The sequence below is a fragment of the Pangasianodon hypophthalmus genome, chromosome 15, assembly GCF_027358585.1.
Source record: "Pangasianodon hypophthalmus isolate fPanHyp1 chromosome 15, fPanHyp1.pri, whole genome shotgun sequence".
Taxonomy (NCBI): domain Eukaryota; kingdom Metazoa; phylum Chordata; class Actinopteri; order Siluriformes; family Pangasiidae; genus Pangasianodon; species Pangasianodon hypophthalmus.
The window spans coordinates 17102954-17216136 of record NC_069724.1 but is presented as its reverse complement, the minus strand read 5'-3'; the positions used below and the strand labels follow the sequence as shown (position 1 = coordinate 17216136).

The window sequence follows — 113183 nt, the reverse complement described above, 5'->3', positions numbered from 1 at the left end:
TTGGCATTTGGCAGCTGTTCGACTGGAGTTACCAGTATGAAGTCCAAGGAGATCTCAATGCAAGTGAAGGCAGCCATCATTAGGCTGAAAAAAACAACATAAATCTATAAGAGAGATAGCAAAAACCTTAGGTGTGGCCAAATCAACACTTGGGTACATTCTTAAAAAGAAAGAAAGCACTGGTGAGCTCAACAACATCAAAAGGCCTGGAAGACCACAGAAGACAACTAAAGTGGATGAACGCAGAATCCTTTCCTTGATGAAGAAAAACCCCTTCACAACATCAACAGAAGTCAAGAAGACTCTGGAGAAGGTAGGCTTATCATTGTCAAAATCTACAATCAAGAGACGCCTTCATGAGTGTAAATACAGAGGGTTTACAACAAGGTGCAAACCAGTGGTAACATTCAAGAACAGGAAAGCCAGATTAGACTTTGCCAGAAAATATCTAAAAAGCCTCCCATGTTCTGGAATAAGATTCTTTGGACTGATTAACTTGTACCAAAATGATGGGAAGAGAAAAATATGGCGAAAGAAAGGAACAGCTCATGATCCAACGTATACCACATCATGTGTCAAACATGGCGGAGGCAGTGTTATGGCATGGGAATGTATGGCTGCCAATGGAATGGGCTCACTGGTGTTTATTGATAATGTGACTGCTGACAGAAGTTGCAAGATGAATTCTGAGGTGTATAGGGCTATACTCTCTGCTCACATTCAGCCAAATGCTACAAAACTGATAGGACACCGCTTCACAGTGCAGGTGGATAATGACCCTAAACATACTGCGAAAGCAACTCAAGACTTTTTGAAGGCAAAGAAATGGAATATTCTTCAATGGCCAAGTCAGTCGCCTGATCTCAACCCAATAGAGCATGCTTTTCACTTACTGAAGACAAGACTGAAGGCAGAAAGACCCACAAACAAGCAGCAACTGAAGGTGGCTGCAGTGAAGGCCTAGCAAAGCATCTCCAGGGAGGAAACTCAGAATTTGAGTTTTGAGAACATGGGCTCCCGACTGCAAAGGATTTTCGTCCAAGTATTAAAATTATGGTTATATTTACAATTGTGTCACTTTGTCCAAATACCGTTGAGCCCCTGAAAATGGAGGTACTTGTTGAAAATGGCTGTAATTCCTAAATGGTAAATGCCATATTTTTGTGGAACCTCTTAAAATAAAGCTGAAAGTCTACACTTTGATCGCATCTTGATTGTTTTATTTCAAATCCATTGTGGTGGTGTATAAAGGCAATATCACAAAAACTCTGTCATTGTCCAAATACTTCCAGACCTGACTGTATATCCCTCTGATATGAGGACCTAATGGGGCCCCATACAGGGTATAGGAGAATGCTCCTGATGTTCTACGCTTCCTGTGAAAGCTAATGAGGGTGGCATGGGAGAGGCAAGTCATACCCAATGCATGATGCAGAGCAGGAGGAGGACTGATTCCAAAAGAGAAAGAGTCTTCAGAGATCAGCCAGTTCCGGCCAATCAGTCTCCTCAACGTTGAAGGCAAGATCTTCTTGTTATAGCGCAAAGGCTGACAAGCTAACTGTAGAGAAACAAACTGGACACAACAGTCCAAAAAAGCTGGAATGCCAGGGTTTTCTGTGTGTCTAGAGCACACTAGCATGAGCTGGCATCAAATTCATTCTGCCAAAAGAACCCTCCATATGATTTTCCTTGACCTTGCCAAATCAATTAAGCTCTGCACAGTCTCCTCTGGGCCGCATTTGACTTCTTCAGAGTGCCAGAACCTTTTACAAGCCTTTTACAACCTAACCATACCTTGATGTCCATGCAGTCACTGCAGGAGATTTTTGAAGTCAGCATTGTGGTAGGACTATCTTATCACCAAACAACAGCAGGCCTTTAGATGTGGTGAGTTTGTTTCCCAGTGGAAGTATCTCTGAATCTCTGCTGGGACTTTGCTGAAGTACTTTGGCCAGCTGGCACTGGTAACAGAACTCGCAATCTGTAACTCTGGGTCTCATTTCGCCTGCTGCTTGAACAAGTGTAGGCTACATGCCTGGAATCTTTGTACGCTTGAATTCCACTTACTAATTCTGACACTTCAAAGTTTCTGACAGCTAGGGGGTGTCTGTTTAGGACAGCTTACCTGCAACCATCAGTGGTTTTCTACACATGTAAGTGGATCTTAGTTGTACCTCATTATCCTTGTTGTTTTAGAACAGAATACTCACAAAAGCATCAGGGTTTTAAATCTGTAGTGGGCAGCTACAGGAAGCAATGGGGTGGTGTGGGGAAACTTAGGAAGGTTGGAACCAAGTCATGCAGCAGCATTCTGGATCAGATGCAGAGGTCAAATGAAACACAGAGGCAGACATGCCAAGAGCAAGTTGCAGTAGTCCAGTCTCAAAATGATAAGGGACTGAACAAGAATCAGAGTCGCACCTCTGTGGATAGAAATGGACGAAACCTTCTGATGTTATAAAGGAGAAACCAGAAGAGTGTGTCAATGTGAGGTGAGAAGGACAGTTGAATGTCCATGGTTACCCCAAGGTTGTGTGCAGTGACAGATGGCTAGATCTGAGAGTTGCCTAGGGAGATCACAAGATCCTGACGTGGGGATGCATCACCTGGGATGAACAGCATTTTAGTTGGGATTAAGCTGGGATTAAGTTTCACCTGATGAGCTGCCATACTTGAAGAGGTATCTGTTAAACATGATGAGATCCATGCAGAAACATTAGCATCTGAAGGAGGATAGGAGAGGATAGGTTGAGTGTCATCTGCAAAGCAGTGCATAGCATTGTGATTTGGGAACGTTACATTACAAAATGACCTCACACAAAATGAATAGCCAACATGAAGTTATCTGAATTAGGGACCAATTTAGATATACTCTGAAATGTATGCTTTCACTTTTTAAAAAAATAAATCATATTCATACCATATGTTTATACTATTTTTCATTACTGCTTACACCACAAAATATTACAAATGAGCAGCAGGGCAAATGTTTGTTCTTTCAGAAACTTTTCATGAATATTCCTAGTGTTACGTCCCTGGACGTAAGTTATTCTTTTTTTTTAAATCTTATTTGCATGTGTCTTATGTTGTACTGCGTGCTACAGATTGTGCGCACTCTCTCTCTCTCTCTCTCTCTCTCTCTCTCTCTCTCTCTCTCTCTCTCTCTCTCTCTCCTCTCTCTCTCTCTCTCAAGCAGAATCACCACCACCTGTAGCTCGTTGTGAGAGCGTGCCTGAGACTGAGGGTGGAGTATATTGTGGCAGTCCAGTGTGTGCTGCAGAGAGAGACACACTTCTCCCCTGCTCCAGACTGAATTTAATGATTTCAGGATTATAGTTGCTAACCTGAGGTTGAGTTGTGAATTAGCAGTGGCTAATAGTGCTACAGTTGTGAACTGTGTCTGGAGGTAGTGCTTGTGCTTGTTCTGCTTAGTTAAGATAAGTACAAGATCATGTTCTTTTGAATTCTGTTGTTTGTATTTGCTGAGAGTGAAAAGGGACGCTGTAGGGGGAGAGTGCCTTTTTCTTTAAATACTACTTTCATCCCTGTTTTTTGGTTCAGTTAGGGAGTTGAGGGAAGTTGTATGTTGTTTATTTCTCTTTTTCTTTTGGGTGTTTGAGGTAAGTTAGTGCTGCTCCCTAACCTAGTTAGAGAACTACTTGTTTGTTATTTTAGGCCTTGCTCTCTCCTGAGCCATTGCTCCCTATCTCCTTATGTTGAACTTACTGTCTTTTTCTTTTGTAAATAAATCTCCACTTTTGTATACGTCTGAATTGGTGTCATCTTCACTCTGGGGCAGAGGACTGAAGTGTGTTCTTGCCGTTTCCTTTTAATTTTATGCTTTTTCATTTGCTACTTCTCCTCACAATCCCCTAGACAGGAGGGGAACGTAACACCTAGCAATATTGCTTGCTTTCCATGTAAAAATTGTTTACTTTGACAACTAACAATTACGTAACACAGTGAAGCATGTAACAACATCTTTATTGGGTATGTAAAATAGTTAGTTCTTAGTTCCAGATATTTAACCAAGCATGTAAACTGCAATGAATAAGCATGACAAATAGTTCTAAAAATGATAAATACAGAGGATGAAAAGACAATGTTTTGGCGAGGTGGGAGAAGACAAAATTTTTAGTCATATTTACATGCAAATGGTCAACATTATTACAGATGGGACCCAAGAATGACAAGTCAGGAAGAGTGAGGTAACTGGATTTCACAGAAGTTGCCTGTAAAAATTCACACACTGCCACAAAGTCTTTGAAAAGATAATATAATTCAACTTCTAAAACAGTATGGGTTCTCAGCTGCACTCAAGGGGAGCTGCTGCATGGCACAGTGTGAAGTGTTCACTGCTCCCAACATGGATGTCTACACTAGGGAAAACTTCTGACTATGTAGCACAGTGGGTTCCCAGGACTGGAGATGAGAATTACTGCAATAGATTATGATTATGAGTTGACTACCAGGCAAAACTATAACAAAATGACAAAAAAAAAGATAACAGTAAAGCATTGTTATGTATTGTTTTAACAACAGTAATATATTTATATCCTTCCTCGGAGTCCTAAATTTACAGATTAAAAAAATAATTTGTCAATCAGTTACGGATCCTATTGTGATACGTCACCTGGACATGTTTTCTGCTCAGAAAAACAGAAGCTTCTTTGTTTTCCAAGCATTAGAATAATATTTAAATTAGGTTAAATTAGCTAAAAAGGAATGCACCGTATACATGAAAGCTTAAGTAATTATACACATTATGTAAAGCGAGAGGAAGCAGATAGCTTTCTAATAGAGCATTTTTTGCTGTGCAGATACAATTTCACAGGCTTGGAGCAAACATAGTTTAGCCAGAAAAAAACCCTTAACCACTCACAGCATGTTCCTTCTTTACTGACCTGAAGCTGATTTGGAGAGTGCTTCTGATATTTGGATGCACAACAGCCTTAGGGATCTTGGATTCAAGGATATGAAGCCCTGTCACAAATATGCAGGGACATTTTTTTCCTCCAGTGCTAAATTTTAGAATCTAGTGTTCTGATGTCTAAAACTTTCAGTTTTATATGCTCTCTGACTGTAGCACTGTTTATCAATTTGTACTAATTTAGTGCTAATGTAGTCCCACACATAGTCCCTGCCATTCATCAGAACTTGTGCTGCACATCAGGGTTTTTTTTTCTGCATGAAAATGCCCTTCTTAGCTTGTATAATCCTGTCTGTTTTTCAGATCCCAATTTTGTTGGATTTTGTTAGATTACATATTTAGTAAGATAGCTTGACTATTTTTTTCACAGCCAGCAGGGCAGATTACCATTCTAGGTTCTGAAACTGTTTTAGTTTATCATTTGCTTGTCCTAAAAAGACAGGATCTAATGGGCACAAATGTCAACAACGTGATTATAGAACACTATACTGAATTTTCAAATTATTGGCATGGCCTAGCTGTTATTGCATCCGTAATGGCCATGTGAGTGACAGGTTTCATGACTTATTCGAAACCTGGATATCAGAAATCTGTGGCCATACTGGACTACCAGGAAGACCCAGGCAAATCATTCTCATCCTGTATTTAAAGTTTTGCATACTTTCACATTGCCATTGCCATCGGGATTAAAGTACCAGACAGTTGTTGCTCCGAAATACAGATAGAAGTGTCAGTTAAATAACTGTCATCTTACAATAATAACAAAAACATTGTTGTACCACTAACATGGAGAAACTGTATTTCATACAGTTGAATCAAATAATTCAAGCACACTTTATAACAAAATGTCATTAAAATTGGCATGTTGTTTCTTAACACTGTGCTCAATGATGAGTCTACGTGGATTCAGCAGGCGAAGTAGCGTATGCAGGATGCACCACAGTAAGCATTATTAAGATTTTCTGGTACTGTTGCTACAAAACAGATTTCAGAATGAATGGCAGCTTTTGCAGCTTGAATCTGCAGCATATCAACATGCTTAGCGTTTTGTTCTATGAATCGCTATGTATATTTTCTTTTTAAGCACCAAAATTCACTTTTTAAAATTCAGCACCGTTCTTGAACACTTTAAATAATATCCAGCTGCTATGGTGTGAGGTAGACACGCCCCACCGGATGAGCACGCCCCACTACCAATAAGACACACTCCTTTGCAGGCCTCCTCACATTTTGCCTGAGAAATGCCACTAAACCATCGTGACCCTTTTGTGAGGAGGTGTGTCTGATGTATGTAACTTGTAATGTCAAGAGAACTATCCATTACACACACATCTACACACACGCCTCCACACACAAAGACACACACACACACACACACACACACACACACTCAATCTATGCTAAAGAATAATCTCCCTGACCAGTCACATTAAAATGCACACACACACACACACACACACACTCACACACACTCACACAAGCAAGCACAAACACTTATACCTCCCTGTCTGATACTACGTTAAATTACACACTTTTGATTGTTGACAGTACCCCTGAAATACCTTCCATAAAGTTAACCCACTTGATATTTAATCAACATATAATAAACAGTTTCCTTCTGTATTGCACTTTCTGCATTACTGATATAGTTATTGTATAAAAGCTCATACATACATATAAATTTTTCCAATTCTTAATTCTTCTCTACAATAGAGCATCCTTCCTTAGGACAAGCATTATAATAACTTATAATATTCAATAAAGATAGAATAAAAAGAGAGAGAGAGAGAGAGAGAGCGTGGCAGTATTTCCCTGGCCTAGATGTCCTGTACCTATGTAAACTGGGTCATATTCTTAGAGTCTTCTCTCATATGACATCTGAGGCCGGAAGGGTGGATTTCTCCTCCACAGTCTTTTAGTGCTAAATCCCCCAGAAGCCCCGCTCACACCACCTTCTTCCTGTTTCTGCAGTCCAATCAGTGGCTGAATACTAAAGCGGCTGTGACGTGGGTTGCTTCAGCCGGTTATAGTGTGCAAGGAAGTGGACACACATATGCATACCAATTCAAGTGTACACACACTACAGGAAACACACAGGTCCGACCTCCAGGTGATAGCGTGACATGGATGCCGTTTTTGGCAGATTAGCAATGCTTTTGATGGGAAGCAGCGAGGCGTCTGTCACTCTGAACAGAAAGACTGCATTCCTCCAATGGCCATCGCGTTGCTGTACATAAAAACAGATGGAGTAAAAATATTAACCCTTAACTTCTTAAATCAAGATCATAACATTTTTTTCCCAACATGATACTTGGCTCAATTACTCATTGCTCAACAGGTATAAAGGTATATATAAAGGTATATAAAGGTATATATAAAGGTATATAAACCTTTCTCAGTTTCAGGTTTATTGAAATATCTGAACCCTGTTTTCCCATGGATATTTATGTGATTTGACTACCGTGGCAACGGCACAAGGCTGTGATGCTTTTGGTAAACGTGGCCCAGGGTGGTGTGTAAGGACAAGGGAATTTAAAGAAGAAGAAAGGAGCAAGAACATTCAGTGCTCTCTATGTGATTACGTATACAGGCAGTTTTAGGAAGTCTGTATAATAAAGTCAGAAGTAATGTGTGCAAATGTCTTTGAAGGATGAAGTAGTCATTCTACACAGTTTTGACATACTGCAGTTTATTTTAGGATTCTGGCAGCTTTTTGCTAACAGGTTGTCTTCTGGATAAAGTGGCTGATCTGGTTCATAGGTATATTCATGGTAAAATGGGATGTTGGTGCTAGAGGATTTACACACATCAGGATGACTGTAACTTGATAATATATTCTATTGATAATAGTTGAGGTGGTTTCAATCAATATTAGATATTCTTAAAATAACTTTAAAATAAATGTAAAATAATGTTGTTATAAAATTATGATATGGCCTGGGTCAGTGAGACCTCCATCAGAACAGGTGACTTTCAGCAAAACTAACTAATCAGAAAGTGAAAGCTATCTGATTAGCTAGAAACAGCTAATCAGAATCACTTTGTGTGTTGTGGCATTCTCACCCAGCATGTGTCCTCCAACACTTCTGGTTCCAGCATCATTCCATTCCACGCCATAAACCTCACGGCATTCTTAGAAGGAGTCTGAGCGGGGGTGGAGCTCCAGATGGTGATGTTAAGACAGTGGATGGTGATACGTTGCTCTGCCCCTGAACCCAGCAGATGCAGGAAGTTCATTTGGACATGCCTGACTCTGAACTCCAGCTAAAAAAAAATCATAGCACTCACAAATTAGCTTTTGAAAATAGAAAACTGCCATTCAAATGAATCTATGATACCAGATTAAAAGGTTAATCATTGCAATGTACTAAATTAACTGATGACTTTGCCTGTTGATGATAGCAGTGACACGATGACACAATGTGATCTGTCATTGCACTGCAGCTACCACCTATGACCCAACATTTGCATTAACTTAACACTGTTGAGATGGTATCTGTAGTGTTACACTTGCCAAAGTTGGAGCTAGCTAAATCTAGCAGCATGTCCAGAATGTGAGCACATACAACCTTGTATATGTTTCATCAGAGCAATTTGTCAATGTCTATTAATTTTTCTTTGTTAATTACCAACACTTTTTGTAATAGAGCTGGTGCATTAATATATGACTGTTAATTTGCCATTATACTGTATATAGACATATGTAATTAAATTAGTTGAACAATTGTATCAGGTTAACATGCAGGTTTACATTATTTGAATATATTATGTTAATTCTGATTATGTTCCAATTAATATCTGATTAGTTAAATTCAGTACCTTGGACACAGTAATTGGTCTAAGGCAGGTGAGCCCGCCTCTTGTGAAGTTGCATGTCACTTCTATAGAGTCAGTAGGACAACCCAGGTTTGGGTCAATCCAGTAAGTGCCTATAAAAAGGAGAGGATATTTAAATGCAATATTCATTGAACCATGTTTCAAATTTTGCAGCATTCACAAGCTGTATATGGAAGAACATTTTGTCACTATAGCAAATAGGCCTATGTTTATACACGAGATAATTAATTGAAATGAACACACACACATACACACCATCGTTGAATTTGTGTTGGCAGGTTATAAGGTCCCGGCAGAGGCGAGCCGGATGATCCCGTGTTCCTAGTGGATTCTTCAGACTGAGAACTAGCAAATTCAGATAGTGCAGTGTCTGTAAGATCTCTGGAGCTCGGTCCATGGGAAAATCCATTAGATCTGCCACCTGAAAGAGACAGAGAGAGATAGAGAGAGAGAGAGAGAGAGAGAGAGAGAGAGAGAGAGAGAGAGAGTTTAATTTTAAACTACCAATGCAGATGCAGAAAAAACAGAGTGGGAGACACTAAGACAAGTTAGTAGTGCTGGGCATGGTTAATTATGAGAGACATATTTTTAAAACAGAGTGTAATTCACACTTTTTTTTTTTTTTTAACAGAATTCTTTGTCTTTTTGGTGTAAGGTCATGTACACCAAGATGATAAGTCATGAAACACCCCCACTTTTCTTCACAACATATAGGCAACAGAAAAAAATCCTCAAAATCCCAAACCCAAAAATCACATCATAGAAAGATAAATCTGGACATAATACATCTTAATGCATCTGTACTTTTAAATGAGTAGTGTAATCTTCACATGAAAAGGCACTTGCGAGCTAATCTTCATCTCTGCAATCATGTCTTTTTTTTAAAAAAATCCTAAATGTCTGTACCGGTTGAATAATAACATTGTTGCCCCTCTCACTGTATATAGCAGGTGGGGGTGTGGTTTAGTGGGAGTCTGCAGTGGGAGGGTAATATTTGGGGACAAGCTAATGACTAACATGTAATCTCTGTCCCCTGAGCACTGAGTGTGTGTATGTATGGTGATATGAGCGGAATAAAGCTGAAAATGCTAAGAGAGGTGGAAAGTTGTCAGGTATACATATGATTGTGTGTATTAGTATATATACATTTTTATACACACCTTAGTTTTAAAAGCAGCATGTGAACCAACCAACTCAGACAGAGTTCCACCACTATCGTCCTGTTGCTTTAGAACACACACACACAGATACACACAAAATCAATCCATTTTTGATTTTCATTTGGTCAGATGGGTTGATCTGACCAGTGGGGGAAAAAAACCCTACTTAAATACTTACAAAGGCTTTTGGGATGCTGGGAGGTCCCTAAAAAAAGGAAAAAGCAACCAGTTAGGGCTTAAGTTTGTGTGCATGTTGCTATGTGCACATAGGACAAAAGGAAGTCTGTGTATAGATTGAAAGCTGTCTTACTGGTGGTCCAGGAGGTCCTCGACGTCCAGGAGCACCCTAAAAACAGTCAGCAGAGTCTAAATGACTGTGAAAGGTATGTGTGTGTGTGTGTGTGTGTGTGTGTGTGTGAGTCTGTGCATATGTGTGTCTATGAGTTTTGAAAGCCTCACCCTCGGCCCCTGAGCACCCTACATGACAAAATAAAGAAAAAAACACAATATTTAGAGTTTTCTATTTTTCTATTCCTGAAACATTGCACATTGAAAAAAATCCACATAAATTCTCTGCATATATATTCAATTTTACCATTTCTCCTCTGCTACCAGAATCCCCTCTAGGACCCTAGACAAAGCCAGAGATCAAGAAAGTCATGTGTCAAAAATTCAGTGGGGCAGTATTCATCATATCCTGTCCCAAATGGCTTTAAATGGCTTGTTAATGTTCATCTTTTAGAAACTAACACAAACATTGTCAAATTGTATTGTTCAAATATAATTTTCATATTGTTCATAATTTTTCAACAGTAAGTCAGTAAGTCAAGTAACATAATGGATAGTGGACTATATTAAGATATCAAGTGTATATTAAGATAACAAGCAACACCAATTGCAACAGTGTGTTTAAATGAGTGAGATGGTGACAAAACAATTATATAAAATGAAGCAGTGAAGAAGTGTGTAAACAGGATATTTACATATTTCAGCTATGCTTCTAAAACAGCTGAAAAATGAATTTGTCTCTGTTTTAAATAGTGGATTCTTTAATAGTGAATATTTACTTTATATTAATTTTTTAATATTTTATATTAGTTTTTCATAACTAAAGAAATAAAAACAGTTCTTGGTAATGGACTCAGACATTTTGGCCTCTACTGTATGTTTTCTATATATTTAAATTTGGTATTATTTGTAGCATGTTATACCACAGCGTTAATTAATTTTTAATAACAACAGCTCTGACAGAAGCAATGGCTGTAATTCAAATCACAGATTTATATTAATGCACTTGATCTAATACATTATGTTTTCTATAGTAACAACTCATTCACAGGGACTTGTATGATACTTAACATAATTTAAAGCTAACAATAGTGTTTTAAAAACATTTTTATTATTTGACACAGAAAAACATATAATCATTGATATGGTGAAGCTTTTTTTATACAGAGACATTTATTTAACATTTATGAAAGGAGGCTCAGGTGTCAGCACTACGTAACTTTTCTGCCATGGGGGAGTTTTCAGAATAGAGGACTTGGTACATTCGGGTTTCTTGATAACATCGCAAGCTGCATTTTTTGTTTCATTAAATGGGGAGATATAAACTCTTTACATGTGCTATAATGTTAGTGACAACAGGAACTAATTTGTTTCCCTGACATTCTACAACATTAAAGTATGAATGAAATGTATGATGTATACAGAAATAAAACACTTGTGTACTTATTAAACTTATATATGTTTGATCACTCACAGGACTGCCACCTGGGCCAATTATACCAACAGGACCAGTCACTCCCACTTTACCCTGAGGAAGATGGGAAAGAAAAACTTAAACATTTCTGTCTTGCACTACTGATAAACATAAATAAGTCTAGATTGGAATAAATTATGATTAAGATTGCAAAAACCATAACAGGTGTATGTGTTGATGGATAACAGTCTATAATTTGCACCCATAACTCTATGCTTGCATGTGTGGTGTGTATGCATCCAGAAGCCAAACTGTAGAAAAAACAGACATTCAAAGAAAATATGAAAATGTCATTGTTTTTCAAAAATTGCATGTTTTATTTAGAAAGCTAAAGGAGACCTAATGTTAAAATGTTACCTAAAAGGTTACCTGAGGTAGTGACCCACCCCATGTTTCAACATGTAGTCATTTTTCCCAAAAAGCAAACTGGAGCACTCAGGTGTGTGGCTACATCATGCCAAGAAGAAAGTACATCAGTCATGACCTTAGAGAAACAACTGTTGCTGCTCATCAATCTGGGAGGGGTTATAAGGCCATCTCCAAACAATTTGAAATTCACCATTCTACAGTGAGAACTGTTTACAAATGGAGAGCCTTGAAGACAGTTGCCAATCTTCCCAGGAGTGGGCATCCCAGCAAATTCAGTCCAAGGTCAGAGATATAAAGAAAAACCCTAGAGCTACATCATGTGACCTACGGCCTCTGTAAGAACATTAAATGTTTATGTTCATGACAGCACAATTGGAAAAAGACTGAACAAGAATGGTTTTCATGGAAGGGTGGCTAGGAGAAGCCCCTTCTCTCCAAAAAGAATACGGCAGCACTAATTAGGTTTGCAAAATTGCACCTGAACAAACCACAAAAGTTCTGGAACAATATCCTTTGTACTGATGATACCAAGGTGGAGATGTTTGGTCATCATGGGCTTGTTCTGCAGCCACAAGACCTGGGAAACTTGCAGTTATTCAGACAACAAAGAACTTCACTTTATACCAGAATATTCTCGAGACACCTGTGAGGCCATCTGTCCTGTTGCTTAAGCTGGGCTGATATTGGACAATGATCCCAAGCACACAGGCATATCAACATCATAATGGCTAAAGGAAAAAAAAAATCAAGGTGTTGGAATGGCCAAGTCAAAGTCCAGACCTCAACCCCAATGAGATACTGTCGTGGAATCTTAAGAGAGCTTTGCATAAATGAATGCCCTCAAATATCAATGAACTGAAGCAATTTTGTAAAGAAGAGTGAGCCAAAATATCTCCAAAATGATATGAGAGACTGATAAACTCCTACAGACAACGTTCACTTCAAGTTATTGTTGCTAAATGTGGTTCTACATGTTACTGAATTATAGGGTATAGCAACACAATTGTTATTTAGGCCCTGATAAATAAAAACATTGAATTGAAGGAGGGTGTATGAATGAATGTTTAGTCTCACCATTTGGCCTGGGGGCCCTTTAGGTCCACGAAAGCCTTTTGGCCCAAAGTCTCCTGGAGGCCCCTGCCCAACAAAAAAAGACACTATTAATTAAACACATATGCACACCTACATACAAACAAAATCACTACTCACTTACTAAACTATGTGTTCATGGTATTTCCTAGTTTTGCAAAGTTAGTATAACATGCAGTAACCAGAGACCAAGAAAACATGGCACAATATAACACACCGTGTGTGTGTGCTTGTGTGTGGAGGGTTGGTATGTTTGTTGTCAGATGATGGTGTCTGTGCTTTTCCATAATTTGTACTCAAAGCTGTACATGTGTGTGTGGTGGATGTGGAAATTTGAATGTATGGGGCCATTTAAAACTGGGGATGAATGAACTTTGTGATTTAATCATGCACACACACACACACACACACACACACACACACACACACACATAAACAAATCTTCAACCAAGAATTAGCATTTACCAGTTCAGACCACACATTCATCAGGATCAGGAGTGGACAAACAGAGTTCATGTCTGGATTTTAGTTTTATATTTATAGTTTCCTGGCAGAGAAGTTGTTTCAACAACCACCCTCCAAGGACACAAAATTTCTTACTTAAAAAATTGGTATGTTGATATGTTTAAACTTAATGCACTTCACAGTGGTGTGATGCACCTCAGTACTCTCACTATAGCGCATGCCTCTGAATCCCACCACCTGCTGCACTACGCACATTGGCTGAGGTGAGATCTGACTGATGGTAGAACAGTTTTTACAAGGCTACAAGGTTAATTAGCATGCACAGATGACAGATGATCTTTCCAGAATTAGGAACACACAGGTATGGAAACACAGAAGAAACTGAATATAAATAAAGACTAGCACAAATTGGAGTTTTTGCCTGGTAGGCAATATAATAAATGTATGAATTGTCCACTCTTGAAATGGTATTTGTGACAATGCCCACTGTCAAAAGCACTATACAGATAAAATTCAATTGAATTGAATATAGAGAGTAACTACGGAACTGTAATAGAGGGAAGAACTCTGAGAACTTGACTCTGGATGACTTCTGTTTTGCATGAGACAGCCAGGCTTACCACTGAAGAGTCTTGAGTAGACTTTGAGTATTAGAGATGAGTGGGAGGGATGTGGTGGGGTGGAAACTAGAAATAGGAATCTTTGGATGTTAACTAGGAGGAAGGCCAGGCTTCAGGTGTGGTCTTTTTCCCAAACTTTAGCTATTTCATAACTCCAGTTGCACGTCATTGCATTTCCCACTCGATTTTGCTTTAAAAAATGTAAACCAAGGTCAACAAAAAAGCAGAAAGCTTTACACTCTCTCTTTCCCTCTCCGTCTTACCTTCGGACCAAATATTCCTAGTATCCCTGGAAATCCAGGCTCTCCAACATCTCCCTAAAAAAAACATGACATTAAACCATAAAGAAATATACTACTAAGGGTACAAACCTAACATCTATAAAATATGCTTGTGCTGATGCATTTACTGTCTGTTAACAGTGCTAAGTGAGCTGAGCAATTTCAGAGCAAATCTCTACTGTTTCTCTTTAAAACTGTACATATCAATTAAGAATCTGTCCTCAAGATGTCTGTTTTTTGGCCCCAAATGTCAGTATCTTAACTGAACTCATTATAACAGGGTGGGAATTTTCACCAAAAATTTTAACCATCTTAATCATTCAAATCTTAATAAAAGTTTACTTTAAATAATTCAAATTCTGAAATCTCAAATTCTAAAATCTTTAGCTACTATAAATTTTAAGTGCAAGCAGATGTGTATGAATTATTCAAAATCCAAATCTTTAAATTACTAGAATATATCTTCAAGCAACTGGAAGCACTGGAAAAACAAAACAAAACAAAAAAACCCTAGTACTAATCAATATTTATTAATTATCAGAACTGAAAGTAATAAATATTGAGTAGTATTATAAAATCTAAACAGATTTAAGCACCTAAACAGATATATCAATAATGAATGTAATTTGGTGGTATTAAATGTATCCAGAAAAAACATCTATATTTAGTTTGTCTCAGTCTATTCAGATATAATTGTATGCATCTCAGTTTTGTTGTAAAATCTATGGTATGTAATAGTAAACAGTAAACAGTACCATTAAATAAGGTGCAAACAAAATACTTTAATTCCCAAGGGATTTGACCTTTGATTTAAAAAAATGTCATAAAGCAATATAGAAAAATAACAGCCATGTTTTAGTAGTTTGTGGCCCTAATACAGTGTTTACAGTACTCACTGGCTGTCCTTTGGGCCCTGGATCTCCCTGAGCTCCTGGCAGCCCCATTCCTCCTTTAAAACCTCTTTTCCCTGAAGGACCAGGATGACCTGGGAGACCTCGTTCACCCTGCCAATTAATAAGTAGGTTATTGACATTGATTTTTTGAACATTATTATAATAATATGGCCAAACCTAAATAAAATTTGATCCCATTTCCTGAAACCAGCATGGACCAAGACACACAACCCATAGGGTACTGCACTGATGCGATTAGCAATGTGGTTTAAGAGTACCTGTGCTAGCATATAAATATACTGCATTTCAGATGCATGAAAGGATTTATCAAATAGCTAAAATGATCCTACTCTTGAATAATTCGTATTAACTGATTAACTGAAGAGTATCTGTTCCTAAATTGCCAGTACAATGACAATTAAAGGCAGTAAGATGCATTCAAAAACATAAAATCAAAGAGTGTAGACATGAGTGTTCATTTGTTAATGAGGCAAATGTGAATGAAAACCTTCTCAAAGGCTCTGTTTAAATGCTGATGGCATCAGATGTGCAAACATGCAGCAAATCTCTAATATCAAATCAAGGTTAACCATGGCAATAAGTCATCATTATGAAAAACATTCTGATTCTGTGTTCTTTATCTTTATTCAGACGTCTAATTCATTCAGAATGTTCTGCAAAATTAATACAATGCAAAATTATTCACAAAAATTACATAAACACTTGTCTGCATTTTGCATGCAAAGAAATGGCCCACACTACAGATTTATTAAGGCAAACACACAAAATACATATTGCATGCTGTTTTGTTTACCCTTTTAATAAATTTTGTGGAGTTATCACATTTGTATGCCAGTAAATCAGGGCTTTGGTCTTTTGGTTCCCGCTGTATGTTCAGCTTGAGAGTTCTCTCACCTTTGGACCAAATGAACCCTGATCTCCTGGTAAACCTGGAACGCCAATTTTCCCCCTTGCTCCAGATTTCCCTGGAAGCCCGACCTCTCCATCATCTCCTTGATCACCCTGAAGATAGAGAGATAAAGAGGAGAAAGAAAGAGGGAGCGGGAAGATGTTAAATGTTGCAGAAGTCATTTTCAGTCATGCTTCACTCCGAATACTGAATACTGGTACACTGTATATAAACATATATTGGTGGGTTTTTTTTAAATTCCAAACTGTTTTATTAAAGTGTGACAAAATATATGCTGACAAAATATATGTATATATACTGAAAAGGAAAGAGAAGAAGAAAATTAGGCCCACTTTTATTCCATTAATTCCATCCTTCCCTGGAATGCCATCCACTCCAGGAGTGCCCTCCCGGCCTTCTCGACCAATCACACCCCTCGGGCCAGGCAAGCCAACCACACCCTTCAAAAGAAGAGAGAGAAATTTTGTACTATATGGAAAACCATGTTTGGTTGAATACATATATATATATATATATATATATATATATATATATATATATATATATATATATATATATATATATATATATATATATATATATACCAAATGTGGTAATTTGATAGCAAAAGACAATGTCGTGCTCAAGCAAACTCATTCTAAACACTTGTAAACAAACATGGAAGAAAAGTTAAATATTTTATTGACAAAATGTAATGTTTGACAATTGTCCTGCAATTTTTGTTGACTAAAATAGTCTACCTACAGCAAAAAGGTCAAAGATAATTTATAAGTAAGGCAGTCGTGGCCTAATGGATAGAGAGTCGGCCTTGCAACCCAAAGGTGAACCTGAAGGTTGTGGGTTCGAGTCTCGGGTCCGGCAGGGATTGTAGGTGGGGGGAGTGAATGACCAGCGCTCTCTCCCACCCTCAATATCACGACTGAGGTGAGACCCTTGAGCAAGGCACCGAACCCCCAACTGCTCCCCGGGCGCCGCAGCAAAAAAGGCTGCCTACTGCTCCGTGCGTGCGCGCGCGTGTGCATGCACTTGGATGGGTTAAATGCAGAGCACAAATTCCTAGTATGGGTCACCATACTTGGCCACACTTCACTTTTAAACTGTTTTCTTTACTGTACAAGTTACTTCAGTTTTCAGGCAATTTCACAGTTTTTGTGTGTGAAAAACAATGATAAATAAGAGGAAGAAAAAGATATGCTGTTCTTACTGGTGATCCTCTACTTCCACGTTCTCCTTGCTGACCCTGTTTACCCTTTTGACCCTTTGTGAGAGAAAAAAGAAAGAGATTGTAAAGACCTCCTACTGTCACACCCCTCACACACTGTGATTGAGTGAGGCAAATTATTTTTCCACATGATTAGATCTCAAATACACAAAAAGCACAACTCCATACCTGCTCCCCTTTTGATCCTTTGGGGCCTTGTTGTCCACGAGGACCAGGGTGACCCTAAAATATATCAAAATGTCAGCACACCTGAGTGAGAGGGAGAGAGAGAGAGAATGTGTGTGTGTGTGCGCGTGTTCGCTCACAGGTAATCCAGGTGCACCAGCTTTGCCTCGAAGTCCATCCACCCCCGGCTGACCCTGGGCATCAAACAATCACCAGTGAACACACAAGAAAATATGAAAATCTTTACATTTTTTGTATATTCAACCTGTGATTAGTTTGTAAAAACACACATAGTTTTGCATTTGCTTGGAATTGATTTCAGATTTGCAGGATATTTATAACTAGGCTACACTCAAATGCTAGAATTCTAAGCATTTTAATAATTTTAAGAATTTAAACAGATGTTGACAAATGTTATTACTGAGTGGCTATACAGTATAGTGTCAGTGGCCATTTGAATTCCCATAATGCATTGCAAGCTTATGTCAGTTTTAAAAAAAATGGCTGTAGGCAGCCAGGTTTTTTACAAATGAAACATAAAAATGAAATAAATTCCCTGTGCCTTCTGTAAACATTTAGCTGAGCATGCTAATTTATTTTTATACCACAGTGCTGTTGAATTCTCAAACCTGATTTTCTCAGAAGGTGTTGAATAATTTTCACATAAACAGATTAAAAAAAGAATGTGTGCTATGCATGACGCTTATGAACCAAAAAGCCAAAGGTCAAATCCAACCCCAGTATTAACTCACTGGGTATCCTGGATCTCCTGACTCCCCTCGGTCGCCACGGTCACCGACGCGACCCTAGCAAACACACACACACACACACACACACACACACACACACACACACACACAGTATACTGTTTATTAATGTTTACTGCTATATTGCAGACACAATATATAGGAGAAAAAAAGTGTGTGAGAGGCAAAACGATTAACTCACTCGAAGTCCAGGAGAACCAGGAGGGCCTGTCATTTTCCCATCATCTCCCTGTTCGCCCTATACAACAACAAAAACTTACATTAGATGAGATGAAAGTATGATGCATAAGATGCGTCCTTGCCATGTTTTTGGGTGTGTGTAGTTTAAAATTGGAAGTGTAACTTTAGAAACACTTTAGAAGTGTAAGTGTAGCATTGTAATGCTTCATGGAAAATAGTTGAATATGCAGAAATGAACTAAATGCATACATTTTGCTGTAGTAAATCTGAAGGTTCTTGTTAGTGAGCAAAATTCCACAGGTACCTACAGGAAGTGCGATTTTACCTTTACACCTTTTGGCCCTGGAGGCCCTATAGGACCCTGTGGCCCCCGGTGACCCTATAAAGAGAAAGACAAGAGAGAACATGGAGGGGGAGAGAGGAGAGAGATTAAACAGACTTTTTTCTTGTCTTAAACTCCACAATACTGCTCCTCTATATTCTCCATTAAAAGTGTAAAAGAGTGAGTTAATAAACATCAGGTGTATCTAAGAATCTTTCATCATCCTCACCTCATAACCTGCTAAACCTGGATCGCCCTGTTGTCCCATCCGGCCTGGAGCACCCTGAAGAAGAATTGAATGTTTTCAAATGTTGTATGTTGAATATTCTGAAGAAAATCAATTGTTTCCATACCAATTTCTCACATCACATTCTCACCCTCATGCCTTAACTGAGGGTAGAAAGGTGGGTGAACACAAGTGCAGAAATGAGACTAGGGAGTAAAACATAATGAGATTTTACTATAACCCTAATGGCTCCTATATACTGTATATTATCAGGCTCCTTAAGGGAGAACAAAGTCAACAGCAAGCTGATTCAGCCTGAAGCAACATAACATTGATTTCATACTGAAACCATAATAGTGCTCTTACCAGCACTGTATCAGCTAGACTCATTAGCCTAGATTGTGGTCCAGATTAGATTTATTTATCAGATTTAGATTTATTTATCTTTAATAAATCTATATATACTTAGTTAGTACATATTTGAAATTGGTTTAACGCTGGAGATGAGGAGGTCGCTTGCATTCGCTGTAGCTGTAGAGGTAGAAAATCAAGAATAGGGGAGCTGCTTGTGTGACTTGGCAGTATGCAGCCACAGTTAAAGTGGGACGTCACATCATATACAAGTGCCCCAAAAATAGCCAAACTGTAATTTTTAGTTACTTTCAGTGCTGGAATACAGGCAGTGACATATTTTCAGTAAAGGTCCTTCTATTCACTCACTAACAAGATCATTTTTTACCAGCACTCTGTCCTCTGTGTTAATTTTTCTTACTCCCCAGTTTATCAGGAGATAAAATAGTGATTACCTTCAAGCTGCACTTTTCTAAAAAGCTGAACTTTGGAAGTACTACACTGTGACCAAAAATGTAAAAACAAACAAACAAATAAATAAAATGCACCTACTTCCCATTGAATTAAATGTGGATTACACAGAGGTTGAGAAAAAATGCCAAAATGTGAAATCACCTTTACTCATCACTAACATTAAAAATTCAGGGACAGGACTTTTTTCAACCTAGTGACAATATCGTCCTCTGAAAAGCTTTTTCATGTTCTCTTCTTGCTGGAAACATATACCTCAACCTACACGATTGTGCAGCTTTTTCTTGACCTTGCATGCTCTTTACAATGCACTGGTCCTTGAATGCCCTCTTGAGGGTGAGGGTTCTCGATATCTATATATGTCTGAAAGTTTTTGTGTTTCAATTTCAGCTTGTAAAAATAAGTGAATGGAAACCCCACCACACACCTCAGACCAAAAAAGCTAAAATCCACTTCATTATACACACATAGAAGTGCCTTCTAACCAAAATAAATGATTTACTACTTTCTTTTTTGCTTACCACGGGTCCAATAGTTCCTCTTGATCCTTTTGGTCCAATGGTTCCAACTGGTCCAGGTTTCCCTGCTGTTCCTGTCTCACCCAGGTGTCCCATGTTGCCCTTTGCCCCCTATAAGGAACAGATACAGTCAAATACAGATACAGTATACAGTCCAGTACCAAGTAGAGATAATACTTCTTAAAGGACCTACAAATTGTAAGAAGCTCATGCAAAGTACACAATATGGCCACAGCCCTCATATGTGGACCTCCCCCAAACCTTTGCCACAAAGTCACATGATTGTATAGGATGTCTTTGTATCCATTAAAATTAGAACTAACAGGCCCAAACCTGCTCCAGCATGACAGTGCTCCTGTGCACAAAGCGAGCTCCATAAAGACATGGTTTGCCAAGGCTGGTGTGGAAGCACTCAAGTGGCCTGCACAGCGCTCTGACCTCAAGCCCAGTGAACACCTTTAGAATAAATTGGAATGTCGAATGCACACCAGGCCTTATCGCTCAATGTTAGGCCAGTGCCCAGCCTCACTAATGCTCAAATCCCCACAGCAACAACAAAATCTAGTGGAAAGCCTTCACAGAACAGTGGAGGCTGTTATAGCAGCAAAAGCGGGGGCCAACTCTATAATAATGCCATATAGCACATATAGATGTCATGGTCAGGTGTCCACATACTTTTGGATATATAGTGTATATGTAAGATGAAAGACAGAAACAAATATGTTGACAACTTGTTCAGAATGTTCAGAATGCCAAAAAATAAATAGAAATTAAACATACTCTTCCCACATTGAGCTGGTCCTACTTCTAAATATCAGTGTAACCCCTGCCTTTCTGCCAGATGAAACCCTAGTACTGTTTTGTAATTGTTTTGTAGCAGAAGCAATGGTTGTTGGCAGTGGATCCTAATCTAACTAACTGCAAATAAGATCGTATTAAATGTACTAATTTTTGAGATCATTAACACCCAGTAAGACAGTACACAGTAAAGAGCAAAAGCCTGAGGCTACAAATAAGCTTGAAAAAAGGCCAAAAAAATGGTGCAACAAATTCCACTGGGCCTGTTGGTCAGTGAAAACTGCACAGTATTCCTGTAAATACAAATAACCATACTGTCCTACAAAGGCAAAACACCTTAACTATGCAAATATTGAAACTGAGGAAAATGGTGCCAATGTTAGTATGTACTGGCAAACGTGATTTGCCAGTGCATACAAATAATATAATATGTAAAAAAAATTATATTTAATATTTTTTCCATCATTGATAAATCAAGTCATTTTGAGTCATTATTCAAATTCAACCAAAACAGCAGTTAACATGCTTTGCCATTGTAGAGCAGTAAATTTTAGTTATTGTCTTTTATTTAGTGTTCATTTTAGAGTCCACACTGCAGGAGCACTTCAGGAAAGGAACTAGGCAATGAATTAGTTTTATTTTATTTATTTATTTTTTGTCAAAAACAATTAAATTGCGTGACTTTTTGGCTCACTAACCTTGAGGCCAGGCTTCCCTCTCTCGCCCATTTTCCCTGGCTTCCCTTCAGGACCCTGAGCACAAAATAAACACACACACAAACATATAGATCATTCAAAATATCTCATTGATAGAACATAAAAAAATGGTAATTGGTTTTCTGTTTCTGTGCTTTCTAAAAAAAAAAAAAATGTAGGTAGCCTCTAGCTTAGGGATGCACTGATCTGATTCTGAGAATTGGTATTAGAATAATTTTTTTTCCCTGATCCAATCCACGGATATATTTTAAGTAGAGAATGTACAGCAACAGAAGTTTACAGAGAGTCATTTGATTACTTAAAAATTAGAATTTATTTGTACTCTTTACTTTTTAATGATCAAATTGTTTTATTTTACTCTGTTGAATTAACTCAAATCCTTTGCAAGCCTTTGTAAAATAGCATCTTATGTATGAAAGCTAGTATATTAATAATATCTTCATTGTTAATATGAATGTTTGTCCTTAAAAGCATTTGCTTTATCACATTTTTTTGTTAAATTTGTGTGTACATGCATAGTAGTATGTGTGTGTGTGTGTGTGTGTGTGAGTGTATACTCACTCTGACTCCAGTGAGTCCAGGATCACCTGGTGGACCCTCTTTGCCTTTGATCCCTGGGTCACCCCTTTCACCAGGTTCACCCTCTAGACCCATGTCACCTTTTTCACCCTGTTTAACAAAGAAATGTTGCTAATGATATTCTAATGAACGTGACAGAATCCATACTAAGACAGTACAAATATTCTTCTAAAAATGATAAACCAACATGAAGACCAGAGAGCTATCTGTGTGAGAAAAGCAAGCCATTTTTAAGCTGAGAAAAGAGTGTAGCAATTTGGAACAATTTGGAATGTCCTGAAAAACCTAAAAACAATGGTCAGTGACATCACCAACAACATCCATAGGGCAGGGATGAAGGTATCACAATCCACTGTTCGAAGAAGACTTCAAGAGCAGAAATATGGAGGCCATATCACAAGATGCAAACCACTCATCAGCAGTAAGAATCAGAAGGCCAGATTGGAATTTGCAAAGAAATACAGAGATGATCCAGAAAAGTTCTGAAACCAAGAGTAACCTCTACCAAAGTGATGGAAAGGCCAAAGTGTGGAGAAAGAAAGGATCTGCTCATGATCCAAAACATACAAGCTCATGGGTCAAGCAGAGTGGAGGTAGTGTCATGGCTTGGGCTTGCATGGCTGTTTCTGGAATGGGCTCACTAATCTTTATTGATGATGTAACACCTGATGGTAGCAGAATAAATTCAGAAGTCTACAGAAACATTCTCAGTCAATTTACAAAGAAATGCATTCAACCTAATTGGGAGGAACTTCATCATGCAGGAAGACAATGACCCAAAATACACTGCCAACACAACAAAGGACTTCATCAGGGGAAAAAGTGGAAGATTTTAGTCTGGTCAAGTCAATCACCACACCTTAATCCAATTGAGCAGCATTTCACCTCCTGAAGAGGAGACTGAAGGGAGAAACCCCCAAAACAAACAACAACTAAAAGAAGCTGCGGTACAAGCCTGGAAAAGCATCACAAAAGAAGAATGCAACAGTTTGGTGATGTCAGGTGATAGATTGAGTGCACTGGTCTAATCAAAGTAAAAAATCACTCAAAAGGACAGATGAAAGAACCAAGTTTAATTTTTTTTTTTTAATGAAAGTGTCACACCTTTTTTGTTTACCATGTCTGCTATTCAGAGGAAATGCATCATGACCCCAGTAACGTATTATGAACTTGAAATACTAAAATAATATAAATCACAAATCTAGCTCCCTATCTGCCTTTTAGTGTGTGTTTGTGTGTGTGTGTGTGTGTGTGTGTGTGTGCGTGTGTGTGTGTGTGTGTGGGTATTACTTGGCCCCAATATTTTTTGTTACAGCATTTAACAAACACCCTTATCCAGAGAGACTTACAGATTATTATTATTATTATTATTATTATTATTATTATTATTATTATTATTATCAATGAGACTTCAGGATATTATGTATTAGTCAACCCTAATAGTTTAATTGTCAAGCACTGATAGATTGTAGCTCTCCCATCTAATATCACCACCAGCTTCCACTGCTTATGAAAATATCATTTTGTCAGTTTAGATACAATAATGTACAGTATCTTAAATTTTCAGACGATGCTGCAAGCATGGGCCTCCTTTACACTTTGCAACATCGGGATCATATGCCAGAATCCTGTTTGTTGATTTCACTTAGGCATGTAACACAATGTTCCCATCACTGTTAAACTATCCACACTATCTGTGCTGGACTCCATGTGCCGGTGGATCGCATGTGAGACTGGGGAAGCTCACATCGGATTCTCTGACCCTTAACACTGGATTGCCTCAAGGTTGTGTCTTATCACCATACTCTACCCTGTGTATGCAAGTGATCCTGTAAAACTTCTAAAGTATGCTTATGACATGGCAGTCTTTGGCCACATATGGAATTGAGACACCATAATGAAACCCAACAGAAGACATATTTCATTTGACTTTAATGGGACACTCGTACCTTGGCACCATCAGGACCAGCAGGACCATGTTCACCCTCCAAACCTGGCTCTCCCTATGCACATACACATACATACACACCATTATTTAACTTTTTTAAAAAAATGTTCTCACATGTATAACATCCATGTATAGTGGGGTCCAAAAGACTGAGACCACTAGTGAAAATGCTTCTACAAAGGTTTACACCTGATGATCCATGTTAGATCAAATCCATTGGCGTGTCATCTGAACACATGCTTCAACGGAAGGGATAAGACTCACAGAAAATCTGACCTTTTGTACAAAGGAGTTAAAAAGGTTAATATCACAGTGTGTTCCATCCATTCTCTGTACCGCTTACCAGTAACCTGGAGCCTATCCCAGAGGACTCGAGGCACAAGGTGGGGGACACCCTTGATGGGGTGCCCACAATTGTGCACACACACACTGGACAATTTGGAAAAGCCAATCAGCCTAGAGTACCGGAGTACCCAGAGAAAACTCCCGAAGGACGTGGAGAACATGCAAACCCTGCACACACAGGGCAGAGGCGGGATTCGAACCCCCAACCCTGGGGTGTGAGTCAACAGTGCTAACCACTAAGCCCCATCACAGTGTGTTGCTTAAATTTAAATAATGACCTAGAAATTGTGCAACATCTTGAATACTGAATAGTCAAGATGTTGCACATTTCCTTCCTTTGTTTTGGAATTTTCAAAATTTTGTTTATTTCATTTTAAATTAAAAAAATCCCAGATTTTGAATGCGGTATCAGACTTTTGGACCCCACTGTATGTATGAACAAAAGTCAGACGGACCCTGGGTCCGATGAGGCCTGGAGCTCCGGCACTCCCTTCAGCTCCCACTGCGCCCTATTGTATAACAAAATACAAAATAGTGAGTTTCTGAAATTTCTTTTTAGCAAATTCCATAATTCTAATATGATCACAGAATGTTCAATATAATCAACAAACAATAACTAGAATCTCAATAGTGATGGAGCCTGGCTATCACAGGCTAACATTAGCCACCTGCCAACTTCCAAAATTTATAAGAAAAACATCTTCATTCATTGTCATTAACCACTTTATCCTGGTCTGTTTTTCTCAGAAGATAGATAATGATCATTCTACCTTCTCTCCTGGTTCACCAGGGACTCCTGTTTCTCCCACTTTTCCTGGTGGACCCTGAAGAAGAGACAGTGAGAGACAATGATAGAAAGACAGACAGAGGCCCTTTCTTGAACTAAATTGTACTGAGGAAGCAGTGTGTGTGTGTGTGTGTGTGTGTGTGTGTGCGTGTGCGTGTGTGCGTGTGTATATGTTATGGAGATTTACCTTTGGTCCAATGTTTCCAAGAGGCCCTATTGTTCCTGGTATTCCAGGGGGTCCCTTAGTAAAAATGAAATATTTGATCAGGAAATAGTTTCACGCACAAATGCAGACACATACATACCAACACATACCAAGCTGTGATGGGTAGAATTGTGTATAAGAGCACGTAAAACACTATAGTGTGGCAAATTTTTGTCTTATAAGTGAATAAGTGAGGCAGAAGGATGGAGGAAGCATCTTTAATGTTTTAGCTTTGATTTCACTCACTGGCTCTCCTGCAATCCCCTTTTCTCCTGGAGCTCCAGAAGGCCCTTGGATTCCCTGTGGAGACATATAAAGTATTAATATCCAATAACTAGGCATGTGGCATTAATCAGTTCTGCAATATATTACAATATTCCAGGCACCCAAAATCGTTATCATGGACGTCATCTGCCTGTGTTTTGGTTTCTGTTTTGGTCGTGTTTCCGCTCCCACATAGCCATTGGTTTGCTCTCCATGGTTGTGTTCACCTGTTCCTTATTTCACCCTAAGTAGTTTCTTTAAACCATGCTGTTTCTTTGTCTACTTACAAAGTCTTATTATGCATTCATGACGATAGTCCGAGCTTGTTTTTATGTTTTCTAATTCCTAGTATTCCTCTGTGTTCTGGTTTTGATCTTAGCCTGTGTTGCACTATGGCTTTGCATATTCCCTGGTTAACACTTTCTGCCTGTGTGCTGACTTCTGCCATAGATAATTACAATGATTTCTGGATTTGCCCCAATAAAGCCAACTCTGAGTTTCCGCACTTGCGTCCTGTTTCATCAAGCTGCACATTGCACTTCCATCCCATTCAGGTGCATCTGAATCTTATTTTCCTGTTTTTATTTGAAGGCACATGGAAAGAAATCTCATAATGGAAGGGCATTTTCTTCATTAGACAAAAGTTCCTATAAGGTTGAAAACTGGGCAGGCAAAGTTTACAGAGAGGAATAATCTTTTAGTGATGTGGTACTTTTTAAAATAAATTGTGTTTATATTAAACCAATTATTGTAATATGGAAATTTATTATTGGCACATGCCTACCATCAACATGACAAAGCTCCTGAACTGCTAATAATATTTACACATTCTATATTTATCAAAAAATATGGTTAAACTGTTTGATGAGTCCTCAGTCACACCCATATGTGTTTGTTGAACATCCCTTTCCAGATTTAGTCCCTCTTTCTGTTATAATAACCTCTTCTGGGATTACTTTCCACTAGAGGTTGGAGTGTGGCTGTGGGGATTTGCCCATTCAGCCACAAAAGCATTAGTGAGGGCAGACAGAAATCTTATTGCTATAGTATACAAAAACATTCTAGACAATTGTATGCCCACATATGTTTGGCCATATAGTGTATTTCATTCAAATGGTAACATATATACACTCTAAGCAGTGTTAATTATTGTCTTTTACCAACCAACGTCTGATATTAACTCATTTACAACAGTCCTCTATACTTATCATCCCAGTTTTTGTCTTTTTACACTTTTGCACTATTTTGAACTTTTATGGATTTCCCGTAGTAAACAGTAACAGAATCTTGTTCAAACACTATAACTGATACAGTTATTTTAGCTGTTAATATCTGCTGAAATAACTCAGGCTTTGTAGTCTACTGTCATTTAATAAATGGGATGGAACACACCGGAAATCCTTTTGGCCCTGTCTCTCCCGGCTCGCCAATCTTCCCCTGCAGACATTAAAAAAAATTTGCACAGTAATCCAGGTGCAGCATGTTGAAATATGCTGAAAGATTTTAAAACATGGTAGCTTACATTTTAAAGAAGTGAAAATAAAAGTTTTTTAAATGACTATCAATGAAGTGATGGAAGTAGAAGTTTAAAATATAATATAATGTATATAAAAATATCATACTGCTATGCAGCTTTTACCTGCTCTCCAGGAAACCCGACTTTTCCAGGGGGACCAACAGGACCCTAGGACAGGACAAGACAGAAAAGGACAAGCAGAAAAAGAAAAAGTTAATGTTTCACTGTATGTTCAGTTCTACTATAAAATTAAAGTAATCTAAAGATCCAATAACCTACAGCCAATATTAATAAAATCATAAGGGTTTAAAAAAAATTAAGGAAAACATACGGTCATTTTTGCTCACAAATTAGAACCACCTTACCTATATAAAGCTCTTGTGCACAAATATATATCATGCTTTGTTAAAACACCGTCATGTGTGTTTACATCATTTATCCCATCTTTTTTAAACAAGCAAGCTTGCTTGTAATGTGAGTAGCAATAATTTGTACAGATATGTAGTGACCCATAAGCATCCAATTAGGTTGATAAAAACACCAAGTGAGAATTTAGCATATAACAGGATTTGGACAAAAAAAAAAAAACATCTGGTATTGGTATGACAGTCAAAATCCTAATATTGTGATGTCACTCGTATGACCTTTGAACTCTTTAAGATCTCTTACCTTTTTGCCCTCAGTGCCAGCCTCGCCAATCTGACCATCTGGCCCCCGTGGGCCCTAAACACACACACACACACACACAGACACACATGCACATACACAGTCAGAACACTTAACATAAGAACATCAAATACATAAGGACATAAAGAGAAAAAGAATTGGAAAGGAAAACCTAAAATGCTTAAGATAAACATAAAATCCATTAAGATATCAGGGGAACTATTACATACCATTTTAATGGTGTTAGTGGTCACAGAGGAATAAGAAATATGTGGGGGTAAGAAAGAAATCAGTAACATAAGCATAATTAAAGACAGACAGAGAAGATGAAAGAGAAAATGAGTGAGCACCTATGACAGATGAGTGTAGCACAGTAGTGATATATAACAGTAAATGAGCTGTTGTGTGTAGGTGTATGCACGTATGCATGTTCATGTTCAATTCAATTCAATTCAATTCAATAATTTCCCTTCTATAACTGTATACTATATAGTCAAATAGTGCAATTCTGAATTCATTATAGTTTTAACTTAAAGTCTATCGTGTTGAAATTATGAATGATGAAGTCTTGAGTGAAAACTGTTCTTAGCAATTGCAGTCTGGAGGCTATCCAAGGAAGAACATCCATAGCCATCTTTATGGTTTCTATGTGGTACCATCCACAGTAATCTCATGCTGATCTTAAGGCTGTACATGTGGGGCCATCCTCAGCAGCAGCAAGTGATTTTCATGTGGCTTTCAAGGAATTCTAAAGGGCCTATATATGGTTCTCTTTTACAGCACAAAAATCTCACACACTATCATAAATTATTATATACAATATCTCCATCTTGTTCTCTCTCGTTTACCTTCATTTGAAGAAACAAGCATGCAGACTATTTACAAATCATTTCCAGATTATCTTCTAGTGTAACAATGTTGCATGTGCACTGATAACTGCTGCAACTCTCTCTGTCTCTCTCTCTCTCTCTCTCTCTCTGTCTCTCTCTGTCTCTCTCTCTCTGTCTCTCTCTCTCTGTCTGTGTAATTCAAGTTAATCCTACAGTTTTATGGGGATGAAAATAAACATTTGGTATTGGTAACTGTTTCTGTTTGTGTGTGTGGGTGGGTGTGTGATAGCTTGGAAAGCAATATGTTCTTCACACACACACACACACACACACACACACAGATCCATGGATCTATCTTACCCGTCTTCCCTTAGGCCCTCGAGTGCCAGCAGGGCCTTGTGATCCTGGAGTGCCCTAAATGACAAAGAGATAAGGGTTTATCCAATACACACTCTCTCTCACACACACACACATTTACTTGTATATAGTCGGGTGTTGTAGAATATTAAATTGAAAAAAAAAGATCATTCAGAAATGTTTCAGTAAAAGCACATCTGTTTTTCATGTTACACTTGCCTGTTTGGTTAATTGGCTCTTATGTTATGCCACTTTTGTTTAAGGCAATACTTCAGAATCAGTCTAAGCTGGGGAGTTGTTGAATTTCGTCAATAAGTATTTACAAAAAAAAAACCAAAAACATATTTTTGTAACATTCTTTAATGTATTCTTCAGTCAGGAGTATTCATAAATTATTCAGTATATACATTCACTGTCCACTTTATTAGGAACACCTGTACACCTGCACATTCATGCAGTTATCTAATCAGCCAATCATGTGGCAGCGCAATGCAAAAAGTCATGCAGATACAGGTCAAGAGCTTCAGTTCATGTTCACATCAAACATCAGAATGAAGAAAAAGTGTGATCCCTGTGACTCTGATCGTGGCATGGATGTACCAGAAGGGCTGGTCTGAGTATTACAGAAACTGCTGATCTTCTGGGATTTTCACACACAACAGTCTCTCGAGTTTACACAGAACCGTGCAAAAAACATTGAGTTAGCGGAAGTGGCAGGAGTGGAACCTAATGTGGTCTTCTGCTGTTGTAGCCCATCCACCTCAAGGTTCGATGTGCTCTGCATTGTGAGATGCTTTTCTGCTCACCAGGGTTGTAAAGAGTGCATCCTGTTAGCTTAGACCAGTCTGGTCATTCTCCACTGATCTCTCTCATCAACAAGGTGTTTCAGCCTGCAGACCCTCTGCTCACAGGATGTTTTTTTGTTTTTCTCACCATTCTGTGTAAACACTAGAGACTGCTGTGTGTGAAATTCCCAGAAGATCAGCAGTTTCTATAATACTCAGACCAGCCCTTCTGGTACTTCCATGCCACGATCAGAGTCACAGGGATCACACGTTTTCTTCAATCTGAACTTTGAAGAAGTTCAGAGAATCTGAACTTCCAAGAAACTTGAATTTTGGACAAGTGTAAATAGTAGGAATTTTTTTTACTGTGTTGTTGCAGTGTTGAGTTAGATAATACTTAACAACAGCTGTAGTAAGACACTTTCACACATCTGTCACATCCTGACTTGACCTGACTTGATAGTTAGAATCTAATGGCTGTTGCTTTCATGTTTTATCATTGGATATTTAATTAATAAAAATAATTAACAACTATTTTTATTAACTATTATATGTGAGTATAGGGTAAACATCTTTTTGGTTCTTTTCTCAATACCGGGAAATGGGAGAGAATTTTGTAAATAGGAACCATTAGTGTATGCTACTGTGGCTAGCATTTAGTTTAAAAAGTCTGGAGATTCTAATATTAAAATAAATCATACACACTCCTAATTTAATGTATTATATCATGAATAGGATTCAGGTTTATGGACATACAAGTTTTTAAAATGTTCTGCTAGAACTTACTGGTGAACCTGGTGGTCCAGGAGGTCCGGCCTCTCCAGGAGTCCCTGGATGTCCCTGAGACAGACAGTATGCACACACTTAATTTCATTCTATAATAATCCTGAGGTGCACACACAATAATATTAGCAAAGCAAATATAACTAATGATTTCAATGATAATGCAATAACATTAACCCATAACACAACATTAATAAAAAGGACATTTCTGAAAATGTTGGATTTGAGAACATAACAGAACACTAGGGGCAATGAAGGAACTTACGTTAGGTATGTAGCTTGCTGCTAAGCAAACAATAGTTGCTAGCTTGTTACATACATAGTTTAGCTAAATAAGGCTATAATATATAAATGAACTAACTATACTAGTTATCTAGTTATCAATGAGGAAGCCATGTTGACTGCTGTGCAAATTTTGAAAATTGAAATTATAATTATATAGGGAAATGTGACTTATTTAAGTCAAGTAATTAAAAAAATAGATTACAAGTGTGTCCAGGGCTGTTTTTTTAATCTCACTTCCACCTACTCCTAGACACTCTTGACCAATCCCATCTGTTCCCACAGAAAGTTTGATCCATCCTGCCTGCTCCCACAGTTATTATTTTTGTTTGTACCTGCCCACAATATTTTCTAATTAACTTAGTTGGTTTAATTTCCCAAAATTTGAAGCACAGCAATCCCAAAAAAATTTACTGTTTTCATTCATTCATCTTTAGCAAATGCTGTGTGAGCACTGGGCCACATCCAAAATGCTCCTATGTTAATTGACATGGCCTTTCTTTGTCCTGCAAGCTTCATATCTCACTGCCTGATCTGGCATGAAAAATCTGCCTGCTGCCTGACTTATTTGTTGGGTCCCATGCAAAAATACATTTCTAATTTAGACTATTATGGAGAAAAAAACTTGTGGAAATGGTAGTCATTACTATATCCTGAATCTACTGCTGTAGTAAATCTTGTGCCAACAATGTAGAACAGGTATTGATGTCTATAAAACAGCTATAAAAGCAAAGTGGATTTTCTCCAAAAGTTGACAGAAAAATTTAGTATGGTAACATTCTGCCAGCTCCTCAACTATACTGTGTTGATGGCATATTGGAATATTTTATAACCAGAGCCAGCCAAAATCAACTAAACACTGATGACAAAATAATTACAGCTATAAATTATAGAAGATTATATAATAGAGCCTATAACTACAGGTATATAATGTAATTCTGAAATAGTGTAATTCATTATAATATTTGAATATTTGAAACAGTGGACCAATAATTATGCTTATAAGTAAGTGTGTGAACATTACCAAACCTTTTCTACCACACAATTGTTAATTTGTCAGAATAACACTCAACCGTAGACAGTATCAGATACCAGCTTTATTACATTGTAAAATCTACTTTATAAATGTAATAAGTATTTAATAGATAATGCATCCAATATGCATTAATGCAATCTAAAACTATAAATAATGCACATATTACAGTTATATTACTAGTCAAATTTAATCAATTTACTTAATCAAAATACTTAATCAATTAAGTTCCTTTATTTCATACAAAACTGCATTTTGTTTCAGTGTGACCCTTTTGTCTTTCCATGGTCACAGCACCACCTCGTATACACTTCAACATCTGATAGCAAGACCATGAAACTCAGAATGAGTGATGGTAATAATGTAGTGATTGTCAAAAACATTGAACAATTAACATGGTTAGAAGTGAATTTGGGTGGCAGAGAGAATATCTCTGTTTTGATGTGTGTGTTTGGGCGTTCAATTAAGAAAAACATAGTGCTGTTATGAGAAGTGTACCTGTGGCTGGTCTGAACTACACTGCAATCATCTGTTAGTCCCTCCAATTGACTAACTTATTATACACATTTTTGTGTCAGTGTTCTGGCAGATTTATTTTTTCTGCATGGGAGCATCATCAGACACGGGTGACCAGGCATACGCGCAGCTTAGTGGGAACAGTGGTTGTGAGTCTTAAATTGCCAGAATATTGATTGTTTAATTGTTTCATCTAGATCACCAAGTCCTCTGAACTTTAGCTGTGCCCAATCAAGTGAAAATGGTACTGTATTTCACATAACTTGGAAGAAAATAACTCCATCGTAGAATTGTAGCCATCTGTCTATGTAAAGTAGTTATATCACGTAAGTACACGATTGATACAGATTTCAATTTTCATTTTAATTTGTTGCTATGTCTCTAATTTAGTAATTTCTCTTTTATGCATTCTCTGTTTTTCATTCATTGTTCTACTTCTGTGATTGATTCTTTCCGTTTGGGCCTGATGTCGAGAGACAGTGGACCATGCCACATGTAAAATCAACTCTATCAACTCATAGTATGACTGCTTAAATTTATATGCATACATACTAAAGACTTCCCAGTGCCACTGAAATTCACAACTCTTACATACAGTATGTGTCTGCATGTGTAGTTTGTGTATTTGTTAGCATTTATGTGGTGTCTTAATGCAAACTTACGGTAGATCCTTTTTCGCCTGGTGGTCCTGGCAAACCTGTCTCTCCTCGATCGCCCTGGAAAAATACACACACACACACTCACATGTATACATATCAATATTTTGTTATAATGTCATGCTCAAAATGCTCGGTGCTTTGTCGATTTAGGGAATTCAACTGTGAAGCGTCTTACCTTTTCTCCTGCCAGTCCAGGTTCACCTACTGGCCCCACAAAGCCAACCAAACCCTACACACACACACACACACACACACACACACAATCAAAAGACAAATGTCATAGCAGTGAAAGAGTATAAAATGGAAGCAGATAATAAGCATATTATTCAATATTTCTGGCATATAATGCAGTCTGCGTATAATTTCCTATTTTCAAAGACATTAAATGCAGGAATTAAATAATTTCCACAGACAGCATTTTTTTAAGTCTTCCAAAGTATGCCCAATAATGCAAAATTTAGAATGGAAAATAACTGCAAATAAGCCCATTAAAACACTGCGAATGCATAAATTAGCAGCATGAATGGATTCAGATAAATACACACAGTATTTTACCCTCAACTTAAAATTTACATCATACACAACATATAGCCAAAAGTATTTAGACGTCTGACGATCACACCCATATGTGTGCCCTCCCCAAACTGCCACAAAGTCTCTGTATTCGGTAGCAGAGACTCTGTATGTCTATGTGTTTGGTAGCATTAAGATTTTCCTTTTACTTTAATTAAGAGGCCTAGCGCAAACTTATTCAAGCCCATGAAGACATGGTTTGCCAAGGTTGGAGTGGAAGAAATTGGCCTTAGTTGACAGTTATGACTTTTCATCTCTTTGATGGCTGTTGGTTTTCTAATATGCCAGGAACAAAAACACCACACTTGTTACAAGTTACAACTCGCACACCACTATATACTGAATATTATGCTGTAAGTTCAAAGCACTTGACTGAGATTAGCACTTAAAGGAGAACTTTGTTTTTAGAGCCCTCTGCTGCCTGGACAGTGAACTGCAATTCCAATGCAAACAGCGAGAGGCCTTCCCCGTATGCTGCGTTCGACTTAACTTGTAAGTGGGAACTCGGAATGACATAATTTTTGAGCTTGGCATGTTCAAATTGGTGATCATGAGTTTATGAAGTACTTACTTTCAAAACAGCAAACTGTGTGGTCAGTGTTTTAGATTTAATCAAGTAATGTGTCTGTGTTGATTGATACAAAGTACATCCTACTATACACTCCTTTTTTAAAGTAGTGAAGTGAGATTTTATTAACTGTAGATGGTCATTTTGACATCGCTTCATGTGCTTGGGGTTGAGAACACCTTCCTGAGTTTTCAAGTAGGAATTCCAAGTTGAGGGGGCATTTTCTTTGGTTTTTCCTAGTCGGAGGTTAGAAATTCCGAGTTACGAGCCGAAGTCGAACACAGCATTAGTCTCTGACTGCAGACTTCCACTGAAAAAATGTGTGTAAAGCTGAGAATGCCACCTGAGATACCTTTTAAGGAAAATGGGTTTAGCTGTGTAAATAGGAGCCTGAAATGAAGACTAATGACTGCGATTAACCATTTTTCACCATTTTTGAGGTATCTTTGAAAAGATGGCAGCAGATTTGATGGTATTGATTCAATGATAAATACCCTCACAGTTGCCAAGGCAGACTGACTACATTCGCTTGCCATTTATTTGGCTACATGCAGTAATAATTGTAAAATTGAATGCCGTCACAATGTCCTTAAGTCCCAGGTACTGCTTTACTAAGCACTGCCATCTTGTAACGTGTCCACATTGCTCCATGGAAACAGCCATTCATTCATTTAGGTAGCGAGTTGTTTAGTACTGCTACTGAAAATTTGTAGCATCATACAATTTTTTTAGTAATTTTGTCCCTCTATAGTTTTTCAGTGTGAAAAACTAATAGTAAACCATTTCAATTATTCTTATAATGGTATACCATTACATCTTTAATGTGCAGGTGTCTGTGTAGCATATAACACTCACTCTCTCTCCCATTGGACCAGCCTTCCCTGTGTCTCCTTGTTCCCCCTGAAACAGTAAACAAGTTCAGTTGTGCATTTGTGCCCTCAGTTCATGTGTGTGTATGTGTGTGTGTGTGTGTGTGTATTTGAACTCTAACCTTAACTCCTTCAGGACCGATCTTGCCAGGAAAACCTTTTTTGCCCATAATACCCTAAGAAGAAAAAACAGGAAAAGAGAAAATAATTGAGCGAGCAAAAGAAAATAGCTGAAAATGTTCAGCATATAACAACAGTGTTGAAAAATATTTCTGAAAACAAACCCAAACCCACCATTTTCACTTTTCAAGAGTTTTTAATCAATTATTTGCGGCATATTTTTTGCTTTAGATTCTTTTTTTAAATTCACACTGGTAGTGTGGTATAAATATTGATTTAGACTAGCTTCTGCTATAAAATATTCAAAAAACACATGAAGAAATTATACACAGCAGTGTTGCCCACTTGCTAATTAGCTAATTAAATCAAGTGTGTGTGTGTATTTTCCATTTCCATACAAAAACATTTATGAACATCATTATAGCTCAATTGCTGCACAAAGATGTTTTTGTGAAATAACATTTTTCCAGTAATTGCTCTATAGTGATGTTCATAAAAGGTCAACAAACTCAATACGACTGCGTTTTTAACCATCAAATAGACTAGTCTCTTATTTTCTTTAATAACATATTATTGGCTAACAGGTGCTATGGGGAGAACCAGGATTAACCAATTAGGATCACACATTTTCTGCTTCCATTTGAAAGCCAACAAGCTACACTATGAGCTCAGGAATCTCAAGTTGACAGTCTATGAAGTACTGAAGTTCTACTGCAGGAGGAGTAAAAGAATTGTAGATCTATTTTTTATGTCATTTTCTCTATTACTTAGAGAACTTATTCTCTTATTACTAACTTATCTTTTTTTAATCATTATTCAACTGTCATTATTCAAAGGTCTATAATGGCAAGGTTATTAATATGGTAAGTCTGGCTGATGGTAGATTATGCCTTAAATCATTAAATACCAAATTCATGCCATCTACTGCTGTCTGACATCCACTGAAAATGCATGAGCATGTCACACCTCTAGTATATGCTTATACTGTATATCAATATAATTGTTCAAATCATACAATAATTTTTTATTGAGTATATTTCCCCAAATGGCCCCCTGAAGTTTTATTATATATATTTACCTATTCCATGATAACCTCTCTAGCTCTATGAGACAAAAGTAATGCATGTAAAAGATGACAGTGGGTCTGACAAGCTGATTCTAATAACAGGCCAATTATAGAGCAAGCTTCCTTTAAAAGAAGCAATATGGCTTTTAAACAGTTTATTAGAACGCACAAGGATAGCTGGCCTGAGTGCGCATAGCAGTACATTTCAACAAATGTGGTCATTAAAAATGAATTCAAGGTGCCAACAGTTGTAATCACATAAAGATACACTATATGGCCAAAGGTTTGGGGATACCTGACCATCACACCCATATATGGTTTTTCCACAACCTGTTGCCACAAAGTTGGAAGCACACAATTGTATTCGAAGTCTTTGTGTGCTGTAGCATTACAATTTCCCTTCACTGGAACTAAGGGGGCCCCAAACATGTACCAGCTTGACAATGCTCCTGTGCACAAAGTGAGGTTCATGAAGGCATGGTTTGCTAAGGTTGGAGTGGAAGAACTCGAGTGGCCTGCAGAGAGCCTTGACCTCAACCCCACTGAACATCTTTGGGATGAATTGGAACGCAGACTGCACAGCAGGCCTCCTCACCAAACATCAATGTCTGACCTCACTAATGCTCTTGTGGCTGAATGGGCAAATCCCCACAGCCACACTCCAAACTCTAGTGGAAAGTCTTCCCAGAAGAAGTTATTATAACAGAAAGAGGGACTAAATCTGGAAAGAGATGTTCAACAAACACATATTTTGGGTGTGATGGTCAAGTGTCCACAAACATTTGGCCATATAGTGTATATTAGAATTGTTGTCCAAAAGAAAGGAAATATTAGAGTAGGTATGTATGGAAAGTGAATGACAGAAGAACTGGTGATTCTTAACCTAAAATGCATCACAGCTTAAAGGGAAATAAATACCACACGTGAATATAGCATAGTTCAGTTATAAATGTAACTATATGGGGAAGGAATATATTTTAAACATATTTTTTTGGCGGCCATCAAAATGCAGTAATGGGTCTGTGCCTTCTTTGAAAAAAAAGGACCAAACAGATATTGCTTTGGATGGTCATATGATCATTTATACTTATCCTCGTAATATTACCCACTTGCCTCTATAATTGCATATAACAATTTTATAGCCACAATTCACAATTCACCCTACATGACAAACACAACATGGTTCCTGGAAGCACACAGTATAAAAATAGTAATTTTTTGCAATATATCAGGTCTCTTTGCAGAACAGACAATCCTTGGTCTGTGCATCTCCCCAAACAATAGTTCCTACACATTTTTTCTTATTTCCCTTTTTCTTGTTTTCATACAAAATAGTGGCAATGTCACATACAGTATATGATAGAAAGCTCTTGCATTTATTTTCATGAGAAAGTGGGATTTGGGGATCAGGTGCACTTCGGTGGATATCACTTCAGATGGACGATTGTGTAATGTGTGTGCCTCTGTCATGGTCCGACCAGATCCCGTATATCTCCCTGTGTTTCCCCTTTCTTGTTTTTCCAGTGTTTTCTCTTCTGCTAGGCTATTCTTGGCTGAAGAAACACAACCCAACACAAACTAACGGGCAAGCGGAGGGGGCTAATCAGGAGTTGGAAGCAGCACTGCAATGTGTCACCGCCAACAACCCCTCCACCTGGAGCTCTCAGCTTCCCTGGATCAAGTACGCCCACAACTTTCCTGTCCAGTGCTGCCACCAGTATGTCCCCCTTTAAGTGTTCCCTTGGTTATGAGCCTCCTATCCAGGAGGGCGATATTGCTGTCCCGTCTGTGCAGGTCCACATCCGATGGTGCCGCAAGATATGGAAGGAAGCCCATTAGGCCCTGCTCCACTCCGCTGAAGCCCATTAGGCCCTGCTCCACCGGCACCTCCACCGGCCAAAAGGTATGGCTGTCATCCAAAGACATTCCCCTCAAGGACAGTTCCAAAAAACTCACTTGGGTCATTGGGCCATTGGGTCATTTACCATTGAGAGCATCATTAATGCCTTTATGGTGAGGCTCAAGCTCCCCAGATCCTGGCACATCCACACATCCTTCCACGTGTCCCAACTTAAGCTAGTTCACGACAGCCCTCTGACAGCCTTGTGTGTCCACCAAAAAACTGATCGCAAGTGAGACTTTTTACTGCCATTGGAAGGCCAAAAATAAGATCCCAGATGACATATAAACTGAATAAATACATTTACAACTAAATATTTACACAGGAAATAAGGTTAAACATGTTTTGCTCCAGGACTAATCAAACACACCTAATTCAAATATGTAATCAGGCTCTTCATTAGTGTAATAATATTACAGCCATTAAGTACAGTAAGACTGGAAATGCCTGGGATTTACTGCAGCTTAATAATATAAACCATACACACTCACAAATAATTTAACATAATTTTCACTGTGAGCTGTCAGTCCTCCCCTCCCTACACACACCAACTGGTTGAGCTGGTTTTTATTTAGATTAGGAAGTTTGAATTAAGAAGCTCACCTCCAGTCCTGTCAGTCCAGGTAGTCCAACTGGGCCCTCATCTCCCTTTTAATAAAATACAAAAAACTAATCATTGCATTTATACATTGCAAGTAAGAGGGATACTTTTCTATATCTATCTCTATCTTTCTCTCACACATACACACACTCACACACCTCTCGTCCTGCAGCTCCACGAGGTCCTGTTAACCCCCTCATCCCAGGTACACCCTGTGTGGCAAATACATACACACAAGAGACTCAGTGGCCTGACAAACATTTAAATTGCCATAGCTGTTGGTACAGAGTGCATTTATATATCAGTGTGTTTTGATATTTTGCAAGCTTTCAGAGTAACTGACTGTCTTTTGGACCACTGCATACACAAGTGCAAATACACACACACACACACACACATCAACCTCTCTCGTTAACACACTAACCTTTGGTCCCTCAGGCCCATTTTGTCCAGGTGGTCCGATGTCACCAGGAAAACCCTGAAAACAATTAAATTAATACTCCTTCAAAACAAAGTAATACATCAAAATGATAAATTAGTATTATTTAATTTATATATCCTTTATTATGATTTAGGTTTTACCTCAGGACCTGGTGGGCCAGGGACCCCGTCAGGCCCTCTCTCTCCTGGTCTACCCTGGGGGATACACACACAAAAAAATTTCAAAAATTCTTAAAAGGACATATTTGGATGGGAAAGCATTCATTGAAACTGAAGAAGTGTCACTGGAAATAATGTCATAACCTACCTTTCTATTGTATTTCACTAGCCTGTTTGTTAATTGGTTAATTAGCAGATAAGAAGTTGTGCTCTACATAAATCAACACACTCAAGAAAAAAAATAATAAAGAAAGCAAAGGAATATTTTTAAAAAAATGAACTCTAATTTGGGACCTTTCTTAAAATAGCTGGCATATTCATAAGAACAGTAAAAACACATGAATTTGAGACAGGAAAAGGAAGCCGATTGCAGCATTATAAACAGAGAATAAGATTTGTTGTTCTGGTTTCCATTATAGGAGAAATAAAGTAAAAGCTCACCTGAGGTCCAGGTTTTCCACGAGGACCTGGCAACCCTGGCAAACCCTGAATTCCCTGAAACAAAAAACACACAGCAAAATTAGAGGACACCATGTACACTCATACAGTACAGTCCAAAAACGTCTTAATTGGGATTTTTACCATTTACACAATATGTCCAACATTTAAAGGTGCAAAATATTTTTTATTGTGATACAATGGTTAATCGAGAAAAGAAATGTTGGTTGCATAAGTAAAAGTATCTAAGTCCATTTGAATTTCTGGTTTTAATAGTACAAATTTTGGAAATGGGGAGTGTGTGAATACTTATGCAAGGCACTGTGTATACACAGTGTTAAATGTTGACTATGGGCAGTCTGTGGAAGTCTGTGAGCAGTTATACATTCATGCAAAACTCATTTTCAAGTTTTCATTAATTCTGTAGTCTATATAAGGTATTGCATTAGGTTAGCTAGCACTTCTAGTCAATTGGGGTTCTGGCCAAACAAAACATGGAACTAGGCAGCACACTGGAGCTTACATTCACCCAGTAGGCCTGCTAATTGACACCTGATATTACATATTATATCATGTTCATGTCATTTTGTTCTCAGAATTTCACAGTTGTGTCAAAGAGTGAGAAATCTGAGACAAATACATGATTTTTTGTGGAAGTTTCATTCTCTTGCAAACAAACTCACAAAACATACACCTATTTTCAGATGCCCAGGGGGAGATATAGTGGCAATTTTAAAATAAATGTTACAGCTGTACTGAGATAAAGTTAATGGAGATGGCTAAGGTCAGCAAGATATTACTAAGCACTGCAGTATGGGTCACACACCACCATAAACCCTAAATGCGTACCTTGTCTCCATGGAACCCGATCTCCCCTTGCTGTCCAGGGAGCCCAGTTTCACCCTAAGAGACAGATGAGAGGAAGCAAGTGAGAGAATGAGAAAGAGAGAATGTAAGAGATGTTTGAGGTAGTGGGATCCTTCTTAGTTAAGGAATAAGTGTGATATCAGACTTGCATATTTGCATGATTTTAAAATCTTATGCTTAAATGGATGGCACAGATTAAATTTGCTCCAACCCAAAATTAACATCAGCACTGAGTCCAATGTGGGTCTGGCCTGACTTTGCCAACGTCTATGTGGCTGTAGACAAAATCAGAAATTCTCTAGTGACTAATGAGAAAATAGACAGATGGGGCTAGATTTATGTAACAAGGCACAGCTCAAACATTCACTCACAGTACAAATGACATTAGCAACTGACCACCTGCCAAATGAAATGTGCATGGGTGATGACTCATGCCAGAACAAGTAAATGGTGTGAAAGGCATTACAATGGCTAATGTCATTAGTTTCCCAATTAGTTTTACCTAATTAAGACTGCTGTGTACAGAATAAGCTATAATGCTGTATAAAGGTGTAATCAAACTGTATTCCATGGTTGCATGATCTGCGTGACAATAGCAGTCCAATGAACAAGCATTATTAGAAAACTGTATAGTGTTCTAATATAAAATGTATAATATAATGTCACACTTTATGTCACATTTTATACAGTTTTCATAAATAAAGAATGTCCATGAGAATGCCTAAAAAAATACTACTCATATACTACGCATAGAAGTTGGACAAAATCATGCGCAAAAACGATTGCCACTAATTACACACATTTTAGCACCTCGATTATGTAATTAGTCACTCTTCCCATTCCTCTATCAAATGCTTTTTGACAAGGATAAGAAGAGTACTTTGCCTGTTGATGCTTGCATGACATAGACCTTGCGTGTTTTGGGTATTTACATAACACTGAATGCAGCCTAACTGTGTCTGAAAACAAGCGCGAACAGCTTAGTAAATCATGCCCTTATTGTGCAATTAATTCACACTGAAATCCTCAAGAACTGTTAAATATATGACATATTTATAATTAGTAGTCTTTATTGTATGTTCTACTTTTTAGCTATTTACACTTGTTTTTATGTATTTGCTGCTCTTCTTTCATGTATTGTGCAAGAGGGATATCAGGTGGAGCGAAATCTGGCCATTGTGGATAAACTTGGGAAAGTATTTTTTTTCTCACTGACCAATCAGAGACATTTCTGATCATTCTACACACAGGGGCAGACCGACAGGGGAGGTTCTGAAAGCACATGCTCAACACAGGCCAACCAGTGGGGAAGGATTTTCCATGGCATGCTGCAGAATAACAGGGCCAATAAGAGCATTCAGATCACCTTATCACCTTTCAGTCCGGGCTCGCCCATGTTCCCAGCAACACCCTGGCACATAGACACAAAACAGACAAATGACACACAAAACAATACACACAAATGGCACACACCCACTTTATATTCAATTCAAGCCTTGAGAGATACAGTGAGGTCCAAAACTCTAAATTCATAACCAAAAACAATTTTCATTTTTAATTATCAACGATGTGTGTGTGTGTGTGTGTGTGTGTGTGTGTGTGTTCACTACAGTGTCTGTGCACTTGGATGGGTTAAATGCAGAGCACAAATTCCGAGTATGGGTCACTATACTTGGCCACACGTCACTTCACTTCACTTCACTTCAATGGATTATTCTTTATTATAACACAGTACTTCTTCTAATTCTCAAATTTGATTGATCAAATGGTGTTCATTCATTTTCTGTAACAGTAACAGTAAATTTCTAACATCTAATTTTTTTTTAAATTTTATTTCTAACTTCTAATTTCTAATTTCTAACAGTAAATCTGGCTGCAAGGCAAATCACAGGTTTATATTAATGCACTCATTCTAATAAATCAATGTTTTAACAACTATTACAATAACAACTATGACTATATGGAGGACTCTCCACATAAATGGATTAAAAACGTGTAATTGTGTAAATGATATGGTGAAGTATTCTGCCTGGAGACATTTATGTTGCCTTTTTGGAAGGAGTCTCCAGTGTCAGGACTTTGTAAAAGTCAGAGGTAATGCTGTTTTCCGACATGGGGAACTAAAAATAGGTCTTGAGTACTTGAACATGAATGTGTAAGTAACATCTCTGTATGACAAACACGAAGGAAGCTACTGAAGAAAAAATATTTCAGACTGGTGAGCTGTGAGACAGTAATTGAGTGAGTTAATGAAAAACAATAAGCAAGATAGGAGAAACCGAAACCTAAACAATAACAAAACCATGTTAAACTAGGAACAAGCGGAACAAGCGGGTAATTTGTCACACTAATACCCTTGTGCTTGGGTTGATTAACAAAGGGTTGTTTCTTGCACCTCGAGAACAGTAAATATACAGTATATTTACTGTTGTGTACATTAAACCCACTATTTTATATAGCTGTTACAGTGATGGGAAAGGCAACCCTGCTGCCACAACACTACCTCCCCCTTGTGGAGAATGTTCAGCATGATAAACATGAACATGTGAGTGAGTAAGTTACAGATGACCATGAAGTGTTTCTATCTAAAAAAAATGTATGTAACTATTATAAGAATGTAGTTTAATTATTAAATGAAGGCAGCAGACAGTAACATGTAACACATAGAGGACTGTATTTGAGTGAACATCAGGTGTTATCTGTTAAGAAATTACAGTAGTTAAAACTACAATAACAGTTGGTAACTCTGTTATGGAAGAATACATTTGTTACAGTTTCAAGAAATGTGTACAAATTAGTATGTGAACTAATAAAATGGGTTACAAAATCAGCATAAAAGTTTGTATTTGTCCTTATAAAAACAGCTTCTGGTAGAGAGCTCAGACTTTTGGACCTTACTGTACAACAAATCACACAGTCATTGTTATTAACAAGTAAGGACTGGTGTGTGTGTGTGTGTGTGTGTGTGTGTGTGTGTGTGTGTGTGTGTGTGTGTGTGTGTGTGTGCGCTACTAACCTTTAGTCCGATCAGTCCTGGTACACCAACCATACCAGCTGGGCCCATGTCACCCTGAAGCAGTAAAACAGAGACAATATCCGTCTTAAACAGACAAACCAGCACATATTCTGAACCCATTTTGTTTGGCTATTCTACAATGAACACCAAAATTACTGGCACCTATCAAAAGAATGGGCAAAATTACACACAAATGATCAAATTTTCCTTGTGGAGAAACTACTTATCTTTCCTCTAACATAAATAATTCTCATAAGAATTTTTTAATACTGCTGTTTCAGAATTCCATTTGAGTTTTGCGGCTAGTCAAGTTGCAAAAATCTAACTATTAGACACTGCATTGCAGGAAGTTGTTTGGAAAGCTGGAAAGGCTGGAAAAGAAAGAAAACTGTCCTAAGACCTGAGGGCAGCTAACAAAATGTAGCACCTGACCTGATGAAAGTATCATTGAAAATAGAACTGGAGCTGTGGGTTGTGGTTGGATGAGACTGAAATCGTTTTTGCCTTTCATACATGGTTTTGTAGGAAAGCTATAGGACTTTCAAACTAATGCAGCCAGTTACACGAAACCAGTGGAGGGAATGCAGAAATAAAGTGACATAGAGGAAGAGTGGAGACACATTGTTTTGCCATATTTTGTGAATGGAGAGGAAGGAGTTCTCAAAGGAGCCCAAATTAAAATTAAATTTCAGATTATATGTATAAGTTATGGAGCAGGTGCTCTATATAATGAGAGGAATATATAATGTCTCAGATCTGAGATGAAACCATTCTGCCAAGTAAAACACAAACATTTACATTTACAAACATATTTTTCACCACTTTTCTTCCAATTTGGTCACCTGCCAATTACCACCCACCAGGTAGCTCTCCTGTATCATGACAGCTACCAACTGGGGAGGGTGAAGGCTAGCACGTGCTTCCTCCAAAACATGTGAAGCTAGCCAAACAAATCTTTTAGAATTGCTGCTCATGCTGCATCGAAGGACAATGAGGTTTTTTTTATTTTAAAGGTTTTTACTAGTCTTAATTTTTTTTACGTAACAGATGTGTTGCTCTACTGTCCATTGGTGTGCTTGGTTTGAAAGTTAAAGTACAATGTACACGTCAAATTTCATAATAAATTTTATAACTAATATACTCACAATCAATCCAAGTACTCCAGGAGGGCCAGTGGCACCAATAACACCCTGAAAGAAGGACATAGAGAAAGATGAGCTTTCTGTTTCAAACATGCAAAGAGTAGGAAGCTTTGGTGTATAAATGTGGCTTGAGTATGACTCAAGACGTGGCTTGTGTAGGTTTTGGGTCTGAATGTATTTGTGTGTTTTTGTCTATTTTATGTTAAGTGTTAAGGCTTGGGTTCTCAACTTTTTTTTCGCTCATTTACTCCATATTAAGCCCAAAATTCTCATGACTCTTTTTTAATAGACTTGCTACTTTGAAAATTCATGGGGCATTACAGTGAAATTACAATGCATAATGAGTTCTTATTTGAATATGAAAATATATATGAAGATATGAATAAATCAGTCTCGTTGCTATTTGGCAGTCTGCACTCACCATGTTTATTGAGAGGGCTGGAGATCAGTACTGATTGGAAAAGGCCCTGCATTGCACAAAAAAGTGCTAGCAAATGGGATCAGCAATGAGTTTGTTGGTTTAGTAAAGGTCATATGTTGCATTTCTCATATTATGTTAATGAGTATAAAGCTTTCACACTGTGCACTCCCCGCATATGTTGGCTGTGGAGGAATCATTTTCTAGAACAAAAAAATAAACTATATGTGCATGCACACATTCAGTATAAATTTGATTTACTTGGGAGCATACTGGATGCGGCTCTGCTGTGGTCTGGTGTAAAAATGGAGTAAAGAGAAGGTCCAAATTAAATAAATAGTTTAGGCCAGTGGTTTTCAATGTGAGGTTCATGAATCAGGGTTTTATTTCGTTACAGTGGTGGAAATCACAACCCACCATTTAAAATTATATTTATTATTAACTTCTTACAGTTTTTAGTCTGTTTGACTTTACACATAAATTGAAAATAATCCTAACCTCAATAAAAAGTAGGCCTATAAATAAGGCCAACTTGTACCTAATGTGCGCTCTTGGTGGAAATTTCAGAAATAGAAAGCACTATGTCTGTAATAAATAGCCACAAAATTACTTACGCATTTAAATAATGAGGCAGATATTTGAAGAGGTGGGGGGTCGTGGAATTTCCTTTACAGTTAATGGTGTCCCTGTCTGAAAAGGTTTGAGAATCCCTGATCTAGGCTAATGCAATTTTGGTATATTAAAAGAGCTTTAATTATTATTTTAAAATTTTCCATAAATCAAGTTTATCTGCATAGAGCTCCATAACAACAGCTGGTCAAAATCTCCTGGCGATCCCATCTGCATGTCAGACGACCGCATGTGAAGGTGTGATTTTGAAGTTTAGCATGTAACTGTGTGTGTGTGCATTTGGGTGTGTCTGTGCTCACTGTGTCTGGCTGTGTACATTTTTGATAAAAATTGCATCAGTGCACACCCAGGTGCATTTAGGAGTGGATGTGTGCACATGCAGGCATATACTGTACATATTTATATTCATATTTATGCATGTGTATGTACTGTGTTCTATGGGCTTCATTCTATGGACAGAACATGTTCATTTTCTCATTTCCTGTCTGCATCCATCCCACCATTCCTAAAGTGATCATCCATTCATCACACCAGGGTTGTCCCGTTTGCCACTTCCTCCAGCCCTGGCATGATGAAGTATGATATTTTTTTAAATTCAGGAATGGCAGGATGAATAGGGACAGGAAATGACAACATGCAATATGTCTTGCTTCCTCAGAAGGAAACGAATTAATTACCTGCTACTCATCTGTTTTAGTTAAGATGTAGAGTCTAGAAAAGTTGACATGAACACTTTATTATTAATTACTGTTAAGAACATTTTTTTTGCTAGAATACAATGTTCATTTTGCATATGCTTTTTCAAGTAAAACACTGCTAACCAGTGTATAATAAACAAATAACACAATGAACATCCCAGTTCTAAAATTTATAATAACTAGATAAAATGGACAATGTATAATGTATGCTAAGACCTCTACTCTATTGTTCTTTAATATGAAATCATTTCAGTGTGGCAATTCTGAAAATTATGCAATGTCTTAAATTCTGAGGCTGATAAAAAGCTGTTTCAATATGAATTCATATTAAAAAACGATAGAGGACAGCTCTTCCCATTACTTTATCATCTATTTTAGCTAATTGCAAGTAGAAGAACTGAGGTGGTTATTGTTTCGTATATTATAATTTATTCGTATATTTACATAAAAAGCAACTGAATTGAAAGCAACTGAAAGCAATTTAGTTGAACAAATGTATGCAAACCCAACATTCTATTCTAAGTAAAGACGTTACGTAGAGTAATTAATAATAAAGTATACATGTAAACTTTTCTGGTGTCCACATTTGAACTAAAACAGATGAGCAGCAGCTTGTTTTTAATATCCTGTATATATGCACTTTCCAGTTGGGAGCAAAAAATTATCAAGATGTTGCTGCACTTAATTATCTAATTACCTTGTATTACTAAGCCGAGGCCACAACTTAATGTTCTCGTTCCCACGCCTTATTAAGCCACGACCACGCAGTAAGATCTCATTTCCATTCATTAATAAGTCGTGGCCCTGCATAATTTTTATTAAGTAGGGATGTCAGCATTGGGGCTCTGTAGTTAAGCATGAGGGAGGAATTAATGTTTCATTGGTGAAGCACATGGAATGTAGAGAGTTGTCAAACACTCAAGTACACACCTCCACAGAGAGCTATGAAAATGAGGGATAACACAAGCTAAAGAATTTCCAAAGTTTTAAGTGGCGTAAAGAGGAAGTGTCTTTTATGGCTCTGACTGGGAGTTAATGGAAACTGTATCAAAGCCAAGCTTTATTTCACAGCATGGATTCACTAAATCTAAACCTATAGTTATATTAAAGGTATACTTTAGGCTACAGGCTTAACACTTGGACAGTCTTTTCTCACATATGTGTTTCTCATTGGATCTGCTGTGTGTTTTGTGTTTAGAAGGAGGGATGAAGTTGGACTTACAGGCTCTCCGTCAGCTCCTGGGGGTCCCCTCTCACCAAAATCACCTGGAAAACCCTGCAGGAACATGGGGAGAAAGTTAGAGTGCTAAATAATAAATTAAATGAAAAGCAGACCCACACACATGCACACACACATTCACTCTCTCTACACACTTGCTGACACTGCAGCTTAGTCTTAAGCATGTTTCTGGTTTTGTACATATTTCACATGTCTGTGTGTATCTGTGTGTGCATGTGTCTTGGGTCAAACTCCACTGCTGTTCCAGTAATACACAGACAGCCCTCTTTCCTCTGCTGAAGATATTACTGATGACTCAGCAAGAGGGACTCACACACAAGCAGACACACACCCACATAATACATTCTAAAAAAAAAAGTACTGGATGACATATATGTATAAACTAGTAAACTGATGTACAGGTTTATATATAATCTTAAGGTATCTTCTTTGGTCGCCTAACAATCTGATAACAAGTAGTCATGCATTCAAGACATAAGAAATGCCAGGTGTGAAAAGCTATCTGTTTCGGCTGTCCGTCTGTATCACCCGAAACGGATGTTAATACCATGTGTGAGGGCTTGGCATATAACACACACACACACACACACACACACACACACACACACACACAAACAAGCCAAAGCACGATGTTTCCTTCTCTTTGTCTCATTCACACTCACACACATATAATGAGTTGAGAAAGCTAAGATTAAACATTACCGGCATACCCATCTTGCCCCTCTTCCCTGGAGGACCAGGATTACCCTGAAAAAAATAACAAGATAAAAAATATGTAGAAGGAGAGAGATAGGGGGCGAGGAGTGGAGAGGAGTGGAGTGGAGAGGGGGATTTAATTGTATATTGTTACATTAATGGTTGCATTAATTAATTAGCAATTATCTGTTAATGTTAGAAGCTTTACCTGTAGGACAATGTGACTAATTATTCTGTCATTAGCGAGTTCTTAGAGCCCAGTAAAAGAATGTGTGTGTGTGTTATTGTTCTCTTTCAGACTTTACATCATTATCCTTCTTCACAGAGAGCAGAATGCTCCTGATACTATATATAAGCATTCATACTTCTAAGCAACTGCTATCACAAGGGAATCCTGAGAATCCTGACAGACAGTTCATCCGCAACACAACGACATTGACCTGCAGTGAAAAACTCTCCTCTGATGACCTGGTAGAAAAAAAAATACGGAAAAACTATGCTCCCATTACTTTGAGCCTAATTGGAAACATTAAATTTGAATTTTTATTAGCTGCCCCTTAAGCCTCACATCTGTCCAAGAAACCATTTTAAAAGGTGTCCGTAATGAGTAAACCCAGTGTTATTTATGTATTATGAAGGCAAAGTGCTGCCACTGTGTTGCTGTTTACTGTATATAGTTGTTACAACTGTTGTGTTGTAATTATTGTTTGTACTTATTGTACTTGGTTTGTTTGCTCATCATGTATTTATTGTCTTGTATCTTGTTGTGTATTTGCAATTTAACTTTTCCTAATTACACTAAAGTAGGGATGTAACTGAATACGAATACATTATTCGGATTAAACAGAGAATGCGTCCTAACTGAATGCAAATACAGACACAAATAGCATGCGGATTACAGTTTGGTGTTATTTTTTTTTTTTTTAGAAAGTTTGCAAGAACGCTTCAGACTAGGTATGTCCATGGTGAGTGGGATCCTGCAGGATGAAACAAAAAAAATATGTGTGAGCATGAGGTTTTTACTTTCGTATGGGTTGCCTGGTTTCAGCAAAATTCCTCACCCCAACTAAAACTCAAAACTGCACAAAAAGACTTGAAACTCGCCCAAAATGTTTCGAATTAGGAAGGAGTAGACACATTTTTCTTCTTTTTCTCGTTCTTTGTCTGGGAAACAAGTTATCATGGTGTGCATTTCTGATTTGCAGTATCTACAATAGGAGGTGCACTATTATTTTTTTCCATCAGTGGTTTGCTACAGTAGCCCAACCTAAACCCTGCCTTACTGAGCTCCAGAATAAAACCATATTTCTACTATATTTCTGTACAAACAAAAAAGATATGCTTTTATCTATTGAGCCACTGCTCCACATATCCCGTGTGGACTGTGCGCTGTGCACAGGACAGCATACCTCTGCTAGGATCCCATAAAATAGTCACTTAATTAATTTTAAAAACTTTAACTTGTAAGTTCATTATGCATGTTTTTCATCTTTTATAAATAATATTTCTCCATCATTATTAAAAGTATTTTCATGTATAAAAAAAAATCATACAGGCATTATAAAGAAATGCTGCTTAAAGGAACCCATCTTGAGTAGCAGCAACACAGTGAGTGCATCCCAGATTTAACAAGAGAATGTAACAAACCCCATAAACTAAAGTAAATCTGAGAAAAATGTTATTAGATGGTTATTGTTGTCAACTATAAATAACTTTGTGATATGGGAAAGACACTGGGCCACATTTATCAAGCTGGATACGAATGGATTTTTTTGCAAATTGTTCATACGTGCATTTACACAAGAAATTTGGAATTCATGAAAATCCTGTAAGATCAGAAATATGTTCATATCCTATTCCTGAGTGGGTGTGTGTAAATTTATGCATAAGAAGACTAACTAATGTAAAACTTGACTTCACTGATTGCAAATCATATAATTTGCATGTATTACTGCACTTTTATATACGGAATATACTGTCAAGTTTTAAATGACTTATTTTTATGACTTTTACAGCATTTAGCAGGCACCCTTAAAAACCTCCCCATGCTAGTTCCCTAGGTCTTGAACCAAGAAAACTGTAGATAATTTAACTGAGAAAATTTGTTGTTGTCTATCATTGGCATTGATTAAAGAATATGAAAAATAAACTTCCACTTCTGCATTACAGCCTTCACTCTCATTGTTCATTTCGTGCTCCCAGCTCTCTGTGCACTTGAACTTATTTCGAATTTTGTGCGCGTCATTAAATGCAAATGAGCTGTGATAGGAACGTGTTTTGCACTTTATGGGTGATCAACACACGCATACGAGTACGAAGAAAATCAGTGTTTTTGAAACTTTTTGTAAATCTGGCAGAAAATTTTTGTTTGGTTTGGCATACGCAAACATTTACACACAACATGCTAAAAGACTGATAAATGAGGCCCATTATTGCTTACTATGTCACTTTACATAGAAGATAGAAAGCTTGCCATAAAGTTCAACAGGACGCCTAGATCAGAAGTTAAATAAAGATATATAATGCAAATTGCTATTTGTTGTTATAATTTGTTTGTCTTTTTTCTAGCAGTTTTCCAATGTGTCCATGATAAATTGGTAAAAAAAAAAAAACTTTCTGGTATAGACCCTCTTCCCATTTAAATCACTAAACAAATATACAGATAATAGCATACAGATAATAGCATTGTGTTACACCTCTATGCTACATGTTGTCTGGTTATTATCTTGTATCGCCCTGTTGTCACTTTTCTAGAATGGATTGCACCAAGGCGTTGGAGAATGCAATTTAGTTCTACTGTATACTTGTATATGGCTACAATAACAATTCTCTCTATTCTATATCTCTACACTCTACTCTACTAAGATTTACTTACTGTTCTCCAACAAATGTTAGTGTTTAGAGTCCTCAATTTTTCATCATCACTTTTGGGTTATTTTTTTATCACACAGAAGGTCATTATTAATATGCTACAGTGTGTGAAAGAGCCCATAGAAACAATGTCAAGTCCTAGGAGGACTAGAAAGTTACCTCAAGTAAACGAATAAGTTATTTTTGTAAAGATTCAATTAGCAAAACATATATGAAACCTCAGCAAGTGTGCGTAAATATAAAGAAAAAGAGAACAAACTCACTCTTTCACCATCAGGTCCTGGTAAACCGAAAAGGCCTGGGATGCCAATAAAACCCTACAGAGAGAGAGAGAGAGAGAGAGAGAGAGAGAGAGAGAGAAGGCCAGGGAGCATAGAGAAAGAAACAGAAAAAAAAACTTTAAGACTATCTAAAATCTTTCATGCATTTGCAGGACAAAGAGAAGAGATGGATGGATGGGAAGATGAAAGGATGAATGGACATGTGGAGGGTCTCACTGAAGAGGTAAACCTTGAGGAAAGTGTATATGCCCATGGACTGCATGGTGCTGGCCTCCACAATGTAGTCCAAGGGCACATACCCTCACGCCAGGGATACACACGCCGTGCCATGCTGACTGTGGAGCAGAAATTCATACACAAATATACACATATGCTCACACACACTATTATAACCTATGAAACTATATGAGTGTATCTACTATACTAGCACCTGAAATTTACTGATCACGCAGACACCAGACCCATAGACACACACTAATTTATGTTACACACACATCATACTGTACATTAATTCCCAAGGTGGAATGATCACACACAAACACATATACACATACAACTGTATTATACACACATCCTATAAAAACAATTGAGATGTAATTATTACACACATACACAGATAAACAAGTATAATGACAACACACACACACCAGACTGGAGCTCACCATTGACCAATAATAATAAGAACTAGTTTCATGTTGATTGTGAAGTTACCTCCAGTGGCTGTGTGTGTGTGTGTGTGTGTGTTTGGTGGGTTTGGGCAAAAAGACAGCAGGGCCTCAGTCTGATTTTAAACAGGAAATTCCAGTCAGTAGGGGCGGAACCATTTCTGATAAAGAGCTTGTGTATATGTGTGTGTGTGTGTGTGTGTGTGTGTGTGTGTGCGTCTTCCATACATGCTGGAGTAGCAGAAAGCATCAAAACGAACAGTGGGCTTCTACTTACACACACAAGCACATACACACACACACACACACACACACACAGGCTTATGGCTTTAGCAACAGTCCGGAAAGCAATTTGATATGGTGTATTCTCTACAGTGAAAGAAGAAGGACAATGGATATAAGAACAAACGACAGAAAAGGTAAGGTAAAGTAGAAGAGAAAAACAAGGTGAGAACAAGACAGAAAGTAAGAACAAACAGAGCAAGGCAGAGAAAGAGAGTAATAATGTCTCTACAGCAAAGTCAGTCAAATTGCTTAATTTTACAAGCTGGACGACAGAAGAAACACCAGACACCCTATAATAACCACAGACGACAGGCCTGTTGCTTAGTAACCATGGATGTCACAGACCAAATCTGATGTTACAGCCCAATGTGTTGCCACGGTTACATTGCTGGGGGTGATGAAAACTACAGACAGTGTTGAAAGTGGAAGTAGCTTTGCACTCACCCGAGCGCCTTTTGGCCCGCGAGGCCCTATGGGACCCGGAAGACCCTGAAAGAAAGAAAGAAAGAAAGAAAGAAATGTAGCAATTATAATTAAAATGTGATTTATTCTGTTACATTATAATGCATGTCACTGTCAATAACATGGAAATACAGTAGTACAGTCAACTCCAGAATTATTGGCACCTTTCACAAAAATGAGCAGAAATGAATCGATGATATTTTTAACATATGCAACGAGTGACATTTTGAGCTTAAACATACTAATCACATTTAATGTTTTTAAGTTTTTAAAAGACCTGATAGAAACTTCCACAAATAATAGTACAATGGTAGCACAGTGGGAAGCATTGTTCAATATATCAGGATCATGTCCAAAGTGCTAATTTGTTAAAACTAATTTATATTACAAGAACGGATTGTATAAACCTTTCCAGGCCAAACAAGCATTTCCTGATCCAAATTTCATGTGTACAAAAACCTTCAGCCTCTGGGTCCTTCTACCAATACAAATGTTGGGGAGTAGTAACAGTCATTGTAAAGTTCTTTAATCAAAACCCATAAACCTGAAGACTTGCATGAAGGCTTCTGGCAGTGTAACACTGAGGCCCTGTCCATTCATTTACAGATATTTCTGAAAATGTAGTTTTTACCTTTCCCTTTTGGAAAAAAAAAATCCCATCCACACAAAGATCATTTTTGAAAGTATCTCCCTCCACATGAAAAGGCAAAAACATTTTGAAACTGCTCAAGTGAGCATTATCCAGTTAGATAGTGATAGTATTTCATTCTATCTGTAGCTTTAAATATGTCTGTATTGTCTGTAATGTTGTGTGTAGTGCTGAGGAATGACACGGTACTTCGGTGTACATGGCAATAAAGTGATTTGTATTGACTCATAAATTGTCAAGAATGAGTCAAGAATAATATTAAGTGAACAGCAACATCATTCATTCATTCATTCATTTTCAGTAACCGCTTTATCCAGGTCAGGGCTGTCGTTGGCCAAACATTACAAAAAAAAAAAAAAAAAAAATACAAGGATTATATTTGTGGCCTGATGATAACTACTGCTTAATGTTACACTTTGGTTTTATCTAAAATCTTCATTTACAGTGTGGTTTCTACTGCCGGAACAATGGATTCAAGAGCAGTACAGGGCAGATTATATTCAGGCTCCTGCAAATGAGGGTGTAATAATAAAACAAAAGCGAAATTAACATAATCAAATGATAAATTACAGACCACAAAGTAATAACCTGATTAATCGCCATGATAAAGTCCTAGAACAATGTGCTTTTAAAATTTCTCCTCCTTGGCGGGTGTTTTCAAAAAGCATTATTTTCAGTGACCAGCAACGGCATTTCCGTGTGAATGGGATGCCAAAATGTGAACTATGTTGTCAAAAATATCTGTATACATGTGGACAGGTCCTGAGCTGCACCACCAGCAAGGAGAATAAAATCTGAGTACAAATATGTAAAAAGGTTTATGAGGGACCAGGAAGAATTTGAGCAAGAAATTGAAACATTTTCCATTTAGTTTTAGTTTTCTCATTTAGTAAATTTAGTTTACAGTTTTATTTCCTCTGTGAATATTGGTGTTAATTGAAAAAAAAAAACAACTGTCTACGCCACTGGTTCTGACACAACATATTCGCATCAAGCACAACACATATTCTCATCAAGCACAAAATAGCCTGATGACAATGCCAAGAAATCTGTAAATCTTTTTGTTCACTAGTTCATTTAAATGGTTTATGAACAAGACTAGGCATGTCTAGTTTCAGACGTCATGTTGTTCTGCTTTATTGTTCCATTATTTTGGGTTACATACACATACAGTACATTTCCCTTTTATTTTATGACATTTATTTACAATCCTCCGAATGAAGGATCAGCTAACAGGCTAGTGTAAAACATCTCTTGGATTATAATTAAAAATAGATTGTTGAAGATGGTTATAGTCCATATGTGTGCATGTGTGTTGATTATTCAGGAAGATCTTTTATCAATATAGGGCTCTACTGACATCTAGTGTATGGAAGGCTGTCATACGCTAGTTGCTTTTTGTCCCCAAATGCTGGAAATGGAGTTTGCATAATTAATACATTAAAACATTAAACAATTACTGGAAGAAAACAGCTGGCAAGTTGTTTGTTATTGAAGACCTTTTAGTCCTTCTCCTGCTGCAGTTGTCTCTCTGGTTATATTTTTGTCGAAAATGTCTAGTACTTAATGTGGTTTATTGATTAAAACAAATTCTCTGTGACACTGAGTTTTTTTTTTTTTTAAATGCTTGGAAGTTATAACGTTTTTTTTTTTTCTTCTTTTCTTACTGGCACACTAATACAACAGGCATGCAAGACCAAATTTATATTTCAAATATATATATGTTACTGGTTTTACTACAGTTTACTACAGCCTCAGAAGCACTCTGCTTGTACAGCTGATGAAGGACTTTTGTCTGAAACTGGAAACTATACTGAATTTTTACACCTCTAAAGTTAGGTTCATTAATATTCTAGCTATCTACCACAGTATATTGTATGGAGTTTAAATTAAATAATGAATATGAGTTCAGTCTTTCAGCTTTAATTTGAGGGTATATACATCTACACTGGGTGAATAGTGTAAGAAATTACAGCACTTTTTTATATGTGGTCCTAACCTTTAAAGGGAGCAAAAATAATTGGACAAACTAACATAATAATATATTAAGTTGTCATTTTTTTAATGCTTGGTTGCAAATCCTTTGAAATCAGTGATATCACCAGACACTAGGTTTCTTCCCTGGTGATGCTCTGCCAGGCTAAGAAAGAATCCATCTGTCATCCACCACATGTGTTTTCTGTGTTCTTCGGGGTCTTTGGTGTTCCTGAGCTCACCAGTGCATTCTTTCTTTTTAAGAATGCACCAAATAGTTGATTTGGCCAAACCTAATGTTTTTGCTATCTCTCTGATTGGTTTGTTTTGATTTTTCAGCCTAATGATGGCTTGCTTCACTAGCAGTAACAGCTCTTTGGACTTCATATTGAGAGTTAACAGTAACAGATTCCAGATGCAAATGCCACACGTGAATTATTACTCAACTGTAGACTTTTTATCTGCTTACTTGTAATGAGGGAATAACACACACCTGGCCATGGAACAGCAGAGCAGAAAATTGCCCAATTACTTTTGGCCCCTTAAAAAGGGGTGGGTGAGGGGGGGACCACACATAAAAAGTGCTGTAATTCCTACAGTGTTCACCTGATTTGGACGTAAATACCCTCAAAGAAAAGTTGAAAGTCTGCAACTTGAGATCATATTCATTCTTTTTTTTTTTCAACTCCAATATACTCCTTTAAACAGTTAAAATAAATAATAACTTTGTCAATGTCCAAATATTTATGGATCTGATTGTATATGAACTTTGGATGATAGAAGAAGAATGAAAAACAATATTTTATAATTCCATAATTCAATTTCTCTTTTGGTATAAAAACAAAGCTTTTGTTTTAATGATAGCAGAGGCTTCCTATCACCACCATTATGAGTTCAAGATGCGGAAATGAATAGAGAATGTTTTGCGCAAGAACTTTTGGCTTTATGCATTATATAGTGATCTAGTACCAAGTGGGAAAGTAAAAAAAAAAAAAAAAACAGGATATTTAAACAGCCCTGAAATGTTTAATCATTATAAAACTTAAAACCAAAAGCAGCTTTAATCTCAGAACAGTGGTTACTTCTTCACTGACACTGAAAGCATGATGATGACTAATCACTCATCAACCTTCTGATACTTCATCAATGACAGTCAAATACAACGGACACACACACACACACACACAGAAGGATCCAGAGAAACACACATGCATACAATAGACAAACATACTGCATATTATTTTTAAAAAAATTGCTTACTTATGAAAAACTTTTAATGAAAAACTTACTGTCACTAGATGGGTGTGTTAATATAAGTTACTCTTGTGACTCTAAAATTGAACATTGTAGTCCAGCATATTTTTGTTGAAGTTTATATGTGAATTTGAATGTCTAATTTAGATGGAAACATTTATGTAGCTGGAACTAAAAAGGCAAGTTGGTGCTTAATGGATGCACAGATTTAAACTCTGAATCATGTGCAATCTGATAAACTGCGTGCACGGTTTGTGGGCATGTTGTTGGTTCTGTACAAAGAATAATTGCATAAATGATGTCAGGTGCAAAGTATGAGAAGAAAACAATTCTTTAATTAATTAGTATGTTCTTGATAGTTGTGCCGTGTTTGCATTATTCCAGGAATAGTGCATACATACACATCAAGTATATAACTGATTACTGACAACGTCAAAATTTGGTGTGACCACCCTTTGCTTTCTAAAAATGCATCAGTAGTCTCAAGTATACTTCATATAGTTTTATGAGAACACTGGCTGGCAAGTTTAAGAATCTTGGAGAATCTGCCACAGGTTTTCTGGAGAATTTCATACTTGCTTCTGCATTTGCAGGTAATCCCTGACAGCCTTCATTATCTTTTTTTAATATGTTACTTTCTTTACTGAGATACAAATATTTTTCTTTAAAATGTATTTGGGGAAAAAAAACATTCGTAAATCTAAAAATCACTCTTTTTTACTGATGCAATATTGCAGAAAAATAAGTAAAAAAATAAGCATCTAAGATCAATAAGCATGTAAGACCTTTTCACAGACTCTCTTTAAAAGCTGTTGGCATCAGAGGTGCAAATCTGAAATCAACTTTATTATGGTATTATTTTATAATGATTTGAAAAATTTTTCTCATTAGCTTGTGATGCTGAAACTGTTTTTTCATGTTTTGTCATCAAATAGTGGAAACATTTACGCAAATTTAATCCCTGCCCATCGGTCATACTAATTTACTCACGTAATTACCATTTGTAAAATGGCTGTGAGGTTTAGTAAATCACACTGTGAGCACTAAATTTAACAGTTTGCATCAATTCTACCTGTATTTTGCCATTTTTTGTAGAAATGCTCTAAGTTCCATATTCATTAAGGCAAAAATGGAGGAGACATGCTATTTTGCTCACGTGAAAGTTTGCAGAAACATTTAGTAAATCAAGGGCCCAGAAAGACAAGAAATAGACAGACAAATAAACACATACAACACAAACAACACAAACACTCTGAAACACAGACCCACACACATACAAACACACTTCACGGCAGAAGATCTACTGCACCTGCCTGCCAGGATAACCTTTGGCACCAGCACTTCCATCAGGCCCTTGCTCCCCCTGAGAGAGAGAGATTTAAAATAAAATAAAATATTAAACTATAATGGCATATGTACATGAATGTGCGCTTCAATTATTCACTGGTGAATGAGTGCTGTACTGTTGGATTGGATGAAGTAAGAGGGTGACACACTACTCAAAATATTAATTACAAAACCTGTTTTTATTAAAATAAATAACATAAAATAAAATAAAATAATAAAAGTGCAAAAGGTTTCCTTTTGGTTACTGAGATTAAGATTAGGGTTAGGTTTAAGTGTAGTCATAGCATTAATAATTATGTCAATGGAAGGAAGGTGTATGCGTGTGAGAGAGAGAGAGAGAGAGAGAGAGAGGACTCACTGCTTCTCCCGGGAGACCAGGTGGTCCAGGATGGCCTTTTTGCCCCTGTAAAAATAAAAAATGAAACAAAAAAAAAATGAATGCTCATACTCACATGCACACTGCTGCAACTTTCTGATGTTTATACATTTCAACATCCTGTTATGTGACATTGTGTGTGTGTGTGTGTGTGTGTGTGTGTATATATATATATATATATGTGTGTGTGTGTGTGTGTGTGTGTGTCTCAAGTTGCTTGGCTACTTGTACACTTGAGATATAAATGTTTTCCAGCGGATGTTCCCATAAATAATTTAAGCTCAATGCAGATCTATAGCAAGAATGGAAACTATGCATCAAAAGTAAAATCCACAAAGAGTAATCTGGGTGTTTGTCTTCTCTACTAGCTGCCTATGAATCCTAATGCTAATCAAATGCTGTTGTAACAATGTACAAATTTATTTACTCTGATACAGTAGGACAAAAAAACTAAGTCTATGTTTTTTAGATAATCCCTGGTAAAGTACATCGTTTTACAATCCATGTTTCATTTACATGTGACTCAAAATAAAAGAAAAATTGTCAAAAATATGTGACATAATCAAAAAGTTGTATAAATTTTGAAGTATTGTTACTAATTTTGGAATAAATAACTAACAAGTGAGCCTAATGTAAAACATCAAAACGAAAAATCTGGGTACTCCGTCAGCCAATGGCTAATACATGTGACAGGTCTATAATACAGCAGGATAGATCTGTTATTACAGGAACAGAGAAATAATGTTCAGCTTTCTTTTGTTCTTCTGAAACAAACACTGTAGCCACACATTGGTTGAACAATAGGGGTCTGTTGATGAGTACGATAGTACAATTGTATTCCATGACAAGACAGAGCTATGGTGAACTTTTACTTTAGCAAACTTTAGCTGAACCGTGATCTGTTGTTGACACAAATAATAAAATAATACTAATATGAAAGAAGTAGGATAAATGCTGTTATTCAGAGACAGTTTTAATGTATTAGTAAAATTTAAATGTAGCACTGTGTGTGTGAATGTGTGTACATACATATGTGTGTTCGTGTGTGTGTGTGTGTGCATACTTGTGTGTGTGTGTGTTTGTGTGTGTGCACGTGTGTACATACATAAGTGTGTGTGTCTACAAAAACTGCAGCTTCTATTTAAAAATAAATGAATAAAAGAGCCAAAAAGTCATTTTGGTTACTGAGGTTAAGGTCAGCATTAGATTTAGATGTAGGCATCACATTAATTAGCTGCATTAATAATTATGTTAGTGAAAGGTCCTCACAAGGATAATATGACAAATGTGTGTGTGTGTGTGTGTGTGTGTGTGTGTGTGTGTGTGTGCGCAGTGGGAAATGTGTAGTTATTTATGTCTTGGCAGGACTCTTCCTGACCTGCCAGTGTCTGGAAATCCATTCACATGCAAAAACATGTACTTTAAATGCACATTCAAAGACACACTCACAGACACTGACACACACTCTCTGTCTTTTTCTCTTCTCTCAGCCAAGGTTGTGAAATTAAACACTGCATGCTGTGTTTTTGAGGGTTGGCTGCTTTTCTCATCAGTGTTTTCAACGGAAGCACACACACACTTGCACACACGCACACAGGAACACACACATTCACATACACTTCAAGTGTATTCCTTGAAAGGTAATAGGTAATGCTCAGCATAATGTGTAAGGTGGCAATTTTGCTAGATAGCTAATTATGTAGCTAGAAACTTATATGAATTAACATGAGCTAGCTAGCTAGTTAACAAACCTAGCAAGTTACTGAAACCCTAACATTAGGGTAATTAGCTAGCCAGATAATATTACCATTCTTTATATACTATTGATAAGGTGGTGTTCACTTCAGCATAGCTCACTTGATTAGTTAACATAAGAACAGAATAGAATATTTTTGGATTATTTGGTGTCAACTGTACACATATTAAAAGTATTTTTTAAAGTAATTACTCAAGTAATTTTTCACCAGATGACTTCTTTACTCTTTCTTGATAACTAATTAATAACTTTAACTTTTTAGTGAATTATTAATTACAGTAGCAGTACTTTAATTAAAGTCAGTGAGTTTTGTATTTTCTGCAATACTGCATTAAATCACAAGTATATGATGATATTGTTGTGATATTCTACTTTTAAAAAAAATGTCTCCATGCTCAGTTTCTGTATTATTGTGTGAAAACTGAAAGGCACTTCATGTACTAGCTTTTAGCTTCTCAGCTCATATAAAGGAATATAAGCTAAAAGAACTGTGCAGGATAATATTTTGTGTGTAATGTAATATTTGACCATGTGCCAAAGCAATTCATAAATACAGTAACTTGACTGAGCAGTTCTAGGCTGTGACCCTAAAAATGCTGTATTCAAAACAAAGAACAGCAAAAGGAAGGTCATGTGAAGTATTTGGCATCATTAGAATTGTGTCGCAGATGCATATTATAATAAGGAGGTGAATTTCAACTCTATACTTTTGTTTTTTAAAAAGACACTGCCAAGTGGCTTTTTTGGTTTCAACTCTAATAGTGCACAAAGTAGCACAATTGTTTTTTAGGTGAGGTGAAAGCAAAAGTGTTTTGACATTGAAATGTAATACTGTTTGTGTCTTGAGGTTGTAGGGTTTGTTTTAGAATGCTCTCCAGCTCTGTAGGTGATACTCTGCCCAAAAAAACTCAAACATGCTAACACTGAAAGTTAGCTTTATATTAATATTCAGAAAATAGAACTTACAAATCAAATGCATGAATAGGAAAATAATATTCTAGAAACACAGCAGAAATCACAGAATGTGAACATACCAAGCCAACATACTGAGTTTAGCCCTACTCAATGTGGATTAGTTTTAACCTATGGAGCTTTTTGGGAAGTTTTCTAATCTGATTGGTATGGATAATGAAAACTTTCACAACTTATTACAAGCAGACTTCAAATGTTATAGCACATGGTTGATAGGCCTACATGGGCAACCATTTTATTCAAATAAAACGGTCTGTTAAAAAAAAACTCTGATTAAGTGGAGATAAGATAATCGAGGTTATAGGTTAATCAAATTAGTGCAGCAGGAGATAAATGGCAATTATTGTAGGTTTGTTAGACTAGCAGGATAAAGCAGTGGAAAGATAAAATCTTTCCAAATCTTGTGTGTCAAATCAAGATGAGCTGCAATGTGCATGTGTGTGTCTCTGATTCTGCATCACAGCTGTGTAAAACTTTCAGTGGGGATTCCCTGCAGCGTTTACAGTTATATCCATGACAACACATACACACAGTGAGACACTACAATATGACTATACAGAGAAGCACAGAGGATATGTCAGAGATATAAAAGTGAGTCATAAAGAACTTTTAAAACATGGGAAAAAGCATGCACAAGAGAGCAAGAGAGAGAGAGAGAGAGAGCATAAAAGGCACCATCACTATTATATGCAATTTTTTGTCAGCAGTTTTGTTACCTACCTTTCGACCCTCTACACCAGGTAAACCAACAGGACCAATGATACCAGGATCTCCCTACAAACAAACACAAATCTTAAGAGCAATGAACTCAATAGGCAATGCTAGGAAATCATCTAAGAGAATGACTTGAGAATTTAATTTATATTCTTGTCTTGCACAATTTACATATAAAATCTAATTGTCTAACTGAGTACTTGAAAGATCAGTCTGAGCACAAAGCAATGTTTCCATCCAAGTAATTTTATGAAAAAAAAATTTTTTTAGTGATTTTGAAATGTTTGTTAATATAGGCAATGATGTAGGCATATTACACATACCTATCACCTGGTAGTTTTCATCAATAAGCAAAGTCTATTGTTGACTGATGAGAAACACCCCTTAGATTTAGTGTCCATTTTGGTGACTATCTATTTAAGCTTGTTATATCAATAAATAATACATATAAAACAATAATAATATAATAATCCATATAAAAATGCTATAAATAAACAGGAATGAGGTGGATTACTTCCTCGAAAATTAATTTTCAAGAGAATTTTTTTAAATGCCTTCGAAGGAGATACTAGAAGTAAATAGACTAAGCGCACATTGACCAATCAAAGTACAATTCCATGAAAGGTGATTTGAACAAAAGTAATGGTAATGGTAAGTGCAGCTTTTCGGTTCACCGTGCTTGCTATTCAGAAGAGACATGGCATGATTATGGATTTGAAGCATGTGGCGGCGGGGGTGTAGTTGAGCATCAGCTGTGGACAGAAAGAAGGCAGGTCGAACAGGCATGTAACATAGGTAGACTTGTCACATGCCTGCCTCCCGTTTCCTCATTTCCCTCTGAACCAAAAGGGAATTGTTACCCTGGTGCTGAAACCCAGGATTTGAGAAAGATTCGCCGTCATGGAGTCCTCACCACTCACGGAGATCATCAAGACCCTGGCCCACACCCACCAGACGCAACACCAGGCCATCCTTGAGCTGCGAACAGAGCAGGAGCAGAGCTTCCAGACCCTGTTCCAAGCTCAGGCAGAGGACCAGCAGGTGCTACGGAGCTTGGTTCAATTGGCGGTTACTCCCCATGTCACGCTCTTGAAAATGGGACTGCAGGACGACCCGGAGGCATTTGTCGAGCTCATCGAGAGTACCGCTAAAGAGTGGGGCTGGCCAGAGTCACAGTGGTCGGTCCACCTTCTGCCCCTACTGTTAGGGGAAGCCTAGCTCGCAGCCCAACAACTTCCAGTTGTGAACCTGCTGGAGTACCCAGACCTAAAGCAGGCCATCTTGCAACGGGTCAGCCACACCCCCGAACAGCACCATCGGCCGCCCATTCATATTCACCCAGCAGCTCATAGACACCTCCTGAAGTTGGCTGCTGGCAGAGGAGCATGCCACCGAGAACGTGGTCGACCTAGTGATGCTGGAGCAGTTAATCACCTGAATACTGCAGGGGATGGCGGAGTGGGTCCAGTGCCACCATCCGGCGTCGCTAGATGAGGCGATCCAGCTGGTGGAGGACCATTTGGCAGCATATCAGGGGGCAGATGAGCCCCTCTTTTCTCCCAGCCTCTCTCCCTTCCCCCCTTTTTCTCCTCACCCTCTTCCTGTCCCTGCACTCTGGCCAATTTCCCCGAAACCATCTCCCCGGTCCTGGGGTTTCCCTACCCCTCCCTCCTCTCCTTCACCTTGGATGTCTCCCCTAACTCCCCCTCTCTCCCCACAGGTAGAACCTTCCACGCCCACCTGGACTGAGGCAAAGCCCGGGCAGGACTGCCGGCGTCGTGGGAAACCTGGGCTTTTCCAGGATCAGCGCTCCCCTTGGGAAGCAGGAATACTGATCCAGATCCTTGACAAGCCTCCAGCCTCCCCCGATCAAGCAGGAATGTACCACATGTCAGTGAGTATACAAGGTAGTACACATCAGTCCTTAGCGGACTCGGGGTGTAACCAGACCACCATCCATCAAAGCCTGATTCAATGCAGGGCATTGGAAAATGATGGTGAAGGTGAGGTGTGTGCATGGGGATGTTCACAAATATCCGCTGGTGCCAGTCATTATTCAATTCTGGGGGCAAAAGCATAGAGTGGAGGCAGTGGTCAGTCCTCACCTCACCCATCCACTAATTCTGGGGACAAATTGGCCAGGTTTTCAGACATTGATGAGGGAAATGTGTGTTGGTGGGTACTGCAGTAGCAAGGCATGGTGTGCGAGGTGCGCAGCTTTGGCTGAGAAGGCACTGCCTGGGCCATCGACGTCAGCTCCGTATCACGAAGACATGGAGGGTGGAAAGGGCTCAGGGATTTCCCTCTGGAGTAGACATGCAATTAAACCCTCAGGCACACATTCAAGTGAAAGTATTTGATGGTCAATGAGTTCAGCCCAATGTTACGCTCTCCTTCCCCTACTTCTCAATTATTAAGGATAGGTTATATCGGGTGATGCAGGACACTTGAACTAAAGAACAGATGACCCAGTTGTTGGTCCCAAAAAGCCATTGAGAGCTTCTGTTCCATGCGACTCATCATAATCCCATGGCTCGGCATTTGGCCCAGGATAAAACACTGAACGGTTTAATGGCTCATTTTTATTGGCTGGGCATTTGAGGCGATGTTCGCAGCTAGTGTGCAGTGTGTCGCGAATGTCAGCTGTTGAATATGCTGGCCACCCCAAAAGCACCATTGTGCCCCTTTCCATTAATCGTGGTCTCCTTCGAAAGAATTGGCATGGACCTCGTCAGGGCATTAGAAAGGTGCACGCGGGGATATCACTTTTTGTTAGTCCCGGTGGATTATGCAGCACAATACCCAGAAGCAACATCTCAGCATGCAGTATTGCAGAGGCACTCTTCCATGTTATCTCCTGAGTCGGGATCCCAAAAGAGATCCTGACTGACTAGGGCACCACGTTCATGTCATAGACACATAAGGAAATTTATGAATTATTGGGGATTAAATCGATTCACACCAGCATTTACTATCCATCCCACAAGAAAGGTGCAAAAACTTAAATCCTGGCTGTATAATAGGGGTACTCGGCTACGGGAATTTGCACAGGGGATACAATACTCATTTTACTACCCACATTGAATTACTCACAAAGTGGCAAGGACCCTTTGAGGTCACACGGCAAGTTGGAGAAGTAGACTATGAGGTCAGGCGAATGGATAGAGGCGAATGGATAGATGGACTTCAAGTATACCACCTCAATCTCCTGAAACTGTGGAGAGAGGCAGTTCCTATGGTTCTGTTGATGGTGGTTCGAGAGAGGGAGGAGTCTAAAAAGTGTGGCCCAATTCACCCTGGTCCCCTGTGGAGACCACCTCTCACCGTCCCAGAGAGCACAGGTTGCAGGAGGAATTTTCCGAAGTGTTTTCGCCTCTATGCACGGACCTCATAGAACACAACATTGAGACTCCTCCAGGTGTGGTTGTTTGCAGCCATCCATACCGGTTGCCTGAACACAAAAAAAAGGAGTTCCACAGCACAGTGGCCCGATGATTTTGTTTGCTCATAACTGATGGGTCGGTCCTTTTTTTTTGTGTGGACTTTAGAAAGTCAACACATTGTCTAAATTTGATGCATATCTGTTGCCTTGCATTGATAAATTGTTTGATCAGTTAGGCGCAGCTCGCTTTTATTCGACATTGGATTTAACTAAAAGGTATTGGCAGATTCCCTTGACTCCAATATCTCGTGAAAAAACTGCCTTTTCCACTCCCTTTGGATTACACCAGGTTGTCTTCCTTCCGTTTGGGTGGTTTGGAGACCCAGCAATGTTGCAACGTCTCATGGATTGAATCCTCCGCTCGCACAATGCATATGCTGCTGCTGCTTACTTGGATGACAATCATTTATAGAAATGATTGGCAGCGGCATTTGCAACATCTGAGGGCTGTCCTGAGATCCTTGAGACAGGCGGGATTCACAGTGAACCCAAAGAATTGTGCAACTGGGTAGGTGGAAGTATGGTATCTGGCCTTCCATTTGGGTCATGGGCAGTTGCATCCCCAAATTGATAAGACAGCGGCGATTGTGGCCTGCCCAAGACCCAAGACCGAAAAGGAGGCGAGGCAGTTCCTAGGGCTGGCTAGCTATTATAGAAGGTTTGTACCTAATTTTTCGTACGTCACCAGCCCGCTGACTGACCTCACTAAAAAGGTGGCGCCAGATCCGGAGCCATGTGAGCAGGCTTTCTGCCAAGTAAAAGCAGTTTTGTGTGGGGACCCGCTGTTGCAATCACCTGACTTTTCTCTCCCTTTTGTTCTGCAGACTGATGCATCGGACAGAGGGCTGGGGGCCGTTTTGTACCAGGTGGTGGAGGGAGAGGAGCGCCCCATGCTGTACATCAGCCGGAAACTCTCAGTGAGGGAGATCAAGTACAGCACCATCAAGAAGGAGTGTCTGGCCATCAAGTGGGTGGTCCTCCCCCTCTAATACTACCTGCTAGGGCACCCTTTCATCCTGTGTTCCAATCATGCCCCGCTCCAATGGCTCCACTGCATAAAGGATGAAAACGCATGGATCACTCATTCGTATCTGGCACTTCAAAAATTCAAATTTGAGTCACGCAGTGGGGGTTTGTGGTGGCGAAGGCGTGGTCGAGCGTCAGCTGTGGATGGAGAGGAGGCCGATTGAACCGGCAGGTAATGCGTGATGATTCTCCCTTGTCCCTTATTAGCCCAAGTTTACTTTTGTGTGTCTGTTTGTGCTTTCAGGGACTCCCATAACAAGCCAGAGAGAGAGATCTGAGCAGCACTGCACCATATATATATATGTACACAGTAAAATAAAATCACTGAAAAGTGAAAGTAGAAGAATAAAGAGCCCCTTTTGAGTTGTTGCAAGCCTGCCTCCTGTTTCCTCATTTACCTCCAAACCAAAAGGGAATTGTAAGCACCTACCTTAAAGAAAACTAGGAAGCATGTGTATGTGTTCCTGTGTATACATAATAGATTTTTGGCTATGCCTACACAATGAGATTCAACCCCAAATTAGTCAAATTTGATTTAGCCCTCACATTCAAGCCTTCACTGAAAAAGACCATTACTTCTTTAAGCTCCTTTAAACAAAAATAAACTCTGCAACAGTCACCATTACAAAGACATTTCTGATTATTTTATTGTTGCTAGGTTGTGGGACTTCCCAATATCTTAGAAGAGTGTGAATAAAGGGCAATGTAGGGGCGTTCTTCACTCACTTTCTCTCCTTTAGGGGCTATTCCAGGTGAAAGACCAGGGTCACCCTTCTTCCCCTGGAAAAAGAGGCACAAAAAGTGTAAAAGACAGACAGTGACATAGGGGCTGAGAGGTTTTCAGGGATTGAGGTGTATAATAGGTATTGTAAACTCTGACACATTGTGACTATCAAACCGTCTGTGAAAGCATGCCTTTGTGTGTCTTTGTGTTTGTATGTTTTGTTTACTTAATCATTTGTAACATAAGTAGATTTGTTGCCTTTAATGGAGACAGGAAAAATATAAATATAGAGAACCACATCCCGACTGTTAGCACATGCACCCTGCTATGCACCCCCTTTTTTATCAAGTTTAATCCATTCCATTTTCATAATTATAAACAGGGATATTTGGTCCCCACAAAGTCCCCAGAAAGAATACATTCCTACACACATGAACCAACCTTAATTTGGAACTGCACTAATCTAGGCTTTCAATCCCAATACAAAGCGCATGAACAACAAGATAGAGTTAAAGAGGAGTTGACTAAAAGAATAGATAAAAAGGAAATAGAAAGAAAGATGATGAGAGAGAGAGAGAGAGAGAGAGAGAGAGAGAGAGTGAGAGAGTATGCATACCTTTAAACCTGGGGGACCTGGTCTTCCTGGATTACCGTGTGGCCCGGGTGGTCCCTGCAACACAAATCATCATAGTGAAAGTAGCAAGAGGTACAAGCACAAACATAAACAGATTTTCTGTTTATGTCCAAGTCAGAAGCTAGGTCAAAACACTGAAACCAATGACATTTGTCCTAGTGATCCTGTATGTCCTCCCTGGTTCCAGAGCTCAAACAAGAGGTCAAGGTCAGTGATGGGAACTGACTATGACAGAAAGATCTTAAACATGCCAAACTGTGTGACTTTGAAAGTGTGTGCACTTCACAAAATCTTCACTTAGACAAGGCTCCTTTCAAACTCTAATGGCATACGCCCAAATACAAACACGCACATAGGCGACACACATATACACACAAACAAACCAACACACGCACACACACACTCACACACACACACACATATACACAAGACACGCAGACAGGATGACACAGCCTAATATGACCCCTGGTCTCGACACATGGGTATATGAGTTCACGTTAGTAACAGTTGCTAATGAAACACATCACACCCACATGTGTCTTAGCCAAAGGTCAAGGGTGAGACCCTGAACTGTGTGTTTGTGTGTATGCTTGCCTGTAGTGGTCAAACACTGAAATGGGTGTTCTTTGATGTTTTCTTTCTCATTCTCTGTCTCATAATCATCTCGCATAATTACAATAATTTAATGGCAATATAATGAATATTCTGTTTTATGATATACACACACGTAAGTATGCACACTGCACATTTTGCATACTGCAGTTTCTACTGTACTCTACTTTGGATATGAATTACTCAGCAGTCTGATACTTTTCACTACTGGGGGTGAGAATCATTCAGACTCACCACAGAGCTTATGGGCTACAAAATGTCTGTAAAATCAGGAGAAAGTAGACAGTGAACTCCATGTTGCCACTTCACATATGTCTGCAAGTAACACTCCTCTAGCATGCATCAAAGGTAGACATAGCATGAGTCAAAATTTAAAGGTGCCTCTTGACCTGCGTTCAAGTATGCTTACGCAATTACTTCCTTTACCCAGTGGGCTAACCTGATTTTAGACAGCAGAGCCCTTTATGGTGCTCCCCAAAGCACACAAACACCTGGTCAGTGTTGTGCCAACTGGCAGTTGCTTCCACATAGCACTTGAATGATGGACAGCAAAAAAAAGCTGTCTTAAGCAAAAGCCACTTTATATCTGCATCTTCCATTCGTATTTATGGCAAGTTATGCAAACATCTTAGCACCAAGGCCAAGTCCTGATGTGGGACCACTGTTTATGTGTAAAGGTTGGAAACATTCCTCACCTTTAAGATTTTTTTTTTCTCAAATATTTTATGTTCTCCCAGGCAAAATCTATCAATCTGCCACTTCAACTTTTAGGGTAAATCCAGAAAGAGATGCTTCAAGGTGATTCTACAAAAACCTTGCAAGATGAGGGGTTAATTCCCAGTGTTTTGCACATTAGTGAGAAAACTTTGACTCACCTAAATACATTCAGTGAGTATGCACAATCACAAGAATGTGTCTGACCCTTTGCAAACTTGCCAGTATCTTGGGGTCGCTCCCTGGGGCCAGACCCATAATTTCAAGGAGAATGGTCTGCTGTGCCACAGTGACCCATTCATCTGGGACAGTAGGGGGCAGGGAGGACTCATCAGTAACATAAAAAAAAACAGTCAGTAGGCTATGAACGACACCGGTTGGGTTGCATAGTCTGTTGGATGTGTTGCAGTGTCAACCATAACAGTCACAGCTGTAGATTTGGCCAGTTGTCTGTCTGTTGTCTGTCTGTCTAGGGCAGACTAGACAGACTAGGGCAAGTGTCACACCTTTTGCGAACACCCTATGTGCTAAAGCTAACAAAAGGGAAGGCCTCTGACCTGGTAAATCTCTCTGTGTATATAGAAGTGGAGGAATCACCTATACTCCACACCTATTGCAATGTGGAAGTATGCATCCTTCAGATATATGGTCACAAACCAACTGTGTTCATTCACCATGTGTAGCCTATGGAACGGTTGTCATTTTAAGATGATGTCTCTCAGATCCAAAATTTTGCTTCCTTCTTTTGGAATGAAGGAATTAACACACAGTAAAAATGTGTGACATTTTATGGGATGCTATTTTATAAACATGCTATATTATGTATGCTATATTTTATAAACCTTTTTTTTTTTACACCCAACTTTTTACACACAGCTTTTCCTGTTTATACCTGGGGCAAGGTCTTTGTCACACACAAACATATACACACAAACAAACAAACACACTCATACACACCTGTGGTCCCCTTTTTCCTGGTGCTCCTGGTTTTCCTGGTGGTCCCTGAATTCCCTAAAAAAGAGAAGTGCCAGGAGTTATACTTCTACATACATCTACCAAAATATACAACTCACACGCACACACAAATGTCTTTATTCACTCCTCCTACAGCTCACTAAAAGTACAGCTCAGTGTTTAGAAACTAAAAATATGGAGGAAACAGGAAGTTATTAGAATTAATTTCCTTTTCCTGATAATGGGGTGAAATGTGTGTGTGTGCGTGTGTGTGTAGCCCATTGTTGTATCAGTATCTATCAGCCCACTGACTCACATACACTTCAAAATATTTGGTAATATTGCAGCAAATAATGGATTAAAACCAAATCTACTACAGTCAAAATCTAATTTAAAAAGAAGCGACATTTCATTTTCTGTGTTTCCAAATAAATTGACCTTAATAATGAAGTTTAGATTTGTTCACACGTGGATTAAAAAAAAAAGTGTAAATATGACTTTTTATTAACTAAAAGAAAGTCATAATTGATCAAATTCTCTCTCTCTCTCTCTCTCTCTCTCTCTCTCTCTCTCTCTGTGCCCCCCCCCCCCCCCCCCCCCCACCCCCCACCACCACATACAATGCCACGTGGCGATGGATGAAAGGGCTCTATTGACGAAAGTTCTTGAGGGTGGGGGCTTGTGTGTGTATTTATGTAAAGAATCTCTAAGGGTTACAGCTATGCATCTACAGATGGGAGACAGTGGCTTTTTCACCAGAGGTTTATTCTCTGTCACACAGGCACACACACACACCTCAGTGTCCACCACTGTGGGAACACTTTTCCTTCTTAAAGTGCCCAGTCTGCACTGTGATGCTCAAAGCTCCTCTGCTTCCACAGTGTGTAGGATGTGTGTGTATGTGTGTGTGTGTTTGTGTTGTATAGAGTGGGGTTATGTGTTATTACCAAAGAATAGGTTTAATGAGAGGGTCTTATGTCCATTAAGTGCATTTTCTGTTTGGACACGTAATTTCTTTTAGGGCAGGTGTACACTGTATAGTGTGTGTGTGTGTGTGTGTGTGTGTGTAAATAAGAGGGTGTCCAAGGTGTGTCAGCAGGGTAAGTTAGAATTAGAGTGTGTGTGATTAAGGTGGATAATGGTGCACTTCAGCTAATAAACTGGTAATAACAAAGGAGTCACATTACATACACACGCACACACAGACCCACTCCTGGTAATGTCTGGTAATTTTACCCTTATAATTGCAGTGACTGAAACACACACACACATACACACACACGTCACCAGGTCTGTCATTTTGTAAACCGTTTAGCTCAGCATATCTTTAGTGAATGCAGGGATGCGGCAGCTTTGGGGCCTTCTAGTTTGTTTCCAAATATAAGAGAATCGGTGCTTGTGTGTGATTGCATCACATGAAATGTTTACTGCTGACCTTTCATTAAAAATGATACATGATTTGCAAGACTGTAGGATGTGCATACATGGATGTATGCATGTCTAAGGGTGTGCATGCAAATTTATTTTCCTTATACCTGTAGTACATAAACACACATGGTTCAAGCTGGACTGTCTATATTTCACCAAATTATATAGACAGTTATATTATTTTATATATTATTATATATTATATAAATTATATAGAGGATTTCAAACATACAGCCACTGTCCACTTTAATAGGAACACCTGTACCCCTGCTCATTTATGCAGTTATACAATCAGCAAATCATGTGGCAGCAGCACAATGCATAAAATCATGCAGATACAGGTCAAGAGCTTCAATTAATTTTCACATCAAACATCAGAATGAAGAAACATGTGATCTCTGTGACTTTGATTGTGGCATGGTTGTTGGTAACAGATGGGGTGGTTTGAGTATTTCAGAAATGGCTGATCTTCTGGGAATTTCACACACAACAGTCTCTAGAGCTTAAATAGAATGGTGCGAAAAACAAACAACATTGAGTCAGCGACAGTTCTGTGGTTGGAAACGCCTTGCTGATAAGTGAGGTCAGAGGAAAATAGCCAGATTGGTTCAGGCTGCAAGGAAGGATGCAGTAACTCAAATGATCACTCTTTACAACCCTGGTGAGCAGATAAGCATCTCAGCATGCACAAAACATTGAACATTGAGGTGGATGTGCTACAACAGCAGAAGAACAAATTGGGTTCCACACCTGTTAGCCAAGACCAGGAATCTGACGCTATCATGGGCACAGGCTCACCCAAACTAGACAGTTGAAGATTAGAAAACAAAAAGTCACCTGGTCTTTTTCCAGTCTTCAACTGTCCAGTTTCCGTGAGCCTGTGCCCATGATAGCCTCAGATTTTTGGTCTTGGCTGACAGGATTGAAACCTGATGTGGTCTTCTGCTGTTGTAGCCCATCTACCTGAGGTTTGATGTGTTGTGCGTTCTGAGATGCTTTTTTGCTCAACATGGTTGTAAAGAGTGCTCATTTGTGTAAACTCCAGAGACTGTTGTGTGTGAAAATCCCAGGAGATCGGCAGTATCTGAAATATTCAAACCAGCCCATCTGGTACCAACAACCATGCCATGATCAAAGTCACTGAGATCACACTTTTTTCCCATTCTGATGTTTGCTGTGAACATTAACCGAAGCTCTTGACCTGTATCTGCATGATTTTATGTATTGCGCTGTTGCCACATGATTGGCTGATTAGATAACTGCCTGAATGTGCAGGTGTACAGGTGTTCCTAATAAAGTGGACACTGAGTGTATACTAGACATGTGCCACTAAGTATATATACACAATATGCCATGATATTCATGACACAAGAAACTTTTATCATGGATGTTTAAAATACTACAGGTTGACTTGCATTCCATTTAGGACAAGACTGCATAATTAGACAGCATTTAGGGGCAACATTCCATTTATCCTTTTTTACAAAGGCAGTCCCATTATTCGGATATGAAAGTATTAAAAACATGGGGGACAGACCTGATAAACCATCTACATTGACCAAGCTATTTTTTTTTTCATAATGTGGTACTTTTGTGTTACAAAATTGCACTGTTACAGGAAAAAGTACACAAGTTCCAGCAATTAATATAATACAGTATTGCATATCAAACTAATCTGGGGTCTTACCACAGGCCCAGGTTCTCCCTTTTGCCCTGGTGGTCCAATTGGAGAAGCAAACAGTCCTAGATCCAGATCCCAGCCCTGAAGTCCATCAGCAGGCAGAACTGTCCCTGTCTCTGGGGCCAACGTGGTAACATGTACCACTGAGCTTTTGGTAGGTTTTACTGGAGGCATCTTTGAAACAACAGGGATGACAGGTGTGGTCCTGGGCATGGGGGGCATGTGTCTGGGTGTCTGTTGGGTGCTGCTTGGGATCTTTGTAGTTGGCAAAGGGCTTAGTTTCTTGGCGGTAGTTGGAATCTTGTTGGATAAAGATATTGATAAGTTTAATTGGCGGTTAATGGAACTGACAGTAGAGGTCACTGGAGTGTGTGTGAGGGTAGTTGGGATTTTTTTAAATGGAGGTTTAGAAGGGGAGGATTTGGGAAGAGACCCTTTTGGAATTGTGGGTTTGATGGCTATAGATTTTGCAGTTGTTGGTTTAGAGGGCTTCACTAGTGCTGATTTGGAAGCTATATGTTTTGAATTGGTGGGTTTTGATATGAGTATGGGTTTTATGCTAGCAGATTTTGATACACCATTGGGTTTTGAGTTAGAATGTTTTGACACACTAGTGGGTTTTGAACTGTTAAGTTTTGACACACTAGTGGGTTTTGAACTGTTAAGTTTTGACACACTAGTGGGTTTTGAACTGTTAAGTTTTGACACACTAGTGGGTTTTGAGCTGTTAAGTTTTGATGCACTGGTGGGTTTTAAGCTGTTATGTTTTGATGCACTGGTGGGTTTTAAGCTGAAGCCTTTTGAGATGCGTGTGTGTTTTGAGCTGTTGGGATTTGATACATTAATGGGATTTGAGACAGTAGGTTTTGGACTGGCAAACATGTGTAATGGTTTTGAAGTAATAGTTTTAGTTTGAGCTTTTTCTGTTGTGTGTCTGATCCCTGTCTGTTTGGTGGCAGTGATGGATTTTCCCAACATGGGCTTGGAGGCTGTGGGTTTGGGGCTTTTCTGAGGCAGCGCTTTGTGTGCCCTGAAAGTTGGTGCAGGTGTGGTGGTGTTCACGTTTCTATGGAATGGTGGCGGGTCAAGTCCTATCTGAGCTGGGGGCACTTGAGGAGTCGCTGTGGCTCGAGACCCTCCAGAATCATGGCTGGCTCTGACTCTAGGTGTAACAGAGCCATTCAGGAGTGTCCAGGGAATTAGAGTGGGCATCACTGCAAGGGTATGATTAGATGTGGATGACTGCACCATTGTGGAGGGTAAAGGCAGCAGGGGAGAGGGTGGTGCTGGCCGGTAGGTGTCATTTTCTCTGCACTGCTTGCGAATGGCTTTGCAGTAGTTAACCTGTCCTGCGGGTACCACATCGAACTGGCACACTGCACCCTCAAAGGGTTCAATGCCAGGTAGGAGGGCACTGCTTCCGCCCAGTCGGAAGGTGCTGCGGGGGTCCAGGTGAAATGGTGGGAGTAGTGGAAACTCTTGGGTTGTTCCACTGCTGCCATTGTCACAAGCAGGCAGCAGGGTGGCTGTCTGGCCAGCAAGCACAAGGGCCAGGTGGTGCCAGCGGCCATCATGAAGGTGATATGGAAAGCGAACTGAGTTGCCAGGCCCAGCGTGGAGTGTAAGGTCATCTGGTGACACCTGCAAGCCTAACTGGAGGCGTGAGCCAGAGAAAACAGAGAAAAGGAAGGCAGAGTTGGCACGATGTGAGCGAATGCTTAGCACGAGTGTGGTGTTCCAGGAGAAAGGCTGTGGGAATATGGTGCGTGTGGCAGCAGTGACACGTGCCCGTGCTGTGAGGATGATGCTGGAGCGGAGTGGGATGACACCAAATGGGACAGAGCGAGAACCCTGCTCAAGGCGAAGAGCCAAACGCTGCAATACATCCACATCTGCAACATAGATTTACATAAATGCCCATTAATACACGCAAATATGCAATGACACAAATGCACACAGATATGCCCATTCACACAGAGACACATTTATGCACAACTGTACATACATATGAACATAATATGGCTTCAGAATTATTGGCACCTTGATAAAGATGGGTTTATGAAAAAAATGAAAATTGAAAATATGACAGAAATCTAACCTTTGGAGAAAAAAAAACCTTATCAAAATATTTTTTAACAAAACCACTCCTGGGCATACTAATGAATAACATGTAACTGAAGCACATTCCCATTTAATATTTTACTGTTTTCATAGGAGTGACTTCCTGTTTCAGTTGGCACAGAGGCTAAATTCCTTTTGACATCCATCAACATGGGGAAGAGTAGAGAATACATAAATGAAAGCAGACAAAAGTGTGTTGACATTCATAAATCAGACAATGTCTATAAAAATTAGCTACCTTTCTGAAAATGCCCATATCCATTGTTAGGGTAATCAATGTGATATTTAAAACAACTAGAGCTGTAATCAACCTGCCTGAAAGAGGACAAAGTGTATTTTGCCCTGGCACAGTGGAGAAGAAAAAAATTCTCCATGGATCATGGTTGGAGATTTGCAGAAGGTTTTTGGGGTCACCAAGTCTCCATATCCACCTCCATGCCAAAAAAAACTGTTTGGGAGGTATGCCAGAAAAAGACCTTTTGCTTCATCTAACTACAAACATAAGTGTCAGGGTTTTGCCACATGTTACCGGAAGTTAGAATGGATCTGGGTTCTGTGGTCTGACGAGACCAAAATAGAGCTTTGTGACAACCTACACTCAAGGTGGGTTAGGCGTAAAAATAGGGATGGTTACACAGAAAAGAACCCCACCCCCACTGTTAAGTATAGGGGAGGATTTATGGTGCTGTTGGGTTGTTTTTTTCCTCTAAAGGCCCTCAGAACCTTGTTAGAATACATGGCACAAAGGACCCCATGATGTATCATTACATTACATTTACAGCATTTGGCAGACACCCTTATCCTGACTTACATTTATATAACTTTATACAACTGAGCAGTTGAAGGCCTTGCTCAAGCATAGCTTGGCAATACTGGGATTTGAACTCACAATCTTCTGATTGGTAGCCCAATAGTTTAATAATTGTGCTACCATTGCCTATGCACCATTGGATTTTAAATGAAAATCTGGCTGCCTCAGCCAAGAAGCTACAACTGGTTGGATCTTCCAGCAGCACAGTAATTCAAAAAAGATATCCAAATCCATAAAAATGGTTCAATGACCACAGAATTAAGCTTTGACTTGGCACTCTCAGTCCCCTGACCTGATGCCCACTGAAAACCTGTGGGGTAAGAGAACATAGGACCCTGGAGTTCTTGTCAAAAAAACACACAACATTAACAAAGGACATGGTATCAGAAACACCTTACGGTCGTTATGGTGCTTAAGGTCCATTTTCACTTACACTGTAAGAAGTACAGTATACAAACAGGCCTTCAACAAGTCGCTCTGGATAAGGGCGTCTGCCAAATGCCATAAATGTAAAATGTAAAAAACAATATTTCATACAAATCACTGCTTCTATAACAAGTAGAATTTGACAGCGTTGATGGAGATGTGCCCGCTGCCAACAAGTCTAGTCCTTCTTGTTACAAATTTGTAAGCCTGAAATACTGTCAAAGTGTATTCCAACAGGAAGAAATCTATTGAACTATTTAACTGATTAGATTTTGGAATTGATCCAGACAGCAGCAAGGTCACAGCAAAGGCAAACGTCTGAAACAGTTTTTTCAGACATTTGCCTTTGCTGTGACGTTGACGCTATCTGGATCAATTCCAAAATCTAATCAGTTCATCTGCTGGTTACAAATTCTGCAAACATTCAATCACTCATTCTTGAGATATTACACAAATGAGAATCTCAGACAGATGGACACACAGTTGGATGGAGGACAGGCGGACAACTTAAAAACATTTTAAGTTTTAAAACATAACGCCTAATTAATTAGCATAAAACCTAAAAAAAATACAGATAACTTTGTGAAACCTTAATAGTCGCTCATTTTATTACCCAATCAATTTAACTAACATAAATTAAATACTTGTTTTTTCTATACAAAAATATTCTGTGTATTTCTGCTGAATTGCTCTCATGCAATACTCTTGATATTTATGATCACTCTCTACTTGGTTTTCTACTGTTCTATATTGCTCTCTTTCACTCTCATTATCTTTCTCTCCTGTTACAGTATTGCCATTGTTGAAGCTACTGTTAGTGAGATCCAGAGCTCTGAATTACATCATAATCACATCAATGTGTGAATGGTGTACAGCACTAGGCCTCCTTATGCATGTGTGCATGGGGAGGGGTCTATGATCTTCTGGGAAAACATGATTTAAGACAGAGAGATGAATGAGTCAGCTTCAGTAAAGAGCATGTCTGAATATGTGTGTATCACTTTGCTATACAATGCCAGGAAACAGGCTGTGTGGAGAGAGTTAACAGGCCACAGCTGAAACGTGTGTGTGTCTTTGTGTGTGTGGGTGTGTGTGTGTCTGAATTTAGCAGAAACAGTGCTGGCTTCACCACAGAAACACACACATACACATACTTCCAAGATTTGGCCAGCTCTAAAACCACACAACTTCCCTATATGAGACGAGTGTGTGCTTCTGCCCCTAAAGTATCTAAAGCCCCTAAAGTGAAGCATTTGCCAGATGTAGCAATGCTTGTGTATGTGTGTGTGTGTGTGTGTGTGTGTGTGTGTGCGTGCGTGTGTGTGTGTATTTCCAGCAGACATGACATGAGCAGTCAGACTGCATGCACACACAGACACACACATACAAACAGAGAGAGAGAGAGAGAGAGAGAGGAAAAAACATTTCCTCAGATCTGTAAAGTTACAGAACATAATGGAAAGACTGCAGTAAGTGAAGTGAGGTCCTTGGGAACAGAGAGGAAAAACTGCTGTGTGTTGCTGTGGTATTGTATCTTGGTGTCCCAGGTGGTATCCAATGTCCTCACAAGGATAAGAATATCTGACTGTTTTGACCTTGTGGCGACATCTGGCTGGGCCCCATGAAGACCACTGCTTTTTTGTTTGTTTGTTTGTTTGTTTTGTGTATTAAGAAAAAAACTAAAAGGGCTAAGAGAGCTTTTGGTTACTGAGATTAAGGTTAATGTTAGGTTAAGGTGTAGGCATAGAAATAATTAACTGCATTAATAATTATGTCAATGGAACAACAGACAGTCCTCACAAGGATTGTAAGACAAATGTGTGTGTGTGTGTGTGTGTGTGTGTGCATGTTGATGGGTTGCAAGGTTTTATCACTAACCAAATGTTCCAGTGATGATAGGAATGTGACAATTTTGACCTTGTGGGGACATCTGTCTGGTCCTCATAAAGACAAATGATTTTTTTTTATACTTATATTTTTAAAAAACTTCAGAGCCAAATTTCATTTTAGTTTGGTTAGTTGTGGGAATTATTATTCAATCATTATTTTGTTACATTAATACTCAAGTTAATTGGAAAGCCTTACAAATATAGCAATACACTTTCTCACATCTATAAAGTTATAGAACATGATGGAAGGACTCCAGAAAGTGGGGATCTTGGGAAAAGATAGTAAAAACTGCTGAAATATGGAAGACTGTTGTGTTTGTGTGTGTGCACTGTAATCAAGAATATATAAATAACTGACCTGAACATGTACAGACAAATTGACTGAATTATAATCACAGGCTTTTAGAGACATATCCCCTGACCACATTCAGACACACACACACACACACATACACACACACAGTCATATATACAATGTAACTACGTGGTAAATGGTGGCTCAGTGGTGAAGGTGAAAGCTGCCACTGTTGGAGCTTGAGCCAAATGAGCCAAATGAGTAAAATCTAAAAAATAAATAAATAAATAAATAAATAAAAACCTACCTTCAGACAGCGCTTGTGTGAGTCCTGAAGAACAAGTGCAACACAGAAGAGTACACAGGAGTAGAGCTCTCCTAAACAAACAGACAGAAATATAAGTAATGAGAAAAAAATGATTAACACAACTTTCAGATCAACTTGGAACAGCTGGATTTAGACTAATTGTGTTTGTGTGTGTGTGTGTGTGTATAACAATGTGTAAGCTATTGAATATCTAAGGCTATGTTAACACCAGACATTTTTCCTTAACCATGAGCAATTTTTTTTTACATCTTACCATGCAGTAAGCAGCCACAAGATTATTAGGTTTTTAAAAAAGTTCTTGCACCAGATTTTCAAAAGTTTTTTCAAACCTTTAAAAAACTGCTTTTCAGGTGAAGGGCTTACAGTTACTGGGCATATCTTCTAACTTTTATCACAACACAGTTTCTGCTGTTTGGTAGACCTAACTATCTATCTAGTATGACTGAATCATTCTTTATATTTCTTAAATTATTTTCCTCATTAAACATATAGGAACAAAGGTTTAAACAGACATTGTATTACTATTCATCATTCTATTTGTGTGAATTTTTGCTTTTGACATGGAAAAAAGACACACACAGTGTGGTCATCTTTCTAATTGCTAAAGTCATGTGAACTCTGTTGTTAGCCACCTGGGAAATACGGATGACATAATCTTGCTGCAGGGGCTTACAATTTAGATAGCTCGCACGTAGCCATTAGGTCTACACACAATATAAAGCCAGATAAAACAATCAACATTTCTTTCAAACGTGTTAGTAAATTACTAAGATAAGACATGTTAGCATTGGCTACTACCCAAGCATCCACAGGTTCCATCTTATTGAGAAACATGAAAATTGTTTCATAATTTGTGAACTCAGAGCTGTCAGAAATGTTTTACTTCTGCACTGTTAAATACCACAAGACTGAGGTGTTTATGTGAAATCGTTGACTGCACACAAACACTACAATTTATAGATCCCAAGACCCCTACAGTGTTTGTGTCAGTGAGCATGTTTTTTTCTGACAGCTGTTTTATACATCATCTGCTGCCAGTAAGTAAGTGTGTGTGTGTGTGTGTGTGTGTGTGTGTGAACAAACGCACAAATACACACTCCCAGACTCCCTGAGGAGTGGCATACCTGTAACAGGAAGTAAAACGTCTGACCACAGAACTACTCAGTCTGCTCTTTGACCTCACACATACTAACTAACCACAAACAGACAAGCGAGAGACTGTGTGTGTGTGTGTGTCTGTCTGTCTGTCTGTGTAAGGAGGTAGACACATGCATGAACTGGAATGTAATGATATGTGACTCACACACTTATTGAATATCTCAGCAGCCTAGCTACCTGAGATACATATGACAAGAGTATGTGTGTGTGTGTGTGTGTGTGTGTGTGTGTGTGTGTGTGTGTGTGTGAGACCAGTAGAGGGCACTGATGCACAAAATCAACTTCATGTACATAAGTAGAGAGATGTGAATCCAGGAAATAAACTGAACAAAGAGAATCCCAACAGGAACCAAAAACACGACAGCCATTATACCATATTATACCACATTATACTACATTATACCACATTATACTACATTATACCATATTATACCACATTATACCATATTATACCACATTATACTACATTATACCACATTATACCATATTATACTACATTATACCACATTATACTCGAATCTGTCCAAAGGTGTTGATTAATATTCTATAAACTGACAGTATTGCTCACTGCAAAGAAATCACAGCTTAATATGCCCATTATAATATGTTATATGTTATTGTTTCTATAGTATTTCAGTTTTAAACTGGGACTTGTATGATCATATAGGCTAATCTATACCTAATATTGAACGGATCTTTAAACATTGTTGATATTCAACAAGGAAAAAACATAGAGAAGCTTTCTGTAAGAAGGCCTTTCTTTAACATTGATGGAAGGAGGCTCCAGTGTCAGCGCTTTAGAGAAACGTTGTTTCGTTTCACTACGTACTAACTGGCTGTATATGGTTGAAATGACAATAAACTCCACTTGGCTTGACTTGACTTATAACAGTCAGATGCAAAGCTGTTATGTTAGATTTTCTGAAAGGACAGCGGAGTTGGTCCTAATATGAAATCATTTGGATATCGCTGTGGTATAAATCAAATAAAACACTTCAGGAAGTACTGTTATAGGAAATTAAACAACTCTGGGGTGATATCCACCCTTGGCTGATTATTCACAATTTCTGTCGATAATTTTCTTATAAAAGAATGCCCCATTGTGTTTTATCCTTCTACCTGTACTTATACAAATACATTAACTGCATGCCAATAGGCAGTGAGAGCTATGATGGCTAACACTTCTAGTTTTCTAAACTAGTTTAGCTTGGAAACTTTTCTGAAAATGAAACCCTCAGCTGTATGGTTCTGCATTAAACAAAGAGAGAAGAACCCTCTGGGGTGTAAGATGGAATTTTGGACTGTTACACTCACCCTTCAGACCACATATTTAACTCTCAGAATAAAGTGTGTTCAGATAATAAGCCCCTGTGATCAGCACAGTTCAATGCGCCCCCTAGTGGACAACATCGACCATAGCAGGCCACAAACCACACTGGATTATACTTTAAATTCTGAAAAAATGACAAATCATCAGTCATCCATTTCATTCATTCATTCATTCATTTGTTCGTTTATGAAGAAACAACCCTGCTGAAAAAAAAACAAACCATCATAGAAAGTCTAATGGTTTCCACTACAATTATATTTACTAAGCATCATTAATGGTATCCACTAGACATAACATGGCATGGCAACAAATTACCAGTAGAGACCCACAGGGATCATTACAGTTGCCATTAAAACCAATACAATTCCCATTATAACCATTAAAACTATTACAAATTCTATGAGGGCTTCTACTCAACTTTTTTATTTTTTATTTTTTTTTGCCCAGTAGGGAACGTTCTTCTGGGTGGTTTTACAAAATTCATACTCAAATAACAGCCCGTTCAATTCCCAGATTTCTTCCTAAGTGTAATCCACAGGGCCTTAAATAACAGACCCAAGATCCCTCCTCCTCCTCCTATAGGCTATGCAGTAGGATAAATAGGTTATCAAATAATATATAAGCCTATCTGCATATAGCCTATGTATAGAGTGTCATTTGGCACTAAACAGGCGGATCATTACGCCGCATTCGCCCGCTTTCCGGCAGGCCACAGCGCGAGCGCGTGAAAGGCGGAAGCCGTGTTTATTTAGCAGCACATACACACACACACACACACACACACACACACGGTCATTCCAACAATGAACAAGACCCTCTTGAATAAGTGGAATCTAATGAATAAACCAGAGTCACCAACCTCATCAACAAACAAACAAACAAACAAACAAATAAAACTTCAACAGGAAAAAAAGTCTTCCCTAGGCCTATTTATAGTCCATCGTAATGACTTTATCAGACTTTATTTAAAAAATAAATAAAATTAAAAATTTAAAAAAAATAAATAAATAAAAAACAGCTACATCTGGGCTCGGTCCTAAATGGCATCCTAATAGCCTAGGTGTTAGTGCAAGGTGCGATACAATGGACTTCTTACACTCATATTTATCACACACACACTTACACACACATCTCTATCTCTCGGCTATCCATGTACACTTTCTTTTTTACATGAACTCTTTCAGGCTGTTGAAAAGTTTTTTACATGAACTTTTGTCCCTCAAGGGGAACCTTTAAAGGTTCTATGTAGAACCCTACAGCTGATAGGAAAGGAGCTAAAGGACAACATGTTTAACGTAAGAACCACAATTATACAAAAACACTTGAGGAACTCATGTAGGTTACAACTGAGCTACCTTTGCACCCTTTTTAGTGCACTACATCCGATTGGGCTCGAGCCTCGACTTGTTCGTCCGAGAGCCATTTCAGCTTCGGATCGTCGCCAACCTACACACAGGTAACTGCACTGCTCGAGTCCATAACACAACAGCCCATTCATACGGCACACACACACACACACACACACACACACACACACACACACACAATTTAAACTACCGGAGAGTGATACAAGGCAGCTCTCAGTGCACCGCACACACACACACACACAATTACACAATTTAAACTACCGGAGAGTGATATAAGGCAGCTCTCAGTGCACCGCACACACACACACACACACACACACAATTTAAAGTACCGGAGAGTGACACAAGGCAGCTCTCAGGGCACCGCACACACACACACACACACACACACACACACACACACACACACACAATTACACAATTTAAACTACCGGAGAGTGATATAAGGCAGCTCTCAGTGCACCGCACACACACACACACACACACACACAATTTAAAGTACCGGAGAGTGACACAAGGCAGCTCTCAGGGCACCGCGCGCGCTTACTTTGATAGTCCGTTATTTAAAGTCCACTTACTTTGCGTGGAGGTGAGAGGTACCGCGGTCTCTCCTTCGGGTCGCTAAATTCATTTGTATTCATTTGTCCTGCCAGTTCAGAGTCCTGATCCGTTAATGTGCCGTCACCAGCCGGTACCCGCTTGCGTATCGGTCGAAGGTGTTAAAAGGAAGAATCCCGGGGTCGCGCTCTAACCCCGCCAGAGAGCCAGCAAAAAGTAATCCGTTTGTGCAGCGCGGCTCCGCGAGCGCTTCTTCTCTCTCCTGTCGTCCCGCCGGCGCTCTGGACCAGGCATTTATGCGGGCAAGACGCACGCGCTCGCTTTCCAGATGGGCTTTTGGGGGCACGAGCGGACCGGCGTCGTCCCTCTTCTTTTTACACCCCCACCCCGCCCCCCTCACACACACACACACACACACACACACACACACACACACACACACACACACACACACCTCCATTAAAAAAAGGCTAACCGTGCAGAGACGCGCTCGCGGGATGGTGTCGGGTTTCGCTCCACTACACGCCTCCTCTTCATAAAGTTTTTTTTTCACTGAACATTCTCTCAATTATTATTATTATTATTATTATTATTATTATTATCGTTTTGCAATAACCCCGTGCACGCTTCAGTTTGAAAAATAAATATAATAATAAACTTGTACTAATAATGTCTAGAAACCTTGCTGCAAAAACCTATAATTTCGTTAAGTCCTCAAAATCGTATAGTGGAATCTTTCTTTTTTTTTAGAGTGAGCATTCATGGAAATAAAAAAGCAGAGCAATGCGTTTTAGAGGTTAAGTGCTGGAACTTGGAAGCACGCGCTCACCGTGCCTGATGACGAATGAACCTGATCTCATGAATAAGGTCGGAATTCTAAGGTACAATAGTGTACAATCACTTTCCCCAAGCCCAGCTCTAGCCTACATCTGAGTGACATTTTTATACGACTCGAGTCTTAGGACGTGCTGGATCATCATCAGTGCTGCTGAACTGAAATACCTGAATCCTACACAGGGGACCTCAGCAGGAGAATGTTAATAGCAGTCATTTGTAGGGTCTTTTCAAACCGATGCGTGACAAACTTACTGTGACGAGATTATTTCTGCTGTTTTTACTCTGATGAAAAATGTAAGCAGTGACCAAATAATTTTAGTTTGTGTTGCCTATAAAATGTATGACAAATTAAGTACAAAGTTACTGAAGTTAAATAATAGTAAACTGTAACTATGTGGCTACCTGGGAAAAATCCTTCACCTGAACTGATGACATTTTCTATTATAAGTGCCATGAAAAAGTATTTTCCACCTCCTGATTTCCTCTATTTTTGCATATTTGTCACACTAAACAGGTTCTGGTTTCAGATCCACAAAGTAATATAAGACCAGGAGAACATAAGGAAATACAAAACAGTTTATAAAATACCATTTCATTCATTGAAGGAAAAAGGTTATGTAACACCTATATCATCCATGTGAAAAAAGTCATTGCCAGCATTCTTTCTCCTCGGTGCTGAGATTGACTTGAGCCACTTCCACTGGTTCAACCTCGGACATGATGATGAATGGTTTGGGGCCATTCTTCATCTCTTCCATGACTGCAGCTATCTGCTTGAGCTGTTGTTCATGGTTTCCAACAGTTAACCTGGAGCCATGATGGCAGAGCGTAGATCATGAACCTCTGCTGGATCTGCAGTTTGAACCAAAGCTTTCTGTAACAAAGGGCTCTCGGGCAGGTTATATGGCTCCATTTGCAAGAGGTTTATTATTCAACAGGACTAGAAGTAATCAATCCTGGGTGTGCCTAGTCTAATTGAACCTAATTATCAATTAAATTTGGTTATTTAATAATTGACTGAGTAAGGAAGGAGGCAATTACTTTTTCACGCAGGGTCAGTTGGTTTTGGATTTTTTTTCCTGCAATAAATTAAATGATAATTTAAAAACTGTATTTTGTGTTTTTCAGTTTGCTTTTATTACATTAAATTTTGTTTGAAGATCTTAATTAAGTGTGAAAAATTTGCTAAAATAGAAGAAATCAGGACTGGGTAAATACTTTTTTATGGCAATGTATAGTTCTGAAAACTTGATTTTGATGATTCTGAAAGATGTCTCTGCTTTGCATGTATATCAACCAGAAAAGTTAAAGCATTCTAAAGTCTGGTTACACACACAAGTGAAAAAAGAAAAAAAAAATTTCATTGCAACTCCACTGAAAGACACCCCACCTACCTATACATTTATGCTAACTTAACTCGGAAGTTGGAAGTCAGAACTTGAAATTTCTTATGTGAGCGAAAAAAAAGTAGGAAAAAACATGGACGCTGTATTCGTTTTTTGTTAGCAACAAAATAACTGGCTAACTCTGATGAGTGATGTTTACCTCATCAAAACAGTGAACTGTATAGTCAATATAATAGATTTGACAGGCGAATCTGTATGGCAATTGACCTGAAGCTTTGAGCAGCCATGTTAATTTGATGTCACACATTTTGACAGCCGGTATCTGATTACAAGCTGAATTGATTAGGCAAATGTCCATTTCAATGTGGCATGTAACAACCCAAAAACATCATCAAATCTTGAGAAAAGGAATATGACAAAAGAATCTCTTTGTCATGGTCCTCAAACCATTCCTGAACAATGTTTGCAGTGTGGCAGGGTGCATTATCCTGCTGAAAGAGGCCACTGCCATTAGCGAATACCGTTGCCATGAAGGGGTGTACGTGGTCTGCAACACCTACTAGGTAGGTGGTACGTGTCAAAGTAACATCCACATGAATGCCAGGACCCAGGATTTCCCAGCAGAACATTGCCCAGTGCATCACACAGCCTCCACTGGCTTGCTTTTTTTTTTTCCATAGTGCATCCTGGCGCCATCTCTTCCCCAAGTAAGCGACGCACACACACCCGGTCATCCACAAGATGTAAAAGAAAATGTGATCCATCAGACCAGGCCACCTTCTTCCATCGCTCCATGGTGCAGTTCTGATTCTCACGTGCCCATTGTAGGCACTTTGGTGGTGGACAGGGGTCAGAATGGACACTCTGACTGGTCTGCAGCTACGCAGCCCCATACGCAGCAAGCTGTGATGCACTGTGTGTTCTGACACCTTTCTATCATAGCCAGCATTAACTTTTTCAGCAATTTGTGCTACAGTTCAGTGCTACTGTGCTATAGCTCTTCTGTGGGATTGGACCAGACGGGCTAGCCTTCGCTATTCACGTGCATCAGTGAGCCTTGGGCGTCCATGACCCTGTCACCGGTTCACCAGTTGTCCTTCCTTGGACCACTTTTGCTAGGTACTAACCACCGCATACCAGGAACACCCCACAAGACCTGCCATTTTGGAGATGCTCTGATCCAGTCGTCTAGCCATTACAATTTGTCCCTTGTCAAAGTCGCTCAGATCCTTACTCTTGCCCATTTTTCCTGCTTCCAACACATCAACTTTGAGAACTGACTGTTCACTTGCTGCCTAATATATCCCACCCCTTGACAGGTGCCCTTTTAATGAGATAATCAATGTTATTCACTCCACCTGTCAGTGGTTTTAATGTTATGGCTGATCAGTGTAGCTTGCAAGGCATTAGATCTTCAGGCAGACTGACCGCATTTACCGCTGCATTTGTTAAACTGGATACTTACCCAAGCTTTGCAGGCAGAAAGCCAAGGCACAGTTAGCAAGTAGCCTAAATAAATACATTTTCACTTTGTTTGGTGGAACTAAACATCATGTTTAGTTAGTGGAACTACACCCCACTCAAGATTTCTTTTACTATAGACTGCATAGTCTTTGCAGGATCACTTCAGAATGGACCACACAGTGTACAACATACATATTGAACCCTCTGGGTTGATAGGTAGACTTCTCTACTACAAAGTATGTCAAAATATCGGCCTAAAAAGTAGCCAGCTCCACCATACCACTCACCATTCATGTGGTGGAGTAGTATATTTGACATACTGTTTAATAGGATGTAGCGTCTAAACCTGATCAGCGCATAATCAGCAATTATGGACTTAAACTTGATAGTTACATCTAGAATTTCTACTCATGATAACTATTATTTAAACACTAACTTTATAAATAAACAGCAGTGATATTCACATAATGAGAAGGGTAAAGGCAATTTCTTGGTAACTGACTCCAGTGAGACAGACTACATTAACTACATCTTAAATTTAGCACCTCACCAATCATTTGTAGCCAAAATGGTGTTACTGGTGCTGCTAACAGCTAGCTAAAAAAATTCAACTGGATAAGCAAAAATGTTTTTGAATATAAATGACTAATTGGCAATGTGAGACTGTCTACTACCTAATTGACAGAGTCATACAGTTAATTGCTTATGTTTTAAAATGTGGTTAAGAGTCCTCTGGCCAGTGCAGTGTTTTCTAGAAGGTGCTCCCCTGTGTGAACATAGAACTGCATTTAGGTAAAAAAAAAAAAAAATGGCCGGAAATTTGCTGCCCACTAGAGCAAATATTCCCACAGAAAAGAATTGGGGGCTTTATTTCTCTCAACTGCAAATATTCACAGTATAAGAAAAGGGTCTTTTAGAAGCTCTTGGTAGACTACAGATGCCTCTCATTATGTGTACTTTTAGCCACTTTAGCACGGTGTGATTTTCCACGGAAGGTTAAGCAGTATGAATTTAGTGCTGAATTCAGATCTGAATACACCCACTTCCAGTCCACCAAAAACCACGCCCTCTTTATTCACCCACACCTGTTTTAACAGACTTTTTAAAACTGTGACTTTACATCATATAGAAGTAAAGCACACACACACACACACACACACACACACACAGCTGTGTCCAGCACCTAAATATTAATTGGAGACAATAATAATAAACACAAATAACATACAAAACATACTGAATTCACTCATTAGGATCTTCATTTGAAGATTGCTATGAAATAAAGTCTTTTTTAAAGGCAATTTCTGCAACAAATAAATACGTAAGATGTAATCAGTGTAAGAAAAAAAAATTGAAAAGTGATTTTTAAAAGACGCCTGGCTTCCCTCAGAGCTTATTGTAAAAAGCTAGGTATCTAGGTATCTAAAAGAGACAGGCCTAAAGACACAGATTGGCTCATATAACAAAATACACTGAACGGATGAGAAAATCCATAAAGAACACTAATTCAATCATAACAATACACAGCGGAGGAGGCAACAAGACAGACAAAGTGTAATGCTAAATACCCTAGTTGTAGGTATAAAAAAGACTTGTGCCTGGCCTGGTTTACCAGGACCCTCCCCAGGAGCCAGGCTTGTGGGTGGTGTATGCAGGTGAGCATCTGGTGACCAGGCCACCCTCGTAACCCACTCAGGCTCTGCCCAGAATGACAATATGGAGGCATCTTTTGGGCTCACCAACTGCAAGATGAATAGTGGGGGTCAGGATGTGCTGGTGGACGCCAGTGGTGCGGGAAACCATCAAGTCGAAAAAAGCCTTTTGTGTGGCCCCAAAGATGTTCTGACAAACAGTTCTGGCAAACCATGTGTGGGGTTTCATGGAGATTTGGGGCCATGCCTTTGGATGGCAACCAGAGGGTGTGTTCATATTATATGCGAATCACACTCATCAGACTCCCGGGAAAAGTATGCCAGGGTTTTGGAGAGGAGACTCCAACCAACTCCAACCAACTAGGATTCAGGAGGACAGTCAATTGATGCACACAACAAAAAGTTTTTATTCTCATAATGTTTCTGTAATACTGAAGAGATGATTATAACTGCTGCAAATAATTACATCCTCTGGGTCTCAAATACTTGGGTTGTATACTACCATACTAAATATTATGTCAGTACACCAGTGGTGTCATTACTAGGTAGACATACTACTTAAAGCTTAATATGCTCTTAGGGACACAGAATCTAATAGATTTGCCACTCACAAACCTCAGATTAAACCAATGTTATGAAATGTTCTTCCACAACTTACTTGTAATAGCATTTTTCTGCCAGAAAGGGGCTTCAAAACCCCAAATCCCCCAAAGTTACATCTTGTCACTTTAACAATAACAACGTTAATAAGTCTGGCCCAATGATTTTCTGTTAAATAGTAAATTATTAGAGAGACAGAGCAATACAGTAGAACCCCCGTATCCACCGGGGATAGGTTCCAAGCCACCCGGCGGATGCCTGAAACCGCGGATAGTATAGAACACTATATACATTATATATATATATATATATATATATATATATATATATATATATATATATATAAAATGGCTGGGTAATGTATACAACATGGATACGCTGGACAAAGGGATGATTAACATCCCAGGCGGGACCACACAAGATTTCATCACGTTACTCAGGATGGCACGCAATTTAAATTATGAATGTTTACTGTATTTCTGGAATTTTCTATTTAATTTTTTTGGACCACAGTCAACTGAGTAACTGAGACAGCGGATACGGGGGTTTTACTGTACAATGACACAGTCTGTAAATGCCAGCATTCAGTTTTGACAGATTAGCAATGAATCGCATTGATCAGTACAACACTAGGAATCAATTCATCAACGTCGTCATCATCATAAAAAAACATCAAAAGATTTAAATTCATATGTGTAGTGTTTTCATGTGTTCAGTATAGCACTTTTTGAGGGGACTGCATTTGCTGTTTGTTCTGCCAGAGCTTAGTGCCATAAGGCTTAGTGCCCAATGCCACAAGGCTTTTTGACATACTGAGTCTAGTGAACTAGACTACCTATGGATCAGACACAATCATACTTCCTAACTAATGGGCTAATAAATGCACTTTAGTACTTCTAATGGTAAACATTTTTTACTTCTATGCTGGGCCAAATGTAAAAAGTTTAATACCCTAATACTAAATTAATACAGTTTTCTATCTGATTTTTTTAACATTTGAGACCATTTTGATACCTTTAGATCACAATTCATGTAAAATAAATGTATGTAAATGTTAAATATTAGCGTAAATGTTAAGTGTAAATGTTAAATGTAAATTTTAAATATAAACTAAATGTTAAATGTAAATATACACTATATGGCCAAAAGTATGTAGACACCTGACCATCACAGCCATATGTGGGCCTTCCCCAAATTTTTGCCACAAAGTTGGAAGCAGAGAATTGTCTAGAATAGCTTTGTATGCTACAGCATTAATATTTCCCTTCACTGTAAAGTGAAGTCCATAAAGACATGGTTTGTCAAGGTTGGTGTGGAAGAACTCAAGTGGTCTGCACTGATATGAATGCCAACCTCAACCCCACTGAACACCTTTGTAATGAAATGGAATGACAACTATGTGCCATGCCTCGTCACCCAACAACAGTGCCTGATCTCACTAATGCTCTATCCTCACTAATGGCTGAATGGGCAAATTCCCACAACCACATTCCAAAATCTAGTGGAAAACCTTCCCAGAAGAGTGGAGGTTATTATAACAGCAAAGGGCATGGACTAAATCTGGAATGGGATATTAAAACAACACATATGGATATGATTGTTCAGGTGTCCACATACTTTTGGCCAAATAGTGTAGATGTTAAATATAAAAGCTAAAATTCATTGTCAGGGTTATGGCTTTGCTGCATCTGCCTCCTGACCCAGGACATGTGTTTGGCACCACATCATCATCAGTACAACCTCTAAATCCTTAAATTAGGTTCTGCTATGACGTTATAGACATAGAGAAGTAGTTAGGCAGCACATCTAGCACTAGTTAAGCTGGCTAGATACTTTACTAGAATCGAACTCAGACCCCTTGAAGTGGACCAAGAGGTTAACCAAGTGAAAAAGGACCCAGTTCTCTTTACATTAATACAGTCCCTGAAAGAGTACTCAGATCCTTTTTTGGTCCACTTAAGCAGTAATGGGGTCTCACATCTCTTTGCATTCATACTGTTGCTTTCTTCCTCTTGCAGTTCTCTACATTGTGGGTACAGCAATATTGGGCAAGATGGCTGACCCTAAACATGTACTAATTTTCCTGTACAACATGTTTTTAAAATTACAAGAGAGAAATAGAGAACACAATTTTTTTTTTAAAATGCAAGAAATCACAGCACCACACAACAAACAAATGAAGAGGATAAGGACAAGAAAAATACGGCGAAAAAAATCTCCTGCTGAAGCAGCATTGTTTATCTCGGGGATTGTCTTGTTTCTGATCATTTTTTTTGCGGCGTGTCCATATCTTTGTCTTTATGGCTACTGCGGTTAAGCAGCCGCTCTACCATGGTTAATCTACTGTAGCTACTTGTAAATTTTAGGGGCGCAGCTTTTACACACTTATCGGTAAGAGCACCAGAAGTGGAAAGCGAGAATCTGCAAGCTCCTACACAACCAAAGCAACTTAACTTTCTACAGAATGATAATTTTAAATAAATAAGTAACAAAACCAACACACAATGATTAACCCTAACCCTCTTCCAGCAAAAGCAACCATGTTGATTAGCTCGATTTGTACAGAGGCCTGTATGAGAATGTCTCTGTATTAGATCTCATTTGAGAAAGGTTTGTGTTCACAATGCATGTTTTTAGCGAACCGTACCGTAAGCTGACAGGGAACCGTATTCAGACAACCTCCCAAGATCTTCTGAGATTGTTTGGAGTGTTCACACATGGGCCAAAAAATCCAGCGAACCGTGCTCAAATGTAACCGAACATTTAAATTTATATTTACCTTTTATATTGAGATTTAATATTAACCTTTAGATTTAAATTTAACATCTACATTTAATATTTACATTTCAAATTTCGTTTTATGTTTAGCATTTTAGCTACATTTACATTATTTATATTGTGCAATATTTTATCATTATATATAGCAAAACTATGCACTGTAACTTAAAATTGTTATTGTATATGGATCACTATCTAAATGTATCAGAATGGCCTCAAATATTCAAAAAAGTATGTGTGTGTGTGTGTGTGTGTGTGTGTCAGTCACAACAGCCTGAATTTCCTTGAAACACATGGGGCAAATACACTTAATATGCACACACCCATACCACATTCGTTTGGTTTTTGGGGCACACACTTTAATGTACTCTTTCAATCATTTATCCTTATTTTACTTCCTCCCCCTGTGTTTCAATCAGCGGGTTATTTGGCGTTGTACTAAATTATAGCTTGTTTTATGTATATGTGTGTGCGTGTGTCTGTACTCGCTTCTCGTTCAGCACCCAGACTGCTTTGATTATGCTCTTGCTAACCCCAATGCTCTAATTACACTCCAAACCAAACGATCCCCATGCTCTCCAAATAACCTAGCCAGACCAGATCAAACACACGCACACCATCATTAAGCAGGCCACGCCTGCTAAGACCGCCAATACTACTCCCTCAGCCAATCACAGCAAACGCTTATTGCCAGGAACAAACTACCTCCCATGATCTTCTAGCAATAATTTCATCATTTACCAAAAATCAATGCTATTTTTTTCTCTGCTGATTATTGACTTTTTATTATATCTGTATTTTAACTAGAAATGACGATCTGAAAATCCTGTTTATACACATTCAATTACTTTAAGCTACATATATTTGGCTCACATGGTAGCATGTATGCCTCTGACAATATTAACTGTTTTTGGGTCTTAAAGACTAAACGTTTTTACTGATTCAGCTACTCCTAGTAAGCTTATTCTGGTAATGTGTAAATGTGTAAAGGTTTTGAATTTGATGTTAATGCTGCAGTAAATTCAAGTCTTTACAAAATTTTATAAAAGACCTCCAACCCATAGCTGAAATGAAGCTAGAATTTTGGCATATCAGCATATCTCAAAACCTCCAGTAAAATAAAAAAAAATCAATCAATAAAAGCATTTAAAGTAGATATCATTTGGTCAAGCTCTGATATAACTGACAACATTGTAGCACTGTTCAGGTATAACCGATAACACTCCGATAACCGATAACACTGATTATTCGCCTATATCTAATAATACAAACATATTGATCAGTTATGTTGTAATAATATGTAACTGAAACTACTCAATCTAAGGTTTGGGAGTAAAAATGAAGATATGAAAAGTACTTATATAATGAAATCTAATTAACATTGTGTTCAAGAAGGATGAATGCACACATGATGAAATGCAAAATTAGTGCAGAATTAGATTAGAAATTATTTCAATGCAGTATACAGGTGTTAGACTACAAAGTATGACAAATAGTAGAAGGAAAATTTACCGAGTGAGGCAGAGGGCAAAGTTTCTTTTATCTTGGTTAGGCTGTTTTTATCCCTTTGATTCAAAACCTGGTGAACAGCAATAGTTAGCTAACAGATAGTGATGATAATCTAGACAAAGGTAGTAAATATATACATTTACACTTTATTTTAGCTTTATATTTTATTAGTAATGGCTTGAAAATAATATATAACCCCGAAGACAAAAAAGGAACAACATCCAGCCTTAGATGCTCCAATCACAGCCCACAGCGCTGTGATTTTTTGATATCTCAAGTTCAAGAATCTTGAAAGTTGCAATCTGGTTGGTTATCTGCATGCCAGTGTGTGCACTGCTTTACACTGGTGTCAAATTTGTGAACACCATGCACAACAAACTTGGAACAAAATATGGTCACTGGATTGAAAAAAGTAGAAGACACTTTGTGGCAAGTAAAAGAGATACCCTTTCACACTGCCAACTGTAGAGCTGTAACTCTAGGAATGAAAATGAATACATTTTAAGGAATTAAATGATATCTTAGAAAATATCTTGTTAACGTATATAAATGCAGATACAGATAAAAGGTACACCTGCATTTAAAGCTTCCTTAGTATCTGCCTGGTCAGGGTCATGATGGTTATTTTTTTCAGCTACTAGCTTGTTTATATTTTGGGAAATAGAACCAACTAAATTTTTAGTAAATTTTGAAATATCATGGACAGGTTAAAAATATAAATAGCATTTTGTAGACACCCTTATCCAGAGTGACTTACGAAGGTTCTATGCAGTCACTATCATAAACATATCATCATGCTAGTACAAATAAGTCAGTGTCTAAGAATACTATCAAGCTAAAACTCTGTTTAGAGAGGAGTGTTTAAAAGCTGATGTGGGCAGCTACATGGAACACAGCAAAGAAACGGTAGGAGAATTTGGGGTGATTGAAATCATTGAGGGTCACATGGGGCCTGTCAAGAGCAAGTTGCAGTAGTCTAATCTCAAGAGGAAAATGGACTGAACAAACACCTGAATGGTCTCCATGGAGAGAATCTGACTCTAAAGGAAAAGGTTAGCAATATGAGGTGTGAATGATGGGTGTACAAAACTACCCTGAGGTTTTGTGCATCTCTGGGGATATACAGCAACTCAGTCTTACAGGGATTTAGTTTCAAGTGATGAACTGCTATCCATGACAAGATGTCTGCCTGAAATGCTGAGATGTGTGCAGAAACATGAGTGTCTGAGGGAGAAAAGGAAAGGAGTTGAGTGTCATCAGCATAGTATTAGTATAAAAAAAAAAACAGGAAAGGATATTCCCTCACTGGGACCAAGTACTGTTCCTTGTTGGACACCAGTGTTGAGTCTGCATGGAGCAGATGTGGATCTGTGGATCTGACATGACAGTCCCTCCAAATAAGAAGCAAACCACTGCCATGCTGTCTCACTAATTTCAAGACTCATGAAGATGGACAAGACAGTCTTGTGATTGGCTGCTGAAAGGTCAAGGAGGATGAGGACATGATGCATGAAGCTTCTTAGTAACAGCCATAAGGGTAAATTCTGTGGAGTATGCTGCTCTGAAGCCAGACTGCTTAGGATCTTGGATGCCATTCTCTGTAAGATAGAGAGACAACCATTTGTAAACAGTATGCTCAAGAATTTTACAAAGAAAGGAGAGAAGTGATACCAGTCGATAGATGCTGATCTGTAGGTATCTATTGCGGGCTGCCTCACACACAGTGTTCCTGGTATAAGCCCCAGTTCCAGTGTGACTCCAACCAAGATAAGGTGGTTACTGAAGATGAATAAATAAATGAATGTTGCATGCATGTGTTCTGTCTGCAAAAAAAAAAAAAGAAAGAAAAAGAAGGAATAAACATGGAGAGAGTACAGATACAGATAGACAGAGAGAGAGCAGGAGAAAGAGTGACAGTTGGGGTGTGTGAATGGCTCCACCCTGCATGATGATTGGTTTTTTTAGAGAGAAACTGATTTAAAAATGTGCACGTGCACACACACACACACACACACACACACACTACTACTACTACTACTACTACTACGCGATCACACCCCAAACAATAAACACATATAAACATATAGATATCCTCAAACAAAAATCAGTAAAAGCAGACACAACCATATATAGATGAACATAGAAACCCACAACACAACACACACAGGCCACAGGCATTTCCATGTGTGGAGGTTTAAACCCTAGTGTGGTTACGTCTAAAGCCATAATCACTAACATTCTCTCTCATAACAACACAAGAATAACCTACAGACACACACACACACACACTTTCATAGTCACACAGTTTAGCATGTTTAAACTATTTAAATGACAGTCAGTTCCCTTCACTTGAATCCAGGCAGGAACAGTAGCACTGAGCTGATGCTACATGATGCATCTTGATTGATACTTCTTAATAAGTAATTGACTTGGTACTCACGTTCCTGGTAAGTCTACAAACTGCGGGATAGCATGTTGGTTACTGTGAAGGCAAGTATCAAGAACTTCATGGTCACAACCATCCTACGTATGTGTGTATTTACTGCTTCATTCTTGTTTGGGTGTCCTTTTGCTTCAAATTGTTGATCTTCGTAGGACCCTCTTTTATAAGGATTTCCTGAGTCCAGAATTCCTAGCATAGAACAGTGCCAGGAGCAAAAAGGACCGTTCTATTTCCTTACGTTCTGGGCCACAAGGACATTTTCCTTACAGAACTAGTAGATCCCCTCATGACCATGAATGTGATCTCACGTGTGGAGCCTCTAAAAGACCCCCACTACATCACATGCATTCTTTCCATAGAGTTAAATTATAGAGAGTACACAGGTCACGTGATTGTGTTCTTTCATGGAGAGCCTGCACAACCGATACACACCACATTATAACCCTTAAAAAGAGCTCTTCAGTAGCTTTCAAATGACACAAGCCCTTATCTAGAGTGCTCAGAAAAGAGGCAATTAAGCTGACTTTGGAGCTCTTCTCCTGGCTAAAATGACACCTTAGGCACTGCTACGTGTCTTGTCATGTTTCAATCAATCGTTTTCAACATCTGAAGGTCATAGAGTTTATTAGTAAATCAATCAAATTTTTTGGAGATCCAGACCATAGGAGCACGGCTTCCATGGCCAACCTCAGTGCGCTCTCCTGGGCTTGCCCTCTCACATCACCCTCGCTGTAAACAAATGTTGTGGGCCTGTGCTCAGCAGCAGTTACTACTATTAGTGCTAGTTTGAAGCTGTTACAACATATATAGTCACATAACACCAGAAATATAAAAACAATACAATTTTTACGTAGTGTGTTCACTGCCAGCTGTCTATTCTGGCATAGGTTTTGGTTTACTGTTTTTATTGGTAGCCATATTGGTAGCACTATGATGGCACAGGCTATATAACAGACAACTAAGGAAGCATGCTCTGTATTTCAATATTTCAAGCTTATCTTCCTTTCCATTCCATTTTCCATTTCCTTTTCCTCTCATCTTGCAGAGGAGTGGAAGAAGCAGATTGGAAATGCTAAGAAGTACTCAAAAAATTTGCATAAAATTGTACTTTCAAGGAAAATGCTTTTAAGTATACCTTTGATGATTGTAAATGTACTATTGGTTTATCACTATTTGCCACTAACTCAGAGAGCAGAGATGTGCCTTATTGTGCTGTGTTGGCGTGCAGAGGTTTGGATCTGCAAAAAGTCATAAGTTAAGTTTATAAATTCTAACTTGTGAATTGTTAAATTATTTTTGAATCTTTTCCAGTTTCTTAATCTCCTGTATTTCAGAGCACAGACAGTTTTTGTAATGAAGTCAAAAGACAAATCCCAATAGCCACATTACAAATTCTAGTGGAAAGCCTTCACAAAAGAGTGGATGCTGTTATAGCAGCAAAGGAGGGGACCAAGTCCATATTAATGCAGATGCCAATGCAGAGCATTCTGAAGGTCATACTATATCCCCAGAACATGGCATAGCAGCTGTTAATGTACTGCAAGCCAGCATATAGGCCACTTTGGCAACACTTGGCAAGGAGTTCTTATATGCATTCAAGAGTACAAGGAATCTAAGACCTTGTATAAGAGCGCACATAATGGCTGTAATGGCAGATGCGGAAACCATGGGGCTGAAATCGATGCAACAAGTAGAGAGACCCACGGCTTGCTAGAGGGATGACTAGACAAAGCATTGTGGGCCAAACTGCACTGTGGACAACCAGAATATAAAACAGCTACCCTGGCAGTCTGAAAGGTAAAGAAGGTTTTTGCATTGCCAGGTTTTTGTTTTTTACTTTTTTCAGGTTAGTGATGGACAAACAATCTGGACAATTGTAAAACTATTAACTTTACAAATTGTAGTATACTTATATAACCGTTCTGTGATTATGTCATCTGGGAAACTCAGGTTGATAAGAATGGCCAAAGGACGGATGCAGCGTACAATGCCTTGTATATGTTTTCACCCCTTTAAACTGTTTTGTTTTCCACATTTTGTAGTTTTACAACCTGGAATTGAAATGGATTTTTACCAGTTAATTTACACAATATATCTAACATTTGATGGGGCAAAATTTTTTTTTTAGTATTTTTTTTATTTTTGACCACTCTTCTTGGCAAAATTGTTCAAGCTCTGTTAGACTGGATGGAGACCATTGCCACAGATTCTCAATCGTATTAAGGTTTGGGCTTTGTCTGGCTCATTCTCACACATTTATGTTCTTGATTTTGAAGCACTCCAGTGTAGCTTTGGCAGGATGCTTAGGATCATTGTCATGTAGAAGGAGAACCTCCACCCCAGTCTCAAGTTTCCTGCAGACTGGGACAGATTTACTACTAGGTTTGCCCTGTATTTTGGCTCCATCCATATTGCCCTCAACCCATTTCCCAGTCTCAGCTGATGAATAGCATCTACACAGCATCATGCTACCCCAGTTCTCAGGGTGATGAGCAGTGTTGGATTTCCTTCAAGCACTTTGTGATCAGGCCAAAAAGTTTAATTTTGGTCTCATCAGACCAGAGAACCTTTTTCTAAATGCGTGCTGAGTCTCCAAGAGGCCTTTTGGCAAACTGCAAACAGAATTTCATATGGCTCACCATTGTTACATAAAGCCCAGGCATGGAGTGTCCAGGCTATGGTTGGTCTATGAACAGCTTCTCTTTCAGAGTTATCCATGGCCTCTTACTAATGCCCTCCTTGCACAGTCACTGACTTTTGGTGGATGGCTGAGTTGCCATCCTTTATCTTGGACTTTTTTTTATTTTTTTGACTTTTTTGGTCTTCACGATGGCCTTCGTTTAACTATGTTTGCTAACAAACTCTGGTGCTTTTCAGGAACAGATGTACTTATATTGAGATCATGTGACATTTTGATTGCACACAGTTGGACTCCATTCAAATAATTATATGACTGCTGATGGCAAGTGGTTGTGCCAGGACTAATTTAGGGGTTTCAATCAACAGTATGTGAAAAGGCCACAGAAGTCAGGCATTTTAGCCAACTTTGGAGCTCTAATTACAGTTACAATGAAGCCTCAGGCAATGCTATGGAGCTCATTATATTTCAGTCAATCATTGAGACTTTGTTTATTCAATCAACATTTTGGGAGAATTTATAAATTTATTTATTTTTAAGATATGGTGAACCTGTAGTACATTTTGTTTACAATATTAAACAACTGCAATAGGCAATTTTTGATTTATTTAGCTTTATGATTCAGAAATAAAAACTGAGTCTTTTAGTCGTAATTTTAAAATTTGTTCAAAATATTCTGAGAATCAAATTGAATCGAATCATTAAGCCAATCTCATGAATCTAACTGAATCGTGACCCGATTTGTGATTCGGGTTGTTATCACACTGCACAGCTCTAACAGAAGCCTGCAGGTTTTTTCCGAAATAGATTGGTATTTGGAGCTATCCATGATTCCCTTTATCTTGAATAGAGCCCCAATCCCAGCTGAAGGTATGGTGTTGTGGGTATGGTATACTGTGGGTATGGTGTTCTTTGGGTGATAAACTGTCTTAATTTGCACCCAACATATTTTTTAAAATTATGCCCAAAAAGTTCTACCTTAGAACTTTTCAGACCATAACACTTTTGCCACATGGTTTGGCAAAATTTATGCAAGCTTTTTGTGAGAAAGGGCTTCCATCTAGCCACCCTACCCCATAGCCCAGATGTGAAAAATATGAGAGACTTTTTGTCACATGCATGGAGTGACCAGTATTGTCAAATTTTCCTGCAGCTACTTTAATGTTGCCATAGGTCTCTTGGCAGCCTCCCTGATAAGTTCCTTTTGTCCTTTGATCAAATTTAGAGGGATGTCCTGTTCTTGGTAATGTCACTGTGGTGCCCACTTTCTCCACTTTCACCCTCCACAGTGTTCCATGGTAAATCTGATGTTTTGGAATTTCTTTTATACCCCTCTCCTAATTGATATCTTTCAATGAGATCCCATACATGTTTTGTAAGCTCTTTGCAGACCATGGCTTCATCAGTCGGATGAAACCAAGAAGATCAATCACCTGTCAAAAAAAATCCTACAAAAATGGCTGATCTTTTTTTTGGGGTTAATTAGAATTGCTTAATTAATAAGAGGTGTATGATAATAAATATATGTATGCATACACACCATATCTGAACTGATTCAGTATCTTGGTTTTTTAGCAGCATAAAAACAGTACTCCATTGTGCACTGGCAACATGCATTTAACATCTTATATGATAAAATCTCTTAACTACAATACACACCCATACACATGCCACACACACAACTATAAACCTTATGCTAATTTCAAGTTCTTTTATAAATGCATAAACACACAGCAGGAGAAAAGTTCATAGACAGAAAAATACACATGCCTGGTTTTTCATTTGGTGACCACCACACAGACTGATGCTTAGTACGTTAGTTTAAAAGCCACATTGGTGTTAGTGTGTTTATGTGTATATATGTGTGTGTGTGTGTGTGTGTTTGTGTTTGCTGAAGTAGCCACACAAAGCTATGTCAAGTCTATGACGCTAAAGAGGGTGTGTCTGTATGTTGTGGTAATACACAGACCACAACAAATGTGACCAAGACAGAATCAGATAACCATGATATTGTTTGTGTCTCATAGGCAATTTCTTTTAAAACAGCATAGGAAATACAGCTCTAAAATTAAATAAAAATGCTGCAGACAATGTCTATAGAATAAGAATATTTGAATATGTTTACTCTCTTACTGCACTGTTGCATCTGTCGTTCTTGTACACTTAATCTGTTTTCAAATGGAAGATATCTGTAATGTTAAAGTCCTCCTTTAAAGGGGATCTTTTAGAATACTGTGGCTTTTACATTCCAAAAAAAATTCTGTCCTGCCTGGAAGTCCTCTTCTCTATGTGCTGACTGGCAGATATATACACTCACCACCACTTTATTTCAAACACCTATACACCTGCAGTTTTCCAATCACCCAGTCATTTGGCAGAAGGGCAATGCTTAACATCATGCAGATACAGGAAACAAGCTTCAGTTAACGTACACATCAAAAATCAGAATTGGGAAAAATGGGAGCTCAGTGACTTTGGCATAGTTGTTTTGATGTTCGATGTGAACATTAACTGAAGCTCTTGACCTGTATTGACCAGTGAGTGTATATCATATCTTCAGGGTGTATTGCCACTTTGAATGTGACCACATTGGATCCAGCATAACCATGACCAGGATAAAGGGTTTACTGAAGATAGATAAACAGACAGACAGAGAGACAGACAGACAGAAAGATGTAACATGTATCTAACAGTATAAAAAACAGATCTCCGTACTAAATAAATTAAATGCTTTGTCTGAGTTAGAAAGCACAGCCACTGTGTGTGCACCATGTGTGTGTGTGTGTGTGTGTGTGTGTGACTATAAGAATGAGACATAGAGGGGTGTGTTTCTGAGGGTAACACACACACACACAATCATTTACAGTACAAAATTTTACTCTCTGCCCTCTCTTGCTTTCTGACTCACTTAAACATGTGCACTTAACTCAGTCTACTTAACCTCCTACTGAAACACACACAAACACACACAGACGATCTTCTCAGTTTCACAGACATTATATTTTGATTGACATGTACACTTTCCTCTATTACAACTATTACATTCACAGACAACACAAGTGTGCACACACATTCCCAACACTCACTGTCTCACTCTGACTGACACATACAAACTCACTGTCACTCCTACAGACACACACTCTTCTTTGCCTCTCACACCCGCACAGTTCTCTCTCCAGCCTTCACACAGACACCTACATGCAATAACCCACATACAAAATATCCGCAATAACACATGAGCTTTCGACACCTTCTCTTATTAATGAATGACTGACAGAAGGTTAAAAGTGTACCACCTCCACCCCCCCACACACACTCACACACACACACAAACACACACCAACATACTCCAGAGGGAGGAGAAACAAACATTTCATTTCCTCTGGCCAGGATACAGGCTGGCTTATATGATATTAAAGAGAGAGAAAGAGGGCGGGTGTGGAAGGTGGAGTCGGTTAGAGATTAGGTGATTATATGGCTCAAACAGAGGGGAGCTGTTTCATTGCCTCTTACATAAGGAGCACAGAGGACTCTTATTCTGGTGAAAATACACACCAGGTCACAGCAAGAATTACAGCTGTTATAAAAGGTTAAGCGCTGCAGAAATATGGAAATTTGAAAACAAAATGAATTTTTGATAGACTTTTTACTGAATGTCAGGAATGGTGTGGCCATCATTATGCAATCATCATACAGTTATTCCCAGATAATTTATTTACCATATTTTTGTGTGTATTTATTGTATTAATTGAGATACTGTATAAACTGAGGACAGCACCATAGCAGAGCATCATGCGCGCACACATTATGCACATACATATTAACAGACTTATTAACACCTATTGGCTATTTAGTGTAGCCATTCCACCTACTGGTATGTTTATAGGAAGTGGGATGAAATGGGAGAACCCAGAAGAAACTTGCACCGGCACATAGAGAATCCCATCATGCTGCCCCTCATACAGTATATGTACAGTAATATTAGCTTGCTGACATGTAGAGCTGTAGTCAAGACTGCCATTCTCAAGTCCAAGACAAGTCCAAGACCAGGACTAGCTGAGATCAAGTCAAGACAGTGTTTTAAGGGGTCGAGGCCAAGACAAGTTTGAGTCCAAGTGAAAGTGAAACCGATTCAAGATGGAGACCAAAATCTTTTTCAAACATTAAATCTTTTTTGAGGCCAAGTCAACTTCAGCTAGTTAGTGCATTGCTCCAATGATTAGGCTGTCTTTTATAGAAGAAGGAATTATTTCTTGTCAACTTTGTGCACACCAAAAGAAAGAACAACTGCAGTATTATCTTTACAAACTCTAAGAACTTATTTAGTGAGACCAATGCCTGAGACCAGGACAAGTCCAAGTACAACTGCCAATAAGTTCAAGACAAGTCCAATACAGAAAATGTCTCGATACCAAGTCAAAGACCGAGTCCAAGATCAGTACTAAGGCAGTACTAGTACTACACTATTACTGCTATTAAGTGCTACAGCCCTACTAACTAGCTAACATAAGTTACGTCACATTCAATCTGGGACCCCCAATGAATCATCAAACAAACCTCCCTTAGAATGAAGTGATAGTCAAGGAGACATTGGAACAGATACTCCCTACCTGATCATTTATTCTACAAGTCAGTCTTTATTGCATCTTCTCTTTACACGTGCAATTTCCCACCTTAGCTCATCGAAGGTTAACTCATCTATGAGTTGCTTGTGTTTCCTTTCAGATTTTCCTCTGCACAAGCAGGTAGATGGAAAGGTTACCATACAAAGTTCACTTCAGCACAAACCTAGATAAAATAACAGTTTGTGTGGTCCACCCGCAACCCCCTCTAAAACATTTCAATATAGGAGGACCCTAAAGGCATGTTTACCTCTTCCACACATTTTATCCCAGGAAATGAATTCTTTGAATAGCTTTCTCTCTCCTTCCTATCATTTGGCCTCCTGAAGCAGTTCATGGCCTCTAGCTAGTCTCTGGTCCAATGAGTTGCCTTCGACTAAATAATTTACATGAATGCATGTGATTGGGTAAACCACAACAGAGGATCTACTACAGAAGTCATGTTGATTCATATTTAGAAATCTACTGTCACTAAACTACAGCCAGCTTTTTCTCATACATTTATTAGCTCTGCTACAGTTTTCATTTCAAGTACTGGGTCCACATTCAGAGTGCGGTTCACCGGTTGATGACTCCTGGTTTATAGGTTCAGTATAGGTTTTAATAGATACTAGATGTTACAACTTTGCTACCTCTTCCTATATTTAATTTAATTTGCACTATTTCTGAAGAGTGTCTTGATTATTTTGATGGATTTAATATAGTTTATACTTTATGTGCTGTGCATAGCTTTTAAAATAACTTCTAGTATATGGCTCAAGATAATTAAATAACTTCAAGACTAAATTTCTCTTGAACATGATCAAAGTATAAAAAAGAATGTCAGCACAACAAACAACAGAAATATAGATATACAGTCCCCTCCAAAAGTATTGGACGGCAAGGCAAACTCTAATTTTTTTGCTATATACTGAAAACGTTCGGGTTTGAGATTAAAAAATGAATATGAGACGACAGATCAGAATTTCAGCTTTCATGGCAACTTTTGTTTTTCAAGTGACTGTAAACAGGAGACAGAAAAATGGATATTATAGGCACATTTACTGGTGTGTGTTTGTTTCACTCTCTCTGGAACACAGGCATTGGCAACTAGCCAGCACGGAGTGGGCCAAGCAAGCGTGTGTGTATATGTTTTAGCATGCCATTTTGACCACTGGTCCCTGCAGGTGTCATTCACACTGCAGCCAGAAGTACATATATTTATGGACAGACCTTTTTTTAAATGTCATGATACATGGTATGTATGAGAGAATGTATGTATGTAAGTACGAACATGTTTTTCTGTTTCAGTTTGTTCTCCTGCTGTTGTTCTTTCACCATCCCTCCTGGAATTGTTATGACAATTCATAATTTTCTCCCTCTCATTTATTTTAAGGTTTGTCCATCTGTTTCTTGTGCATTCAACTATTTCACCTCCTTTCTCTCTGTTCTATATGTGTCTCACTGTCACTCTCTCTCTCTCTCTCTCACTCTTGTGGTTATATGTTGGTGGTGTGCACGGTGTGATTGTGGGTTTGTAGTCTGCAAAAGGCAGCAGCAAACCATTAACTAAAGACTAAAACAGACAGACAGACAGACAGAGAGACAGAGACAGACAGACAGAGAGGGAGGGAGGGAGAGAGAGAGAGAGAGTTTTTTTCTTGGACAGTATTTAGAGCATTTAGAGGATTATAAAGCAGAAAGTTTCTCATTTAGATGTTAATGAGTATGGCAAGATGCCATTCCGTCTTTTCCAATTTAGACTTTAATTTGTGTGGAGAGATCTCGCTTTTTCCATTTTCTCCCTGTAAGTAACACACACACACACACACACAAAGATAACTTTGATTTTCTGTCTCTTTCTTTTTGGCTCTTTGCTCTTTGCAGGAGGAGATTCATTGAAAAATCTCAGTATTGCTCATGAGGGGTAATAATGAAACACTTATAATTAAATAATGTGCATTTAAACTCCTAAATCAAGCATTCAAACACTAGAAACATAAACTGGTTTAAACTGATACAACTAAATGAAGGTTTTATAAATACCTTTTATTATTCTCACTAACTAGACTGTAATTGTCAGTTAACTCTACCCTCTTCCTGACTATAAGAATCCATGCTAATTTGTGTCTCAAATAAATAGGTGGTTCCAGATTTAAAAATACAATCATAGGGCTTCCGACTAGTGAAACTATCTAAGTGTTCTTATTATCATCATCTATTTATTTTGGACACAAATTAGCATGGGTTCTTAAGGTCAGGAAGAGGTTTATAGAGTTATATTATATTTTAGTTTTATTAAACCAATTTATGTTTCGAGTATTTGATTTTCAAGCATTTGAGTTTGAATTGAGGAATTTACATGTACAGTAGATATAAAAATTCTACACACCCCTGTTAAATTGTAGGTTATTGTGCTGTAAAAAAAGAAACTAAGCTAAATCATGTCAGATCTTTTTCATCTTTAATGTGCTATATGTGAAAAACAAATATAAATACATTAGGAAAAAGAAAAATTTACAATTACCTGGTTGCATAAGTGTGAAAACACCTTATCTATTACTTTGTTAAAGTACCTTTTGCTTGTAAAGCGGCAAAGAGAACCTTGGGTAAAAACCTACCAACTCATTACATCTTGATTTGGCAATTTTAATCCACTTGCAAAAATGCAAAAATGCTCCTGATCTAATTGATCAAATTGCAAGGGATTCTTGAGAGTACAGCTCTCTTCAAATCATTCCACAGGTTTTTGATAAGATTAGGTCTGGGCTATGACTAGACCATCCTAAAATATAAAGCTTCTTCTTCTGAAGCCATTCCTTTGTTGACTTGGATTTGTCCTTTGGGTTGTTGTCATGCTCAAAGGTGAAATTACTCTTTAGCTGCCTAACAGAGGCCTGCAGGTTTTGTGCCAATATAGATTGGTATTTGGAACTATCCATTATTCCCTTTATCTTGACTAGAGCCTCAGTCCCAGCTGAAGAGCAGCAGCCCCATAGCATGATGCTGCCACCACCATGCTTCACTATGGGCAAGGTGTTCTCTGATTTGATGCTGTTATTGCAAGCAATGGATATGCAACAAAATAATAAGTGTTATTTAGTTTAATTGACTTTAAGTAATAGGCTATGTATTTCAATACTATTTCAATACTTTTGTTCAATTAAAAATTGGGTTGTCTGCCACCACAGGTGCCATGTTGTCAAGTGTGAAGTGTCAAGTGGCTTTATTGTCATTTCAACCATATACAGCTAATTAGTACACAGTGAAAAGAAACAACATTCCTCCAGGACCGTGATGCTACATCAAACAACACAGAACTATAAGAGACTACACATTTCTACATAAAGTGCACGTGCAAATGTGTGCAAACAGAACAAGACAGAACAATAACTACTAAAACAGGATACTAACTAAGACAGTATAATAACTACTAAAACAGGATAATAACTAAGACAGTACAATAACTACTAAAACAGGACGATAGGCTCAGTAAGAGACAGTGCAGCACTGACCAGTACACAGTTCTGTAGGAAAGTGTCAGATATAACAATAGTGCAAAAGAATAACAATATAATAAATTGCTGTGAATGTAAACATAACATACTATGACATAGTATTCAGCAGAAAAGCTTGTACTATATATGGACATAGCAGTTGATGGGGTAGCAGCCAGGTAGAGAGTATAGTAATGACAAGAATTTATTTACAATATTTTATAAGTGAAATTAAATGAAAGTTAAAATTCTAATCTATCATCTCATATTCATCTTTTGCTCTCAAATCCAAATGTACATGTAATGTACACAAACATATTTAACATCTCACTTGCCCAAGAGAACACAGCATGATTCCAGTGCTGAATAAAGCCAGGGTAACCAGCCTCAATAATTACAGAACAGTTGCAGTAACAGCAGTAACTATGATGTACCTGGAGAAGATGGTGCTGAGAAATATCAACAGCCTAGTTCTGGAATCCCTTGAGCCCCTGCATTTCACCTATCATACTAACAGGTTTGCCAGCAGGTTTGATGAGCAGCAACAGCTCATGACCATAGATTTTGGTGGGGCATACAGTCTAGCAGCTCGCTTTGAATGGTTTTAGACATACCTTTGCTCAACTGAATTCAGTAATGCAGGTGTGTTTCCCATCACCAAGGAGACACACACAGAAGAACTAATATCCAGGGTTGCTGGGTTTCAGCAAAATTTCCAGAGCACACAAAAGACCTGAAACTAGACCTGAAATTTCAGGCATTGGAAAAGGCAGGCTCATTTTCCTTTTTTTTTGTCAGCCCTTCATGGGAAACAAGGTCACCATCACCCTGGTGCACATGCATTTCTGATGTATGGCTATTTTCCACTCCATAATCCCCCTTTCTCTCTCCCAATCTTTGCAACATATCTTACAATGAAATGAAACGGTTCTGCACATCGTAGACACACTGCACTGCACAGGTATGGAGCTGTGATTGAGGACTTAATGAAGATTGACATTTGTTGAACAGCTGATATGATGTATGTGGTGGAGCTTATCCATAGATGCCCTTATGGAAAAACCGCCACTGGAGATGAGTATTCATATCAGCAACTTATCAGCGACCAAACTCTGTATGGGGAAGACAACATATGTGTACATATCCCACACTGTGTCAAGTACACTACATTGTCATTTGCCCTTGCACTTTCACTTTCATCCATTACCCCTTCACTCCTTCTGAATGTGAATCTTTTCTTGTCTATACAATCACCACGTGCATGCACATGCATGTATGCCAACTAAATTGAGTACTAGTATGAGTATGTTGTATACGAATAACAGGGGGGAAACAGGGGAACAGACAAACAGGAACAGACATCATTTCCTGGTTTTGCACATTCAGGAACATCATCCCACCACACACAATGCAGTGAGGAGACTCTTTCTGCTGCCCCTGCTGGGCAAAAATAGGAACTGTGTCATTCGTAGGGTGATCAAGTTCATTATCTAGCATTGCAATTTAGCGGCGCAGACACACCCGTGCATAATCATTCTTCACAAAACAGATGAAGGAAACTCCTCCGCTCTTTGCCATCATCATATTTCTGCTGGCCAGATGCAGGTGCTGCTCATAAACATGTTCTGAGAAAAGAGCTTGACTAGCAGATTCTTCGAAATCCACAAAAGTTGACTCTCAAAAACTATAAAAACTAAACAAGCTAAGCTTTAAAAATAGTCCTTCTTGTGTGCTAAGGCGGTCTCAGACAGGGAGAAAGAGAGGGACAGAGAGACAGCGAGAGCATGATGGGGAGAAACAGGGCGGTAATTGCAGGTTAGGAGATGTATATTTTGCTGGGTGAGCATACAGCAATTATGTTTATATATATAAGCATTGCACAAGGAAACGACCGCACATTTCCCTTTAAAATAAACTGTAATAACAGAGTAGCGTGAGGGAGAGACAGACAGGAACACAGATAGAGACAGAGAAAGACAGACTTGTAGTTGAGACCTTAATCCTGTAAGTACTCACCTACACATTTTCTTGAGATCCTCTCAACATCTGCGATTTAGAAATTGCTATTTTCAAATAACAGATCCCCAGAGGAGGTGAAGATGCTCAAAATAAGGTCATGAATGTCTACAGTTTTTTTTTAATTAAAATGCATTTGTTTAGTTAGGTCCAACAATATAACTAGTATATAAGCTGAATAGTGATTTCTTTATTTAAATAATAACCATATGATCTAATATCGCAGTTTTAATTACATTTCCCTTGAAACTACATTTTTATGTAGTTCACAGCTTCTCACACATAGGGGATATTTGGGCAGGGAGCCCAGGAATATTCATGAATGTCCAAGTATATTTCATGTCATAGAAATATACGTGTGTTTAATAATCTGTTTTGCAAACGTAGCCCGCCTTGTTTCCAATTTGGCCATGGCATAAACGCAGCTCAAAGACTAGGAAAGAGATGCAACTTTCCTATTCCTGCTTAAATGTTAATTACCCTATGAGTTTGATTGCTAGATAGTAACTTCCAACTTATAAATTTACAAACCAGAGGTGAGAAATCTGTTTCCTCTCTGACTTTCTTCCTCTGCTTCTCATATGAGAGGGTTGTGCAGTGGTTTCATGGGGTCGACCCCACTTGATGCACAACCTGCCTCTCCAGCCATGTCATTTCACCTGCCATGTCATTAAAAACAAATGGATATAAGTGATTATTGCATCCATGTGAAAAAGTAGTCAGCAAGTCAACAGTACAGTTAGCCTGTCAGAGAAGCTCTTAATATATGTGCACTCTCATTTTCTGCTTTGTGGCTATAGCGGAGTATATAATCATGACCAACCATCACCGACATGTCAGTAGAGAAAAGAAAACAGGGCTGGAGTTGAGAGGGACATGATGGGAAGCCACCTCAATGGTGAAAAAAAAGACAATTAAATCAATATGTTTAATCTTTATTTAAGATTTGTACACCACGCTGTCATGGACGTAAGGAATTCTTAATTAGTGCCACACCAATTAGGACCAGTATAAAGCAAGACTCCTCAATCTAATCATGGCTTACAAAATTACTTGACTTTATTACAAACCATTTCAAAAAAAGATAAATATCACCAATGCTGTTGTTGCATTAAGTAGGCTATTACATAGTTAGCTAGCTAAGTGGTTCACATGAGTTTTATCTATAATGTCCTGTATTTTATACACTGGCTTGTGTTTTATACATCTAACTGGTTCATTTGAGATTTAAAATACTGTCCTGTAAATTATATATGGTCAAATCAACATATACTGTGTTTAGTCAATGTATTACAGGAAGCCATCTAAAGATTCAGCCTTTGGTTTTAACTGTTTATCATATTTTGACCTCATGAACAATTTGAGAGTAAAACCAGAGACCCACCAAAATTATAAGTACAGGTGTGTTTGACTTTCCCTAGTGAAATGTAATTTGCATCAAAAAAAGCCTCTTTTAGTTAAACACTACCTGGTAGAGCTCCCAACTGATGCAAAAGAAAAGTGTTCTCTCACTTCATCTAGATATCGAGAATCCAAATCCCAACAATGCCGCAGCCATCCGTGGCTGGGAGCAAAGATAGCTGTGCTCTCTGGGTGGGAGGGGTGGCATACTCTCTCTCCCCTGTCAGTCAACTCTAGCCAAACACAGGCACATGTTCATGAGTTCATGTATATGGAAGAGGACAGATAGTGCTTTACTCTGAGTGGGTATGATAAGGCAGAGTTGGTTGGTGGGTTGGAATTGGCCAAATTGGGTAGGAAAAAAATTATGGTTTTGCACACACATTTGTAATGGCCACGCCACACTAGCTCTTAGCTTGGCAACCCCAGTCAAAATGTGGCTTATAAAACACTAACACCTATTAGTCTACTGAAGCGATGTGTTAAACCAAATAGTTCCTGATTACTTTCCATTGCTGGTTTGCATTTACTGAGCTTCCCATTTAACCACTTAGAATAAACTGCTTTAGTGTATTTTCAAGCCTCAATATGTGTCAAATTACCATATTTCAAATCAACAATTTGTGAAGAGCCGTGTGCAGATGATGCTTAGGCATGTATTGTTCACTCCACCATTAAAAAAACATGGACACACCTGGGACATATTGTATGTACAGCCTTCAATAAAATACAGTGCTATGGAATGATTACAAACCCCCAATTTCTAAATGTTTCAACCCCACTGGATACTTCCTTATGGAACACCACCTCATCTACTGTTGTCACAAACACTGGAGCACCACAGGGCTGTGTCCTGAGCCCTTTCCTTTACACTCTGTATAACAATGGACGTCAAAGTCAAACACTGATGACATGGCCATCCTAGCACACCTTAACAACAATAGCTCTCTGGACACCATCCATCACAACATGGTGCAAAGAATTTCTCATTTGTTCCTCAACCAAATTAGATCATTACCAAAGTTCCATATATAGGAGAACAAGATGAAATGGTAGAATCCAACAAATATCTGGGCATGATTGACCTTTAACCACCTTTAACACAAACCTGACCTTTAACCATCAGCGCGCATAATAGCCAGCAGCAACATGGCACTCACATCGGTGTTTTCGTATGTTTGTTTATTTGGCCATGTGTGTTTGTTTTCATTCATGTCTTGTCATTGGTTTTCTCCCTTATGTGTCATGATCATTCTCACCTGTGTTCAGTTTGCCCTTGATTAGTTAGTATATTTAAACCCCCCATGTTTCCTTGTACTTTGCAAAGAACTATTCAGTGTTTTGCCGCCTGTCTTTACCATGGCATTTGTTTCATGGTGTTGTTCACCGGTTCTCAGTCTTGTTTTTGTTCGGGAGGTAACGTGTGATGATTCTCACCTGTGCCTTATTAGCCCGAGTTTACTTATGTGTATCTGTTTGTGCTTTCAGGCCCTCCCGTAACAAGCCAGAGAGAGGGAGAGAGAGATCTGAGCAGCACAGAGCTGTGTGTGTGTGAGTGTGTGAGTGTGTGTGTGTGTGTGTGTATACACACACACACACACACACACACGGCTCTGTGCTGTTCACACACACACGCACACACACACATACACACACACACGTGTGTGCACAGTAAAATAAAGTCACTGAAAAGCGAAAGTAAATGAGTAAAGGAAAATAAAGAGCTCCTTTTGAGTTGTCGCAAGCCTGCCTCCTGTTTCCTCATTTCCCTCTGAACCAAAAGGGAATTGTTACACCCTGCTATTACCGTTTGTACATCGCCTGACCTCTGCCTGTTTCTCAGTCTCGATTTTGACCCACGTTTTGAAATTGTCTGCCTGCTCTTTAATAAAACGCTTAATTGCAATTGCATCCGTCTCCACTCGCCATTCATGACACTGGTTTGCCAGATCTCCTCATCTTAGTTGACCTGTTGCTCATCTGTGGTTCCACTAGTTTCTTCTTCATGCTGTAAGTCACTAACAATAACAAGCTGCAAAATCAGAATGCCTCGAAGACAATCAGACTTCCCACCCAAAGCATGCGGGAAGGTGATACTTCATTCTGTCGTCTGTAAAGCCATCAACATTACCGTTGTCCCCAAGCCATCCACTTCTCTTTTACTTTACAGAATTGCAGAAGTAAACAGAACCCCTAGCCAAGTATACTTCAAATCTGTGGTATTCAC

General features: G+C 38.6%; 1 protein-coding gene across 1 annotated transcript; it reads right to left on the bottom strand.

The window, feature by feature from the left end:
- Positions 1-3478: 3478 nt before the first annotated feature.
- col27a1a (collagen, type XXVII, alpha 1a) lies at positions 3479-84559 on the bottom strand. Its single transcript, XM_034311275.2, has 61 exons — positions 84195-84559; positions 79741-79811; positions 73898-75783; positions 70786-70839; positions 68485-68538; positions 67871-67924; positions 62683-62736; positions 59217-59261; positions 58821-58874; positions 53617-53661; positions 52205-52258; positions 49077-49121; positions 48357-48410; positions 45392-45436; positions 44247-44300; positions 42597-42641; positions 41213-41266; positions 40367-40420; positions 39908-39961; positions 39750-39803; positions 39484-39537; positions 39328-39372; positions 35761-35814; positions 35625-35669; positions 33804-33857; positions 33632-33685; positions 31142-31195; positions 29574-29627; positions 28387-28440; positions 27841-27885; positions 27594-27638; positions 26184-26237; positions 25920-25973; positions 25716-25769; positions 25401-25454; positions 24602-24655; positions 22635-22742; positions 22056-22109; positions 20563-20670; positions 19223-19276; positions 18997-19050; positions 18673-18729; positions 18477-18530; positions 17865-17918; positions 17728-17781; positions 17542-17595; positions 16670-16777; positions 16322-16429; positions 15410-15517; positions 14496-14549; positions 13133-13195; positions 11690-11743; positions 10523-10558; positions 10387-10404; positions 10238-10273; positions 10106-10132; positions 9928-9993; positions 9023-9188; positions 8750-8859; positions 7994-8194; positions 3479-7157 (listed from the first exon to the last, which is right to left on the bottom strand). Exons 1-61 carry the CDS (start codon positions 84245-84247, stop codon positions 7011-7013), a joined length of 5664 nt encoding a protein of 1887 aa, XP_034167166.2. The 5' UTR covers positions 84248-84559; the 3' UTR covers positions 3479-7010.
- Between the last annotated feature and the right edge of the window lie 28624 nt (positions 84560-113183).

Coding starts and splice junctions, on each gene's coding strand:
- col27a1a (XM_034311275.2), bottom strand. CDS start 84,247: ATGAATTTAGCGACCCGAAGGAGAGACCGCGGTACCTCTCACCTCCAC. Junction 59,262..62,682: donor CTGGTGTAGAGGGTCGAAAG/GTAGGTAACAAA, acceptor TTATTTTTACAG/GGGCAAAAAGGCCATCCTGG. Junction 45,437..48,356: donor CAGGAGCTGACGGAGAGCCT/GTAAGTCCAACT, acceptor TCCTTCTTTCAG/GGTGTTATTGGTGCCACTGG.